Here is a 144,179-nt window from a genome sequence, read left to right as displayed (position 1 = left end):
GTAGGTACTGGGAGATGAAGAAGCTTGCACAGGATAGAGTAGCATGGAGAGCTGCATCAAACCAGTCTCAGGACTGAAGACCACAACAACAACAACATCCAACCAAGATTCAATGTTCTCTGTCCAATAATCATTGTAGCAAGCATAAGCTCACACCACAGGTGTGAATTTACACTTATTTAGCTGGAGATTTCATTGATTTTAGTACTATATCCGCTATCTGAACTGTTATGTCACAGTGTTCGTTTTAAAAGCGTAACACTACACGCTTTACACGATGTGAGGGGAGATCTGTCGGTACAATATTTCGTTGTAGCAATGTAGCAATGGTGAGTATCACACCTGGAGAATACACTGTGGCAATATTTGATGCAGCAAACGAGTGTTCATGTTTATTCAGTCACTTTTTTTTAGATAAATGAGCTAACATTACAGCAGTTGATCTGCTAAGAATGGCAACGCTGTAGGCATATTGAAAAAATTAGAGGCTGATATGAAGATATTTACCGAGACACAATCAGCAGCAGAAGTTCTGTCTTTCGTTTTCTCGATAAATAAGGGACAGAATTCTTCCGTGAAGTTTGTGTACCTTTAAATGCATGGAGAGTTGTTTAGAATGTAGACTAAATTTATATTTATATCTGTATGCTTACTCCCCAACCATCGTACAGTGTGTGGCGGAAGTCACAGTGTACCACCACTAGTCATTTCCTTGCGTATTCCATTCTCAAATACATGATGTTACACAAAGAGCTCAATCCTGCTTGCAGCTAGCTTCAGATGTGTGTTCTTTAAATTTTCTCAAGACAATTCCTTGAAAAGAACATCGCCTTCCTTCTCAGGATTCCCATTTGAGCTACCTGGCGAGTGTAATCTGGTTGCAGGGAAAAAATGCTCACAATGCAAAGGGACTCTCAGGTTCAATTTAATTAATTAGTCAATCAATCTGGTGGAAATGAGGGCAAGACTACCATAGATATGATTCGCAAGTGGAGTGGTAATCCGGCGTTTTCTCTTTTCGGCGATATCTTTTAATGAAATTACAATCTCCCATCAACACAGGGAGAGAAGACCATCATAATAAAATGAGCTGTATTACAGAATTTGCGATGTGATACGTTGTATAAACATGATATTTACAACTCGTCTGAGCTGCTGCCGAAAGACACTTCATAGATGATGAGGCATCTGGATATTTTACGAGAGTTCGGAAGAGAGGAGGCATCCTGTGACAGACGTAGAGCATGCTCCTAGCACTCAATCATGAGCCAAAATTGAGCTTGATATTCTAGTCCTGTGGTGTAGTTTGTATGAGGTATTAAGTTGGCAAAAACAGATTTTTTTATCTAATGAAAGAATACTTAGAGGGAATGTAGCCTAGACCATACTGATGTACAGAATTTTCACAACAAATAAAGATATCTTAGTGATGTGAAAATGCTTGTATTTCTTCTGTCTTCGAAAATAACTGATACAAAAGGAAGGAATCTACATTTTGCGGGAGAAATTCGAGGTTTGTGGACAACGACATCCCCGTCTCAGATAAAGTAAAGTGGAATTTTTTAACTGTGGTGTGTCTGGTCGGGTAGGAATTACAGTTAGAACTATACATACAAGCTACAGTTCTACATCTACATCTACATCCATACTCCGCAAGCCACCTGACGGTGTGTGGCGGAGGGTACCCTGAGTACCTCTATCGGTTCTCCCTTCTATTCCAGTCTCGTATCGTTCGTGGAAAGAAGGATTGTCGGTATGCTTCTGTGTGGGCTCTAATCTCTTTGATTTTATCCTCATGGTCTCTTCGCGAGATATACGTAGGAGGGAGCAATATACTGCTTGACTCTTCGGTGAAGGTATGTTCTCGAAACTTTAACAAAAGCCCGTACCGAGCTACTGAGCGTCTCTCCCGCAGAGTCTTCCACTGGAGTTCATCAATCATCTCCGTAACGCTTTCGCGATTACTAAATGATCCTGTAACGAAGTGCGCTACTCTCCGTTCGATCTTCTCTATCTCTTCTATCAACCCTATCTGGTACGGATCCCACACTGCTGAGCAGTATTCAAGCAGTGGGCGAACAAGTGTACTGTAACCTACTTCCTTTGTTTTCGGATTGCATTTCCTTAGGATTCTTCCAATGAATCTCAGTCTGGCATCTGCTTTACCGACGATCAACTTTATATGATCATTCCATTTTAAATCACTCCTAATGCGTACTCCCAGATAATTTATGGAATTAACTACTGCTATTTTGTAGCTAAATGATAAGGGATCTATCTTTCTATGTATTCGCAGCACATTACACTTGTCTACATTGAGATTCAATTGCCATTCCCTGCACCATGCGTCAATTCGCTGCAGATCCTCCTGCATTTCAGTACAATTTTCCATTGTTACAACCTCTCGATACACCACAGCATCATCTGCAAAAAGCCTCAGTGAACTTCCGATGTCATCCACAAGGCCATTTATGTATATTGTGAATAGCAACGGTCCTATGACACTACCCTGCGTCACACCTGAAATTACTCTTACTTCGGAAGACTTCTCTCCATTGAGAATGACATGCTGCGTTCTGTTATCTACGAACTCTTCAATCCAATCACACAATTGGTCTGATAGTCCATATGCTCTTACTTTGTTCATTTAACGACTGTGGGGAACTGTATCGAACGCCTTGCGGAAGTCAAGAAACACGGCATCTACCTGTGAACCCGTGTCAATGGCCCTCTGAGTCTCGTGGACGAATAGCGCGAGCTGGGTTTCGCACGACCCATGCTGATTCCTACAGAGTAGATTTCTAGTCTCCAGAAAAGTCATTGTACTCGAACATAATACGTGTTCCAAAATTCTGCAACTGATCGACGTTAGAGATATAGGTCTATAGTTCTGCACATCTGTTCGACGTCCCTTCTTGAAAACGGGGATGACCTGTGCCCTTTTCCAATCCTTTGGAACGCTACGCTCTTCTAGAGACCTACGGTACACCGCTGCAAGAAGGGGGGGGGGCAAGTTCCTTCGCGTACTCTGTGTAAAATCGAACTGGTATCCCATCAGGTCCAGCGGCCTTTCCTCTTTTGAGCGATTTTAATTGTTTCTCTATCCCTCTGTCGTCTGTTTCGATATCTACCATTTTGTCATCTGTGCGACAATCTAGAGAAGGAACTACAGTGCACTCTTCCTCTGTGAAACAGCTTTGGAAAAAGACATTTAGTATTTCGGCCTTTAGTCTATCATCCTCTGTTTCTCTGTTTCAGTACCATTTTGGTCACAGAGTGTCTGGACATTTTGTTTTGAACCACCTACCGCTTTGACATAAGACCAAAATTTCTTAGGATTTTCTGCCAAGTCAGTACATATAACTTTACTTTCGAATTCATTGAACGCTTCTCGCACAGTCCCCCTTACACTACACTGTGAAGTTCCCTTTGCTTCCGCAGCAGTTTTCTAACTCGGTTGTTGTACCACTGTGGCTCTTTTCCATCTCTTACGATCTTGCTTGGCACATACTCATCTAACGCATATTGTACGATGGTTTTGAACTTTGTCCACTGATCCTCAACACTATCTATACTTGAGACAAAACTTTTGTGTTGAGCCCTCAGGTACTCTGTAATCTGCTTTTTGTCACTTTTGCTAAACAGAAAAATCTTCCTACCTTTTTTAATATTTCTATTTACGGCTGAAATCATCGATGCCGTAACCGCTTTATGATCGCTGATTCCCTGTTCTGCGTTAACTGTTTCAAATAGTTCTGGTCTGTTTGTCACCAGAAGGTCTAATATGTTATCGCCACGAGTCGGTTCTTTGTTTAACTGCTCAAGGTAGTTTTCAGATAAAGCACTTAAAAAAATTTCACTGGATTCTTTGTCCCTGCCACCCGTTATGAACGTTTGAGCCTCCCAGTCTACATCCGGCAAATTAAAATCTCCACCCAGAACAATAACATGGTGGGGAAATCTACTCGAAATATTTTCCAAATTATCCTTCAGGTGCTCAGCCACAACAGCTGCTGAGCCAGGGGGCCTATAGAGACATCCAATTACCACGTCTGAGCCTGCTTTAACCGTGACCTTCACCCAAATCATTTCACATTTCGGATCTCCGTCAATTTCCTTCGATACTATTGCACTTCTTATCGCTATAAACACGCCTCCCCCTTCACTGTCCAGCCTGTCTCTGCGGTATACATTCCAATCTGAGTTTAGGATTTCATCTGGTTTCAGCCAACTTTCTGTCCCTAGTACTATATGGGCGTTGTGACCGTTTATTAATGAGAGCAGTTCTGGGACCTTTCTATAGACGCTCCTGCAGTTTACTATTAGCACATTAATATTGTTATTCCCTGTTGCATTTTGCCTACTCCTACCTTGCCGCGTCTCAGGAGGCGTCTTGTCGGGCCTAGGGAGGGAATTCTCTAACCTAAAAAACCCCCATGTGCACTCCACACGTACTGCGCTACCCTTGTAGCCGCTTCCGGCGTCTAGTGCACGCCTGACCTATTCAGGGGGACCTTACATTTCTCCACCCGATAGCGGAGTTTAGCCTGTGACGCATGGTTAGTTACAAAAAAATGGCCTGCAGCTGTAGGAACAACTCCCGGTGGCACCACCCTCTGGATAGCTGACAGCGAAGTAACCAGTATGCTGCTTGAGCGGTGATAAGATGGATGTATGTGTTGTGTGAGAAGCTTCAATATGCTGAGTGTTTGCGCTGGACGATTATTCCCCCCATGTAAATTGGTCGGTTCATCTTTGGCGGTCACAACGACATTCTCTCCAGACTCTGAGCATCTGGTACGGTTGGAGATGTGCACGCAACTGCTGGTGTAGCCAATGTGTATGCGGGCATCTCCCAACCAGTGTTACAGACGCTCTCCAGCAGTCAGCAGATGGCGCGTGCTTCGCAGCAGTTGGGAGTGTGTGCGATCAGAAGTTTTTTTTTTTTTGTATATGTTTAGTGGATATGTCATGGTGGAGAAGAGTCCGTATGTTCTCATAGCCATACGATCTATTTGTGGTAGACATTTAATTACTCCATTTCCAAAATTTTTGTGTGTCATTCTCAAACATTGAAACCATGTTTTATTACAAAGAAGAATCATCCTAAGATGGTGAGTGTTGTAAGCAATATATTGCACTCCTGTTAAATGTTAAATAATTAATTTGGTTGTGTAGTGCAAATGGACTATTTCCCACTATTTTTGATATTACAATTGCGCCAACTCTACCTTTGTCCCTATCATTAGCCAACTTTTCTTTAATCATCAGCACTCTGATTGGTCTGATGTGGCCCGCCACAAATTCCTCTTCTCTGCAGTGTCTTCATCTCAGAGTAGCACCTGCTACCTACATCTTCAGTTATCTGCTACATGTATCCCAACCTTTGTCATCCTCTGCGGTTTTTATCCTCTACAGTCTCTCTAGTACCACGTATGTCATTCCCCCATGTCTTAACAGATGTCCTATCGACCTATCCCTTCTCCTTGTCAGTGTTTTCGATATATTCCTTTCCCCTCTGATTCTGCCAGAACCTCCTCATTCCTTATCAGTCCACCTAATTTTCAACATTCGTCTTTAGCACCACAACTCAAATGTTTCGATTGTCTTCTGATCTGGTTTTTCGTTTTTCCACAGTAAATGTTTCATTACCACACAATGCTGTACTCTAAACATACATTCTCAGAAATTTGTTCCTCAAATTAAGGCTTAGGTCTGATGCTAGTAGACTTCTCGGCCAGAAATGCTCTTTTTGCCAATGCTAGTCTGCTTCTGATGTCCTCCTTACTCCATCCATGATAGCTTATTTTGCTGCCTAGGTATCAGAATTCTTTAACTTCATCTACTTCTTGACCATCAATCCTGATGTCAAATTTCTCGCTGTTCTCATTTCTGCTACTTCTCATTACTTTCACTTTTCTTCGATTTACTAAATCCTTGTTATGCACTCGTTAGACTGTATATTCCGTTCATCGGATTATCCAGTTCTCCTTCACTTTCACTCAGAGTAGCAATTTCATCAGCGAGTCGTATCATTGATATCTTTACAGCTTGAATTTTCATTCCGCTCCTGAAACTTTTGTTTTTATTTCCATCATTGCTTCTTCGATGTAGATATTAAACAGTATGGGCGAAAGACTATATCCCTGTCTTCCATACTTTTTAATCCGAGCACTTCGTTCTTCGTCGTCCAGTCTTAATGTTCCGTCTTGATTCTAGGACAAATTGCATATTACCAACCTCTCCCGATAGCTTACTCCTATCTTTCTCAGAATTTCGAACATCTTTCACCATTTTACATTGTCAAACGCTTTTTCCAGGTCGACAAATCCTATGAAAGTATCTTGATTTTTCTTTAGTATTGCTTCAGTTACCAACCGCAATGTCAAACTTGCCTCTCTTGTGACGTTACCTTTTCTAAAGCCAAACTGATCGTCATCTAGCGTATCCTCAATTTTCTTTTCCATTCTTCTGAATGATATACTTGTCAGCAACTTGGATGCTGAGCTGTTAAGCTGGTCGTGCGATAGTTCTCGCACTTGTCAGCTCTTTCAGTCTTTGGAATTGTATGGATGGATGATATTTTTCTGAAAATCAGATGGCATGTCGCCAGACTCATACATTCTACACAACAACTTGAATAGTCATTTTGTTGCCACTTCCCCCAATGATTTTAGAAATACTGATGGAATGCTGTCTGTCTCCTCCAAAGCTCTCTTAAATTCTGATTCTAATACTGGATCCACTATCTCTTCGGAATCAACTACTATTTTATCTTCTATCATATCAGACAAATCTTCCCCCTCATAGAGGCCTTCAACATAAGCTTTCCTCCTATCCGCTCTTCTTCTGCATTTAGCTGTGGAACTCCAGTTACACCCTTAATGTTACCACCCTTGCTTTTAATATCAGCAAAGGTTCTTTTGACTATCCTGCATGCTGAGTCAGTCCTTCTGATAATCATTTCTTTTCGATTTCCTCATATTTTTCATGGAGATATTTCATCTTAGCTTCCCTGCTTTTCTATTTATTTCATTCCTCAGCGACTTGTATTTCTCTATTCCTGAGTTTTCTGGAATATTTTTGTACTTCCTCCTTTCATTGATCAACTGAAGTATTTCTTCTGTTACCCATGGTTTCTTCACAGTTACCTTCTTTGTACTTATGTACTCCCTCCCAACGTCTGCGATGGCCCTTTTTAGAGGTATCCACTCCTTATCAACTTTACTGCATACTGAGCTATTCCTTATTGCTGCATCTATAGCCTTAGAGAACTACAAACGTATCTTTTCATTCGTTAGTACTTCCGTATCCCACTTCTTTGCACACTGATTCTTCCTGACTACTCTCTTGAACTTCAACCTACTCTTCATCACTACTACATTGTGATCTTAGTCTGTGTCTGCTACAGGGTACATTTTACAATCTAGTGTCTGATTTCGGAATCTCTGCCTGACCATGACGTAATCTGACTAAAACCTTCCCATATCACTCAGGCTTTTCCATGAATACCTCCTTCTTTTGTGGTTCTTGAACGGAGTATTCGCTATTTCTAGGTGAAATTTATTGCAGAACTCAGTTAATCTATCTCCTCTCTCATTCCATGTCCCAAGCGCATATTCTTCTGTAGCCTTTGCTTCTACTCTTTCCGCTACAACTGCATTTCAGTCCCCGATGACTGTTAGATTTTCATCCCCCTTTATGTACTACATTATTGTTTCAATATCCTCATATACTTCCTCTCTAACTTCATGCCGGCCGTAGTGGCCGAGCGGTTCTAGGTACTTCAGTCTGGAACCGCGCGACCGCTACGGTCGCAGGTTCGAATCCTGCCTCGGGCATGGATGTGTGTGATGTCCTTAGGTTAGTTAGGTTTAAGTAGTTCTCAGTTCTAGGGACTGATGACCTCAGAAGTTAAGTCCCATAGTGCTCAGAGCCATTTGAACCATTTTTTATAACTTCATTTTCAGCTTGCGATGACGGCATGTATACCTGAATTATCAATGTCGGTGCTGGTTTGCTCGATTCTGATAAGAAGAACCCTATCACAAAGCTGTTCACAGTAACGCACTCTCTGCTCTACCATCCTACTCAAGACAAATTCTACTCCACTTATTCGATTTTCTGCTGCTGTTGATATTGCCCTAACTAGAAATTCTCATGCCGTTGATTGTTGCTGATTCTTTCCCCTTTAGGAGCATTTTCCCACCCTAAGGAGAAGAGAGTGCCCTGAAACTCTGACCGCTCCTTCGCACTCGTTGACAGGGTGTGAGCGTACAAGCTGTGGCGGGAGTTTAGAGCGGCAGTTTGCTGCCGCAGAGCACGTGACTGGCGGTTGCTATGGGGCCGTGACGAGCGGCTAGTGGTAAGTGGCCTTGGAAAAACCCGTGCGGGCGCTAGGCAGGGGCGTAAATGGTCGTGTTTGCGCGCTTGGAGAAATTTAAAAATGGTTCAGATGGCTCTGAGCACTATGGGACTTAACATCTGAGGTCATCAGTCCCCTAGAACTTAGAACTACTTAAACCTAACTAACCTAAGGACATCACACACATCCATGCCTGAGGCAGGATTTGAGCCTGCGACCGTAGCGGTCGCGCGGTTCCCGACTGCAGCGCCTGGAACCGCGTGGCCACCGCGGTCGGCGGAGAGATTTATACGCCAGAGAAAAATTGATAAAAACAAAACTAAGAGTGACACGGAAGTGCGAGTTGGCACTCATGGACAGAAAAATATGTAAAATCAAGTTGTCTAGACGCACCACAAAAATATATAATAATTTAAATGTTACTGTAGTCTTAAAAATCGTAAATTTATGGAAGTTTAAAAGCTAATATCTCGGCAATGCTTTGGCCGATTAATATAAACAAAGTGTCTACTGATGGGGCCAGTAGAACATCATCGAGCAATCATAGTCGATTTAGCAAAACATGTACCATTTTTGAATGAGAGGTCGGAATATGGGATTCAACTGAGAGAAACTGTGTTTTTGGTATTAAATGTATTTGAAGAGACGAAACTAGCGACAGCATTCTAAAGTTCAAAGAGATAGATGAGTAATTATACATGTATTTGTTTATTTATGTTTGTATTAAAAAGTCTGGGAGAAGCAAAATCACGCCACAAGAATATTATTTGTGAGAAAACAGTGGCAGATACAAAAAACTGAACTTTCAATTTTTATTGCCCAGAAATTTCCATATTTGTCAATATATCATACATGTTCTTGTGTATAGTTTTAGAATATTCGTAATTTTTGTCAAACATTGTTTTGAGATAGGCAGTCGTTTCGAGGGTGGATAGGGCTGCCATCTTTGAGGACAGTTGGTTCTGAGCAACGCTAAGAGCTGGAAGTGCCACACTTCTGGGGGTATAGTAGTGGGTTGGTAGCTCCATTCGAAAGCGATCAAGTGGAGTGCAATATAGTGGTTTAGGATAGCAGATAAGAGTGTATTTTGTGAATTGTGAACAGTCTGTCGAATGCCGTGATTGCAACATATGAATTTTATAGTGAAGTGTTGTAGCAACAGTTGTTAAAGGCCGCTCTTACATAAAAGCCCTTCAGACTGCATTTTAAGTGTTTAGTGAATATACCGAAAAAAAACTACTTGTCTAAATTATAAATCATCATGAGTGACTCAACATTTTAAATTTCACCGCAATAACTGCTTGCATGGTTTTTTATGTTTTATTTCACCTTAAAAGTTGAGTTTACAACAGGTGTGCCATATCACTCGGGCGCTCGAGCAAAACTATTCAAACTTCAATGTGTAGTGCCCAGTACAGTCGTAAAGGCCACTGGCAGAATAGTGTGACTCCTTATGCTGAAAGTCTTCGGCCACCAATGCTGATTATTAATCAAAATTTAAAGTGGTGGCAGGCTTCAAACCCGGGACCAATGACTTTCTGATAACCAATCAAAGACGTTACCTCTAGACCAAGAAGAGCGCAGTTTTCTGAGGAAGGATGAAGACCTCTTTCAGTACTTTTGGACATGTTGATTCATACATGTGTTCACACAAACAAGAAGTAACCACTTAATAGAGACAGAGACAGGTAGCGAGTCTGGAATTTCTTGATCTAGGGAATGGCTCCACTTGATGGTTTGGTCAGGAACCACGAGAACTAATGGAGGTCCCTCAGGCATGGTAGGCACGTCACCTTGGTCTACAGGATTGAGGTGCAGATGTTACAACAGGAAGTAACCACATGAGAGAGAGTGAAGATGGTTTCCCAGATATCAGAATCAAAGTACGCTGACTTCCGGTCTGTAGTTGGTATTTAGTATCGAAAACGGCAGTTAATATACAATATGTCATTCCATCCCTGAGCACTTACAGTTATTTCATCATGGAAAGTGGGGGCGGGGGATGCAGAAATCAGCTCTACTCAAGCATGAGAACCATGTGTTCCACAAACTGATTAAGGGGAGATGGATAGTAATTTCAATCCCTTTTCTGCCAATGCTATTTCACCCTTTGAATAGGTACACTTTTCAAAAGATCTGTAAGTGTTAAAGCAGTTAAATTTTTACTGACTGAACATATATGAATGAACATATGTGCTGCATTTACAAGTAAAGTGAACAAAATACCTCTTATGGATTTAAAGAAATACTTTTTAATTTCACTGATAAAATTTCACTTTTTTAGTACATTCATCATTATAAAACAGTTTTTGTTGGGGTGATGGTTCTCAATTTACTTGTAATAAGTTGTTGCCATCCTGTGTACAAATGGACCCTATTTCATACATTTAATTCAATTAATTTAGAAAATAATGGTACCTGAAAATCAAAAATTGTAGTTTTGGACAAAAATCAATTTAAAGTTTAGGGCTGCAATTTTAGTGTATTTATCGATAAGAATTACTTACCACTAACTGTTACCTGGAGCATACTGAGCACCATCTGAATCATACTGATTTTCTTTTCCTCTCTTGATTCCTCTTCTTTTCTATCTTGTTTTCCTCATTTTAAATTAGCAATTTCTGATTTACAGATTCTCTCTTTATCTACCTGCACCAAGGATTTTGCAGTACTTTCACTAGATTCTATGCTCAATATTTCCGAAACATACAGTTTTCTTGTTACACCCTCACTGAAGCATAAAATAGTATCACAAATCTGAAGAAGTACAGTTTTAGATAGCTGAGTCAAATGACAGAATTCCCACATTCATCTAAATTTTGCGTTTGGCCATGAAGGCATTTCTACAATGAAGTGTCTTACAAAGATCTCTAAATGTAGGTTTAATTTCATTGATTACCGCTGGAGGTAAAGAATATTTGTGGTCACATTTTGCACTTCTCCTGTACTTGCGCCAAGTGTCACGATCGTTCAGACAAAGACAGTGCTGAGGATTTTCATCTGTGGAAATCTTATGGAAAAATATAGTCCATAAGGCTTTTTCATTTTTTCTACATGCCCAACATTTCTTATGGCCAAGCCACAACAATTATGTGATCTATGTATTTCAACATTTGTCAGGCGACCTTTACCAACTATTTTCTTGCCATATTCCAGTAGTATTTTCCACTTTTCTTTTAGTAATCTTCTCAACCTGGACACCATTCTCTTCTGGGCATGCTCAATGCATTCTAATTTAGAAAGTGTGACATTAGGACCACAGATTTGTTCCATACAGATTCTGTCACAAGCCTTGCGGTCACTGTCCTCTAAATACTGTGTGTGTCTGACACCTCTGCTGGCCACTGAATGATTAAAAATCTTAAAAACTACTGCTAATTCTATCCTACAACTTGGACCAGGATATTTCATCTGACACATATATTCACACTCTTTCAGTTTCACTGCTACAAATTTTGCATCAATTACCTTGCATGTTTCAAATGCTGTAGGTGTCATGACACCATTTAGTAAAGAGTGGCCACTTTTCTGCCACCTGCCATGAAAGCATGCACAATATCATCACCTTCATGGATATTGCTTTTCCTGAGTTCTTCTTCAGCTGCTTCCATCATTGAGACGTTACAAACTTCAGCAACATCAATTCTAATAATTTTACTGTAAGTCATAAATTTTGCAGTTGGATTTGGAATGTCAACTAATGCACATACACTTTGTGATCAAAAGTATCCAGACACCCCGAAAAACATACTTCTCTCATATTAGGTGCATTGTGCGGCCACATACTGCCAGGTACTCCGTATCAGCGACCTCATTAGTCATTAGGCATCGTGAAAGAGCAGAATTGGGCGCTCTGCGGAACTCACAGACTTCGAACGTGTCAGGTAATTGGCTGAACCTTGAGTCATACATCTGTACGCGAGATTTCCAGACTCCTAAACATCCATAGGTCCACTGTTTCTGATGTGATAGTGAAGTGGAAACATGAAGGGACATGTACAGGACAAAAGCGTACAGGCCGACGTCGTCTGTTGACTGACAGAGACCACCGACAGTTGCAGAGGTTTGTAATGTGTAATAGGCTGACATCTATGCAAACCATCACACAGGAATTTCAAACTGCATCAAAATCCAATGCAAGTATTATGACAGTTAGGCAGGAGGTGAGAAAACCTGCATTTCATGATCGAGCAGCTGCTCATAAGCCACACATCAAACCGGTAATGCCAAATGACGCTTGGTGTATGGAGTGTAGACACTGGTTGACTTAACAGTGGAAAAAGGTTGTGTGGAGTGACGAATCACGGTACACGGTGTAGCGATCTGATGGCAGGGTGTGGGTGTGATAAATGCCCAGTGAATGTCATCAGCCAGCATGTGTAGTGCCAACAATAAAATTCGGATTCAGTGGTATTAAGCTGTGATCGTGTTTTTCATAGAGGCGGCTGGAACCCCTTGTTGTCTTGGGTGGCACTGTCATAGCACAGGCCTACATTGATGTTTTAAGCACCTTCTAGCTTCCCACTGTTGAAGAGCAATCCGGGGATGGCGACTGTATCTTTCAACACGATCGAACACCTGTTCATGGCGCACGGCCTGTGGCGGAGTGGTTGCATGACAATAACATCCCTGTAATGGACTGGTCTCCGCAGATTCCTCACCTGAGTCCTATAGAACACCTTATGGATATTTTGGAACGCCGACTTTGTGCCAGGCCTCACCGACCGACATCGATATCTCTCCTCAGTGCAGCACTCCATGAAGAATCGGCTGCCATTCCCCAAGAAACCTTCCGGCTCCTGACTGAATGTATGCGTGAGAGAGTGGAAGCTGTCATCAAGGCTAAGGGTGGGCCAACGCCATATTGACTTTCAGCATTACTGATGGAGGGTGCGATTTTAAACCATCTGTCCATATACTTTTGATCACATAGTGTAAGAGTTTGCCTGCCTCCATCGGTTTAACAATTCATCTGAGAGCATAAACTAGCCTTATGTTGTTCTCATACCAATTATTATTTGTCATTTCTGATGTCATTGTTGTAGCAACTGCACCATATTTTGTACAATTTTACATCAGGTGAGACACAATCACTTTGTGGAGACACTGATTCTCTCCCAAGGATACATCACCACCATTTAATCTGCCACAGTATTTTTGGAAATGAAATCACAGGGCATGCTAAGGGTCAATATTTCCAAATGAGTATTCATCTCCCCAAGGTGATTGGAAAGAAAACTCCTTGAAGACACTGCAGTTTCTTTCTTGAGGTGCTGATTATCTTTATGACCAATATTCTTGGTGCCTTTGACCCATCAATCTTATTTACCTTTACGTATTTATTTCCTCTGAATTTTAATTTAGGTGAGAATTTCTTTAGTTGCCGCACTTTTATAAAAACGTGCTAAGCCAGAGAAAATGTAGATCAGCACATACTTCACTCGCAAAAACCTTCAGAAAGTACAGCCGATAACGCTCGAAAACAATGGCAAACATGGTCGAAAAAATGAGAATTGGTAGCAGAGAATGGGTAGGAAACCTTGACGAGATAAAACAATACAAGCAGGAAATACCATAAAAGGAATAAAAGACACCAGTGCATTATTTCTGCATAGTGCAAAAAAGAAGGCATGGAATTTAAATGCCAGATCGCACAGAGCATAGGAAAACCATCATAACTCACAAAAAAAATCGTCATATTTGTAAGAAACAAAAACTGTTCTATGCAGGAAACAGCAGGTATTTCAGAAACGAAAAAATCTAAAAATCGGTTTTTTGAGCCCATTTGCCTTCTGTCTCTCCTTAAATAAAGAGTATGCAAATTGATGATGTAATATATTATTGACACTGATTTGAATTTCGTATCATGAGATCTTTCCTCTCAGCACGGAGTGAATCTTTCTGCCATTTTCAAGATGGGGGTGGGGAGAGGGAAAGTGTGGCATGGGGAAGGGGTGGGGGATTTTCCAGTGAAGTGAAAATGGTTTCAGAACTGAACTGGAAAGGGGTGATAAAAATATCCCTTTCCCAGAAGGGCAGTGGAGGAGCAGAGGAAGGGCTCGGAGATTCTCAGAGGGATGGATTTTTCCCAGGGGGTCATAAATGAATTACCATGCCAATAGGTATATCTAGGGAGTGATAAATTAATTTACATAACAGTAGTTTAGTGGAGGGGGTAATTAATTGCTCAATTTAACGATCATATTTGTTTCAAATTCTGAAAGTGGCAGGGGTGAAACACAGGGAGCGAAAGGCTATTTACAGTTTGTACGGTACAGAGTCCAGATGGCAGTTATAAGAATCGAGGGACATGAAAGGGAAGCAGTGATTGGGAAGGGAGTGCGACAGGGTTGTAGCCTCTCCCTGATGTTATTCAATCTGTATATTGAGCAAGCAGTAAAGGAAACAAGAAAAATTCGAAGTAGGAATTAAAATTCATGGAGAAGAAATAAAAACGTTGAGATTCGCCGATGATATTGTAATTTTGTCAGAGACAGCAAAGGACTTGGAAGAGCAGTTGAACGGAATGGACAGTGTCTTGAAAGGAGTATATAAGATGAACATCAACAAAAACAAAACTAGGGTAATGGAATGTAGTCGAATTAAGTCGGGTGATGTTGAGGGAATTAGATTAGGAAATGAGAAACTTAAAGTAGTAAAGGAGTTTTGCTATTGTGGGAGCAGAATAACTGATGATGGTCGAAGTAGAGAGGATATAAAATGTAGACTGGCAATGACAAGGAAAGTGTTTCTGAATAAGAGAAATTTGTTAACATCGAGTATAGATTTAAATGTCAGGAAGTCGTTTATGAAAGTATTTGTACAGAGTGTGGCCATGTATGGAAGTGAAACATGAACGATAAGTAATTTGGACTAGAAGAGAATAGAAGCTTTCGAAATGTGGTGCTACAGAAGAACGCGGAAGATTAGATGGGTAGATCACATAACTAATGAGGAGGTATTGAATAGAATTGGGGAGAACAGGATTTTGTAGCACAACTTGACTATAAGAAGGGATCGGTTGGTAGGACATGTTCTGAGGCATCAAGGGATCACCATTTTAGTATTGGAGGGCAGCGTGGAGGGTAAAAGTCGTAGAGGGAGACCACTACGCAGATTCAGAAGTATGTAGGTTGCAGTAAGTACTGGGAAATGAAGAAGCTTGCACAGGATAGAGTAGCATGGAGAGCTGCATCAAACCAGTCTCAGGACTGAAGACAACAACAACAACAACAACAACAACAACATCTGTTTCACATCAAAAGTGTGCCAGAAGTCTTTTTACCCCATTACTTGCGTAACTACTACAGCTGCATTTCTGCACAAATCAGTGAGAAGCCAGTTTTATTTAGTTTGGCTGTGACTTCTGAGCTTGTTAGTTAAAGTAAACTAGTGACTGGAGATCTTTATCATCAACTTGTGAGAACTTTTGTTCCATCAACTTTGAGCTTTTCTGAATTCTTTCCAACAGACCATTCAAGAGTGGAGAATTGTGTTCCTCACGGCAGCTGGAGTCTTCTTCGTGGGCAATCTGATTTTCGTTATTTTCGCTGATGGGGAAGTTCAACCTTGGAACGCCCCTAACTATTCGAGAGGAAAGAACAAAGGTGAGTTCCATGAATACTTTAGCTCTAGTGCTACTAGATCTAAAGTGCTTCTAGAAGTTCTCTCGAAGTTGTTAGTATATTGTCATACTCCGTTAATATTTATCATCAGTTGCCGAATCATGGTGTTTGGTAACATGTATCTGTATAGTGTTTACGTGGGCATGTTTACGTGCGCCAGTTGCCTGCAGTTTGCACCAGTAATCGTGCACATAGGCGTGAAAATTTTGAGTCCAATCACGTCTAGTTTACTTTTGCAACATGGCGCGCAACTGAATTAATACTTGAGAGCAATCGAGCCTTGGATTTCATTGCACTTCAGAAGGTTGCAGAACGCTTGAATATTGAAATAAGAAGACGGAATTGCCCGTTTCTTCTGGCAGTTCTTGAGGTTTAGTGTGTGCCGGTTGAAATGCATTTCGAATCTGTTAATCAGAGTACCCGTAATGTAGAAACACATAGTGAAGACGTATAAGCTTTGCTGATATGGTCTCTGGATCTGAGATAACTCTCGCCCTGCGACCAAGAGTCGGTAATGCACCACTGCGTTGGGATGGGTGGTGGCAGCTCTTATTTTGCAGATATAGATCAATGTGAGTTGCTTTAAGGAACACATTGTGACCCACGAAACCGTCACCTTTACTGCGGACCAAGACGTCTAAAAACGGCAGGTCTCCATTTTTCTACAAAGCCATATTGAAGCAAATGCTGAGTTGGAACACTTGAGAGTGCTGAGAGCTCTTCGTTTAAATTTGTGTTGTCGGGAAATACTGTACATGACAAGCACTTTTAAACTAGTTGACCATATTGTTAACTCGCAAATAACAAATGAAATTTCTTTTTTTTCTTTTCCAGAAACTATAGAAAAGGTTGCAGCTTGAGCAACTCTAAGAGACGCCGCTAGCCACATGGAATACAGTTTGAGAAACAAAAGTTTCTTCACAATAAAACTTTACACATAAAGAAATCACAGGAAAGGACAGCTCTGCAAAACATACACCTTTCCTGCAGCTTGAGTAACACACCAACGTCACTTGGAAGAAACATACTTTATTCGACACCAAATGTATACATGCCAATAAAAAATGTAGCATCCACATCATATATGCATGAATTACTACACCTACAACAGAAGGTTGACAGCTATGATACAATAGAAGTGGCTGTGAAACTATAACTTAATCTAACTTAACATGATGTACCTGAAGAACTTTGATGTATGAAGATGTGATTCCGTCGAGACCAAGAGATCTGAGGAATCCGTAATTATATCTGTGTAAGTGTGAGACGCGGATATTGTTTTTGCATGGCTTGTTTCTGCTTCAGTTTTGAGAAGCGTCTCTCCGGAAGTTGTGATAAGAGTTTACTTCCTATTAGAACAATGTAAGTTTTTCTGTGATATAAAAAATTAATAAACTTCTCTTCAACAGAAACGCCTTACTATTCAATGGCTCTGTCTTACACTATATAGTTCTGAAGACGCCCCAAATTAATACTAAGTAAAAGCATTTGAGTATGACCGTAGACACTTGAATATTTTTATTCTACACCGGAAACACTATTGTGATGGCGTGTTCGTAATGCACATCTCTTTTTTTTGCATTCGTTCACGTAGTGATTGATTGATTGATTCATTCATTCATTGTACCCCATAGGTCACATCGTCAAGGAGAATCATTAGGAATGTGGAAAGAGTGTGCATCAATAGAGAAATTGTCTCCAAATCCAATTTTGAGGGTTGTATTAAAATCATTTAACTCCTCTGTTGTGTGTATTCTTTTATTTATTTATTTAGACGTCAAGTTCCGTAGGACCAACTTGAGGTGTAAATCTCCACAGTCATGGAACGTGTCAATACTTGAAATTGCAACGTAAATTTAATAACAGATAAAATTAAAATATTTATGAACCAAAAAAAGTCAAGCCGTAAGTTTCAGTAAACGCAATCAATTATACAACAAGAATAAGCTTAATTTTTCAAAGAACTCCTCGACATATTAGGAGGAGCGACCCATGAGGAAACTCATCAATTTCGATTTGAAAACGTGTGGATTACAGCTAAAACTTTTGAATTCTTGAGGTAGCTTATTGAAAATGGATGCTGTAGTACACTGCACAACGCTTTGCACAAGAGTAAGGAAGTCCGATCCAAACGCAGGTTGGATTTTTGCCGGGTATTGGCTGAGTGAATGCTGCTTTTTCTTGGGAATAAGCTGATGTTGTTAACAGGAAACGACAGTAAAGAATATATACATATTAAGAGGCCAATGTCGAAATACCCACACTAGTGAACAGGGGTCGACAAGCGATTCGCGAACGTACACCACTTATTGCTCGAACCGCCAGTTTCTGAGGCAAAAATATCCTTTTAAAATGGGAAGCGTTACCTCAAAATATAATACCATATGACATAAGCGAATGAAAATAAGCAAAGTAGACTAATTTTTGTGTCGAATGATCACTTACTTCAGATACTGTTTGAACAGTAAAAAATGCAGCATTCAGTCTTTGAGCAAGATGCTGAATGTTGGCTTTCCATGACAGTTTACTATATATGTGTACACCTAGAAATTTGAACTTTTTAGTTTCACCAATCATATGCCTATTCTGAGAAATTAAAACGTCGGGTTTTGTTGAATTGGTGGATTAGAAACTGTAAAAACTGAGTCTTACTGTGATTTAGAGTTAGTTTATTTTCTACACGATTTTAACTTATGTCATGAACTGCAATATTTGCAACAGGGCCAATGTTGCACACAACATTCTTCACTACCAAGCTAGTGTCATCTGCAAACAGAAATATTTTAGAACTACCCATAATACTAAAGGGCATATCACTTATATAAATACAGAATAGGAGTGGCCCCAACACTGATCCCTGGGACACCGCCCCCCCTCCCCCACTTAACCATGCCCCACTCACACCCCACATCATAGCCATTTTCAGCACTTTGAATAATGACCATTTGCTGTGTGTTGTTAAAGTAGGAGGTGGACCAGTTGTGAGCCACAGCCTGTATTCCATTATGGTCCAACTTCTGGAGCAACATTTATTTAAACACGAAATTACAATGTAATGGACGACTTTTTCATTGTATATTTTACTGCATTAACAGCCGGGTACTTTGCTCATACATCATTACACTGTCACCAGACCACGTGCAAAGCATTTGCAACGATTGCTCAGCCTCTTTGACGATTACATTTTTCCTAGTCAATGTTTAGTTCATTTGATTAGCTTGCAACAACATTAACTTTCTCAACTTTGTTGAGGTGTAAAATTTTCAGTCTTTATTTGTCGTAAGAAGCTACATACTGACATTTTAATCTGCTCTCCTTTGCACGGTTTCAAATCTCAGATTTGTATTTTATCCAACATGTACAGAAACGAAAATTCAAAGAATGATTGTCATACCGGTAAGTATATTTGCTCCGACCTGTTTCGGAGATAACTTCATTAGTGTGATTTCTAGTCAGTTGATAGCTTCGTATCTATGTGCTAGTCGCACTTATAACTTATTCTTTATGCAGACACTATGTACATACATTGTTGTATTTTCGATGTAAGTGTTCCTTCAGTTTCCCTTCCAAAGAAAAACGGATCAGCTCCTTCCTTCCATGGATCAGCTGACCACTGAATAGACAATCCCTTCTGTGAGGTCGCCTTTCTTTCATCTCTTCTCTACCTACATCAAATGCGGATAAATCACATTTTATAATTTTAAACTTATGCAAAGTCTCTGACCTTTCTTATGATATCTGTCATCGTACCCTAGTGGATTTACCTGGGTAATTAAAACACAAATTTCCTGCTTTCTACTTTTACGTATCTTTTTTTGTAATTTTCGTAATTCCAGTCCTTACACGTTTGTACAGATTATCGAAGTATTTAATATCGATCCCTGTTTCTCAGGTGCTTATCTTTAAATGCTGTTCGCCAAGAACCTATTCAGTATTATTAAATTCCTGTTGTTTTGTATAATGAACACGGTTATCTACCGCTTACTTTAAAATCTATGGACAAGTGCAGAGTGTTTACGTAATTTTTATTGCATTTTCTTTCATTTATATTTACAAAAAATCGCTACATATATTAAAACACAGCTACCTAAAACCTGTAGAGAACACCACCTAGTTTGTTGTTAATCTCTGTTTAATCATATTTTATCAATTATTAGGTACAAAACCCTTACTTAGCAGCTCTTTAATTCTTACACCTTACAGTAAGAGACGTAATATATTAATAACTATCGCATTTTTATTACATTTATATAAATCTTCTATGCAATAGCGCATTCTTATCGGAGACAACGTGAGTTTTATAGAGTAACTTCGCTCGCCATTTGTTAAAATAGTTGTTAGTGCTTTCTTGTTGGGTATTACTCTAATGTCGCCTATCATAGCATCGCCCAAACAGTATGCATGGAATGTAATCTAATTTGCACGTATATGTTAGTAAGTGGCCTTTGTTTTAGGGGTAGTGTTAACACACTTCTTTTAATCCCATTCAGTTGACATAACTAATATGCGCGTCGTATCACAGTATAAACGATTTTCTCGTTTATCATGCACCAAAAAAAATTTTCTTCCACTGCTAATATATCATATGCGTGGTTGCCTACACCTGACAAATAATCTCTCACAACTTCCAAAATAAATATTCCTCGCTTATACTCCACATAAACTTTTCTTTTAGTATTAGTACTGCCTGGTCACATTGTTGTCGCTGTTCTTGAAAATATTCATCTATCTTTACATCATATTTTATCATAATGCTAACCACCTTAATTCATATTTGGCAGAATTTAAAGGCAAGAAATTGATGGAAAAAGCAACTCCTGATCCTCCAGTTCTCGTCATTTCGTTCATGCCAAACGGTAATCGTGACAATACATATAGTACTTTATTTTCTGAAGAACCTTTTCTAAAATTAAGTTTTATTAATTGACTATGCAGCAATCTTCTTTCCTCAAGGAAATCTAAGGCCTGATGTTGTCTACATGTGTTGATCTCAAACTCCAAATTAGAGTTTGAAACATTTTTATGCTCCATACAACAGCGAACAATTCTTTCTCTGTAGCTATATAGTTGTTTGAGTTCATGTTTATTTAGGCCTCTGCTAGGAAGGGCTGTGGTGTTATATTCACTATCTCGGGATGCTATTCAGTTTGGAACAGTTCACGAGCTACACCATATTTGGAAGTGTCTGATGCCAATTTGAATGCTTGATTCAATACAGGGTGTTTTGAAACTTCGGCGGATAACGATTATTTTCGCTGTTGTCTTTATGTCGATTCTGTCCTTGAGTGAAATCTCCCCTTTCTTTATTTACTGTGTCTAGGCATTCTATAAAAGTTAAGAGATTACTACATTAGTTCATCCTCTCAACCAAATTTCTCTCTGTAAAAAGTAAGGTGATACCAGGGCCGGTACTAAGTTTTTTCCTCTGAGAATTGTGCAAGTATTTAGATCTAGTCAAATGCCACTATAGCCACCCTGTGTACTGATATAGTCCTTGGAAATTACTAAATCCAGAGTTAATTTTTCTTGTGTCTCGTTGACCAATTCTTTCTTTTAAATTTCCCCTGGAAATCATCGCAATTCATCCGAATGAGTGGTTCTCCATTCCGCTTGCGTGAAGATCGAAATGTATTGAATGTATCTCACTATATAGTTCAAATTCGAAAACTGTTTTAACCAATTTTTTTCCATTTCCTTTCTGCACTTGTTCTATCGGATGAGTTGATAACCCAGTTAGATACTGTGGTCTTATTTCTAAATTCCTAGATTTTCTAGCGCTTCCCATAACTTATGAAATTTATGAAGATGTTCAACAGCGTCGTCCACAGAATTAGATGTAGCGCTGGCGGAATCTACTTTTTCACCTTTTGTTCTACTAATACCTGCAAACGCTTCTCCAAATTAGCTGCGCTTTTCGGATCACTAGTTATTTCGACAAGTTCCCTATTTTGTTCTAATGATTCTACACGATTTCACGTCTCTGAGATTTAACTGTTCATTTAAGTAGCTCCAGAGTGGATCGTTCCTCTACGATCGTTTTGTTTTAGCGTCTATTTCTTTAAATTGTTCTGCAACGTCCTTCCAGGTCACTATATCGCATTGTTTTCGTATTACAGTCCGCAAATCCCTAGGTAAACTAACTAAGGTCTCGTCCATATTGTAAAATTAAGTATTTGAAGAGCCTATTTTCGTAGCTATCGTGTCTGATTGCTTTAATTCCTCCCACTGAGCTCCAGTGCCATTTTGTAATTCCTCCATTTTCGCTTATTACACTACTGGCCATTAAAATTGCTATACCAAGAGAAAATGCAGATGTTAAACGGGTAATCATTGGACAAATATATTACACTAGAATTCACATGTGGTTACATTTTCGCGCAAGTTGGGTGCATAGATCCTGAGGGACCAGTACCCAGAACAACCTGTAACCTCCCCCTCACTTATCGACCTTAATGACAGTGAAAAATTAAAGCGCGTGTACCTAATGGAAATTTGGTAAAAGCAATCGTCAACGAAGTTAATCTGTCGGTAAAGAGGGAGGAAAGGGTTACATCTAAATGAAAAGAAAAATGCAAATGAAACTGGTGGAAATTAATTTTGAAAAGGGGTAAAGTTAATAAAGAAAGTAAATGTGCGGCCGTTACGTTAACAATTAACTAGCGGTAATTAGATATTTGAGATTTGGGGGAAATTACGGTCGCCAGTCCTATGGACAATTACTATAGTAACTAAAAAAGAAAGGTTATTACGCATATAATTAGCACTAGAAGCGTGGCAACTGAAGGTTGACACGTGTAGTGTGAAAACTGAAAATTTGTCAGAAGTAATAAATTTTGCTACACTCTGACTTAATTTAGCAAAAGAATGAATAAAACCGGAAAATTGAAAGTTAATTTAGTGACTGAAATTAATTGTGAGCTTTGTTTCTGAAGCACATCGAAATTTAGTAAAACACGGTTAGTCTTGGGCTACCTCAACAATCATTTCAGAAGCTACTTGAATCTACGCAATTTAGAAATAAGAGATTTAAGTTTGAACTTGAATTAAATGATTCTGAACAATTAACAATAGTAAAATTTCATACATACCAAGCTGAGCTGCAGTCACAGGTAAGCTAAAATACGGTAACAAAACTCGCACTCTTAATTTGTGCTTGTGTAATCTAAATATTGTAGCCAGCTATGAATACCTTAACTGAACTTTGAAATTAAAGCAGTGAAATCGAATGATATTACTTTAATGCTGGCGTTTGAATTTCAACGACACTCGGGTTCATTCCGGAAAAGGAAGGGACCCTGCTTGGTAATGCAATTGGGACAATGAGCAACAAAGGTTCATGCTACGTTGCTGTAATTTAGTGAGAAAAATTTAACAGTTTGAAAAGCTGAGGTCTGCCATACAGTTCTAAAACTTTACCTGCTACCAGTCTTCCTTGTTGGTTGATTGAAGGTTTGAAGTCGTCGATCGAGGAGGTGGCGACAGTCACTCATTGGCGGCCGTCGCTGTTGCAGAAGCTGGATGTTGGCGCGCCTTCTTCTCGACACGGCCTCCAGCCGAAACGGGCTCTTGATGTGTGCCAGCTAACGCTTCCCGTCCGCGACACCATGTCAGAAACTAACATAGCAAGTCGAGCGCAATTACATGCTGCCAAACCCCGAAAGCGCGGCAACTCGCGGGAGCGTCACACAACACACCTGCTCCACTGCCCTACCCCAGCCAGACCTCCTTCTGCTCGCGCTCCACGCGACAGAGTTAACACTCTCAAAGATCGTAAACACTTTGGTTCTCCACACGACCTATCGATGTAATCGTTCGATAGCATAGTTTTCCCTAGGCAAGACCCAGTGCAAAAATACAAATAATATTTACAAAACAAACCAATTATACATCGACATAAATATACATATATATACAAATAGTAAAAGAATTACAATATATAAAGACACAGAAACGTCATATCTTCAGGTAACAAAATAACGAAAAAAAGTTATAGTACAATAGATGGAAATAGGAGGATATGCATTTCCGGCGTTACAAACCACCTCTGGCCGTAATAACGGCCTTGATACGCCTGGGCATTGAGTTAAACAGAACTTGAATGGCGTGTACAGGTACAGCTGCCCATCCAGTTTCAACACGATACCACATTTCATCAAGAGTAGTGACTGGCGTATTGTGACGAGCCAGTTGGTCGGCCACCATTGACCAGACGTTTTCAATTGGCGAGAGATCTGGAGAATGTGCTGGCCACGGTAGCAGTCGAACATTTTATGTATCCAGAAAGGACCTGCAACATGTGGTCGTGCATTATGCTGCTGATGTGTAGGGTTTCGCAGGGATCGAACGAAGGGTAGCGCCACGGGTCGTAACACATCTGAAATGTAACGTCCACTGTTCAAAGTGCCGTCAATGCGAACAAGAGGTATCCGAGACGTGTAACCAATGGCACCCCATACCATCACGCCGGGTGATAAGCCAGTATGGCGATGACGAATACACGCATCCAATGTGCGTTCTCTGCGATGTCGCCAAACACGGATGCGACCATCATGATGCTGTAAACAGAACCTGGATTCTTCCGAAAAAATGACGTTTTGCCATTCGTGCACCCAGGTTCGTCGTTGAGAATACCATCGCAGGCGCTCCTGCCTATGATGCAGCGTCAAGGGTAACCGCAGCCATGGTCTCCGAGCTGATAGTCCATGCTGCTGCAAACATCGTCGAACTGTTTGTGCAAATGGTGGTTGTCTTGCAAACGTCTCCATCTATTGACTCAGAGATCGAGACGTGACTGCACGATCCGTTACAGCCATACGGATAAGATGCCTATCATCTCGACTGATAGAGATACGAGGCAGTTGGGATCCAGCACGGCGTTCCGTATTACCCTCCTGAACCCACCAATTCCATATTCTGCTAACAGTCTTTGGATCTCGACCAACACGAGCAGCAAAGCCGCAATACGATCAACCGCAATCGCGATAGGCTACAATCCGACCTTTATCAAAGTCGGTAGCGTGGTGGTATGCATTTCTCTTCCTTACACGAGGCATCACAACAACGCTTCACCAGGCAATGCCGGTCAACTGCTGTTTGTATATGAAAAATCGGTTGGAAACTTTCGTCATGTCGGCACGTTGTAGGTGTCGCCACCGGTGCCAACCTTGTGTGAATGCTCTGAAAAGCTAATAATTTGCATTTCACAGCACCTTCTTCCTGTCGGTTAAATTTCACGTCTGTAGCACGTCATCTTCGCGGTGTAGCAATTTTAATGGCCAGTAGTGTAACATTTTTAATTCGTCTATTTGTGCTTAAAGGGCATTATTTCTGCTATTTCACATGCAAAAACAGACATACAATGTAGAGGAACTATACATAAACCTAAAAATCCCTTCGCCGATAAGATTACATTCTAACACAGCTGCACAATTAGTGACGCACCCTTCTATCGGCTTCCGCACGAGGAATTGCTAAGAATAGAGTTTCAGGGTTTTGGGTTGATTACGGCTCACTTAATCAATATCACCGCTAGCTGCACCAGGCTGCTGATACGTCGTGTGGGTGCAGCGATGTCTCGATGAGCCGCTATGGTGACGTTGCCGTAATCTGCTGAACAACAGCTGTCCTGCGAGGCGAAGCTGCAGCTGTACTCGTAGGCTCGGAATCAGCACGCTGAAATTTTCCGTTTCGTCGCCGAAATATGTCTTCACTCATGTGTTGACTTGATTGCTGTGGTCACTAATCTCGTTATTCCTTCTGACACGATAATTCCCGCTCGTTTGCTTTGCACAAAAAAAACTTACTTTTTCTGAAATATTGTAATCACATTGGGCGGGTACCGACGTACTCGATATTTTGTCCCCTTCACCAAGTCGGTCAACCTACATTGGGCGAGACAACGTTTCTGCTCGCTTCTACATTGTTTCTTGAAAATTCTTTTTACCGTCGCTAAAGCTCTCTCACTTCAGTGCCTGTTATTCGCGCCCTTCACCTTGGGCGCCATAATGAAGTGTTTTCGTCCCAATGTAGAGGTTGTAACTGAGTCAACAACTTCATTAACGATTTGTCGCCCTGATGCTTTTGTGATCACTTCTACCTTGATTATTTTCTTACGGTCGCCGTCAAGTAGTTTATTGATGCTGTGGCCCTGCTATGCAGTGCCACTGATTGTACCTTGTGACTTCTCCATCTGCAGAGGTTCAAGGGCTGTAAGAGATCTCACCTCTACGCCAACTATCTACAAAATCACGTAACCACTCTTAACAAACTCTTCTGTAATTTGCTTATCTCATAAGCAATTACAACGTCGAGTGTACAGATCGTTATTCGATTACATGTAGGTAGCCAAGGTCGTTAATGAGGCTGTCAGAATGTTATCACAAAAGTAAGTGACACATTACCGATTATTCTTAGTTTGTATAAGAATGTAACCATTGCCGCCAGCCCCTCTTATTCTGTGAGTTTGCACGACACATCCAAGCCGCGACGCCGAAGTACGATTAAGCGATCCGGGGCCAAAGAAATGTACGGGCCCTGCAACGAACTTGTGACGTCACACTAGTCGGCTTGTTCGCCATACTTCGCAAACGCTCTGCTCCGTGCAGGGCTGAAAAAGTACCCCCTGAAGTTCTTAAATTTCTCGTGTGTTATCGAGGGCTATACGCACTAAACAAGCAATCAAGCATTATTGAACTCGTCTGAAATAGTTTCTGGCTTCCTGTCGGAGACAGCTGCTGGCATTCACAAGACTCGCAGTGTCACGTGCTGTGACGTACGCGCCACTCCCGAACGGAGACATTGTATTGCTCCATCCTTGCTGGATGCTCTGCGCTCACATTTCTCTCCGCGCATGTGTATACAGATTTTAAAGAAAAACCGTGCACAGTGGGAAGTTCTTTCTATACACTACTTTTCTAAATAACCTTTTTCCACGACCATCTTTCAGCGGTTTAGTAGGAAGTAGTGAAATACATAGTCACGTAATAACAGCATGTTCCACTACAATAGCTAACATGGTATGAACAGGATTTTTAATCTCTAAATATGTTTAATACGAAGATACAAAGAACAAATAACGGATAACGTATCATTTTCTTTTTAGTATGAAGGAATTGCTGGTTTCGATCTCCGTATGTTAAAATGCGGTACTGTCACAACTCGTAACAAAGAGCTGTGCTTAATTTGACAGTGTATTGTCACACACACACACACACAGAGAGAGAGAGAGAGAGAGAGAGAGAGAGAGAGAGAGAGAGAGAGAGAGAGGAGAGGGAGAGAAGAGAGAGAGAGAGAGAGAGGGAGACAGAGAGAGAAGCTATGATTGTTTAACAAGACTGAGAGTGTGCACCTGTTAATCTATTTCTTAGCTTTTCCCCTTGTCTGTTCCTAAGGCTGATTACTAAGATACGTGTTGGAATACACTGGTAAGATTTCCTATCGTTTCAGTGGAAGTTATGGTACTCAGTGGCAATTCTTATACGTATGAAAAATTTCATTTCAATCTTTCGGCTTACAAATTGTTTCAGGGAATATTTCAGTGTTCTTCGGTTTATGATTTTCGAAGTGGATCACATAGTTACTTATATCACTATATTAATTTGGAGACAAAAATTCGGTTGTCACGACTCCACAGTTTGACTGATTGAAGATTTATTAACCAGTAGGCCATAGTGCAACTTGAGGTGACTCATTTTAGGTGATATAATTTTGCTATAAGATTATTGAGAACTAGAAATTTGAACTATCCCATTACAAACTTTGTTCATAAAGAAAATAGATAGAAGAATAAATGCCACTCTCAACAACAGCAGATTTTAAATAGGTACAGGGGAGAAGATAGATGCATACGTACATATTGGAACAAACATTATTATGAATCAGTTATAGTTATTTGCATTCATCCATTTTGTTGGTACTTGATACAATTAAATAATGCGTTTCAAGAGATCCTGTCTCATCATCAGGATGCTGACGCTCAGTTTGTGGCGCGTGTGCAGGTACAGACTGAGCCTGGTCAAGACATTCATCGCGTTGGCATTTTTGAGAGAACGTTTTGTCATTAGAAGTAAGTTTTTAAGACAAAAAGGAAATTTAATACTCATTCAGAGTACAGATGGGCTTTCCAAGGTTGATTTTCAAGGAGCCAGTCATTCATAGCTGGGTCGAAAGATAAATTAGGAAAGAACTAAAGTCTGCGAACAACTTAGGCGGGAAACAAATCCTGGCTAGCTGGATGCCGGTGTCAGAGTGAGCTTTTGGTTCGTAGCCGACACACTTTCGTATCGGCCAGCAATCAACACGTGATTGCTCTCCCACAATCCCTATTGGCTGCAAACAGCGAGTGCTTAGGAGGAAAACTGTCAACAATTCATGTTTCAGGAGCAAATAGCCTCTGCTTAAATGACAATCTTATTAGGTTGATAAGCTTCAATTAATTATAGCTGAAGATTCAACGAAAATTTTTAATGAATAATTCCAAATAATATCAAACTGACTGGGCCACCTTTATAGAGGCCATTTTCTTCGGCTGTGGGTACCAAGAGTGTCCACCTGTTACTTGTCCTGCTGTTCGGAGGTAATACTATGAGCTGCTGTGCCCGAATACTACTATGCATGAGCAACTATTGTTTGTATTTCTAAAGATATTATTTGGCCAACTTCTAGCTATTACTTCCTAGGAATACTATAAATTTATAACAATCAATTTGCATTTAATAAATTCTAAAAGCTGTTAAAGATTATTCACAATTTTTCCAGTTACCGGGAGTCTATTGTGAGAACAGAAGCCCATGAAAGTGTAGGAGTAGTTAAAATGGTGTGAAAAGGTTTGTAGCCAATCCCAAACATTATACGCACTACACATTGAGCAAGCTTTGAGCGAAACCAAGGAGAAATTTGGAGACAGAGTTAACGTTTACGGATATGAGATAAAAAATTTTGCTGTCGAAATTACATTCTGTCAGAGGTTTATTAAGTCTTTATGACATGTGATATAACAACAAGCTTTTTCATCAACAATAAAATACAAAATCAAATCATCCACAGTACCCAACCTACTACGAAAAGATATCAAAAGTGAAGGGTGCACAAACTCATTTGTACCGCATGTCCAAGCCTCTAATTGGATAGACTGCTAGAAGCTTCACAACAAGATTCAAAGAGCACAAAGATGCACTTCGTCTTAACAAACTGAGCAAGTGCATCTGTATCACACATCTAGCTCGTCATAGCTATTCTGTTAACAGCGTCGAGCAGAAACTTAAGATAATCCCTCTTGCAAGTAAAAGGTATAAAGCTCGACCTTCTTGAACAAACTGAAATTTTATCAACACATATATAGCACCATACCACTTTCCCAGTGGCCAGATTGAAATGGGAAGCAAACTGCTCCTACAGAACTCGAAAGATTTACTAACTCAGAACCGCTAATCAGCCAATTCCACCCACCTCTTACTCTCTCCCTCCCTCTTCTTCTCACTTGCACTTGTATCTACGTTATCATCAGTAACTTTCCAAAGAATAATTATTGTGCTATGTGTTTAAGTAAGTCAGCCTACTGTAGATAAAATTCATTTAAATCATAATGTCTTAACTAAACTGAACCAGTGGGCACCCTCACCCAGTAACTCAAAGTAGTGTTACTGTGAAAATAGAAACAAAACAGCTGTTGAAGCTGAATTCCCTCCAGTAAATTTAAAATAATGTAGATAAATAGCTGCAGTTTTATGAGCCTGTTATTACTGTGAGACTATTTTTCAGCATCGATGTTGACATCAATTTAATGTATTAGTCTATGCAGCGATTATATGACGTTGACCAAAACCAAATAACTGCTTCCTAAAGAAAAACGGTGTACCTCTGAGTGAAAATCTTTGTAATATACCTCAGTTTGTAAGGTAGCTATAATTTCGCACCTTACAAGCACTCATCCACATACTTTGCTGTGATCTACAAACACAATTAGATATCATGTAATAGCTTGTACATCGCATATATAAATATACAAAGGAGACTGATAGTCACGTACGCCTTATTGCATGAAAGGTGACGGAGTGTCTTTATTATTAGAACGGTGTAATGACTGACTGCCTATACTAGTAGAGGTTGGAACGCCAGTGGAGATGAAACGGCAGGCAGAACTCAAGCTCTGGGTGGAAGGCCCACACAGGTGTTGGTCCTGCTTAAACACAGGAAGTAGCTAAACGGATGTCGTGACACCTGAGTGCAAAGACACAATACAGGGGCGACCGGCCGCTATTGTAGTAGGGCCGGAAGGATAACCGGATAATACTTCCGAACTTTGCAAATCTTGGACGCAGGTGAGAGGAACGAAGAAGCGGCACCTTGGAAACCACGCAGGGTGGGTTATTTCCAAGGAGTTTTACTCAGAAGCATACCGTTGTATGAGTATAGGTATTTCGTCGCAAACTCTCCGCTATGGACGACAAAAGACTAAAATATGGTTGGTCGGCGTTTGGAAGAATCTGTAGAGAGGGAGAATATTCCGTGGTTTCGGGAATATGATTCGTTTTTGGAATTACGATGGTGGGGAGCCGAGCCTTGCTGGGAAGCCAGCGGTGGAGAGACGAGGTCTTCCGTTGTGAGCGCCCGTGTGTGACGGTCGCTCGGTATCAGTTTTGTTGGTACAGACGGACTTGCTGTCTTTGCTCTCAGAGGAGTTTATAGTGAGAACAGTTAGGCACTGCACTGTTGCGAACCTATACAATTCTGGACTTCAACTCCGGGTCGGAAGTCGTCGTTGAGTACGCAGCGGTAAGTAATTGAGAGCACTTCCTCTGCCTATACTTACGTTGAGACGTTACCTGAACTCCGTCCTTGTGCCTGGGAGTTCGCGTTTCTCGTATGTAGAACACAGAGAGGGGAAGACCGTATTAGAGTATATTAGTCAGAGGACCGCTTTCTGCCGTCCTTGTGTTTGAAAGAGTTTATTTGAGGCTGGAGTTCTTCCACCGTCGCAGACGAGTACGAGAACCATCACAACACACCGGACGCAGTACGTACGGTGAAATCTCAAATTGCTTAGGCTTATTAGGGCTATAAAAGCTAAACAGCTGTGATCACGATAGTTTATTGCCACTGAGGTTCCATACCACCGTAGATCATCTTTGAAAGTAGTGTCTTCTAGAATTTGGTATGTAGATGATGTCAGCCATTTCGCAAAGGATGGGGCCCCTCCACGCCCACACCAACGTGGTGACCAAACCAAAAGTTCTACTGTCACCTCCGTATAAGATGTTAGTCCATGAATCAGGAGTCACAGGATGCGGGCTGTGATGTTATCCATGCGTCTGGGTAAGATTACTCATTAACATGGTCCATCAGGAGATAGAAAGTGGACGAAAGCGATCGAAGGGTAGCGGTTGTAAGAGCAGAGGGAAAAAAGTGCCAAGGCAAGCGCCAAGGGAAAAAAAAACCTCTGCGACAGTAGGACGGGTAGTAAGGGCAGTAGCGGCTTGCTATCTGCGACAGTGCATGCAAGGTGTGGTTATGTTAGTTCGAGGTATCGTGCATCGTTACCTTTGTCGTTGTTGGAGCTCGTTGCGGCGCTTGCTGCAGTTGCTGCGTCCCTGCAACAGTTCAAGGTCGCTGTACATTAGTGGGCGATCGGTCATAGATCGGCTCACAGACGGTGTAGGGGGTGTGTGTGGCTGGCTTGCGTGCTGTGTACAGTACGGTTTCCCTGCGGTTGCCTGTTTTTCGGCTGGTCGAACATCTGGGGTTGCCAGTAATAGCTTTGTTCAAGGGGCTTGCCAGTACTGTCGTGTTAGCGTTCTATGTACAATAGATGTTTAGTTCCTAGCAAGTAGTGCCTTTGGTCTGTTATGCTTCCATCTATGCTTGTGGTCGTAGTTACCCAGAGAAAGGATAAACGGGTTGCGCGAGTGTCTCGCGTTATTGTACAGTCGTGTGGAGAGTTTTTGGAATACCTGCAAGATACCTAGCCGGTATTCCCGGTGAAGGTCCGCGATGCGTGTGTAGCGCGGAGCGTTGCTTATGATGACGTATAATAGTGACGAGTGCTTAGCAACCATATAGACTGCACTACTGCCACTCAGTTTTAAAGTTAGAACAAGGAGAAGCAGGGCTCATACACCTCTGAGTAAATAGTTGCTTATTGTAGGATTGAGCCAGTATCTCAAGTGCGGGGCAGTACGCCGGAATTCTACACTGTTATATACGGTGCGATTTCTTCCACAAACTCTAGGGACTGATCGATCAGAGGATACGGGAGAAAAACGGTCCAGTGAACTTATGTCTGTGAATGTATGGCTTCCGCGCTAGAGACCATTTGTTCAGTCATACGCTGTTTGAGAGACTGCGGTCTAAGACGAGCTCTACCATGCAGTATTTGTTGAAAATGCTTTCCTTGTGCCTGAGCGAATGCGTGTTTGCGCCGTAGCATGTTCTGTCTCACACGTTCACATTAGCCAGGCTGCACCCGAACAGTGTCAAAGGCAGCATGAATACGTTGCTCCAGTGTCTCCACATCTGGAATGGACTTCGCATACACGATACTTTTGAGATAGCCCCGTATCCAGAAATCGCATGGGTTGACATCCGGTGAACGACCAGGCCATGCAACTGGACCCGCTCGTCCGATCCATCAATTCGGGAAGATACGATTGAGATGCGTCGGGATGCTAACCGCGAAGTGGGCTGCAGCGCAGGCATGTAGCAGCCACATAAGCCTTCGATGGCACTTCTTCAGCAGGGGACGCAAAGTCACCCACAAGAAAACACCGATAGTTCCGACCGGTCACGCGACGTGGAAGGTAGACTGGTCCCAATATCGCCAGTTGCACAGATGCTGATGATTCGCTGTCACCATACTACGTGGGTTCTGCATACTATCCGACAGATGACTGTTATGAAAGCTGAAGATACCACTCCGCATAAAGGTGGCCTGAATAGAATGGATGACACAAATCATGGTTGCCTGGGGAAGAAACCAGTGACAAAACTGCTCCCGATGTGGAAAGTCTGTCGTTAGTAAGCCCTCCACACGCCGTAATTGATAAGGGTGGTAACAATGGTCATGGGGAATATTCCACACGGTCGACTGCCTTACCCTGTACTGGTGGGTCAACTGCCTGGTACTGACACGGCTGTCGCGTTCCAAAGTGTTAATCACGTTTTCCTCTAAGTCTGGTGAGCGAATATTACGGGGACGTGCTTCATGATTTCCTGCTTCCTTAAACGACCCTGTCTCAGACCAATGGCGAAACACTGTTTCTAACATTGAATGCTGTGGTTGTTGTCGTTGCGCGTTGTGTGGGGATAGGTCTCCTGATACAACATCGATGCCCGCTGTCCTTTGCTATTTGCATTTCTGTAAGTAAACACCATGTCGGTAAGCTCCCGATTCGAGTCATTGTGTACAAAGCTGTATTACATCCACTTCAAGGTGAGTCAGCAAGAAAAGTGAATCGTACGCAAATTTACCAATTACTATGGCAGGAGAGGGCGCTAGGGCATGACGTACGAGGAACAGTGCCACCCTCTAAGAGGAAACCATACATGCTGTAACTGTAGCTGCATGATACAACTCGTATTAGACCGCAATCTCTGTAACAAAGTATGACTGAATAAATGGTCTCTAGGATGGAAACCATGTATTTCCCGACATAGATGCTTCAAATGGCTCTAAGCACTATGGAACTTAACATCTGAAGTCATCAGTCCCGTAGACTTAGAACTACTTAAACCTAACTAATCTAAGGACATCAACATATCCATGCCCGAGGCAGGATTCGAACCAGTGACCGTAGCAGCAGTGCGGTTCCGGACTGAAGCGCCTAGAACCGCTCGGCCACCCCGGCCGGCTCCGGACATAAGTTCATTAGATCTTTTGTATTCCGTATCCTCTCATCGATCGATCCCTGGAGTTTGTACACGGTGGAAAAAATGACGCTGGTTCCCGACATAAGCGGTTCAAATGGCTCTAAGCACTATGGAACTTAACATCTGAGGTCATCAGTCCCCTAGAACTTAGAACTACTTAAACCTAACTAATCTAAGGACATCAACACATCCATGTCCGAGGCAGGATTCGAACCAGCGACCGTAGCAGCAGTGCGGTTCCGGACTGAAGCGCCTAGAACCGCTCGGCCACCCCGGCCGGCTCCGGACATAAGTTCATTAGACCATTTGTATTCCGTATCCTCTCATAGATCGATCCCTGGAGTTTGTACACGGTGGAAAAAATGACGCTGGTTCCCGACATAAGTGGTTCAAATGGCTCTAAGCACTATGGAACTTAACATCTGAGGTCATCAGTCCCCTAGAACTTAGAACTACTTAAACCTAACTAATCTAAGGACATCAACACATCCATGCCCGAGGCAGGATTCGAACCAGCGACCGTAGCAGCAGTGCGGTTCCGGACTGAAGCGCCTGGAACCGCTCAGCCACCCCGGCCGGCACCGGACATAAGTTCATTAGATCTTTTGTATTCCGTATCCTCTCATCGATCGATCCCTGGAGTTTGTACACGGTGGAAAAAATGACGCTGGTTCTCGACATAAGCGGTTCAAATGGCTCTAAGCACTATGGAACTTAACATCTGAGGTCATCAGTCCCCTAGAACTTAGAACTACTTAAACCTAACTAATCTAAGGACATCAACACATCCATGCCCGAGGCAGGATTCGAACCAGCGACCGTAGCAGCAGTGCGGTTCCGGACTGAAGCGCCTAGAACCGCTCGGCCACCCCGGCCGGCTCCGGACATAAGTTCATTAGACCATTTGTATTCCGTATCCTCTCATCGATCGATCCCTGGAGTTTGTACACGGTGGAAAAAATGACGCTGGTTCCCGACATAAGTGGTTCAAATGGCTCTAAGCACTATGGAACTTAACATCTGAGGTCATCAGTCCCCTAGAACTTAGAACTACTTAAACCTAACTAATCTAAGGACATCAACACATCCATGCCCGAGGCAGGATTCGAACCAGCGACCGTAGCAGCAGTGCGGTTCCGGACTGAAGCTCCTGGAACCGCTCGGCCACCCCGGCCGGCTCTGGACATAAGTTCATTAGATCTTTTGTATTCCGTATCCTCTCATCGATCGATCCCTGGAGTTTGTACACGGTGGAAAAAATGACACTGGTTCCCGACATAAGCGGTTCAAATGGCTCTAAGCACTATGGAACTTAACATCTGAGGTCATCAGTCCCCTAGAACTTAGAACTACTTAAACCTAACTAATCTAAGGACATCAACACATCCATGCCCGAGGCAGGATTCGAACCAGCGACCGTAGCAGCAGTGCGGTTCCGGACTGAAGCGCCTAGAACCGCTCGGCCACCCCGGCCGGCTCCGGACATAAGTTCATTAGACCATTTGTATTCCGTATCCTCTCATCGATCGATCCCTGGAGTTTGTACACGGTGGAAAAAATGACGCTGGTTCCCGACATAAGTGGTTCAAATGGCTCTAAGCACTATGGAACTTAACATCTGAGGTCATCAGTCCCCTAGAACTTAGAACTACTTAAACTTAACTAACCTAAGGACATCAACACATCCATGCCCGAGGCAGGATTCGAACCAGCGACCGTAGCAGCAGTGCGGTTCCGGACTGAAGCTCCTGGAACCGCTCGGCCACCCCGGCCGGCTCTGGACATAAGTTCATTAGATCTTTTGTATTCCGTATCCTCTCATCGATCGATCCCTGGAGTTTGTACACGGTGGAAAAAATGACACTGGTTCCCGACATAAGCGGTTCAAATGGCTCTAAGCACTATGGAACTTAACATCTGAGGTCATCAGTCCCCTAGAACTTAGAACTACTTAAACCTAACTAATCTAAGGACATCAACACATCCATGCCCGAGGCAGGATTCGAACCAGCGACCGTAGCAGCAGTGCGGTTCCGGACTGAAGCGCCTAGAACCGCTCGGCCACCCCGGCCGGCTCCGGACATAAGTTCATTAGACCATTTGTATTCCGTATCCTCTCATCGATCGATCCCTGGAGTTTGTACACGGTGGAAAAAATGACGCTGGTTCCCGACATAAGTGGTTCAAATGGCTCTAAGCACTATGGAACTTAACATCTGAGGTCATCAGTCCCCTAGAACTTAGAACTACTTAAACCTAACTAATCTAAGGACATCAACACATCCATGCCCGAGGCAGGATTCGAACCAGCGACCGTAGCAGCAGTGCGGTTCCGGACTGAAGCGCCTGGAACCGCTCAGCCACCCCGGCCGGCACCGGACATAAGTTCATTAGATCTTTTGTATTCCGTATCCTCTCATCGATCGATCCCTGGAGTTTGTACACGGTGGAAAAAATGACGCTGGTTCTCGACATAAGCGGTTCAAATGGCTCTAAGCACTATGGAACTTAACATCTGAGGTCATCAGTCCCCTAGAACTTAGAACTACTTAAACCTAACTAATCTAAGGACATCAACACATCCATGCCCGAGGCAGGATTCGAACCAGCGACCGTAGCAGCAGTGCGGTTCCGGACTGAAGCGCCTAGAACCGCTCGGCCACCCCGGCCGGCTCCGGACATAAGTTCATTAGACCATTTGTATTCCGTATCCTCTCATCGATCGATCCCTGGAGTTTGTACACGGTGGAAAAAAAGACGCTGGTTCCCGACATAAGCGGTTCAAATGGCTCTAAGCACTATGGAACTTAACATCTGAGGTCATCAGTCCCCTAGAACTTAGAACTACTTAAACCTAACTAATCTAAGGACATCAACACATCCATGCCCGAGGCAGGATTCGAACCAGCGACCGTAGCAGCAGTGCGGTTCCGGACTGAAGCGCCTAGAACCGCTCGGCCACCCCGGCCGGCTCCGGACATAAGTTCATTAGACCATTTGTATTCCGTATCCTCTCATCGATCGATCCCTGGAGTTTGTACACGGTGGAAAAAATGACGCTGGTTCCCGACATAAGCGGTTCAAATGGCTCTAAGCACTATGGAACTTAACATCTGAGGTCATCAGTCCCCTAGAACTTAGAACTACTTAAACCTAACTAATCTAAGGACACCAACACATCCATGCCCAAGGCAGGATTCGAACCAGCGACCGTAGCAGCAGTGCGGTTCCGGACTGAAGCGCCTAGAACCGCTCGGCCACCCCGGCTTGGGTTAGTTAAAAGCTGAATATTAACACATAACAAAACACAATGTGAATTAGTTTACAGTATTCTTGATCTGCATTGCTCGTTGGGTTCTTGTCAGTCACAGGACGAACAGGCAATTTATCCTGCACAGCAATCAAGCCCGATAGGTGACTAACTTGACGGTAGCGTAACGAATAACAGCAGCCAGTTTGCGGATAAACTCAGTTCAGCGAGCAGCAGTACTCGATAGAAACGGCAGGCGTCAGACAACAACATGTTGATCCAGTGGTAACCATCCATAATTCGGAGGAGAGACGAAGATCGAATCGGGCTGCTGGAGGGATCTACTCAGTACATTCCAGAGCAGCGTCGCCAGATAAAGTTAGTGAGTCAGGAGATAGTGAATTGAACATAACTGTATTTTTAAGTGAAATGACGAAAGAAAATAGAGACGTTGGGGAAATTATCGGACAGGACATTATAGACATGAGGAAAGATCATGTGATCATGGAGGAGAGTTTACGGAACAGAAATTCGAGACGGAAGTGGAGAAACTAAGGAATTTACCAAATAGGCAAAGAAATATCAGAAAAAGGCTGATAAAGAGACAGACAAAGCCGAGGAAGCAAAAAGGATAGAGACTGAGCCACTACCAGCAAGTGAACAAACCGACAAGAATAGCAGTAAGACCATATCTGAAATATACTAAACAGTCGAGAACACCGAGCAGCATATCGATGTAAGGTTAGAAGAAACTGCAAATCTTCTTGTGAACGAAATGCGGGACATAATTAACATCACAGTTCAGGCACTAAGACCGGGTCTAGACACCACAAATCCGACACCACTAGCAGAAACAGAGGAAAGGCGTACACTACTAATTTTTAAAAAGCATAAGAGAAAATGGATTCGAAGATGACGATAGAAGAGGCGTTCAGAAAGTGTGTCCAACAACATGGAAAAGATAGGAGGACAGTCACTGCGGATGAAGGGTCCAACGAGTCACACAATTGTACCACTGAGTAGGAGCCTCGGTCAGACTCTTAGTGAATTCAGCCTCAGATTTGACAATAGGGGAAGCTCAGAAGTTGGAAAGAGGCAAGAAGACCTGCAAAGGGTAGAAGCGAGCGTCCGGCCAAAACTAACATCGGAAATATCGTTCGATTTAAAACATTTTCTGCCGGTCAGAAATTTTCAGAAGTGCAAGGATGAGAGGAATTCACTTCACACGAAAACGCGGATTTCCCTTTTAGCTTAGTATTGTTACCGTCTTTGTCACTACGGTATAAACTTGATTTTTTCTGCAGACATTTAGAAGAAATGGCAGCGGAAAAGTTACGCGCAATTGCGGCAATTTGCCACTGTTACCGAGAGTTTTATGGAGAATTTCTCGAGAGCTACTGGTATTGGAAGACAAAAGAACGAATAAAACACGAGATGATTGTCACAAAAGATTATGAAGGATCGGAATTCAAGAGCGCACTAACATTTTTAGAGAACAAGATCAAGGAAAATCAGTTTCTAGACGATCCATACACGAAAATTCCGCCTCGCTACCTTCAAGTATTAACAGGAAGATGCGACAGGGATATCAGTGGTTTCCAACACACACTGCACAAACCGGAATCTCCGTTTGATGTCAGGGATAGCCACCAGTGTGAACACGAAGGACACTTTAGCGGAGTGTACGTCACCAAAAGCACGACAACTGCGATAGAAACGGACGTTTATGAGATGGGCACCATTCATTGAATACATCAGGAGGAGCAGGCTTTGGAAACAACAGGCCGAATAATGGAGACTGGAACGGATACAGGAGAAATACTCACAGACCTCGAAACAGAAGATGGAACGTCGAAAGAAATTGTAACAAAGGACCACAAAAGAGACGGATGGCACAACACGGAAAATATTAATCATGGAGAACGTGTCGGAGCTAACGAAAGGGATAGGGAACTAAACCAAAACGGGATCGAGAACGTGGAAATCCGTAACTCGAACCCAAGACCCCATCGGTGTGGACAGAGAGCTCCTAGGCACTGACGTTCGGAAAGCGAGGTGGAAACAAATATAAGGCGCCTCGTCATCGATCAGACCTAGCCTCATAAATGTTATTCAATATGACGACATTTCAGAAGCCTTACGTAACGGAAGGAAACTGCAGTGACAGGGGACATCCATCTGGTACTAAACGTGACCGTAGGTGTGGGGAAATATTTGGAATTTTGGATAGTGGAAGTCAAATTTTGGCGATGGGAGAAATGACATTGAACAGATGTAAAAAGAATCATAGTTGGTTGAAGCTGTCATTAAGTAGTTACTAAGTGCAAATTCTCAAAACTGGGACATCCCACTGTTGGGAGGATCCATAAATACTCTTCTTAAGAAATTAGCATAATGTGTTCCATCTTTCGTTCGACGCTTCATCTCATCCCGTTGGTCGGTGTAGTATTTTGTTAGGCAAAGTATGCCACGTCCGGGTAAAGAATTACAGCTGGTGGGATCTCTGTATAAGCGGTATGGCTGAGAAAGTTTATCCTCTGACGTGTCAGAGTCTATCGCCTTTCCATGCACTAAACGTTGTTCAGCCCTGTCTATCAGCTCGCAAAATGCGCAATCAATCATTTTTCTTACGCGAAATCCGGCCCATGTCGTATACTTGTAAATAATTACAACATACCTCGAGGATTGAGCCTTCGAACTCAAGTATGCGGGGTGCACAAAACACCAGCAGATGGGCCAGAATCGTATCAGGTATCGCCATTTCCCCACGTTCATACCATGATACCACATTAAGAGGCGATAAGTACGAGGTGTGGCTAGAAAAAAACCGGACTGATGCTGGAAAAAACATTTATTTACAATTATTTACAATTTCATGTTATCTCCTTCAATGTACTCTCCTCCTCGGTCTCTACACCGCTCCATACGAATTTTCCACTGTTCATAGCAATGCTGCAGATCATTTTCGGTAAGTCCATACATTACTTCCGTCGCTTTTTCTTTTACTGCTTCAACAGTCTCAAATCTAGTTCCTTTCAAAGCTGACTTGACTTTAGGGAAAAGAAAAAAGCCACAGGGGGCCAAATCAGGTGAGTAGGGTGGATGATCTAAGATGGGAATGTTGTGTTTTGCCAAAAACGTCTTCACTGACAACGCACTGTGAGCTGGGGCATTGTCTTGGTGAAGGATCCATGACTTTTTTCTCCACAAATCGTTCCGTTTTCTCCGTACTCGCTCACGTAGGGTAGCCAGGACGCTAATGTAGTAATGCTGATTCACTGTTTGTCCCTCTGGTACCCAATCAATGTGCACAATCCCTTTGATGTCAAGAAAAAAAACAATCATCATTGCCCTGAATTTCGATTTTGACATTCGTGCTTTTTTTTGTCGTGGAGAACCAGGAGTTTTCCAATGCATCGATTGGCGTTTAGTTTCGGGATCGTAAGTAAAAAACCACGATTCATCGCAAGTAATAACATTTTGTAAGAAGGTGGGATCACTTTCAATGTTTTCCAGGATGTCAGAACAAATCATTCTTCGGAGTTCCTTCTGTTCAATTGTGAGACACTTTGGAATCATTTTTGAACACACTTTGTTCATGTTGAAACTTTCATGAAGAATCTGCCTAACACTTTCCTTGTCACCTCCTGTTAACTCAGACACTGCTCTGATTGTTAAACGGCAATCTTGTCGAACAAGTTTACCGATTTTTTCAATGTTTGCATCAGTTTTTGCTGACAATGGTCTGCCAGTGCGAGTGTCATCACTGGTGTCTTCGCGGCCATCTTTAAATCGTTTAAACCACTCAAACACTTGTGTTCGCGATAAACAATCAATCGCCGTACACTTGTTGTAACATTACAAACATTTCACTTGCAGATTTTCCTAGTTTGAAACAAAATTTGATGTTAACACGCTGTTCTTTCTGTACGCTCAACATTTTCCGACGCACAGACAAAACGTCAACTACTTAAAACAGACGCCACGGGCAGACTGAGTGCAGGAGGCAGATGAAACTCGAGCAGTAGGCGGAGCGAGAGTCACGTGACAGGCCACGCGACTTTCAGCCTTATTGCATTCGTTTCATTGTTTCACCAGTACTAGTCCGGTTTTTTTCTAGCCACACCTCGTATCTCGCACCGTCAGTTCCCTGGACGACAGCAGCTCATGACGGACGTAGCTACAGTCTACAAGAAACGTTACAATGTGTGAAAGTATCGCCGAAATGTTGACGACTGGAACAGGCAGCGCAAAAGAGCATGACATTAGTTCGTCATTCAGTGCAGTGTATGCTGAGGAGGATGCCTTATTCCTAGAATCGCCGACAGTAACGGGACCGAAGATTTAAGACTGACGTTCGCACGGCCAAGGCCACCATTCCACGTGGCGAGGTTTAATGTGGTGTAGCATCCCGCGGCTGACAAAATATCCCCAGACCGCCAGCAGGCTATCCACAGTTCTCGTCGGGAGCGGAAATATCTGTGCAGTACGTGGTAATCGTGACGTAAGATATACGTTGACATATTGCACACATTCTATCATGTCCAGGACTCGTAAGGAATTATCTCGCATCCTAACGCGAATCGTCTGAAGCAGCTGCCCTCCGCAGATCAGGGTCAGCGGAATCCCCGAACATCACGACAGTTTTACTACTCTTAATGGGCCGTGGTCCCCATCCAGTCCTCGACCAATGAGCATTATCCCCGATTTTGCCTTATTCAGCACTCTGCCCTCCGTAAGTACCATACTGCGTGATCCAATCGAGGGATTTTCACACCTCTTCCACCGTCACACGAGGAATAGCGGATCATCCGCATTCTCTCGACGGGCGAAGATATCGCTCCTCAACTTCATGCCAGTGAGCGTCCACCACAGCTCGTTCATGAGTGGTTCAAGTGCTACCACGGAGAGGACCACAGGCGGCGGTCATCCTTGTCTTACTGAGATCATAATTGGTATAGGACATGCGCCGGCCAGGGTGGCCGAGCGGTACTAGGCGCTACAGTCTGGAACCGCATGACTGCTACGGTCGCAGGTTCGAATCCTGCCTCGGGCATGGATGTGTGTGATGCCCTTAGGTTAGTTAGGTTTAAGTAGTTCTAAGTTCTAGGGGACTGATGACCTCAGAAGTTAAGTCCCATAGTGGTCAGAGCCATTTTATAGGACATGCATCTCGGCCATTCAAGATCACTGCGGAGACCACAGCCCGTAGCAGCTGCATGATGATCTGAATAAAAACGAGGGGAAACGCCATGCAGCGTATGACCGATGTTAGGAAGTCACGATTAATCACGCCCGAACAGGCCATGAAAGTCCAAATGTACCGAACGGCCGCCGTGTCATCCTCAGTCCACAGACGACACTGGATGCAGATATAGAGGGGCATGTGGTCAGCACACCGCTCTCCTGGCCATATGTTACTTTAATAATCTGGTCAAAAGATTGAGCAAAATCGACAGAGACCAGAGTCGCTCTAAGCTACATGCAGTGGCCAGAGCGATTACGTACCGACGGTAGCTAAGCGCTGATTTTATGTTGCTATGTATTTCAAGAAATGTTTTATCTAGGGAAATTTTTGTAAAAATACTGTCTTGAGTCGTGGCGCTGTCAGTCGGGCAAAGATTTTACAATCATCATAAAGCATGGTGAGTGGTTAGTAGTGATCCAGCTCTGACGCACCGAGCTTGCTCTGCTAGACACACTGAATGACTGTTAACCACGCTGCAACATCAAGAGACAAAAACGTTAGTAACTAGAACATTACTAACGTTGGAGCCCGTATTATATTAATAAAAATGTTTGTTTCTAGACGATCGTTAGGTGTATCACATTGAAAATACTGTTTTCCATCAGCATCTTTGACTTCGATTTTTCAAAAACAACGGAGTGTCTAGAAAAAACTGAAACAAGCGTCTTTTTACTATCAATATTGAACGTCCTGGGAAAAATTGATCAAACACGGTGACCCACAAGTCAGACCCTCGGCTTGTAACTCATAGTGTGAAACTATAAACAGGGTGATTTTACTCAATGGGGCCGTACTAAAAATAACGATCCCAGAGAGGGTAAGGGCTAATAATATCTCATGGAGATACGGTTGGAAATGAGTTTAAATAGAGGTACACCGACTTGAAGATAGAGATAAAAGACCTTTGACAGCGATAAATTGCCTGATGACTTCTGCCTCACGTTCCTCGGCCGACGTTTGTTTCACGATTTATCTGACATATCGCCAGCACGAGTGACTGGGTTTGACAAAGCTTCACGTTCCATAGCTTGTGGCGGACGTGAGCTCGCGAGCACACTTTATACTGCATGTACCCAGCGCACCAACGTACGAGGGCTTTTTCGTGATCAACACCGCTATGGTTGCCTCCTTCTTATCTGTGGTGGTCGTTCGCTGTACACAGAAATCCAGGATCTGTTCACCTTGAGGCTTTCCTCCTCTTTGAGAACGAAGTCTTTCGCGACGTCATTATGTGCCTAAAAGGGGACCCAATTCCATCATACAGTAGAGAAAGGTGGAGTCCTGAAGAATTCTTGGCTATCAGAGAATGTCATCAAAAATGTTAGAGCACGAGCTCCTAGGCTGGGCGGATTACCTAAAGTCTACAAGGGAGGTATTTCATTGAGGTCAATTATTAGCACCATTGGTTCTCCTACCTACAGGCAAGCCAAATATTTAACTAAGTTGATGATTCCGATAGTTGGCTGCTGTGAAAGTCGCATCAAATACTCTCAGATGTTCATTGAGAAAATTAAACAGATTAGAGCGGGCACAAACGATATTTTAGTCAGCTTGGATGTGGTCTCACTATTTCAAAAGTTCCTGAGGAGGACGCATTGAAACTGCTGGTAGAGCATTTTTCTCCTGAAAGAATAAAGTTATTTGGACTTGTTATGACAACTACCTACTTATTGTACGGCGGTAAATTTTATGAAATGACGGACGGAATGGCTATAGGTTTACGGTTGTCTCCAGCAATGGCCAACTTTTTTATGGAACATTTCGTGGAATGTGCATAAACTCAGCTCCTCTTCGTTCATGTTCATTTTATCGTTATGTTGATGACACGTTTATGGTCTGGCCACACGGCGTAGAAGCTCTTGAGCACTTCCAGGAACATACGAACATCAGGCACCCAAACATCCAGTTCAACGTCGAGACAGAGAAAGAGGGAAGGCTGCTAATTTTAGGTGTTCTGGTACAACGAAGATCGGATGGACGTCTCGGCCACTCGGTGTTCCGCAAGCCGACGCACTCTGATTTATATCCGAGTTACCAGAATTTTCACCATCCAGTACGAAAGAGAGCGGCCTTAAATACACTGGTACACAAAGGAAATGCCGTTTCGAACGAAGACCACTTCGATTGTGAAATCAGTCTTCTGAAGTATGTGTTACGGAAGAACGGTCGTGGGTCATGTGATATCAAGTCAGCATTCAACAAGAAAAGGAAACGCGAAAATGTTAAACATTCACATGATGGGCCACCGATTGCATTTCTTTCCTTCTGCAGTGCTACATGTAGTAAAATAGGAGTAGCCTGGGAAGACGAGGTATCAGATCTGTTTTCTGACTTTCTAGGAAGTCAAAGCAGACGCTACTCCCTGTTAAGGACTGTAATGGCCTCAGGATTCCTGGAATTTACAAATTCCCATGTGAATGCGGAAGCAATTACATCGGTCAGTCCATCCGCATCGTTATCGACCGCTATGCAGAACATCAACGGCAACATTAAAAATCGTGAGCTGGAACAATCCGCAGTTGCTGAGGACAGCCCCACAAACAAACATAAAATACTGTTTGATGAAACAAAAGTTTTCCCGAAGGCTCGAACATACTGCGACTCTATAATTAAAGAGGCAGTAGAGATAAGAATGTATGAGAAAACCTTCAACAGTGACGGTGAATATAATCTTGGCGGAGCATGGAGGCGAGCTCTCGATGCAGAGAAGAACCGTAGATATTCGTCACAATACGCTACGGCGGAAACGGTGGTGCCAGCGGTGCAGACGTTGACACCAACTGCGATAGCGTGACGTAACTACCGACCAATCAGAAGTCGTCTTTGTGCTATATAACATTACCACAGCAGCTATTTTGACTGCAAGTCGCTCCTGACGATGACGATGGTGGAAATCTTCGATAGCACGAGATTTTACCCTGAACTTTCCTTGAGCAGCATAGGAAGCCAGGGTTCGTTCACCGTGCTGCAGCAAATTACCGTAGCACGTACCAAGGGGAGAACCTAGATGTAATGAGAACGGAAAAGCCCTAGCACCTAAGTGCACCAGGTACATATACGTACACAGTCCAGTCACATTAACGTGACTACCTGTCAAAATCCTTAATTACCACCTTTTTCAGCACGGACCACTGCGAGATATGCAGGAAGAGAGCCGGAGAGATTGTCGAAGGTACCGACGGGGACGTGGAGCCATGCCGACTCAAGTGCTGTGGCCAGCTGCGCTAGGTATCTCGGCTGGCGGTCCACGGCACAAACAGCCCGATCGATGTGGTCCCGCAGATCTTCGATCTGGTTTGGAGTTTGGTGGCCACTGGCGTACGCTAAACTAGTCATAGTGCTCTTCGAAACACGGAGAGGTGCGCCACGTTGCATTGACGTGCTGGTGGATGCCATTGTTGTTGTTGTGGTCTTCAGTCCTGAGACTAGTTTGATGCAGCTCTCCATGCTACTCTATCCTGTGCAAGGTTCTTCATCTCCCAGTACCTACCGCAACCTACATCCTTCTGAATCTGCTTAGTGTATTCATCTCTTGGTCTCCCTCTACGATTTTTACCCTCCACGCTGCCATCGAATACTAAATTGGTGATCCCTTGATGCCTCAGAACATGTCTTACCAACCGATCCCTTCTTCTAGTCAAGTTGTGCCACAAACTTCTCTTCTCCCCAATCCTATTCAATACTCCCTCGTTAGTTATGTGATCTACCCATCTAATCTTTAGCATTCTTCTGTAGCACCACATTTCGAAAGCTTCTATTCTCTTCTTGTCCAAACTATTTATCGTCCATGTTTCACTTCCATACATGGCTACACTCCATACAAATACTTTCAAAAATGACTTCCTGACACTTAAATCTATACTCGATGTTAACAAATTTCTCTTCTTCAGAAACGCTTTCCTTGCCATTGCCAGTCTACATTTTATATCCTCTCTACTTCGACCATCATCAGTTATTTTGCTCCCCAAATAGCAAAACTCCTTTACTACTTTAAGTGTCTCATTTTCTAATCTAATTCCCTCAGCATCACCCGACTTAATTCGACTACATTCCATTATCCTCATTTTGCTTTTGTTGATGTTCATCTTATATCCTCCTTTCGAGACACTATCCATTCCGTTCAACTGCTCTTCCAAGTCCTTTGCTGTCTCTGACAGAATTACAATGTCATCGGCGAGCCTCAAAGTTTTTATTTCTTCTCCATGGATTTTAATACCTACTCCGAATTTTTCTTTTGTTTCCTTCACTGCTTGCTCAATATACAGATTGAATAACATCGGGGAGAGACTACAACCCTGTCTCACTCCCTTCCAAACTACTGCTTCCCTTTCATGTCCCTCGACTCTTGTAACTGCCATCTGGTTTCCGTACCAATTGTAAATAGCCTTTCTCTCCCTGTATTTTACCCCTGCCATCCTCAGAATTTGAAAGAGAGTATTCCAGTCAACATTATCAAAAGCTTTCTCTAAGTCTACCAATGCTAGAAACGTAGGTTTGCCCTTCCTTAATCTAGCTTCTAAGATAAGTGGATGCCATAGTGCCGAGGAAAAGCAAACTGGATGTGTTGTGGACATGGTCTCCTCGGACAGATGCATATTTGTGTTGATCTACTGTGCCTGTGACAAGATCACCTAGGGGATGCCACGAAAACTTTCCCCAGGCCATAAAGCACCCTTCTCCTCTGCTTTCAGACATTTGACGCAGTTAACAAACTTAGCCATTTCGGAAATGCTTCTAGTCTTGGTCTGGAAGCCAATGATCATGCTCTTTTGGACGTCTGGTGAATCGTTCCTTTCCTGCGTTACGACACCGACTGCACTGTTTATCCGCTTCCCTCTGACACACTTTATATATCCCCCACTGCCACCTGTCGTCTGTGAATGGTTATTGCACGTTGACATCGAATATAGGCTGTGATCACATTGATATAACTGGATCGCGTAATCTACGGCCGCCACCTCGTCTACACTCCGCCGCCAGCAATGGGGAGTGAAGCTTTCACAACACTATTCACTCGTGCTAGCGAAACGTCAGAAAAGTCGTGAGACAAACGTCGGCCAAGGAAACTGAGACTGAAGTCAACAAGCAGCAGTTTGTCAAGAAGTGGCTACGAAAGTCTTAAAAGTTTTACTTTTGACAGTATTGGTTTCAGTGACTGAAAGTACATATGAGAACCCAACACACAAGTGAGAGTGATCTGTCTGCAGTAGTGTTTTATCTCCAAACTCAATACGGTAGTAATGTTGCTTATGACAACTGCCAGTATCCGCATTTCTTGCAAATCGGGCAGGCCTCGTTGCCCAAGGATTTGCTGTAGCAATCCTTTAGCGTAACCACCATGCATGCTCTATAGAGTGTGGAGGTAAAACAATAAACAGACGGAACATTCGTACTTCTCTGGCGTGCTTTGATTCACAGCTACACTGACAAAGCTCCTTTATTTCCATCTTCAAGTGTCTATACCTCCATTGGGACACAGTGTCAGCCATATTTCCATATGATCTTTTTTTGCTTCTTAACTTCTCAGGTATCGTTCCCTGCAGTTAGTCGCCATTTATCAAAATCGACCTTTTAGAATGACTTCCAAATACCATAGACACGCATCAGCATCCATCAATATAGTTTAAGTCAGCGAACGCCTTAGTAGCCTCAGTGTACCCGTTGGTGAGCAGTACTCCAATAACTTCGAGACAAGGCCAGCTGTTTAATAGATAGCGGCAGGTGTAGTCGTGTGGTGGGGAGGTGCGGACGACTGCAATCAGATCAAGCACACGCACATCAGTCAGCTGCCATGGCTAGGAAGGATCACCAGCCTGACCCAGAGAAACACCGTAAGTATTGCAGCACCCATCAGAGCACGCTTATAACCGTATGAGGCGTCTAAAGAAAATTAGAAAACACTACTGATGAATGGCTTGCAGTTTGACGCTGAATCAAAGAAAACCGGTTCAAAAGACACTATTTCTTTGACAAGCGCCAACCGATCATGAGTAGCCGTCTAATATAGTGGAAATCTTCCTCCAGTACGGCAAACAGATCTACATCTACACTCTGTGAATTGCATTGTGATTATATTTTTTATTCAATCATATAATAAGTATCTTCTCGTTCCATTCAAGGATGGAGTGTGGGAACAAGGACTGCCGTTACACACTTGATTTATTTTGCACAAACTGTAGGAGATTAATGCAGTTTTGTCATATGATGACATGATGGAGGCCGTGGCTGTTGTTTGAAGATAAATGTTGTTGGTATTAGGACAGCAACCAGCCACAAATTTACTTTCAGTTCCTTTATTCAAAGGGCACCGTTACCGGTTTCGAATCGTTGTGATTCATCCTCAGACGGTTTACACGCTTTCTTTATGACATGTTGTGTGTTTTTTACAGACTAATTTTCGTGAAACGTCGGTTTGGAGTGTTTGTTTCCATAACATTCGTCCAACAGATGTAAATGCATTCCCACTGCATTGTTATTGTTGCACACGTAAAATCTTCTCGATAAACACTCCAAACCGACGTCTCACGAAAGTTAATCTGTAAAAAAAAACACAACATATCATACAGAAAGCGTGTAAACCGTCTGAGGATGAATCACAACGATTCGAAACCGGTAACGGTGCCCTTTGAATAAAAGAACTGAAAGTAAATTTGTGGCTGGTTGCTGTCCTAACACCATCAACGTTTGTAGGAGATTAGTTTGTGCATGTGCATAGGCGGGGGTATTTTCGTAGTTTCTGCCATGAAGGCGAATACTGAAGTTTTCTCAGCAGTTCTTATGGCTTCTTTCCCCGCATGTCCGAAAGATTATGTGACATTATTTTACCCCCTCTTGCCACTCACTGCCACTCAGATAATTCACACCACAAATCTTTGTATACATTCAATGTACACTGTTCGATTATCTGGTATGGGTCCCATACAAATCAGTAATATTGTATTTCTTGGTGACGCGAGTCTGACTTTATTATATTTGCATAAACTTTGAACAGACGTGCCTTACCACATTTTTAAATGCATGTATTCTGTACGTATGAAAATAATACCATTATGTCATATTCATTGGTTAGAAGATACCGACTGTCCAGTTGTTGTTTTGTTTTCCTCTTTTTCTGCAGATCTGGAGATGGCCACTGCTGACCGTAATTGAAGGTCTGCGGACACAAGTTTTGTGATCATAGACTGGAATAAAAGAAACTAATTCTACACTTTCTGGATCATTGTTTTTATTCGCGATTATGTTGCTGCTTGAATATCAAGCTGTCGGTTGTACAAGTTATTTGTATGCAATCTCTTTTGTCTACAGTTTCCATTTTCCCCGTATCCTTACAATGAATGGCGGACTACCATTTTCTTTAGCTACAACTGAGCCTACAGTATGTTGTCCGTCCTCTTCGCTTCTCTGGAAATCGTTACTCCTAAATATCTGTACGGTATAACTGAACCTAATTGATTCACTAACCTTGTAATCAAGGGATATCCAGCATTTATGTTTTGTGAAGTGCACATCTTTTTAATTTCTCCAAATTAAGAGTTATGTGGCAGTATTGACTAACCGGATATTATTGTCATTTTTCTGGGAAAGATTTTTCTATTACATAGCCCCATCATTTGCGAAACGTCTCACATTACTACTGAGACAGAATGCGGTTCAGTGTTCGGTGAACTATACAATTACTTGCTACAAGATCAGAGGCAGATGAAAACAGATACGCGGTGATTTTTTTGGGTCAACATAGAGACAGACATTCTTAACTCTTGTTGTTGTGGTCTGCAGTCCGAAGACAAATCTGATGCAGCTCTCCATGCTACTCTTCCTGTGCAAGCATCTTCGTCTTCGTATAACTATTGCAGCGTACATCTTCTGAAACTGCTTACTGTATTCATCTGATCTGCCTTGACGAATTTTTACCCCCCACCCCCACCGTCTTGCCTACAATACTAAAATGGTGATCCCTCGGTGTCTCTGAATGTGTCCTACCAACAGCCGATCCCTTTCTCTAGTCAGGTCTTATCGCAAATTTCTTTCCTCCCCAATTGTGTTCAGTATCTCCTCATTAGTAACGTGATCTGCCAATCTAATCTTTAGCAGTCTTCCATAGTACCACATTTCAAAATCTTCTATTCTTTTTGTCTAAATATTTTATCATCCATGTTCCACTTCCATACATGGCTGCACTTCATACAAATACTTTCAGAAACGACTTCCTAACAATTAAATCTATATCCGATATTAACAATTGTCTCTTCTTCAGAAACTCTCTTCTAGCCATTGTCAGTCCATGTTTTATAATCTCTCTACTTCAGCCACCGTCAGTTATTTTGCTGCCTAAGTAACAAAATCTTCTACTTTAAGTGTCTCGTCTCCTAATCTAATCTCTTCAGCATTATTTAATTCAATTCGAAAACATTCCATTATCCTTGTTTTGCCTGTGTTGATGTTCATCTTACACCACCCTTTCAAGACAATGTCCACTCCGTTCAGGTGCTGTTCCAAGTCCTTTGCTCTCTCTGACAGAATTACAATGTCATCGGCAAACCTCAAAATTTTTATTTTTTCTACCTGAGTTTTAATTCCTACATCAAATTTTTCGTTTTTTTCCTTTACTGATTGCTGAATGCATGGATTGAGTATCCTATGTGATAGACTACAATTCTGTCCCACTTTCTTCTCAATCACTGCTTGCCTATCTTGTGCGTCGACTCTTGTAACTGCTGCCTAGTTTCTATACAAGTTTTAAATAGCCTTTTACTCCATGCGTTTTAGCCCTGCCACCTTCAACATTTCAAAGAAAGTAATCTAGTCAACATTATCAAAAGCTTTCCTCGGTCTACAAATGCTAAAAACGTAGGTTTGCCTTTTCTTAATCTATTTCCTAAGACACGTTGTGGGGTCAGTATTACCTCGCGAGTTCCTACATGTCTCTGGAATTCAAACTGATCTTCCCCGCATAGCTACGTTTCTTAAGTAATTATAGCATTATTTTTTCTCGTTGGACATAAAGTTATCGCTCTGGATAATGCTACGTTCTATGGTGGATGACAAAGAGCATCATGGAGTTCAAATGGTCAGTAAGATAACTGTAATGAAACGGGATCTCCCATAGGGATTTTATTATTACCTGTGACTGCTTTCCACCATCATCCTGTCATCGTTGCAGCGTGCTTGTTATGCCAAAAATAGAAGTTCTCTCAAATCAAAGACAGGTCATCTGCATACTTGGATTTTCTTACAGTTAGTAACTAGCATGTGATGGAGATACAAATTAAACAGAATGAGAGCAAGGGCTCATCCTTAAGAGAGGCCATTCTTGCTTAGGATTCATCGTCTTCTAGCTTCTCCATCCAGAAAAACTGGAAACTATAGATCAGAGAGCAAGTTGATGAGTAAATTTACATGAGATTACACCAACAAACTCGAACATCAGATGTTCTCTCCATACTATCATGGAAGCTGTAGTTGAACGTTCACCATTCGGGATAAGGTACTGAATTCTCTGCGTCAAAATTACTTTGAGCCAACTGCATAATTGTTAAGATACTTCACATGATTATGTCATAGTTATCTCAGCAACGTTATACAATTTTATCCGCATTTTGGAAATCTAGAAAGATGAAATCTACCTGCTCAGTTTTATTTAATGTTTGCAGGATTTTGCGTTTGTTTGCGTTTGAATATAACTTGTTGTTTTCCACAGGCTAACTTTTTTTTTTTGAATTTTGTGTAAATTTTCTTTCGCTCAATAAATATGTTCGTGGTGGTTTCAACCATCAATGGACTTAATGGGCACTGGCTCCCCTGTAATTCCGTGTATCAGTTCTTCTACTCCTATAGGCTGGAGTGACCTTCCCACTGCAGAAAAATTTGAGTGATTGTTAGGAATCGAACTCCGGACTTGGTGTTAGTTGTTAACTGATGGAATATGGAGGAGACCTCTTGCTTCAGATGTGGCAGTAGGAGGAAGTAAGTGGTGGGACGGCGTAGATGCTCCAGTAAGAATACGTTTCCTCATGTTAACATATGGATCACATCATGAGCATACAGGAAGGTTTCGAAGCCAAAAGCAACCTTTACATACAACATAAAAGTGAATGACATAAACAGTAAATTATTTTTTCAGTTTTATATTTTCTAACAAAAGCAGTTATTTTTAGTTTGGGGTGTCATCCATAGTCTTCGTCTGTCAAAAACAGATCAATCAGATAATTGTAAATAGAGATTCCAAAGAAAGAGGACTGGCATTTTGTGAAGAGCATTATTTAAAGTCACACTCCGCTTCGGTATATCCAAATCTGGCATGCGGTCAGCAACATGTGAAGCCTGATTTCTCTGAGAAATGTAGGGAAAGTAGCAGGAATGAAAATTAACAATCGTAAAGTGAATTTTCGAAACGGATATGGAACAAATCACTATAGGGCCACGTCAATCGTTGTCATAATAAGGCCACGACCGTCTTTGTCATACTACACCCGTAAGTCTGTAAATATCTATGTATGTGAAGAGCTTTTTTTTTGTTGTACTTAGATAGTATTAACAAGACATGTTCAATGTCCTTGTAAAAGAAATCGACAGATGAATGCAACTACTACTACTACTACTACTACTACTACTACTTTTATAAACACTACTATCAAGTGTTTAATTATTAATTCATGTAAATCGAGAGATCAATTTCGTAATAGCAGAAATGATTAAAGCTGGCAAGCCACATCAATATGCTATTGAGGAATTAGAGAGCTACTTAAGAGTTTCTGTCCAGTTATTATCTAACTCCAATTATTTAACAGATTAACTCATGGCGAACAGTTCCTTTCAAAGGATTTACCTTTCTTTGGCAGGCCATAAGGACCGTTTCGTTTGTGGGATGTCGTTGCAGATTCCGTTCAAAAGAAGTGACGTGGGGCCTCCTAACATGACCATGACCATACGGTCTATTTTTTATGCTGCGTACCAACTGCAGAAAGCAAATACATCCCGCTGACCCTACAGACAACACAAGAGTGTCATCTCCTGCTGTTTGGCAGTTATGTTGGCAGTTAGACACTGTGCAGCACAGAGATAATAAAAGGACGAATTTGATTTGATTCCGCCGGCCGGAGTGGCCGTTCGGTTCTAGGCGCTACAGTCTGGATCCGAGCGACCGCTACGGTCGCAGGTTCGAATCCTGCCTCGGGCATGGAAGTGTGTGATGTCCTTAGGTTAGTTAGGTTTAAGTAGTTCTAAGTTCTAGGCGACTGATGACCTCAGAAGTTAAGTCGCATAGTGCTCAGAGCCATTTGAACCATTTTTGATTTGATTCTCTGTTATTTTTAACCTGTTCAGCTCACATTAGCTCAATCATGTACGTTCTCCGGTCTTGATTTCATGTTGGCACAGTATTTAACACCAATCCTTGGTGTTCCGAAATGAGAGCAGTGTCTAGAAGCGATCATAGGCATTAAGTCTAATGACTTCCGATTTATCATGCACGTGATTGTCTGGGTGGTGCTCCAGAGAGTGCATGCCAGACTTTGCTCAGCCCTTTGGATACCCTACCAAGGGAATCTCTGTGATGACCACAGTTTACAAGCGTCCCTCTTCATCGTAACCCTGTCTGTGGAAGCCTCAGGCAAAGTTAATTTCGTTACCCTTGTGACTAGACGATGTTTTTCCAACACTTTCAGTTGCTCACCGTATGGACCTAATCTATCTCACTTAATCACTATTCAGTATTCATATCTGCTGTAATATGTGCAACTCTTAAATGATCGTCTCAATTCCTAAATAACCTATCGTATCAAAATTAGAGGTGGTAGTTTAACTGCCTTCTTCCAACCTTATGTAAACTAGACTGCAATAAAAATTGCATGCAAAGCAACAAAGAGTTACTGGTCATTATTTGACTGTAGAGGTGTTGTTTCTCCCCTTTATCAACACGTAATAACGTTTTTGCAGAAGCACGTAACTGATTAGGCGCTGTCAGAACGATTACTTGCTTGTCAGATGCGAAGTTCATTTTTGCCTTTGTATCAATTTCCCCGTTCACTGAGAGGATTAATCTTGTATCGTCCCCTTTCTGTAGCATTAAAATCGATCCAAGGAGGATCAGGAAAATTTTCTCTCTCGCGGGACGCAGGAAGAGACCATGAAGAAAATACCACTGAAAAAGATGTTACTCAGTTTGTCTACTGACACATTCTCGTTCGAGTAGACAGGACTGTCTTTAAACAGAACGTTTGTTGTTGCTGAACGCCCATACGAACCAGATGTGTTGCGCTCATAGCAATCTGCTAGAAAAAGTTTCTTAACAAACAAAGATTTGAAAAATATTACCCACGTAGGCTTCTGCTTCTGCTTGACGTTTGTTAAGAAATGACAAGTTCTGCATATCATGAGATTCTATACCACTGATAAACATAACAAATAGTGAGGAAATAATAACTAGCGTGGAAACTGTAAAACTTTTAGATGTCAGTACTGATGCGAATTTAATGTGAAAAACAAACCACATTCTGGAAGTCCTACAGCAACTTCGTTCGGCCACATTTCCACTTCGAATCACTGCAAATCTCGGAGAGAACAAATCAGTCAGTTGACATATTTTGCGTGTTTTGATTCAATAATCTCGTATGGAATAATGATCTGGTGTTAGCTGTAGGAAAGAGAATTTTCGTTGTTGAAAAAGTGCTGTAAGAATAATATGTGATGATCACCAACAATCTTCTTGCAGATATTTGTTTAAGTAGGTGTGCATTTTGATTCACAGCTTAATTATTCTCTGATGGAGTTCGTGGTAAATAATCTAATGCAACTCAAAACGAACAATCACGTTCATAATTACAATACCAGAAGAAGAAAATGACATTCATTACTGCAATTAAGGCTTACTTTGGCACAATGCTGGGGCACATTGCTGACACCAAAATTTTTATTCGCTTATCCATTGATATAAAAAAAGTTTGCTTGAAACAAACTCATGAAGTTTCTCCTTGGTAACTCTTTCTATTTCGTAGAAGAATTTGTACTTTTCTAATGTGTAGAGGTTGGTGAGTAGGAAATAGAAACAACTTATGCATGGTCAGCTAGTAGCCAAATTTGCATATGAATGTTTGATATGAATGTAAAGTGACTCATTCCACATCATTACGATTAGTAGTACTAAAGATCCATAGATCATTAAACTAACAAGCAAGAAGTTGATAGCGTTTCTATGAATCGTAATTAACAACCAACTAACTGGTAATTCTCACACAACGATCCCGTGGACTTTCAACCAATGATTATCCATTCCAATACAAGTTAAATATTTTGAATAATGTACAGATGATGAGACCAACACTTGTGGCATGTGATGTCATATTTCGATATGAACGATTGTCAAAAAGATTAAGTGATAGTTGTTTATCAGCTACATGCTCCCACAGTGGACACAGATAATTATCTGTAGAAATACATAACGAAGTCTCACTGCAGCTGAGTTAACTATCTAAAAGTGGCCGCAGTTTTCCGCCACTTACTGCAGTGATAACTGCGCGATGGAAAGTTTTTAAATGATCACGACTTTAAAAATTTATTTCAGAGAATAACACTGATTTTTTCTAATTTTGTTTACGTGGTAGAGGCACGTACGCTTTCTGTATCTCTTTACCTATGTATGACAGAGAGAAGTGGAGCCGTGCCTCAAAGGATTACACATTTAAATGTGTTCAAGCTTGAAGATACCAAGGATTGAACTTCGGAAGAAACTTAACAATAGTTTGCTACTGAAAAACAATTAAGACTACATAAAGTCAACAAAGGATCACGTTCTGACGGAATTCCAATTCCACTTTATCTGAAGTACGCTGCAAACCATTACCTTCTTTTTTAGTCACATGTATCGAGAATCTGTCACATACTGAAAAGTTGCGTGAGACTAGAAAAGATCAGTGATCACAGTGTTTTATCGTTCGTTTGTTATAGGATCCCAATGAATAATCCGAGCTAAAAGATTATGACATTCCAGGATGGAAACAAACTCACCTTAAAATATGAGCTCGCCCTATCGGTTATAGGCGCTACAGTCTGGAACCACGAGATCGCTGCGGTCGCAGGTCGAATCCTGCCTTGGGCATGGATGTGTGTGATGTCCTTAGGTTAGTTAGGTTTACGTAGTTCTAAGTTCTAGGGGACTGATGACCTCAGAAGTTAAGTCCCATAGTGCTCAGAGCCATTTGAACCATTTTATGAGCTCGCAATTCTGAAAAACAACCAGTGCGAAACACAGCTTGCCCTATTCAAACATATTTTGTGTGAACAGTTTTCTTCAGTTTTCCTAGATTTGCAAATGCGGGGATATGTTAGTTAATGCAATGTGTAGGACAAATTAGTTTGTAATATCAGATGCAGTACTAGTGGTGTCCTGCTTCACATAGTTACGTCGATTAAATATCTAGGCGTAACGTCGGTGCTACGTAAGGCGAGTGGTCGAATTCGCTTTATTGGGAGAATCGTAGCTCATCTATAAATGAGACCGCGTGTAGAGCACTAGTGCGACCCATTCTTGACTGCTTGAGATTCTCAGCAGATCGGATTAAAGGAGGCGTCGCCAAAGGAGTCCTCCTATGTTACCGGTAGGTTCGGTCAGTAGGCGAATATTATTTGAGATGTTTCGTAAACTTAAATGGGAATCCTTGGAGGGAATACGACATTCATTTTGCAAAACGCTATTGAGAAAGTTTAGAGAACCGGCGTTTCGGCTGACTGCCAAACGATTCTTATGCCGCCATTGTACATTTCGCCTAAGAATCGGGAAGTCAAGACAAGAGAAATTAATGTTCGTACGGAGGCGCGTAGAACGTCATTTTGTCCACGCCAATTTTGCGAGTGGATCAGGAAAGGGACTGGGTAGTAGTGGTGCAAGTACACCCCCGCCATGCACCATATGGTGGCCTTGGACAGATGTACACTCTCGACTAATAGCAAAGATACAGTCATACGGAGTATCTTCGTTAATGTGTGTCTGTGGCTCCATGAACACTTGGCTAACTGTACCGAGTATATTCTATCAGGCGGCGAGTGTTCCGCAGAAGCGGAAGTATAAGGCGCGTCTACAAATTTTCCTTTTGCTGCAGCACATATGTGACGTAGCGCGACTCCGATGTAGGCATATAAGCACTGACAGGGAGGCATGGGATTAGTGTGACATTTGTACCTTTCCATCGCGCGTGCTGTGAATGCTGAAACGTTAATTGTGGCGACGTTATTACCAAATGGTTCCAAGGACGACCAACGTGCTGTTATTGTTTTCCTGGCTGCCGAAGGACAAACACCAGTTGACATTCATCGGAAAATGGAGAACCATGTCTGTCGAAACCACCGTTGTGTGATAGTGCGCTAAGTTTCGTGGTGCTGGTTGATGATAACGCACGTCCACACATCGCAAATATTGTTGCGCATGAGTTATACCAAGTCAAGAGGGAGACTCTCGAGCACCTGCCCGACAGTCCTGGTCTATGCGATACAACGCCTTCGGTATCTTAAAAAAGACCCAGACTGCTCGACGATTGCTGGCCGTGGTGGCTGAGCGGATCTAGGCGCAACAGTCTGGAACCGCGCGACCGCGGTCGGTCGGTCCCGACTGGACCGTCTGGCCAAGAACGCGAAGCTCTTCTTGCTTTTTTTACTCTTCCTTAGGACACAGACGATGTTATAAGAGGTGTTCAAAGAGTTTCCATTCTGAAGCCGTATGGTCCAGAAACAGTATACGAATCAGGCAAAAAATTTCAATGAGCATTGAAGCAAATGTCCCACCGACACAGCAAATTGAAGATACCTGGTTGGTAAAACACAGTGTCCGGCTACCTGAATAAGTCCGTAACTGCGCGTTGCACATACACGTCGGACAGGAATCGTCGAGCAAATGGTTCAAATGGCTCTGAGCACTATGGGACTGAACTTCTGAGGTTATCAGTCCCCTAGAACTTAGAACTACTTAAACTTAACAAACCCAAGGACATCACACACATCCATGCCCGAGGCAGGATTTGAATCCGCGATCGTAGCGGTCGCGCGGTTCCAGAATGAAGCGCCTAGAACCGCTCGGCCACTCCGGCCGGCATGTGCGGCTGGGTTCGTCATTTCGTGACAATAACAAACTAAAAGTACGGTAAATTAGAATATCAGTGGTGTTTGTCGCAGGATTCTGGTGCGAATCGTCTACGAGATACCTTATTTTGAAATGTTTCCACACCGACACTTGTTTGTACTATTCAACCTGCGTTATTGCTAGGTACAATGTTCTTATGTTTGCTTAGAATGTGCTTGTGTGTTCCTTGACTGTAATGCAACCTGCTACTCAGTTAGTGTGTGACAGCACACGCATTAGGCCATGCTTGAACGATGGGATTTACCAGGGCAGAAAAAGCCAACATGCTTATGGTGCATGGAGAGTGAATGAAGGACGCAGTTTCTTTCTTGTGCGTTGTATGTGGCAAGATACCCCAATAGATGTCAACCACCTCGGCAGTTATTTATCAACCTATTTAACCTGTTACGTGAAATTGGTAGTGTAACACCTGGACAACGTAACACAACGAAACAAGTGATGACAGGAGAGGATGAAATTAATGTTCTTGCTGCTGTTGTTTTGATCCGCATGTTACCTCCCGCGGAATCGTATGAGGGAGTGTCATGAATCAGAAAATTCTCTTACACATTCTCCGTCGACATTGGTTCGATCCCTACCATATCTCTCTCCATCGAGAGCTGCGTGGAAACAATTGTGAGAGTAGTGTTAACTTCTATGCATGGGCATTAGGACAGGATACACTAGATCCATCATGTATCTTGTTTAATGATGAAATCACATTTAGCTGTCATGACCAGGCAGATCACAAAAACATGCACTATTGGCCTGTTGACAATCCCCGTTGGCTTCGTCAGGTGCAAGGTCAGCGTTCATGGAGCGTAAAAGTGTGGTGTGGTATAGTGAACCATGAGCTCATAGCCCTGTTTTCCATAGACGGAACACTGAACGCGCACAAGTATCGTAGCCTCCTAAAAAACCATCTAACGCGCATGCTAGAAGACGTTCCTCTGCAGACTTGGAGGAACCTGTGGTACCAACATGATAGCTGTCCAGCCCATAGCGCACTAAGTACTACAGCATGTCTTCAGTAATTCTTTCCAAATCGTTGGATTGGATGCAGAGGACCTGTGCATTTACCGTCCCGTTTCCTGGATTTGAAACCTTTTTTTAGTGGGGGAAGCAGAAAGAGTGTGTCTACAAGGGCACTCCAAATACACCAGGTGCTACTAGAGCCTGTTCGGACATCTCCGCTGAAAGGCTAGCATGTACGCAGCATCCGTTCCATACCAGACCGGAAGCGTTTACGTACAGCTGCTACCGGTTGTCATTTTGAACACAACTATAATGGCCAGTTGTCACGTCACTGGTCAGAATCCACATAAATAGCGCACGTACTTATACTGTTCTGTAGTGTGCGCTACCACAGGTATTGTACAAGTGATGCTGTGGCAGCTTTTGAAAATACGATGTCTCGCAAACGACTCCACTATGTTCTCATTTACCATACATTTTGTGTTGATGTCTACAAGCATTGTTTCATTTAAAAAGTATGTATTTGCACATGAAATACACTTTCTAAGTATTATTATAATTTGTGGAGTGGCTAACAATAAGAAATTCTGACTACCAATCCACGCTGTGAAAACCGCGCATCAATAGCTCTTTCCATTTCCGCAATATTTGCGGTGAAAGTTTTACTGATTCACCCAGTATAAACGATTTAGGAGACAATATGAGCAGCCTTCTTAGATTTTTTTGAAGGTGATCCTGTCACTTCTAGTCTAATAAAGTCTTCAGAAAATCCAAACTAATTGGAAAATGGTTTAGAGAAGTTATCTGAATGACGTGCAAAGTGGCAAATGACTCTAAATAATGAAAAAGTGTGAGGTCTTCTACATGAGTACTAAAAGGAATCCATTAAATATTTATTAGACAATAAATCACACATATCTGAAGGATATAGCCAATATATTCGCACCGAGAGAATCAGCAACTCTAATTATATATTCTTCAGTCCAGTTTGCACATGTTTAGTTACGTGAAATGTTTCGGTCTCCCTCGATCATCTTCAGATCTAAGTAGTTTCGTCAATAACCTGTCTTGCCTGTGTCAGAACCACATGTTTGAACAATTAAAAATGTGCAACTGAGACTGAAGAATTGACGAGAATTGTTTGGAAAATAAAGGTGTCAATTCTACTCAATGCCTGGGGATTACCCTGAGGTGACAAAAGTCATGGGATACCTCCTGATATCGAGTTCGTCCTCCTCTTGCAATGCAAATCGACGCGGCATGGACTCAACAAGTCGCTGGAAGTCCCCTGCAGAAATACTGAGCCATGCTGCCTCAATCGCCGTCCATAATTGCGAAAATGTTTTCTGTGCAGGATTTTGTGCACGAACTGACGTCTCGATTAAGCCCCATAAACGTTTGCTCAGATTTATGTCGGACGATCTGGGTGGCCAACATTCTTTCGAATTGCCCAGAATGTTCTTCAAATCAATCAGGCGAAATATCCACAGACTTCAAGAAGATTATAATAATTCCAATCCCAAAGAAAGCAGGTGTTGACAGATGTGAAAATTACCGAACTATCAGTTTAATAAGTCACAGCTGCAAAATACTAACGCGAATTCTTTACAGACGAATGGAAAAACTGGTAGAAGCGGACCTCGGGGAAGATCAGTTTGGATTCCGTAGAAATGTTGGAACACGTGAGGCAATACTAACCTTACGACTTATCTTAGAAGAAAGATTAAGAAAAGGCAAACCTACGTTTCTAGCATTTGTAGACTTAGAGAAAGCTTTTGACAACGTTAACTGGAATACTCTCTTTCAAATTCTAAAGGTGGCAGGGGTAAAATACAGGGAGCGAAAGGCTATTTACAATTTGTACAGAAACCAGATGGGAGTTATAAGAGTCGAGGGGCGTGAAAGGGAAGCAGTGGTTGGGAAAGGAGTGAGACAGGGTTGTAGCCTCTCCCCAATGTTATTCAATCTGTATATTGAGCAAGCAGTAAAGGAAACAAAAGAAAAATTCGGAGTAGGTATTAAAATTCATGGAGAAGAAGTAAAAACTTTGAGGTTCGCCGATGACATTGTAATTCTGTCAGAGACAGCAAAGGACTTGGAAGAGCAGTTGAAAGGAATGGACAGTGTCTTGAAAGGAGGATATAAGATGAACATCAACAAAAGCAAAACGAGGATAATGGAATGTAGTCAAATTAAATCGGGTGATGCTGAGGGGATTAGATTAGGAAATGAGACACTTAAATTAGTAAAGGAGTTTTGCTATTTAGGGAGTAAAATAACTGATGATGGTCGAAGTAGAGAAGATATAAAATGTAGACTGGCAATAGCAAGGAAATCGTTTCTGAAGAAGAAAAATTTGTTAACATCGAGTATAGATTTAAGTGTCAGGAAGTCGTTTCTGAAAGTATTTGTGTGGAGTGTAGACATGTATGGAAGTGAAACATGGACGATAACCAGTTTGGACAAGAAGAGAATAAAAGCTTTGGAAACGTGGTGCTACAGAAGAATGCTGAAGATAAGGTGGGTAGATCACGTAACTAATGAGGAGGTATTGAATAGGATTGGGGAGAAGAGAAGTTTGTGGCACAACTTGGGATCGGTTGGTAGGACATGTTTTGAGGCATCAAGGGATCACAAATTTAGCATTGGAGGGCAGCGTGGAGGGTAAAAATCGTAGAGGGAGACCAAGAGATGAATACACTAAGCAGATTCAGAAGGATGTAGGTTGCAGTAGGTACTGGGAGATGAAGAAGCTTGCACAGGATAGAGTAGCATGGAGAGCTGCATCAAACCAGTCTCAGGACTGAAGACCACAACAACAACAACATCAATCACGAACAATTGTGGCTCGGTGATATGACATATTTGTTTAGGAACGTGAAGTCCATAAACGGTTGCAAATGGTCTCCAAATGGCCGAACGTAACTGTTCCCAGGCAATGATCGATTCCATGTAAACACAGCCAACACCATTTTGGAGCCAACACCAGATTGCACAGAGTCTCATTGACAACTAGGATCCGTGGGTTCGTGGCTTCTGCTCACTCTAACTCTACCACCAGCTCTTGTCGATTAAAATTGGGACTCATCTGAGCAGACCACAGTTTTACAGTTGTTCAGGATCCAGCCGATATGGTCACAAGCCCTTTAGAGGAGCTGCAGGCGATGTCGTACTTTTAGCAGAAGCACACACGTCGGTCGTCTGCTTCCATAGACCATTAACGTCAAAAGTTTGATGAATCCATTGCTCTGTCTATGGGCTTAGATATTTACAAGGCGACCGCGCCTGCTCGTCATCAGCGATTTCGTCCAGTTTTGTGGTATCCGCAGCGCGTGGCCCGAAATGATACTGACGGAAGGGGGAGCTCTAGATGGCAAAGCATTTAGAAAACATAACATTTTTGGCGCAGGTTGGACGAGGCAGGAGGCGCTTACCTTAGCGCAGTTCCCAGGCAGCAGTTGGCACAGACGTCTGAATACAGAATTGTGATCAGAATTTTGTGGGCGAATCCTTACGTCGAAACACTTCTTTCAATTTTGTGTTGCTTATACTGCAAACAAACGGAACTAGTGCTCAATTTCTTTCTTTTTCAAGAAGAGATTGTAATTACCGCGTACAGGACCTCGTATTCCGTGAGTTTCATTTTGACGTTCGAGAGTCACTATAATGATTATGTCCGATTATTTAGATTTTCTTTTTCTTGAGATCTGCGAATTTTTTTTTTTTTTTTACAGCCACTGAATTTATACAGTATTTATAACTGACCTATCTGTGTAGCTTTACGCGCAGTGAGCTATCTTTCAGGGCAGGAAGGCGAGCCAGATCCGGATCCAGTCTGCACAGAGGGTTGGCGACTGTTGGTGCGGAACCGTGCTGCAGCTACCGTTGAAGGTTCGAATCCTGCCTCGGTCATGGATGTGTGTGATGTCCTTAGGTTAGTTAGGTTTAAGTAGTTCTAAGTCTAGCGGACTGGTGACCTCAGATGTTAAATCCCATACTGCTTAGAGCCATTAGAACCATTTTTTAAACAATGTGCTGCTTGAATACTGCAAGCGCCTGACTGAAATTGTTGTGGAAGATATTCATTGTTTTCTGTTGGTGGCGAACAATGTCCGAAAAACGAAGACGTGTTGTGTGAACGATACAGAAGAAACGAAATAATACACAAGCTCGAAGAAGGTGGTACTGGAACGCCAAATCTGACACTGATTTAAATTGTGGGTGAAACTACGATCCGCGATAGTCGGAAAATAAAATAACTTAGGTTGACAGCAGTTCTGATTCATCCAAGGGGCCAAAGCTCCATTTAGACCCCTACTGGCAACCACAACAAGAACTGGTGCCAAGTTAAACTTTTAAGTTTTGATTCGTAAATTGCAATCCTCCGCAAGACACTGTTTTCTTTCGAGTAGAAGAATCAGTCTTGTGAAAGGAATCTTTCTGCGGCATCTACATCTACATCTACATCTACATCTACATCTACATGGATACTCTGCAAATCACATTTAAGTGGCTGGCAGAGGGTTCATCGAACCACCTTCACAATTCTCTATTATTCCAATCTCGTATAGCGCGCGGAAAGAATGAACACCTGTATCTTTCCGTACGAGGTCTGATTTCCCTTATTTTATCGTGGTGATCGTTCCGCCCTATGTAGGTCGGTGTCAACAAAATATTTTCGCATTCGGAGGAGAAAGCTGGTGATTGAAATTTCGTGAGAAGATTCCGTCACAACGAAAAACGCCTTTCTTTTAATGATTTCCAGCCCAAATCCTGTATCATTTCTGTGACACTCTCTCCCATATTTAGCGATAATACAAAACGTGCTGCCTTTCTTTGAACTTTTTCGATGTAGTCCGTCAGTCCTAACTGGTAAGGATCCCACACCGCGTAGCAGTATTCTAAAAGAGGACGGATAAGCGTAGTGTAGGCAGTCTCCTTAGTAGGTCTGTTACATTTTCTAAGTGTCCTGCCAATAAAACGCAGCCTTTGGTTAGTCTTCCCCTCAACATTTCCTGTATGTTCTTTCCATTTCAGTTGTTAGTAATTGTAATTCCTAGGTATTTAGTTGATTTTACGGCTTTTAGATTAGACTGATTTTTCGTGTAACCGAAGGTTGAGTTCCTTTTTTCACTCTTGTGGATGACCTGACACTTTTCGTTAATTATAGTCAACTGCCGCTTTTCGCACCATCCGACATTTCTTCTAAATCCTGAACTTGAATACCACAGCAGATTGCCCCTGAAAGAAAAATATAAAAGAAACGCTGGATAATAATGCTCTACGTTTCGACAGCCTTTTATAAGGACTGATAATAATTATCAAGATAGTATTGCAAGCATCAGCAGTAAGACGACAGAGCTTCCTCTCCAAATAAGTCGCTCTTAAGGACGATCGTTATCGAGACCATTGTCAAAGGTGGTCACTGGCCTTCTAACCTACCACATACTTGAGCAAATATCATCATGTAGTTGCGATTCAGATATGAGTCTTCGAAACCATATAAGCTGGATATTTCGAAAGCTGCTCAATGGTTTCGTTGCAGCGTACGATGGCGTGAGGTAGGCTTTTATCCGACTGCTCTGCAAGCAGAGGAGAATAAAAGAAGTAACGGAAAACGTCAGAATACGAACATAAGCAGAAGACAGTCATTATCAATGCTAAGGCACCATAGCTAATGGACAGTTACTGATCAGCAGATTATAGCCGACAACTTTTAACGATGCTGTAAAATGCGCCACGATTTCTTTGTCGGATCTAAGATAAATCACAAACAATAAGTCAAATACAGGCCTGTAATATTGGTACTGTTAACTTGTCACTTGCAGTGAACAGAAATTATTTCGTTCACGTGTTTTCCTGACATATTTATAACTTGCAGAATTCTTGTGTGTCCTCACGGACCACTTCGCACGTTCTCCAATATATGTCGGCAAACAGACTCGTTGCCATCGGTAGGTGGTTCGTGGAGATTGCTGCTCTGCTCTCGTCGGCGCCCAATACATGTTGGTCGTCAACCGTCCACAGCTCTGCTTCTGTCGCTATCCGATAGCGTTTGTACTATAGTGGCCAGAGAGTGTATCTACACTCGTCCCATACGGCGTATGTAACCGCAAGATTCGGGCGTAATGCACGGCAGATGTTCAAATGGCATAACCTTCCCTGTGATTTTTGTCTCGCTGACAACCTAACAATTTTTTAAACTCGTAACTGACTCAGTTATTTCGAAGGAGATCGACTGCAGCGTTTTCCGCGTTTTGGGGAATTATGTTCCTCTGAAAGCATTCCGCAAACAAAACTGCAAATGTTTTGTAGTCACGCGAGTAGACAGCGTCTCCCTATCCTTCACAGTGCTCAGGTCCCGTATGTCCCCTACTAGGCCTCGTAAGAGCACTAAACACGAACAACACGCATTCTGGCGCCATTCTATCTGTCACAGAGAACTGTAATTCTAATACTTTACCTACTCGCCGATGATGTGCACGTGTGCGAAGTTACATTGACATCCGACCATGTCTTCTGGGTGCTTCACTTTTTTTAACAGGCACTGTAGTAAGCTTGTCAATCTTCTCTTACCAATGTACTAAAAATTTGGTAAGGTTATCACTAACTATTAATCAAGCAGATGAATAAGTTGACTACAGAAAAAAACAAATATTGCATTAAATTACGGAATAGAACAATGAATGTGATTTGTCTCAGCCTGGGATTCGTAGATTTTGAGTAAAACTTACGAGTCGACTGCAACATAATCTGCACAGATAGCCCTTATGAAATAGGCATTGCTTCAACCTCGGTTAGTATACAAATATGTTAATTCTAGTGCTCACGACAGTGAGAAATTTAGGCTTGAACGAGAGGTCAGGTTAGAAAATGGTATATCAGAACTGTTCCCAGAAGGTTCTAGAAGATGTTTTTAGATCTTAAATCGGGAAAGAAAAGGTGATATATATCTGAACTTTCTTTGTTTTGCTAACGACATGTGCTGTTTGTCTGTAATGCAGAAAAACTACAACAAAGAATGGAGGTAAGTACTTCTATTAACAAAGTTTGCAAATAGGGCGAAAAGCTAATTGCAGTAAGAGTAACATACAAACAACAAGTTGAAAATAAAACAGTACAACTGAACGAAGAATTCATACAACTAGTTGCAGAGTTTTCGTGTTTATGCTGTTGAAGATAAGAAATTGTTGTTCAGGAAAGGAAATAAACAGAGCAATAAAAATGCCTGAAGGGCATTCGGCAAACTAAGTACAGTTTTCAAAACTGTGCTTCCAGTTTGTCTGAAAAAGAATGTTTATAATCAGCATGTGATACCGGTTTTGATTCATGTATGCCAGACACAGTTTTTCATTACTAAAGCCTTTCAACACTTGTAAGCTGCTTGTCGAGCAATGGATAGGTCCAACTCAAGAATTAATGGAAGGGGTAGGGAAACAAAACAGTGTATATGGAACAGGCTGACGACGAAGTCGTACAGGGTGTTTCACAGTTCATGCTACACACTTCTAGAGGTTGCAGAGGGGACTTCGTAGATCACAAGTTGTACATAGAAACCCATGTCCGGAAACGTCATCCGACGAAACTACAGAGCGTCAAAGTGATAGCAGTCGATTGAATGTGTGTATGTAGAGGGTGACTCCGGTATGATGTTACAAAGTGTCGGACGAGTCGAAAGTTATAGGCGAAAACCGTTCTGGTACATCTGACGGTAGAACACATGTACCGGTACTGTCGTTACTAACATTGTAGGGTAGGCAACTTTCAGCGGTGGTAGTATGGACTAAAATAAGAAGAAATGCCTAGTAACATGCGCTCTAAAACCCATACCTAAGGATTACGAGCACTTGTTCATATTTGCTATTGTGAGCCCCATCTCCTCTATTGAACAAGTGCTGATATCTCTTAAGGTATGCATTTTCGAGCCCCTACTTACTAGAGGTTTTTTCATGTTTTGGTCCATACTACCACCTCTGAAAGTTGCCTATCCTACAAACTTAGCAACAACAGTACCGAAACATGCATTCTACAATTTCAGGGGTGTCAGAATGGGTTTCGCTTATAACTTTGGACTTGATCGTTTCCCAACCAGGGACTCTTATCTCAAACTGATACATTGATCCTCCTCCATGATCCTTGACAGTCTGTAACATTATCATAGAATCACCCTGTAAATATATATCTCTACAGGTGCCGGAGTCTCTATTGTAACTTTGATTTCCTGTAACGTCGTTGCATGACGTCTGGACATGGCTATCTGAGTAAGACTTGACCTACTGTGTCCTCTATACAACCTAAAGAGCTGTGTGAAATGAATTGTGAAACACCTGAAATTTAGATGGACAGTTCATGCAGCTGGGCAAGTGGATGTAATATGCAAACGGTGAAGCTATGATCGTCCGCAAAGTTAACACCACAGCACTTTACAGAGCTATTGGTAGCGGGAGGCTGTTGCCTTCCTCTGATCTATGAGCTGATTTACATATCTAGTTATAGGGGAACCTATTGTTTAATGCGGACCTGGCACGATGCTGCAGCTTGGCGTTTCTCACATAAACTATCATTGCCAGACGTAAAGGAAGTAACGAATGAAAGATAAAAAGTGTAGGAGGACTGGACAGGGATCGAACCCAAGGTCTTTGGATTTCTAGTCAAGCACTTAACTACTGGGCTACCAAATAATGGATATGGACCAAAACAGTTGAGTATTGCATTTCAGTAGATAAAAAATGCAAGAGACTACTACCTGTTACAAGATGGGTAGATGACATCAATAAATATGCAGGAACTATATGGTTGTTGATAGCCGATGACAGCAATATACGGAGAAGTCTGGAAAAGCTTCCATCCAAACGATGATGTCAAATGACCGACAGTAGTAGTGACGATCTGTAGTAGTGACGATCTGTGGTCCAATGCAAAAAACTGGCCAAGTTAATTCGTAAAATGGGAATGGCTAGACGTTTGTCGTTTCGCCCAAGGTTGAACCTGATAGAACACGGCCCTGAGTTGTAATCGTCCTATCATTTACATGAAGTGGTTTAAGAATATCACGGGAAACAATTCTGGAGTTGCTAATGTTGAATATGTATTCTTATTCTCAAGCGTTGTGAATTGTTGAACTAAAATAACCAAATTTTAGGCTGCATTGTTTGTCGTGTGATCTATGGACTCCCTGATAAGCATGCTCTAGTGACTGTGAGGATCATTGCACACAGTGTGGCTAAACATACCTATCACAGTTTACTAAGGCTTTTTTAATCTTCTCTGAATCCCTCTCGACAGTGAACAGTGAATTTCGCTATCTCACAAACAAGTTAAAGGGACTTGACTGCGGCGAAATTAATACAGGCAGAAATCTGGGAATGCTTCTACCTTCTAAACAAGGGCGCACATAGAATAAGAAGAGTCTATACGCTCCTTTTTTTTTAGGAGTCCCCCTGTTGGGCGTGAGGCACCTTCAGGCACTGCTGTTATGCATCGCACACGTGCTGGTCTTCAGCTTGCGCACCAACATGTCGGTGGCGGTGGTTGTCATGGCCAACAACACCGCTGGCAACCCTAACATCAAGGTTGGTACCTGCTGGCTGAACTGCTGGGTCATCACAACACTGTCCAAGTGCAAACAACTTGTAATTCCTACAAATAATGCTGATATGTACTTTTCGTGTTAGTCATGCCCTTTGTAATAAGCTTATGTAAGCTGAGTTTAGCATTTGTGCTCGATGGTTCGATGGGGTGACGTTACAGTTAGGGGCTCTTTCCGTATATGGCTAGGTTCTAGTGGACTTGGTTTATCATTCCTTTTCCATGACCCACACACAACTGTGCAATAGTTTTGAAAAGTAGTGGTGTATTTCTTTAATTATAATTGGATATTGAGACTTGTCTCTGGTATAAATTGAGACGATTTCTATGCATAGTAGTAGTAGTAGTAGTAGTAGTAGTAGTAGTAGTAGCTTTATTCTTCCATAGACCACTTTTTACAAGGATATAGAAAATGTCAAAGTATTAACAAGTTTAGACCAATTTAAAATAAGCTAATTCGTATACACACATATTTACAGGCTTCTAGTTAGACATAATCATTAGAATTACACCCAGCATACAATACCTTTTTTACAAATAACTTACTAAAGAATGTAATGCCACAGCATTCACTCATATGTCACTATCAGTCACTGCACACGCTATATACACGTTGTTTCATAACACTTCATTCAATACACAGACACACACACACACACTGGTGATATCTTGCCATTTTTTGTACTGCAGCTTCCCATTTGCTATCCTGAAAAACTGAGTCAGCATCCCTCCATAATAAGTGAGATGTTGAGCTCAGGAAGAGGAAGAGGTGTTAGTATTGTGCTATGCATAGCTAGGGGGTAAGTATTTCTAGAAAGGAAAAAAGAAGGAAAAAACATAAAGTGAAGATGTTAAGTGGAATGCTGGATGTTTCATAATCATTATTACTGTTATTTATTTGTACAAGATTTTTTTCTCAAACCCCTACTCTGTTTTATCTAAGTAATCCTTCAATGTATAAAATGTGTTGCGTAACAAGTACTTTTTAGCTACCTGTTTAAATAAGTGTATTTTAGCAATTTGTTTAATCTCTTTTGGTAATTTATTGTACAGTTTCATTCCTTGGTAGAAAATGCTGTTTTGAGTTTTACATTTATTTTTTCTTGGTAAATGTAAGTTGAGTCTGTCTCTTGTTGCATGGCCATGGACAGAGCTGTTTCTGAGTAATTACCAATGTTATTTTTGATGTGTGTAATGAATTTTTGACATGTGTTCAGTAAAACCAAATTCTGGCTGCCATTCAATGTGGCGCAAATTCACCTTTTGGATTTCATTAGTGTATGATTAAATAAACTGGCTGCTGTCCTTTCCAGGAGTCTGGCCTCAGAGTTCAATTGTGCAACGTGCTATGAGCCATGTAACTGCTAATAAATCATAAGATATTTCCATATCACAATATTTATCGCATAAACACAACTCACAACAGAATTTCACAATAACAACAGACATGTCCCACGTTTTCCCATTGTAGCACACCTATTATTGGTTAGTATACACAGAAAGAAAAGTATTGTAGGCCTACATGACTTACCACAGCGTCATTTCACGATGAACTCCCTTTTGCCATCTCTCTAAAATCTATCTATGGACATGCTTTTCCCCACCAGTTTAGGAGATAAGAGTTAACATAAACGAAGTATAAATATATACTTCACAGTAGAATGAAGCTGCTGAAGGTCAGTGATATTTCAATTCATATTAGTCTTAATTCAAAGGAAATTTTCCTTTACATACTAATGCGGTAGCAACCTTGTGTGAGTCAGCTGTTCTTTACACATCCCGTTCTGTCATATTAGCAAAAGTAAATAAATGTAATATTTACGAAATTTAAAACGGCTGAGAATTGATGTTTGATATGTACCACCTTAAACAATTTTTTTGTGCTGATTCCAAAACTAGCCTAAAATTTTGCGAGTCAGTATTACTTCTGAAGTTATGGAGAATTTAATACTATACATAATATTTAATAATATTAACCACTCGATGATAAGCTGAACGGTGCAGCAACCGTTTTTCATGTCTGCAAAGAAACAGTAACACTTTGAAAGCTGCTTTTGTTACAAATAATGTGTTTCACCTATTTAAGGCTCTGAGCACTATGGGACTTAACTGCTGTGGTCATCAGTTATTTAAGGCTTTATCAAGTTTTACACAAAGCTATCAAGAGCATTTGAAATCATCGGCTGGAAAGACAGATGGTCAGAAATGATAGGGAATGAACAATCTGAAAGGCATTTGTACTGGACTAGACCCACTTGTAAATCGTGAACACCATCCAACGTAGTGCAGCATAGAGCCACATGTGCATCATATAAATCTGAAAATTTGGTAAAATAAACTTCATACTAGGTGGCCACATCGGAACTAGCTAGTTCCAACGTTGTCACCTTGAGTTTCAGGTTATGTGAAGTATGTGTGGCACTTCATTGCACTTTGTTCAGTGGTGTTCATGACTTACAAGTGGATCTAGTCTGACAGATATATCTTTTTGATGGTTTATTCATCAACTGTTCTGACCAACCACCTTACCACTTGCTGATATGAAATGCTCCTGACAAATTTTCATAAAATCTGATGAAGCCTTACTCAGGTGATAGGCGTTATTTGTAATAAAAATAACTTGTGAACTTGTGAACAGCCTAGACGGCTGAAACTAGTTGAGAACAAGTAAAATTAATGCAGCAAAAGTGGAGAACTACAACATATTTTAGTTCATTCATTTCTGTAATATCTGCTGTGAAGAAAATGCATGTCATGCTACCATACAAATACACAGGTAAAATTCAATGTTATCAGCACATAACAATTAAAGTGTTGAAGACCATTAAAACATAAGATATAATGCACAGTTAAAAGTACTCATAAACTCCGTAAATGTTATTATTAAACTTATAGGTCGTGCGGTTAAAGGCGCTGCAGTCTGGAACCGCAAGACTGCTGCGGTCGCAGGTTCGAATCCTGCCTCGGGCATGGATGTTTGTGATGTCCTTAGGTTAGTTAGGTTTAACTAGTTCTAAGTTATAGGGGACTAATGACCTCAGCAGTTGAGTCCCATAGTGCTCAGAGCCATTTGAACCATTTTTTTTAAACTTATAACATAAGCCGCTAAGAAAGTGAAAAAGTGCAGTGATATTATGTGACTCAAATACGAAATCCATACTAAATTTAAACAGAAGATCTGGTTCAACCATCACTCATATCTATCACATCTATGACTAGGAAAAATGTTCATTTCAGTGGAATTTTATTTGATACTCACATTAGCTAACGATCATTCACATCTTGTGAGCAAAAAAATTAGAGACATACATAAACAAATTAACAATGAAATAATTCATGCTGAAATGAAAGGGGCTTACAAATGTGAACAAGTAGGCTACCATAACTTAAAATGTTTGAAACATATTGAGAATTTTACAAATATTTAATTTATAGGAGCAGAGCTGGATCTCCTGAATAAAGAATTAAAATTTAATCTGTCTGCCAATCTACCAAGAAGTATGATCAAAAATATCAAGTCAGTACAAAAATAGACTTAGATGTGGCACAACTCCCCATTGTAAGTAAAAACAAAATTGTTTCTATAATCTATGAAATGATTTCAGAGCAAATAAAATACAATTACCTGATGAGGGCCAACCAAAATACAATGTGATATATTTACAAGAAATAAAGTGAACATAATGCATTAAACGTAAAGGCAAAGCATTAGTAATACGATGGTTGACTGAAAAGTAATGCCTCCACCTTCGTAACTCTTCAACAGTTAGCAGCATTGGTATGTGGCAGGTACTGGCTTGTTCCATAGTCCCTGCTCTACAGCTCCAATTGGGGGGAAGCCTTAGCATTGAACGGGTGTGTTGTTACAGAGTAATGTATGGAAACCTGCGCAGAAGGTCGGTCAATGCGATTCAAGCAACGTTCAGTCATTGAATTCTTGACAGCAGAAGGTGTCACCCCAAAGGAGATTCATCAGTTTGTGATGATTGTGTTAATGTGAGTACTGTGCATCGCTGGGCGAGTAAGTTTAAAGATGTTGAGGGGGAACATCTGACCTGCGTGACAAACAAAGAGTTGGACGTCCTGTGACAGCAACCATCGAGTTTCACAAGCAAAATGTTGACGGATTGATTCAGGACGATCGTCGTATCACTCAAACTGCAAACGCAATCGGCATTTCACAAGTACGTGTGGGTCACTTTATAGCTTTTCTTGGCTATAGGAAGATCTGTGCACGATGGTACTCCAGTTGCGGACTCCTTAAATGAAAGCACACAGACTTGAAATTTGCCAGGAGCTCCTCTTGTGTTACAAGAATGAAGGTGACACCTTTCTCCATTCAGTTGTGACAGGAGATGAAACGTGGGTACTCCATTACGAGCCGGAGACGAAATTTCCGTCTATGGAATATCGAGAATATCGACACAAGACTCGCTCCAGAAAAAGAAATTCAAGACGCAGACCTCAGCTGGAAAAATCATGGCCACAGCAGATGGTGTTATCCATGTTGATTTCCTTGATCGTGGAACAACAAAATATTCAGAGCATTACATCACAATGCTGTGAACTCTGAAATGACCGCTAACAAGGGTCTGAAGGGAAAAGGGAAATGTCTTCCTGCAGCATGACAGTCCAAAACCACACACTTCACATGCCACCACAGCAAAACTTCAGAAACTGAATCTCACCATCATATGGCATCCTCCAAACAGTCCAGATTTAGCACCATCTGACTTCTATCTGTTCCTGATAATGAAAGACGATCTGTGGGGACATCATTATTCTTCCAATAAAGACACTGAGACAACTGTGAGACTGTGGTTGCGGAAACAGAGTGTCGACTTCTTCCATGATGGCTTCAGAAAACTTGTTCATCGTTGGCAGAAATGTATCCAATTGGCTGCTGATTATGTGGAAAAGTGAATAGTGGTAATTAAAGATCACATTCTAAGGATTATTTCTGCATTTGATTTATTAAAACATTCCCATCCAAACCCAATTAATGATGGTGGAGGAATTACTTTTCATTTAACCATCATAATATTAAAAAATTACTATCTCAATAAAATTCATGAGTTTTTTGAAAAGCATGATGTAACAAAGTTAAAACATGATCCTGTAAACAAATTCAACACACATATCAAGGAAGTCCTCAAAATTTCAATTTTATCTTCACTGACAAAAAGGTAAAGGAATGCATATTTCTCAACCCCAAAATTTCCAACATTACGAGTGCATCCAAAAATCCATAAAAAGTACATACCTATTAACTCTATTGTCAGTGGTATAGACAGTCCCTTCTATTTATAAGTAAAAAGTCAGTTATTTATACAACAAGCTGCACACATATGAAAATAAATACGTAACAAAAATACACATTAATTAATTAATCAAATCAAAAATACATATGTTCCTGATAACAATATACTGGTTTCTTCTGGCATCATTAATCTTTACACAGATATTCCTATTAAGGAAACCATTAATATAGTTGAAAATAATGTAATCAAATACAAGTAAATGATTACAGCTGAAACCCTAAAGTTCACTCAACTAATATGACTCAGTCTTTCATATATCTGTTTTTGCTTTCAAGATGATTCATACTGTCAACCAAATAGTTTAGAGCCATGGGTAATTTCATGACAGGAACCTTAGCCAACATTCATTAAAAATATTAAATTAAGAAGTTTTGAAAAATTTTAACATACAACAGGCAAAATCTTATAGTACAAAGATTATGTCGATGACACAGTAATTCTACTTACAGTAAAGAAGAAGACATTGACACCATGCGTTTACAACTAAATAGTATGCATGACAAAATGAAATGTACCAATGAAATTGAAATAAATAACTGTATTAACTTCTTACATTTGACATAAAAAAGGAAATTCACAGAACAAATTTGAAATTTTTTCAAAACCAATTGCAGGCACACTAATCAATTAATCATACAGAAATACATAGAAGACAAATTTTCACTCGATGATATGGAAATAAATTCTCAACTTGAAGAAGATGAGATGAAACAAGAATTAGTGATACCAGAAAATTTGTCCGAAGTACATTATTTCAAACTGCAGACAAATAAAAAATACATAGGAAAAGAAAATCAAGCAAAAATCAGAAGGAAATAAAACTACTGTAGAAAGAGAGGGAGCTAAACAAAAAACTAAATTTGTTGTATTGCCCTTTAAAGGAATCATTTCAAGTGAAACAGCCAAAACCTTTAAAAATACAGATATCAAAATTAGGTCCCATACTGAAAACAATATTAGTGATATAAACATACTACAACAGACCCATTTAATGTCAGAGATCCACAAAATTTGATGTGATGATTGTGACAGAGTATTCATTGAGGAAATTCGTAGAAACTTTCGGGTATATTTCAAAGAGCACAAAAATGTAATGGTGTCAGTACAAGTACCTTTTCACTACATCTCCTAAGCAACATTCAAAAACATTAATGGAAAGATCCAAATTTTACATTATGCTAAGAAATGGAAGCAAATGAATATCTCAGAAGAAATCGAAATATCCAGTCATTTGAAAAGGTAGCCTGATACATTTCTTAATGAGTATATAGATCTTCAGAATACAAAATTCCTGGATAACTTCAGTTACATTCTGCTAATTACCAATCAGAGATCATCTAGACAATAAAATGAAATGTTGAAATATGATCTCACATCACCATACACTTCAATAATTACTTCTATTTTATTTTATGTCATTTCCGATACTACTATTTTTCTTTCTACACAAATAAGTACACAACTTTTTATTTGAAATTATTGTTCCAGTTATTCCATGCTTACCATTTTATCTTAGATTAGTGTAACACCTGTGTAAATGTCACGCTGTCAAAAAAGAAGGCAACATTTGTGAACCAAAATGAATAGAAAAAATTCAAAGACGCTCTCATTTCAGTTTTCTGTTGCAGTCACACCATTATACTGTATTTCTATCCATGGAGGTAATATAACATATCGTATTTTATACAGAACCTCAAAATCACTAAAGACTGGCCTGGAAGCCCGAAACTAGTTGTGAATAAATAAAATTATTGCAGCAAAAGTGGAAAATGCCACCTTCTCTCAATAAAATCGTTGCTTTAATATCAGCTATGAAGAAAATGGAGGAAAAAGTTTTGAAAGGAGCCAGAAGTGTAGATCCCTCATGAAACCTATTGTACTATTCTGAACTCTCATACTTATCGATTCTCAATTCACGTTAACAAAATATGAGGTAATGAACTGTTTAGAGAACTAGGAAAACGGCTATCTTATAGGAATCCTAAAATACAATTTCTGAAGGATTGTACGGTATCTACGGAATCAGCAAGTAGTCAGTAATATTCTTCTGCTGTTATATACCTCTCTCATGTATAAAAAATTAAATTTTGGTTGTGTTACTCTAGATAAATGCCAAAGAGTATGTCGCTATGCGTCGCGAACGACTTTGCTTCAGTAATCGGTAATCGATTATGGAACTTTTTCGGAAAGAGTAGAATTTAGTTCTATAATAAATATATGGAATACAAAAGTTGGCAGATGGAATATGTGGCGTCTATTTGCGGCTTGTCGAAGCCCCTACTGCGACATGCAAGCCACTGGGAAAGCGGTATTCCGGTCTGTCTGAAAGAACAATGGGAATACTGCTCCGAGGGAACTCGGTTATTTCAGGACATGACGCTTGTCAAGTTACTCGTGTATCAACGCACTGCTATACGAAATTTGGCTAAACAGGCGAAAACATTGTCACTGGAGCTGGAAAGTGAAATGAAAGTATCAAATATGGATACAACAGGAATAAGTTAAAGAAATAAATGCCTTAGGATTTGCGAATTGAATTGTAGCTCTGCATGAACTCCAATGGTCTTGGATAGGCAGTTGAACCGAATGGATACTTTCTTGAAAAGATGCTAAATGAAACGTCGGTAATGGAGTATAATCGAATTATGTTTGAGATGCTGAGAAACCTGGGTTGGGAAATAATGTCTATAGACTACCTTAGTTCTCAAACAAAGACTTGGTTGTGTCAGCTGTCCAGATGTGCTTTTCTCCATATTACGATAAATACCTGGTTCTTTACTTCCTGATACTTGACCATAGTCTGGGTTCCTGTTACAAATTCAACTAAATTGAGTTACAGACATCTTAGTGGCTCCATAGTTGTTTCGTCACTAATGTTGAGTCTTGAATAATGTGGCTCGCCTTGTTTACTCTTTCAACCTGAAGGTATGCTGACGATTATCCTGCAACATCTGTTAAGTCAACACCATAAACCACTTCTCACATGTAGACAAAATACTGAATAATCAAAGATAAGAGAATGGTTTTCTTAATTTGTCCAAAGGACTACGGCTGGAGCCAATCTGAGACTAGCACCATCCTGAGCTCCTTCTTCTGGGGCTATGTGGTGATGATGGCGCCTGCCGGGTGGGCAGCGGACAGGTTCAATTCGAAGAACTTGTTTTCAGCCTCGATCATCCTCTCTGGTATCCTCACCATGCTCACAGAGGTGGCTGCAGACACTGGCGGTGTGGTGCTCGTCTGTGCGTTCAGAGTACTCATGGGTCTCGCTCAGGTATGTAGCTGTGACATCCTTACCAGTAAGACACTATTCGTGTAGTATTTGTCCCGCACACATCACACAGAGTAACTACATTAACACACTTCACAACTTCACATTTTGCAGTTAAATTGACTCTCACTCATGGTAACAAGTTAAGAGATCCATGAAACAATATCAATCACAACGCTAAGTTGTGGACTATGACGTGTCTTAACATCACTGTGACACATGATATATACGTACAGACACATATTATATGGTAAGACATGACATGGAGCATGTGTGGGATTCACAGTATGCCTCCGGCATACACAATATCAATATAGCCAATAGATATGCATGATACAAAACAGGTTTCTGTACAACACATTAAGCAAACCAGATTGTTGCAGAAGCATCCTGAAGACGTCAGCAAGGCGTAGGTGTGGCAGCAATCCTTGGGTATAGAGAAACACAAACAGGTATCTCACGTAATAAGTCTAGGGAGCAGGCTGACTGCACAACACTATAACCAAGTTGATATGTAGAAGAATTGTAATTTGTGAGTAGATCTGAAATTTGGGCACTACCATAAATTTGATCTTCGTGATGTATCCACTTTTACACGGGAAAATTACATCTTTCTTATGAATATCTAGAAATATTTACAACAGTATAGTACTCTAACAATACCACCACTTGCAAAGTAGGTTAGAAAACAGATTAATAATGTTGTACACGCAGCATATGTTCGCTTTATCGGGCAACAACAAAGTTATTGACTGTGGATGGTATCGCCAGAATGGAAATAATGAAGTCACTGCAAAAAAGTAATTAATTTTGGCACTTACCTTGAATGGATTCCCACGTAGATTTCGTCGAAGTTGTTATGGCTCATCTTGTTGATTCTACGGTGATTCCACTTTGACTACTAGATGGTCCAGATCTGTATTTTAGCAATAACTGAAGACCTAAAAATGTGTTTTTCAGGAAATTCTTGATGATCAAACAATCCCAGATCAGAACAATGGCATGGTAGAAATAATTTTTGACTTGGTGTTCACGATCCACATTTTTAATAAACTTCTTGTAAATTCACATTTACCTCTTCTTAATTGTCGCATCATCAATAAAACAGTTTTGTATCAATCTTCATATATTTAATTTCCACTTTAACCAAACAGAAGACTTGACTGAAACTTCCTGACAGATTAAAACTTTGATCCCGGCCGAGACTCGAACTCGGGATCTTTGCCTTTCGCGGGCAAGTGCTCTACCATCTGAGCTACCCAAGCACGACTCGCGGTCGGTACTCACAGCTTTACTTCTACCAGTATCTCGTCTACTACCTTCCAAACTTTGCAGAAGCTCTCCTGCGAACCCGCATTCTGGAAACATCCCCCAGGCTGTGGCTAAGCCACGTCTCCGCAATATCCTTTCTTTCAGGAGTGCTAGTTCTGCAAGGTTCACAGGAGAGCTTCTGCAAAGTTTGGAAGGTAGGAGACGAGATTCCGCCAGAAGTAAAGCTGTGAGTACCGGGCGTGAGGCGTGCTTCGGTAGCGCAGATGGTAGAGCACTTGCCCGCGAAGGGCAAAGGTCCCGAGTTCGAGTCTCGGTCGGGCACACAGTTTTAATCTGCCAGGAAGTTTCATATCAGCGCACACTCCGCTGCAGAGTGAAAATCTCATTCTACAAGACTTGACTGTTCTTTTACAAAGCGAAATAACAACTTAACTTCTGCAAAGTGAGACAAAGACTGGTCTGTGCGCATTCGCGCCGAAACGGTTACAAGTAAGTCAAAGATTATGACAGTCTCACAGAAATGAATACACACAAGAACCATATCACCGTAATATATCGATACATCTGAGTAACTATACATTAGTAAAACCAAATGTGAATATTGTCACAAAAATATGTGTTTCTTCGCAGAAAAGTAGTGTGATATTACTGGTATCGAGAACTGGGGTTGGAGTGCCGTAATGGTCACGTAAAGAACCATTAAAGTACCAATGCATTAAACCTGAAAATCCTTAATTAAAAAGCATCAGGCGTGTCAAATAAGCAAGTTTCTCTACTTTTATAAAAAATATTACAGACAATTTATCATGTTGAAATAATTTATTGACTTTGTATATTGCTTCTGTTACTTTTCTACATAGTCGACACGTTTTTCCAAGCGTTTTTCGTAACGTGATCGAAGTTTTTTCAAGCCAGTGTTGTACCATTTTGGGTCCTGCGCTCGTAGCCAGTTCTCCACTGTTAATGTGGCTTCATCACCGTTGTCGAAGTGCTTATCTTCGAGACGACCTTTGAACTGAGGGCGCATATGAACATCATTTGTGGTAAAATCTGGTGAATATGGAGGATGCGGGAACACTTCCCTGTTGACGTTTCCGAGCTCCGCCTAGGTCATTCGAACTGCGTGATGCCGACCATTGTAATGAAGGGGAAGAAAAAAATTCGCGACATTTTCGTTCGATGGCAGCTCGCAGATTCATCAAGACATTGCAGTACTTCCCTGCATTAATTGTGGTGTTGTGAGGCAGGTAGTGAACGATTAACGACCTCTGACAGCACCAAAAGAGGACTGACATTATATTCTCTGTGGAATCTGTGACCTTCGCCACGTTTCTTCCATACCTTGCTCTGACGTTTCGCCTCAGGTGCTGAATGATGGACTCATGTCTCATTGGCATGCGAATGCTAACACAGCCTTTCCCATAGACAGACGTTAAGTCCCAACATATATCGACAGTGGATTGTGGGTTTGCTGCAGAAAACCGAATAACAGAGTCCAGCTCTCAAGTCGACGAACTTTCTAGTGGTAGCTCCATGCTAACTTGCAGCATACTGGCAAGATACTGCGGTAATCGTGGTAAGCCAGTGTGATAGTTTTCAACACATATCAGTCGAGCTCGCCAGTCCTCGCATGCCATGGTTTGTTTATTTTGCAGGAAAATAAAATAGGGAAACTTACTACTGGATGATCCACATAAAACCTTCCAGAATCTTTCCAGTTTCAGCAATGATGAACTTTCATTACTTTTATTTCAAGATCTACATTCATAGCTTCACCTAAGACAGCACCCAAGTTTCTAGATGCTATTACAGCCATATAAATTATCTCAGATGAAAGTAAAACTATTTTGAAATTGTCTGTACCCTTCTTGCCACTTAATTATCATTTTTATTCTCGAATATTAGAATCAATAAGCACACATGAACTGTACCATTCTCAAAATAAAGATTTGTGCTTTTTCTTACGTTTTATAGATTTTTGTGCCGTCATTTTTAACTCCTGATTTACGTGTGAAACCATTTATGACGAATCCAAAATTGTAAACCAAAAGCCTAGTACATATGAGAGCAAGAAAAAAGTAGTTTACTTTTGTGCCTTCCATGATTCAAATATTTAAATTCTTAATTGTTCTCTTAAAGTTGTTTCAGAGCCGTGATTAATGGTTTGAACAAAGTATATTTTTTTCATTCTGGGCTGGAAGTTTTTTTTATTTCACAAAGAAATTTCTTTCTTTTAATAATGAAGACTAGCAAAACAGGCAATTCTTAGTAGTTGCTAAATATCTATGAGAGCTGGATATACGTCCTAATCTCCTTCTCCCCTCCTCTCTCTACGTCCCTCTCCTCCTCCCCCTCCCTTTGTCCATCTCCTCCTCCTACTGCCATCTTTGTCCATCACCTTCCCACTGCTCCCTGTACTTCTCTTATCCCACACACTGTCTATCGATCACCTCCTCCCTCATCTTTCTGTCTATATCATCCTTTCCGTTCTATATAACCATTTTTACCCTCAAGAGTAGGCGAGAGTGCTAACGCGCTGCTTCCTGGACTTGGATAGGCGCGCCGGCCCCAGATTGAATCCGCCCGGTGGATTAACGACGAGGGCCAGTGTGCTGGCCAGCCTGGATGTGGTTTTTAGGCGGTTTTCCACATCCCGCTAGGTGAAAACTGGGCTCGTCCCCACGTTCCACCTCAGTTACACGCGTCGCCGACATTTGAAACACGTCCACACTATTTCACGCTTTACACTAGATGCAGACAGTTAGGGTACACTGATTCCGGCCTCGGGGGTACGGGTGGTGGCAGGAAGGGCATCTGGCCATCCCTAAAACTAACATTGCCAAATCCGTTGTAACCATGCCGACCCTACGATCGCTGTGGGACAATGGCGAAAGCGAAAGAAAGAAAGAAAAGTTCTTTATAACCATTTTTATCCTTTTCTCCGTCCACCTCTTCCCCCCGCTCTCTGACGTTATTTATTGTTGTTGAATGGGAACCTTGATTGGGAACAGAAGTCAAAATAAATGGGTAAATTGGTTGGAATCCGTAGCACACTTTATATGAGAGAGACCTATTCAACTCCTGGATACATGGGGATAGTATCTCTATGACAGCGTTTCGTATGGATTTAATCTGCGAACAGGTAGGATTATAAAGTTAGCCATAAACACTACTTCCTTGTTTTCTGTTAAGAAGACTGCTTAAAAGAAAGCAAAACGTGCTTAAAGGAAAGCAAAACCGCACATTTTTACAGCACGGCTTAGCATGTTCTTTCTCGGAGCCAGTGTAACAGAAAGCGTTTATTGTTTATCTTGTCTATAAATCGCCAGTGGTTGAGGCTGTGAATTGTCTGTCGGTCGTCCGTCTGTCTGTCGAGGAGGGATTCATATAATAAAATCTTTCCTTGAATTTGTGAAAAATGCAACAAACCAATTTCAGAAAGATAATGAATTTACTGAAATGACAGGGCTGGGAAATTATTGTGTTGACAATAATTTTAGGTGTTTTTATTGCGTTCAATGCAACGTGTGGTGATAAACGATATTTTTGGTCTTTCCGTGCCGAGAGAAAACGCATAGCGCCGATGGTGTACCGACTCTGAGAACCCTATGTACAGCTGCCCAAGGGAAAACACGCCAATTCAAGACCTATTCCACACACTTCCGACGACTGTCGTCGCTGTTTGTTAATCGTCATGGCGAATGTAAGGCGAACCGGAAACTGGACACGGCAAGTCCGTTGGATTCAGAACAGCGTCACCATTGAACTTTCCCACGAATATCGTTGCTCCAGTCACGTTGTTCATCAGCTTCACAGCTAATATTGTTCCACTGCACAGTTTCGGTTGGTTTAGACTGCACAACATGAATATCACCGAGCCGACCTTGAGCTGCAAATTGGCTGCTGTCATTCCAGGCACATCCACTGAATTCAGGAATTCAATTGCATAACTACAGACTTCATCTGGATCCGTAATGGAATCGATAGAATTAAACGAATGCAATTTTTCCAGCGATTTGACAGAATTTTTATGTTCATACTGTCTAAGTCGTTATCTTTCGTTGCCAAAACGGCTTGTTCCCTCAACCAAACAATTTTTGTGATTTTCAGCAATACTAGGGAACACTTTCGTGATCAATATTCATTTGATGTTGCGAATTGAAAAAGAAATAACTGTAAACGAAATGAGGCCAGTGGAAGCGTCAACCGGAATTTTTCCATTGGCAATGTATAGTAATTGTGTGGAAAACTCTCCTACCGATCCGTCATTTTGTAATGCAAGTTGCATATTCGTTGTTAACTTGAGAGTTATCACATATCTCCGCAAAGTCGATGACTTCAAACAAACGTTCATTTCATCTGCAGCTGTTGATCTTGGAATGACCGGCAGCGTTTGGCGAACAGATCCATCGTACCTTAAAAGGGGTCCAGATTACTATGCAAATCTTTCAACAGTAGATCGAGTGTCGCATAGACCGTCAGGCAGAGCACCACGCGTTCCTGCTGCTAATACAGCGAGTGTACCATTCATTTTTTATATATTTTTACGAGCATCCAACAGGAGTGACTTATTTTAACATACCTGTGTAGTTATTATATTATTTTTGTGATTTCTTGCATGGTCGAGTGCTTACTGGGCACAAACTTTTATTTTAATTTTAATAACAGCGTAGCATACAGTTCAAATGGTTCAAATGGCTCTGAGCACTATGGGACTTAACATCTTAGGTCATTAGTCCCCTAGAACTTAGAACTACTTAAACATAACTAACCTAAGGACATCACACACATCCATACCCGAGGCAGGATTCGAACCTGCGACCGTAGCAGTCCTGCGGTTCCGGACTGCAGTGCCTGGAACCGCACAGCCACTGTGGCCGGCTAGCATACAGTACTGCTGTTGTTAACGGCCCTCGTATCGTATAGGCTTTTGTTTGATTTGGTTAGTGTAAATCAGTATCGGTTAGATCGTTAGTGAGAGCGCACTTCAAATTCCTGCTGCTAATAAGCCGAGTACGCTGTTCGTTGTTACATATTTTTACGAGCTTTTAACAAGAGTGACTGCAGTAATGGATAGGAACTGTGATTTCTGTGTACAGATGCGAGCTGAGTTGGCGACCCTTCGCTCACAGCTCCAGGCTGCGTTGGCTTCTGTCACACAGCTTGAGACTACTGCCAAGGGGCATCGTTGTGGGGGGAGGGGGGCGGGCGGACGCAGGGATGCGATGGATGTCGATCCCATCCCACGTGTGCCCTGATCAGTCCACTGCTGTGGCCACCCCAGGTACTGCCTGCACTGAGGTTGACCCCTCACCTGTGGTCGAGTGGGAGACCATTCTAAAGTCTGGCAGGCAGAGAAAAACTTTCCAAGAGGCCGATCATAGGGCCTCCCTGGTTCGCTTGATGAATAGGTTTTGGGCGTTATCTGTGGCTGACGATGTCACTAAGCTGGATGCAGTCGTCCACCCTGTTCCAGAGGAAGCTTCTCGGCCAGCAAGGTCTGGACATCCACAAAGAGTGGATTTGCTGGTAGTTGGGAGCTCCAACGTTAGGCGCGTAATGGGGAAGGAAGCAGCTGTTCACTCTATGTGCACACCGGTGGGAGTCATTCCGGATGTGAAAATGGTGCTTCCGGATGCCATGAAGAGAAAAGGGTGCAGCCAGTTGTAGTTGGTCACTCATGTCGGTATCAGTGACGTGTGTCGCTTTGGGCTGGAGGAGATTCTCTCTGGTTTCGGGCGGCAAGCGGAAATGGTAAACACTGCCAGTCTCGCTTGCGAGATTAAGGCAGAGCTCACCATCTGCGCGGATAGCGGGGGCTGTGTGGAAGGGACTGGGCGGTTTTTTAGGGTAGAGGGTCTCAGGGAACCGCAGAAAGGGCGTCTGTCTAAAATAGGGCAGGTAAAACACAGTAAGGTAGTTGTAGAAACGATCGGTATTGTTGCTGTAAATTGCCGTAGCTGTGTTGGGAAAGAACCAGAGCTCCAAGTCCTAATAGGAAGCACTGAAGCTCAAATAGTTACAGGTAAGGAAAGCTGGCTAAAGTCGCAAATAAGTTCAGCCGAAATTTTTTCAACCGATCTAACAGTGTTCGAAAAGGATAGATTAAATACAATTGGTGGTGGAGTATTTATTGCTGTCAGAAGTAGTTTGCCTTGTAGCGAAATTGAAGTAGATAGTTCCTGCGAAACTAGAGGTTATACCTGACAATCGTTTTACCGACCCCCGAGTCAGAAGATACAGTTGCCGAACAGTTCAAGGAAAACGTGAGTCTCATTTCATATAGGTACCAACTCATACAATTAGCGTCGGTGGTGACTTCAATCTACCCTAGATATGCTGGAAAAATTACACGTTTAAAGCCGGTGGCAAGCATAAAACGTCAACTGAAATTGTATTGAATGCTTTCCCAGAAAATTATCTTGAACAATTAGTTCATGAGCCCACTCGAAGCGTAAATGGTTGCGAAAGCATACTTAAGCTCAGAGCAATAAATAATCCTGGACGAATAGTGAGTATCGTGACGAATGCCGTAATTTCTACAACCATCAAACTGAAACGCAAAGTATATCTGTTTAAAGAATGATAAAAACGCTCTTAACGCCTTTTTAAGAGACAGTCTTCACTCCTTCCGATATGATCGTGTAAGTGTAGAAAAGATGTGGAATGATTTCAAAGAGATAGTATCGACAGCAATTGACAGATATATACCCCAAAAATTAATAAGTGGTGGTACTGATTCCCCATGGCTCACAAAAAGGGTCAGATCGCTGTTGCAGAAGCAGCGAAAAAATCATGCCAAATGTAAAAGAACGCAAAATCCCCAAAACTGGAAAAGTTTTGCAGAAGTTCGAAATATAGCACGTACTTCAATGCGAGATGCTTTTAATAATTTCGACAACGATATTCTATCTGGAAATCTGGCAGCAAATCCAAAGAGATTCTGGTCATATATAAAGCACACAAGTGGTAAGGCGTAATCAATACCTTCGCTGCGCGGTAACAACGGTGAAGTCACTGATGACAGCGCCACTAAAGCTTAGTTATTAAACATGGTGTTCCGAAACTCCTTCACCGAAGAAGACGAAGTTAATATTCCTGAATTCCAATCAAGAACAACTGCCAAGATGAGAAACATAGAAGTAGATATCCTTGGTGTAAGAAAGCAGCTTAAACCACTTAATAACAGCAAGGGCTCCGGTTCAAATTGTATACCAGTCAGGTTCCTCTCAGAGTATGCTGATACAATAGCTCCATATTTAGCAGTTATATGCAACGGATCGTTCAAGTCACACCAATACCCAAAAAGGGAAGTAGGAGTAATCCGCTGAATTACAGGCCTATATCACTAACTTCTATTTGCAGTAGGGTTTTGGAACATATACTGTGTTCGAAAATTAATAAATAACTCGAAGAAAACTATTTATTGACACATAGTCAGCACGGATCCAGAAAATATCGTTCTTGCGAAATACAACTAGCTCTTTATACTCATGAAGAAATGAGTGCTATCGACAGGGGATGTCAAATGGATTCCATATTTTTAGTTTTCCAGAAGGCTTTCGACACCGTTCCTCAAAAGAGTCTTCTAACCAAACAACGTGCCGACGGAATATCGCTTCAGTTGTGCTACTGGATTCGTGATTTCCTGTCAGAAAGGTTACAGTTCGTAGTAATAGACGGAACGTCATCGAGTAAAACAGAAGTAATATCCGGCGTTTCCCAAGGAAGTGTTATAGGCCCTCTATTGTTCCTGATCCATATTAACGACATTGGAGACAATCTGAGTAGCCGTCTTAGATTGTTTGCAGATGATGCTGTCATTTACCGTCTTGTAAAGTCATCAAATGACCAAAACGAATTGCAAAATGATTTAGATAAGATATCTGTGAGGTGCGAAAAGTGGCCATTGACCCTGAACAAAGAAAAGTGTGAATTATAAAGAAGAGTACTAAATGAAATCAGCTAAATTTCGATTAAGCGATAAGTCACACAAATCTGAGGGCTGTAAATTTAGCTAACTACTTGGGGATCACAATTACAAATAACCAAAACTTGAACGAACACGTAGATAATGTTGATAGTAGAGCAAACCAAAGATTGTGAACTTAGAAGGTGCAACAGGTCTATTAAAGAGACTGCTTACACCACGCTTGTCCGCCCTATTCTGGAGTATTGATGTGCGGTGTGGGATGACATCGAAAAAGTATTCAGAAGGGCAACTCGTTTTGTATTATCGAGAAATAGGAGAGATACAAGAAATGATACGTGAATTGGAGTGGCAGTCATTAAAACAAAGGCGTTTTTCTAATGAATTCTTCTCGGGTTATCAGCCGAGTGGTGGCGTCGTCTTGATGAGTTTCGTACCCATCATCTTCTGGCGAAGATAATGGGTACGAAAATCATTGGAACGTTGCGACGAGACGACGCCACCACTCAGCTGATAACCTGAGAAGAATTCATCAGTGGAATACGCCGAGAAAGACTGCAATCGCGTAAAGGCGTTTTTCGTTGCGACGGGATCATCTCATGAAATTTCAATAGCCAGTTTTTTCTTCCTATTGCGAAAACATTCTGTTGTCACACACCTACTTAGGGCTCACGATAAAATCACGATAAAATGATCATCACGATAAAATGAGATAAATCATTGCTCGCACGGAAAAATTTGAGTGCTCGCTTTTCCCGCACGCCGTTTGAGAGTTGAACGGTAAAGAGACAGCTTGAAGGTGGTCCATTGAACCCTCTGCCAGGAACTTAACTGTGAATAGCAGAGTAATCTCGTAGATGTAGATGCAGAGTACCCCCAATGCTTGTTTGTGCGCTGCTCTACACTCATCCCAAATGATTATTTCGTAATTCTGTGGTAGTTTTGCCGTTGCTGAATGTTTGCGAATGTTGCACGTCGACTCATCTATCGTTTGTCAATTCAGTTTGAGAGCAGAATGAACTGTTCGTGCTTCTTCTAACAATTTCGCAGCGGTCCCAGATGTTGCTACGGCCAGCGCTATTTGACTTTGTGCGCGAATCTAAGCTAAACTCAATGAAATTAGGAACGTTTTGAGAGTTCCTCCAGGTGCATCGAGGCAGAAGATTTCTCCATATCTGTCGTTGACTACTGTCATCAATGTTTTGTACGCGGTTTTATGCTGCTGATTCAAAAGATGGACCTGTGTTCGCTCTGACTGACTTAAAGCATTTGGATCGTATTGCCGTTTTCGTTCAGTTTCTCGATTGAATGGAGAGTGCGTGGGGCGATTCGGTGCTGGTATTCCTAATTCGTGCAACATCTTTCCGTACGTCATCTGGCGCAATTCCTCTATAGAAGTCAATGCCTCGTTGTAGCTCTTTGGGTAAAATTCAAGTTCGTAATACGCTATTGTCATACGCACTCGATGCAGGATGTCTTCAGCCATATTATATTGTATTTGTGTTTGCCCCACAAATGAAGTGGTTTCGATGAAAAGCAAGTTCTACGTGATGGCAAAAAGTGATCGCATTTGATGCGCAGTACACGAAATAACAGCATCAGCGAGTGTGTGATCTCAATGAATCTCATCCTTGAACAAATATAAACATTGACAGACTTGTCGATATATAGCACACAATACGCAATTGACAGTTCTTAAAAATTCAAATGAATTCGGTCCACGAACATTAAACAATAACAGACGCAGATTAAAACATTTTTCATTGCTCGAATGACCAATCCATTGGTTGAGTAAACATTCACGTATCCAGGAACAGGTTTTCGGTGTTTCTGACATCGGAATTATTTTGATGACACGTTCTACGCGAAATAACTCGGCGTCTCCGAGTAAAGTAGTGTTCTTGCAAATGGATGACTTGCGCATTTCGTGAAGAAGCTTGTCAGCGTTGCCGCCGGTGCTCCTTTAGCTCTCTGCGCCGCGTTTGCTGCCATGAAATAAACTTGTTGTCCACTCTCGAGGTGAACAGGTTAATGGCCCACAGTGGGATGACGGTCACGTATGGAGAATGAAAAGATTCTCCAAACCGCCTAATTGCTGCTGCCATATGTTCTCATCTGATATTCCGAAACTTCGTCGTTGGCACCAGGAGCTGCAATATCAAATAGAGCCATGTCGCTTCATTTCGTGACGTACTTGTTTGATGGATTTGACAGAATTGCAGTACTAAACACTGCAATGCAATTTGAATCTTTTGAAAATTAGAGGCTTTTATGGAAGAATCCAGCTACTGCCAACTACAACGTCCATATTTTTGATTCCCAGCGTTATTGCTATGTCGTTGTCCTGTCCAGAGAGACCACAATACAGGGGGTATCCGTCACTTCCTACGAATGTGTCAGCCAATAAAGAAGCGGATAACGATTGGAGCATTTGTTTTCGATCAAGCACAGTGATTCCCAGTTGTCATCGCCACGCTGTCCATGAATCGTATTCGTAGTCAGTACCTCAGACAACTCTGGACCTTTTTCGGGATCCGGAATTAACGCGCAACTGTAAGCATCAAATTCATTCGTTCTTATTTTCTCGATGATCCAGGAGAATATGTGCAAGGCGCAGTCCTATTCTCTGCCAGTCCCCAGAGTACATAGAATGTCGCACGTCTCCAAGGACATGATATCTGGTAATGAAGTCTAAAGGCGCCTTGTGAATACTCGTGCTGCAATATCATGGTGACCTCTGGACTGCTGACTGAGTAGTAGCAGCTGCGTGATTTCGATCCATTTTGCGTTGCAAGTCAAAGTGATGAATTAGTCTAATCGACCTTATTGGCGCTTGTAACATGCGTCACTGAAAAAATGGTAGTCGGCTGGCATTGTTTGCATTTCCAGCTACATTCACGATATCAAGCAGATGAATGTATTCTGCTGTATGCAATTTTTTCTGATTTAAACTTTATATGTCAGACGATCCACTTCGATTTTGACGTACACTTGACAGCAAAAAAAGTGGGTCACGGCCGAATACAGCCAACATAACGTAACTGTGTTGCAGGTCCTCTAATCACCAAAACCCCATGCGGTACAGTCGTTTGACTACACACAATGGGTACCACAAGAGACTACTAGAGACCAAAGGTCTTTATGGCAGTCAGCCTAAGCGTCAACTAATATTGTCATACAAAACATATTAGAAAACACGTTCTTAGCGATGAGACACCCCATAACACTCATAAACTAACCTTAATTGCAACAAGTGACATTCCAAAAGATCTGACAAAACGGATTATTTTACATATATCATACAATAATCCGTAATCAAAATTAAATACTTGAGACGATATATGGAGTTACAAAGCTGTATGGGAATTGGAAAAATGTTTTTCGCTCTCGAAAAGGTTTTCCATCCACGTGCTGAATGTCGCTCAACGGCGAGTGGCTATGGAAACTGGATATTGGACGAACCAGTAAAAAAACTTGATTAACGGCAACAAGCACTCTACGGAAATCTCAACATTAACAGCGAATCGCCAGTAATATCATTGTTCTCGTAACACATCAACAGCTACGTGTACAAAAATTTGAACTTTAAATGACATGACCAACGTCGTCGTTCTGGACCTGGATTCAAACCCAACAGCTACAGCCATTTCTTACCAAGCTAAGCTTTGTTTGTGCCTTATTGAGACCCGATCACTAGGCATAAAGAGACGTGAAGTATAGACGTCTGCACCAGTATCAGTTATCAATTCAGATCCTGATAATAAATGACGAAAATGTTTGCACCGAACTGGGAATCCTGTCATAACAGTTACCTTCCTGGGAACTATCCCCAACGACGTTTAATATGGTGTCATTCACAAGGAACAAGGTATGCTCATGTTTAAAGTTGAAATGCCATCATGTAAAGCTTGTGACAGGGATGCGAACCCAGCACCTAATCGGATTGTTAACGAAGTACGTAAAATCAGAAGTTAAATATCAAATGTTTTCACCAAGAGCGAGATGCTGGAACCTTAAATGACGATAGAATTGTTTTTGTCTGACTGGGATTGGAACCCAGCATCTAGCGCCGTCGTTTTCTTGTCAGGAACAGACGATAAATAGCTATTGTTGGTTCACCAGTAGCGTGATGTGCGCATGTTTAGTTAGACATCAAGTTCTGTGCTGAATGGAATTCAAACCCCGCACACGTGGTCATGAAGACACTTTAACTATCAAATTCTTTTCCAATAATAGCTAGGAGTAGCATATTTGTACTTTCAATGATGTGATGGAAAATACTCTGCTGGCTGGAAGTTGAATCCACAACATATCGTCGTTGGTGATCACAACGAACACAACGTCAAACACAAATCCGTTTCCGCCAGTAGGATCGAGAGGAATGCTTGAACTTGAAAAGATGTAAGGAAACATTTGATCTTGTAATGTTCTAATGAAAAACTCATCATGTGGCTGTGAGTTGAAACGAACACGTTACAGCTGACACCGCACGAAGAGACGTTGAAAATGCAAGTATTTTTTACTAGTAGTTCGGAGTGCACATGCTAGGGCTTGAAATGAAATAATGAATATTTTGTGCTGATCAGGATTCGAAACCAGATAAGTGCCTTTCGAGGAGGCCCAGAAGAGTTTGCAATCTTGGGGAACACAGTAAAATCGAATTCGACTCCCAGTCCAGCACCACAATTTTCAACGTCTCAGTTTCAAATAAAGTAAGAGCCTTGTGAACTTACATGGCCATTAGTTCATTAAATGAAATACGTTTTCTAGTTTACGACGGCTTGCCGGTGACAGAGTCTATGCCTTCCGGGGTTTCTCCATCTGTCACAGCTCAAACGAATGCCGCTCTGCCCCAGTCGGCAGCGAAGGGATGTTATCTTTACTGAGGATATTGAACTACGGAGCTTACTGGCGTTCTGCACTTGGAGTTACTAGGGGTGAAGGAGAGTTACTTGTGTGTGTTAAAAATCTACGCCTGACGTGAGATGTGAACCTACACGTTTTACACATCAATACAAGATTAAACCACCAGCTCACAGAACCCCCTGCCAAGCACATAATTATGAACTGCAGAGTATTCATTTGGATGTAGATGCAGATGTCAAGGGACAGATAACAGGAAGGAGGGCGGGATCTGGGAATGAATAGAAGTGCAGAAGTGCAAAATATAAGCGTGAAAGGCTTACAAAGTATTTCTTACTTAGATGTGTGCCACAGTTCGTTTTATCTTAGGACCGAGAGATAAGGAAGGACTGTTTTCAGAACGAAGAATGGGTTATAGGGAAGGGGAGATCAAAGAATACGGTTTATAGGTGTTGAGAGGAATGATAGACAGTAAAGACACTAGCAATTAAAAGAGAAAATTATTTTGTCGTGATGATCATTTCTTCCTATGTAGGTGGGTGCCAACAGAATGTTTTCGCATTCGGAGGAGAAAATTGGTGATTGAAATTTCATGAGAAGATCCCGTCGCAACGAAAAACACCTTTGTTTTAGTGATTGCCACTCCAATTCACGTATAATGTCTGTGACACTATCTCCCCTATTTCTCGATAATACAAAACGAGCTGCCTTTCTTTGTACTTTTTCGAGGTCACCCGTCAGTCCCACTTGATGCGGATCCCAGACCGCACAGCAGTAGTCCAGAATAGGGCGGACAAGAGTAGTGTAAGCAGTCTCTTTGGTAGACCTGTTGCACCTTATAAGTGTTCTGCCAATGAATCGCAGTCTTTGGTTTGCTCTACCCACAATATTATCTATGTGATCGTTCCGGTTATTGTAATTGTAATCCCTAAGTATTTAGTTGAATTTACAGCCCTCAGATTTGTGTGACTTATAGCGAACTCGATTGTATCCGACGTTACGGAGTCATAATGGATATCGCTCGAGAAATTCTTATTCGATTTGCCCCCAAGCGCTGTCTACGTTCTTCGTCAATCTCATTGAGTCGACGATCATGTAGTTGATTTGGGCTGCGTATAAGCCATTAGATATTTCAACGCCACATTGATGGCATTTTTCCCAAAGAAATTAACCAAAAACTGAAGTCAAATGTTTGTAATACACCAAATTACCACGAACTGACGTGAATCCAGTCTTTGCAACACACCAAAGATTTTATCACCACCAGTAACATACCGAATTATAGCTTTCAATAGTATTTTTTTTTTTTTGCTACGTGTCAATATTCAATGCGAACGTTGTCGTTGTTATGAAAACATGCAACAGTAGAACTGTAAAATTGAACGTCATACTTATTTTTTATCAATTAATGTGCAGCGTAACTGTCAAATCGTCCGTCACGTTTCTTTCATCAAGATTTTCATACAAAAATATCATCCAAATTTCCGACTTTTCAGCTGGATTTTCTTTCACAAACCTTGTACCAGCAGTTACGAACAAAACAAAAAAAGCAGCTAAACCGCTGGAGTCGTTCTCAAGTGACGATCTTTCATACACACAGCAGTTGATTTTTATTTACATAGATGTTTTTAACCCAAAATGGAAAACGTCTTCATTCAAATGTTCTTGAGGACTATTCCCAAAATGCAATAAGCGAAACACCTACACTCTTCTCTAAACATAGAAACACATTATCTTTATTCAGAACAACTTGATTAATTTTATCATTCATTTGTCAACCGTTCTGCACTTCTTATAGACATCTTTCTAAAAGTATCAGAATTAACAGAACTTACCACTGTCAATTTGTTTCCAAAGGTATCTTCAGTTCCAAATCATATTCCTTCTTTTAGTTACATAAGAAATTAGAAATTTATTGCAACTAACTAGAAAGGATGGAAGTGACAAAAAGTGATTACTAAGAAAATGAGATCACAGATATCTGATTATTTGGACTTTATTCAGTAACTTACCACAAATGCGCAGAACAGTCATAATTACTGTTTTACTGTTGTGTTCTACAATCACATGTGAGAAAAAAAGCAGAAAAATATTATACATCACAATTTTTAAAGTTATTCATCTACATTTCAATTTGTTTGTGCATCTGAAAAGATTCTGAAACTTGTATAGTCACAAAAAGTTAAATATCAGTCGAAATTCAATGTCTTTACCTTAATTTCTCTGTCCAATATTTAATAAAAATAAAAAACATATATTATTCTTTGATAATTGTATTATATTATTTTACATAATTCTTTGGCAAATATATCTCTATTAAAGTTACTTCCATTCATTTAATTCTTATGTAGTCCTACTGCTAAGAGGAAACGCCTATTTTTACTGATAATCTAATTCAGTGACGTAGAAATTAGAGTTTGTTTGATACGCTGTAAGTGTTTCACAGTAAATCATTGTATGTGACACATAAAATCTCATTTTATGATATTAATACAACAAGAAGTAGAAATCATTATTTTAAGGGTCAATGATAGTGACTGGAGATGAAACGGATATGCAACAGCTATCCAGTAACAGTCCTGTCTGGCGCAGTTTACTATCTGGCTGGATACCAGATTGTAGACCAAAATCTGAAGGATACTGGGTTTTCCATAAATTATGAAAATGTAATAAAATCGACTTTATTTAGTTCACATAAAAAGATACTCTTAAGAGAGTAAACGTGGAATATCTTCACATCAAAATACCGATAAAAAATTTATTTTAACAAGAGGGTAAATTGGTATTCATACTATCGACACAGTTGCAAGCTACTCAAAGATAAATTCTGGTAGCTTTATCAAATTCTGTCATTGCGCGGCATTAGCTGACCCCCAAATACCAGGATCATGATCGTGAATGATTCGAATTGTCTTCAAATAACAGTTAATCTCACTTGCACTCGTGTTTGCTTCTTGACCATCAAACTGACTATTATTATTTTCATTTACCAACAAATTAAAGAAATCCCAAAAAGTGTCGTGAGCTTTACGAGTCATAGTTGATTCAACCTTGTCTGCTCTACTTCTTTCAACTGGCATTCGAGATGACTTGCTACTGGTGGAAAATTCTTCGCAGAATTTGTATAAGACCGTCTGTTGAGCTCTTTCAGTTTCAACAATCTCCAAGCAATCTGTGTTGAATTTTACATGTAGGAAGCTTGCTGTCAAGTAATCTGGATATTCATTTAAGCTGAAACGACTTTCTAATCCAGCTCTCGTCTGCCGTGAGTGAGAGGTCCTCTGTGCTGTTTCAACCTTACATAAATACTGATTTAATGTCATAACATGTACTTTTACTGGGGATAGACAGGAGAGACGAGAACTTATTTTTGTTATTTCTTCAAGTTCTTCAAAAGCTTAACTCACTTCTCCAACCACAACTACTCATGAGACATCAAAGTAATAAGCGTATCATGACATAGCCTGATTTTGTTTCAATAGGCGCTCTACCACATAAAAGATGGAATTCCCTCCCCTGCTGATATCTTCTCCTTCTACTTCAGATTGGACCTTCAATGAGTTACAATCCTCTGAAGTGAATTGACGGAACATTTACAAGAATTATACTGAGCCTCCAGAACAACTTTGTCTTTATCATTAATGAGTAAATGCATTTTTCTTTGGAAAATATCCCTGCGATCTGTGACAGAATAAAGCTTCTTTGTGACACAAGAAGAGGCAGCCAGAGCTAGAATTAAAATGGATGTTTATTTAGTCCGTGACCGGTTTCGGGCTGCAGCCAATCTCAAACCAACCAAGTTTGCCGAATAAAAGATTCAGCACAATACATTTCTACAGTGTTGTTGGACACTAGATAGAACAGCCAATGGAAGTCGCTCTTTCATTTCTAGTTGTCGTGGCTGCCCCATCAGCAAATGGCTTAATAACTACAGCGTCTTTTAAGTGGCTGGCTTTCTAGTGAACATCCATGTCTGTTACCCCCCGTTATTAACACTCCATCATCCACAAGAGTGATAAGTTACATCCTCATGCGCCACTCATGTGATGAAGTGTTCTTCCTCCAGTTCTCTGTCGTGTCCACCACTTGCGCATGACCTTTACAAGGCTGCGGTTTTGCAGGCCATGGTGATACAGTGTGGCTAACTAAAACTGGCCTCCCATCCAGTGATGCTTCCATCCTGTTTCTACATAACTTACGGATGCAAATTTACGTAAGGGAGGTATTCTCGTCACTCTCGATGCCACATGTATTAAATCTCAAACAAGTGAAATATACACACAAAAGCCTGTCCCATGTGCAAAACCAGAGTCTTGGAACACTATAAATGACACATACAACCGAGGAACCCGACATGTAAGGTGTCCAAAATCACGAAGCCTTACAACATCCATTTTAGTTGCAACTCTGGCTCTCTCTTGTTACATCACAATCTAAAAATGAGTTGCTGTCCCACTATACCCAACACACTAGAGTTATGTAAGCTTCTTTGCTGTATTTTCTCCATCTCGAGAATCTTGATAAGGCTTCACACCAAGAACTCCATGTTTCAGCTGCGATATGAAGCTTGTTCTAGGATTCTTGTAAATCCGGTCCTTTCTATGGTAGATAATGGTTCATTGTATAGTGCAATTATATCTGTATTAAATAATAATATTTTTTTTGCCTTTTACGTTGTGTACGACCCAAATCAATTTGCTTTCAGAAGATTCTAGCATAGTTATTTTTGTTGAAGACGAATTTGTGTTGAGGGAGGCTGAAAATGGTGAAGCGCCGAAGGAGGCTGTAACTTTATTAACTGCTTGAAATTTATCTGGATGTTCCATCGTCAAGTGATTTTTCATGGCTGAAGTAGCTATTGGAGAAAAACAATATGTCATTAGGCTTAAGGTATATTAGATATTTTCTATTACTTTAAGTGGTTTCTTATAACTACACTTTGCAAAAACATGTACGTATACCAAACAATTTTAAATAAACTGAATATTCGATAAACAGAAACCCACTTAACTATATCAGCAATCACTTATACGGGCAAACATCTTGTTGATCAGTGTAATAAAACAATTCAAAATAAAAGAAGAGAAACTAGTTCGTTGTTACTTATCTACTTTTTTTACTTCCCCACTACGAAAAATTTCAATTACCATACGGCCGGTCTCTCCTTTACCGATGAGAATTTTTATGATTCAACTTCCAATGAACAAATCATTTTCAGATATAACATCAAATTACAAAAATTTAAAAGAAATCACGTTTTTTAAGAAATCAAATAGCTGAATCACTCAATCGATATGTCATTCGTTCGCTTCATTCATGAACGACAATGCCCGAATTCACCCGAATCTGCCGGATTGTCTGCACCTGACCTCTGTGGTCTCGCTCACTCTACAAGTTACGACATGCTCCTTGAAATTGTTCCACTGAATATCGGTTGAACATCCAGCTAACAGGACGGCCGGACAACTGGTATCCCGCCAAAGAGCTATCCGTTTCATCTCTGGTAATGACAGTACTGTTGCGATGTTTCTTTTTCCATAAATTTTGTCTTACCATACGTTTCCTTGGTATTTTAGGGTTTCGTATTCCCATGCACACATTCCTTGCTGGCAAAATGGATCCCACCCAAAGAAAGTGATGTTTTGGGAACAGCTGTTTACACAGGTGACGTATGTTCAGTATGCCTATTTAATTTGATTGTAACGGTTTTATGTGTATATAGTTTCAACGCAAGTGAAAGATGTATGGGCAGTTTTGAGAAATCTTTTACTAGCTCAGTGAAAAGTATGAGAAACATTCTACTATTGTGCAGCTGCAAAATATGGAGAAAGACAATGGTAACCCTCAAATTTGAATTTTTCAAACCTAGTATAGTAAGACAATGGTAACCCTGATCTACGCTAGGTGGTGTAACGAGTTCATCTTACTGAGAATATTTCTTTTTGTAAACATCCCATGATTTACTGAGGACAATGTAGTTGCATTGAAAGACGTTTTGACTCTATCTTCGTTCAAGATCTTGTAAAAATCTTGAATATGGGAATAAAATACGTAGCCTAACTAGCTGGCACAAAGACAATGGTAACCAGCAAATAACAACATGATGTGGAAAACAAAACTTACTTGACTTGCAATAGAATTAATATAAGCAGAATCATCCGTCTCCTCGTTTGAATTGAAATCTAGAGTGTTAATGTCATCATCAAAACAGTCAGAATCACTGGAATCACCACACAATTCACTTAAAATTACAAAAATATCAGAAGTTCCCTCACTGTAATGGTAGCACAACCTTGATTTGTTTCTGTGGGAATCCACATACGCCGCTGAGAAACAATGGTAACTCACAAATTCAAAATGAAGGCAGCAGCAGATCGCAGCGAAGGAAGTTGTGATATTTTTGTAATTTTAAGTGAATTGTGTGGTGATTCCAGTGATTCTGACTGTTTTGATGATGACATTAATGATCCAGATTTCAATTTAAATGAGGAGATAGAAGATTCTGCTTATATTAATTCTACTGCAAGTCAAGTAAGTTTTGTTTCCACATCGTGTTATTATTTGCTGGCTACCATTATCTTTGTGCTAGCTAGTTAGGCTACGTATTTTATTTACATATTCAATATTTTTACAAGATCTTGATACGAATATAGAGTCAACACGTCTTTCAATGCAACTACATTGTCCTCAGTAAATCATGGGATGTTTACAAAAAGAAATATTCTCGTATTTGTGGCTTAATATTTTATTCACCTTATTACTTATGGGGTTACCATTTTATTGGTTAGCAGCACTTTTTTAATATTACACTATCCATACAAAACTTTTTTCTTAATAGAAGGAAGACGATCGCAACAGAACCAACCCTGGGATTAAAGACGTCACAATGGAAACATCAAGAAAAAGTAAAAGTCTAGTGAAGAAACAGCAACAGAAGAAACTTGCAAGGAATAGTGTACTTGAGTATACTACAAAAGAAGGTATAGTGGTCCAGGCGAGAAATTTAGTTGGGGCTTCCTGCAAATTTTCTAAAACATGTTTGAACGGGTTGGGGAGAAGCTCATACAGAGTATAAACAAGTCATTCTGGAACAGTGGGGCTTCAATAGACAAAATGCTTAGTTGTTTGGTTCAAGAATAGACCACGTGCCTACTCACAGGAAGACGTGCAGTTTGTCGAAAAATATATAAAAGGTATTCCAAAATACAAAAGTCAATACATTAGAAAAAACAATGGTGAAAAATTCTGTGTGTTGATGGAATATTCGATACGAAGTTGCTACACCTATTATGAAGATGAATACTGTCCTGATACCAAAGCGAGGCCTGTGTCTTTTTATAAGTACCATCGCATTTTCATTCAAGATTTAAATATTTCATTCAAATTACCAAAATCAGATACTTGTCCAACATGCGATTCAAATGAAATTCAACGACCCGGAAAAATTAAGAGAAATAAATATACAGAAGGAATTACATCTCATAAGAGCCCATGCAGGTCAAGATAATATAAAAGTGCAAACAGAGACGGCACTTTTTGCTAAAGACATTCATTTAATAACTTTCGATCTACAACAGGCATTGCCCACTCCTATACTCTCTACAGGTCCAATATTCTATAAGAGGAAACTGTAGACATATAACTTCAGCATTCCTCCCGGTAATTCGTCACCAGGTCATTTCTTTCTTTGGGGGTGAAACGGTAGCATCAAGGGGCTCAGAGGAAATAGGCAGCTGCTTACGGAAGTGTTTTGAAGAGCACAATACACGAGGGATTAAGTTCATTGCAATTTCAGACAACTGCTCAAGTCAAAACAAAAAGTGCAACATTGTGTTTGTTTGAATGTTGCTTATAGCAAAAGGAAGATTCTCCACCACTGAGCACCACTTCCCATTTCCTAGACATCTCATGGTGCCAAGCGATTGCTGTTGTGGCCCAGTATGTTCGCCTACATGTGCAGTTTGTATATGCCTCTCAAGATTTGGTGGACACCTTGAAGAAGTGTGGCCAAAACCGACCATTTTGTGTCCATGTTACGTCATCAGAAGATTTTGTATGCATCAGTGACATGAGATCTACATTTACTCAAAAGAATATCTCAGTAGAAGGGCACAACGTGTTATTACGAGACGCTGTATGGCTCCTCCTCGATGCAGATGAGCCAGGAATCTTGTTCGTATCAAATAAATTGCATGGGGAAAACTGACAGAAAGTCAGTTTACACAAACGAGGTTGCCCTACAATCTTAGAAGGAACCAGTCTTCAGAAGAAGTGTTCTGGGTCAGTTCCAATTGGCTCTAAGAAGGAACAAGACCCCATATCTGAACGGAACTGGATACCACCTATTTATAACAAGTTCTACAAAGCAATAAAAATTAAGAAGACATCTACAAATGAGGGTGAGTATGTAGTTGCATCTGCAGACGAAATGTAAGAATTTTCAGCTGTCATGTGTTTGTTGCAGGAAAACAATGGTATGCCACATAATATGTTCGCCACAGCTAGGGGAAGATAGAGTTCAGGACATTATTAACTCAAAGCTGGTACTTTTTCCCTTGATATGTGTGCTTAAGATATTGTACAGTGACTACGAGTTGCACTAATAATAAAATTTTAATAATTTATGTATGAAATATTTTTTAAACTTTTTCAATTGCATATCTCCATTTGTAGCTAATGTACGTTACCATTATATTTTCCCATACCCATCAATTATAGAGTTCTATTTTCTTGAGTGTCTCAGGCATTGTACTTTTAATTTAGGGAGTACAGTATGGTTTGCGAATAAGAAATTATTGAGAAACAACGTGGTTGAAGACATATAACTTTGCAAGCAGTTCGTTTCGACGGCATCGTGATTTGAATAAATATTAATCTGTTTAATGCATTTTCTTTTGACGGTGGAACGATCAGCTGTTCCCATTCAAAATGAAGCTATAATGATATTGTTTTCTTAACGTTTCTGTAGGTGATCAGCTGGGCACAGTAGTAGCAATGATTATATCAGGAGCATTAGCTCAGAGTGCTCTTGGGTGGCCATCTATATTCTACTTCTTTGGTGGACTTTCCATACTTTGGGGAATGATATTATTCTGGTTTGGAGGGAATACCCCTTCTGGACATAAGAATATTTCTAGAGCAGAACTTATTTATATTGAAGAATCTTGGAAGGACGTCTCTCGTGAACGAAAGGTAGGATACAATTTATTTTTTACGATATACGTACTTTTATTGAATATGTTATTACTGAGGCTGTTTTACGTATGTTGTTTACAGAAGTTTCCAACGCCGTGGATATCAATTTTCACATCACTGCCCGTATTTGCTTCTATAGTAGCCACTATGTCGCTGTGCTGGGGATACTACACACTCCTGACAGAGATACCAACGTATCTGAGTAATGTTCTTCGATTTGACATTGCATCTGTAAGTAAAATAGGTTACATCATCAACTGTACTTGGGTGTAAAATATGTGACGGAAGTTGTTAACTGGGGAACTGATTATAGAGAGTTTTCTCCACCCTTTGATCCATTTCACATATCAGTACTCTGAGGTGCTTTAGACTTTGCTCGTAACTTTATAAATGAGTCTGGAAAAATTATGGATGTTGTGTAAATTATCCAAACTGTTACCGACAATCAAAGACTGAATCATTATGAAATCAATCCGGTCCACCAACGTTTGCAGCTCCAGATCTCTAGCTTACGTTCTTCTAACGATGCAGTGAAATAAACATGTCCTAGATATAAACAAAGTTGCGCGCCATTTTGAGAGAGAAAGCCAGCTTACGAAATTTCAGAAAGTTATAATTTCTAATTCTAGGGTCGTCTATTTGTTTGTGGATGTAGGGCACGGTAATTATGCGAAGTCCTCAGCATTCCAGTCGGACAGCAGAATTTCTCAGCTTCATATTCCAAGTACCAAGAGATGATGAATATGACATACTGTTTCGTCACAATTGTATCAGTTGTGTTGACTGGCTCCAAATACGATGTACACTGAGATGACAAGAGTCATCGGATAGCCTTTGCTAACGTAAAAGGTACGAAAAGGTCCTAACAATGGGCAAGTCTTGCTTTTGGATCAAACTCCCAGAGTTAAGGACTAGTAGATTCTCTTGTGACATATAATGATAAAAGCTATTCAGAACTCTACTGGCAATAGCGATTTAGTATCTTGTAGGAGTAGTCATAGTTGGATGCTGCGGTAATAGTGCATACTTTGCAGAATTTAATTTACGAACCTACAGGAACGAATAGTAATTTGTTCCTAGCACTTCCTCAGTTGAAATATGATTTCCCTTTACAGTGCAACGAGCTGTGAGAGCTTCAAACAAGTTAACGAAGAAGGCTTGAGGTTGGTACGCTAAGCTGGATGCCTCCATTTGCACATAGCCATTTACGATATGGGACCACTTTCGTCAGCTGCTTTGGACTTGATGTGTGTGTTTCATGTGACGTCATGAGAATTTTTCTGACATTTACTGTGAGAGAGTTACTTGAGCTATAATCAGAACGCAGAACGAATTATGATCGTGCTTTTAGGGACATAAGAGGCCACACTAGCGCAATGACCCGTGGGTGCGGCAAGATGAGGAACAGATTGTAGCTACAGCACCGACCGGAGTAAATGCGTAAATCAGAAAATATGTCAGCTACTGCTGATAACTCACTGACTCGACGAGTCGGTTGTTGTCCCTCGTCGAGCATAGAAATGAGGTCCTATGGGCCAGATGGACACAAGAAATGGTGTTCAAGTTCGGCAGTATATCACTTTCTCAAAACAGACAAATGAAATCTGTAGGTATTGGCCAAGCTCTTTTCGGGCACGGGAATACTTTGTGTGGGTGCTGAGTTTTATCACCAGTATCCGGCATCTGAAGATGACTTCAGGTTCAGCACGAAACGCTTTACTTGGCCGTGGCAGCTACCAGTGTTGATGGTTGATAGGCAGTCTGGTTCTTCACAGTACAGTGCACGTCGACAGAGGACGATGATGTTATTAATCGAAGCCTTATAGACCAAATAACAAGTGATGATAATTAATGGTCATTATGAGGCTCATTGAACTGAGCATAAACCATATTATTTGGTCAGAACTGCGTTTTTGTTCTGCTGATATTTCTAATTGCCGACGGTGTTACCATAGTGCTAACACCAGTACCTGGGAGATCACAGGAGTTAAACACTGTCGGGCTTGGCTAGCACATGGAATGGTCACGTCTTGGTCTGCCGAGTGCTGTTGGCAAGCGGGGTGCTCTCAGCCCTTGTGATTCCAGTTGAGGAGCTACTTGATTGAGAAGTAGCGTCATTGGTCATGAAAACTGGCAACGGCCTGGAAATAGACCGCATGCACCTCCGTTTCCGGTGATGCCTAAAGGCTGAGGATGACACGGCTGCCTATTCGGTCGGTGTTTCTTTGTTTTTGAAATTTCTGATGATTGCAGCCGGCTTCTAATGACATTGCAGGGCGGTACGTGTGGGGTGGGGGTGGGGGGGGGGGGGTGGGGGGGTTAATCGATGTGTGTTTCTGTTTCAGTCGTATGAATTTGTTAGTTCGCAAAAGGCAATCAAATTGGACTAAAGCTGTTAGTAATACATCTCACGAAAGACAAGGTGAGACTGGTAAACCTTATCTATACAATTTCTTTGTTACAGAAGTTTTGCGATTTTATCTGAGTGCTTCGATAACTTATCACATAATGGCATAATTGTGTCGTGTAGTAAAGCCGTATGCCGTATCAAACTGCGACTGTGTTTGCATTTGTCCCTCTACTATAGCATCCAAATAAGTGCTTCAACGTATTTCGATTTTTTAACAACTTTTTCATGTTTGTTCATGGTGTTGTCACTTGGGACATCACTGTTCTCCGGGTCTATACCTCATTAGGGTTCCGCACTTCCAGTAAAAAGGATGGCGAGGGGTAATACCTGCAGGTAAGTAAATGAGTTTAAGAGCTATCTTGAAGGCATTACGAAAGGTGTCCACTATTTTGCGGGTTTTATGACGGTTTGGGGCATGTTGAATGCTTCAAGTGTTGCTGTCATGGGAATACCCTATATAAGCTGGGTAAACATTCTTGAACCGTGCATTTACTTTCAAAACCTTTTCTTAAGAATTTACTTCATTTACGAACGATTCATCAAGAACATTAACACATTTAATCACACTATGTGAGCGTGGAAGTAGTTGCGATTGGGTAACTGATGAAAACAAATTAAATTTCTTTCAACAAATGGAAATTTTATTTCTAAAAGCCCTTTTTTTAAACAGATTTAAAATTATAATCAGAAAGCATCCTCAAAACATCAAGTTACAATTTTATTCAGAGACAGAAACAACAAATATTGACAGTATGAGCTTTCGGGCTGAGAACCTTGCCGCTGCCTTTTGACACGGCCGTAGTCACGACTGCTCACAACAAGCTCTGAAAGACTACACTGGTGCAAATCTGCAACACACCAGATTACTTTAAACTAAAAATTTTAACAACTCACACAAGCACATAAACTATGCACCCCGTAGGAGGGATAGAAATGGTACAAAACACTAACATTTAAAAAAATTAACTTGCCACCGAAGGTGCAACTTGGTTTGAAAGAAAAAAAAACTCTTACTGTGGGAGGGTGGCAACTTTATGTACTAAAATGACCATGAAATGCAGTCTTACATAAAATATACAACATGCTCTACATTACACATATACCGCCTCTCAAGATGGTAGGCAAGATAAAAACATATTTCAGGAATTCGGCCGTTACACTTCAAGCAATAAATTCGTTAATACAGGATCCGACAAACATGACAGTGGCAGCTATTAACGTACGGCAGACCTACAGACAGACAGACAGACACTAACTGCCCAACAAATACGGACGGGAGACAGACGAGCAAGCTGGGGACGAGAGACTGACGAAGAAAACAAGTAGAATTTAACAAGTAAATGAAGCAACATATGAAGAATCACTTAACTTATAATAAACTGCGATGTCTGGCGAAGACCTGGCGCAGCACCCCCAAAACGCTCTCCCGAATCGTCCGCTGCCAGCCGCTTCAACGGACGCAGGAAGGCGCGCCGATCTCCCGTCTCACGGCGTCGCAGCTCGCGCCGGTCAGACCGATGTCGTCGGTTGACTCCTGTTGCTGTCGTGTCGGCCGCGAAGCCACTACCCCTCGCTACACGGCGCGGGCCACTGGACTGGCGTGGCGACCTCACATGCGCCGACGCTCAAGACGGACAAGTCATCTTGTGTCCCAGTGCGCGACCGACCAACCGATCGATCCAACCGCCAATGACCATTGCCTGAACAAACTCGAGCAGACTGGCGACTTAACACATGCTTGCACTCCGGACGACAGACAGACACTGATGCCCAACACTGACCCGGCTGACCAACTGACCAGACACTAACTCCGACTGACCAACCGCCGAGCTGATAGCACCCCTTAAATGCACGTGAACAGGCAACCTTTCCCCTTTCCCACCAGAGGGAGACACCAAAGCTGCGGTTGCCACAGCGGCGCCACCGCCAGAAACGGAGGGGGAATGTTTCAGTAGTCACAATTCTCGATTTATGTGCGATATGCAAACATACAAGCAGTGTCGACTGCTTCACACAACGAGCTGCGGCGCGATCTTCAAAACAGCAATTTTTTACCACGCCTTATTTCTCCTAAATTTCGTTGTCGTTTTCTTTTTAGTGAATTTCTTTGTTGAAACAATAAAAAACTATGAATTTGCTGATCATCACTCTACTTCTGACACCATTACGTCATGTGAAAATAGATGCGAGGGAGTGTTCTCCATGATGAAAAGAGTCGATAGACTACTGCTAGATAATTTTTTGGCATTAATCTGCATACCAAAAGTTTTTCACTCCTGGTTACCTGCAGTTACACAGTTAGGAGTCACTCTTTCAGGGGTGGAACTACGAGTGACCAACTGTGCGACACTGCCAAGGGTTTGATCACAGCTGGGCCGTTTCTGCGTCGAAGTTGCGTTACCAACTGTGCTATACGGTCTCTGCAAATGTAGACCGATAGCTGGCCTGTTTATTTGTCGATTACAGGAGAGTCTGCTTCCGGAATCAGGGGCGCGACCGAGACTGAAGGGAATTTGGGACTTATTTGTCACCGTGCTCATGTGAAGAAATATCCGGGAAGTTCCGACATTTCAATTGGAACTACGTTGTGGTAGGTGGTTGCAGGTGGCGGCTGAGCAGGTGCTGAACTAGGTATCGCTGGCAGAGGTTCCTCTGAGTGTCCGTCGGAAATAGAGGGTGGTTATTATCAAACCTACGCTGCTTGAGAGGGCTCCCTTCAAAAACGAGTAATTGAAGGACAATGAAAGTCTGTGAAAACATTTGTAAGGACATGCGGAAGAGAAATAGTGGAAAAACCATTAAGAAACACACATTAATTTCCACATGACAGGGTGACATTTGTTAAATGCGTATCAGTTTTACGTTCCAGTCTGCAAACATTGCACAATGCGACGACCATCTACATTCACGATAGAGTGGAACCCCACTAGAGAGCGCTCTACTGCTGCCCGAAAAATCTGATGTGGAATGCTGGCTACCTTCCTCGCTATGCTCATCTTCAACCACCAACGCGGGTTAGTGACCCTTCGATAAACCCCCACTCATTCAGGAAACCACACAACCAGAAATCACACGGTTTCAAATCTAGTCATGTTGATAGCCATGCAGTTTGGAACGATCGACTTATGATTCGCGTTTCCCCAGATGTGTGGTGAAGTAAACGAACGACCTCACGAGCAATGTGTCAACACCCTTGAAGAACAGCACCACTATTGCTGTTGTTTTGATAGTGTTACGAGTAAAATTGCTGTTCACCTGTCCAGACCCATGTGGACTGCCTGCAACTGGAATGCACACTGTTGCTTGTGTTTCAACCCTACGTCGCCGAACCAGCACTGGCGCCTGACTGCAAGTCGTGAAACTGACACTGCTAACAACGCAGCTCATAGTCTGAACGTCATTCCTACGAAATTGGGTACCCCTATGGTAACTACTTTTCTGCCTACAGTGGTTCAAGTAGCAGAAGTTTTGATTATAACCACCCTGTATGGCCGTACTGGGTGAGAGAGCACTGTGCGCAGTATGTTCGGATCAGTATGTTTGGTTCTCCGACTTGCTCATGTAATAAAATCTGACGGAGACGGAACTGTTCGATGAAGTTGTGGTGCTGTTGTCCTCTGTAAGCTGCTCACTTGGTATAATTAAATTGGCGGAGGGGGGGGGGGGGGCGCATGTGGCGTCTCTTAAAGCTCTTCGTCTATAACGTATGCAGACTTTGCTCTTTCTGCAGTGTTGTAGAATTACAGCGTTGAAGAATTAAAAGTGTGCGAGTTGCTGTGTAATACTCGATATGGTTCTGCAACAACTCTAGAGATGTAAAAACGTCTACTTGATCGCGTGATGGGCTGGTGCTTCTGGAATGAGTCGTTGCTTTGAGTACCTCAGTTTTTATGCGAATTCCTACAGTGTGTGGGACGAGGGTGTCGTCGCTTCTTGGTTCTTTGTAAGGTCGGTGGGAACGCGAATTTGTTGTTCATACACTAATTGACTCGGTGCCAGGTTAATATCGGTTTCTGCGGCCGTCCTTAAATCCAGTAATACGAGAGGAAATGTGTCGCTGCAGCTACTTTCGTGGCTCATAAGCGCTGCTTAGAGTGTTCGATGCAGTCATACCATCATCCTGTTGCTCGCAGGATGGTGTTAGAACTGTTTAGTTAGGAGATGTCGGATGAGTTTTATGATCTCGGTAAATAGCGAGCAGTCAAATTGTCGAATATGATCCGTGATCACTGAGCTGGAACTCCGAATTTGCCGACACACATGTGAACAAATTCTTAACATCCTAGGGCCCTCACAGTTCGTTCGTGTCTTCCTGTGCGGTGCATACGAGGCCACGATTTACTGCGGCCCATTCTTCTTCTCTGGGCTGCATTCACAACTCCCTTTCCTGTGCCCCTCCCACCCTGCCCTCAATCCTTCAGCTCTGCCCCCTCCTCCTCTCTCGGGGTCCTTGCTTACGTTGGTCCACGTAATCTGATTGTGGTTTAGTTCTTCATGTTTTCTTTTCTTTTTCATCTTACCTTTTCAGCGTTTTTGATCCCTCTCTGGATTCTTATCTCCTCATCTACATTTTGTCTCCATAACATGGGCTAGTTGGCTAAATTTTGTCTCCGCAGTGTTGGCCAACTGGGAAGAATATCTTACATTGTGTCTTCGGCGCATGACCTTACTACCTGGTCCATCTTTTCCTCGCCTCTGTTCTCCTTCAGTGGTATATAGCCAGTATGGTAGCCAGTCCATGTGGTGGGGTCGTTATGTGTCGTTTTGGTTGGGCCCATAGACAACACAGGGATCAAATTTCTGATACCTGAGCTGCTACCTCCTCGTGTATGCCTAGGAGTGGATGCTTGTCATTGTGGAACATTGGAATTCCTTGCAACGACTGCTGTCCCAGTCACCTCTTACTGTGGTTGGGTGCTATAGATGTGGAGAACCCCTGATCGGAGTTGCTGGAACAGGGTGGATGGTTTGCTTATTAAATGCATTAAGCTCCAAAAATCAGGCCGTCCTCCTAACACCATCTATTTAGTTTGGAATGGATCCTTCAGCCCTGCTCCTTGTGACCATGTGGTCTTCCCTTTCCTGGCTACCTCCTGGAAGGTCGACTAGGCTTGCTAGCTGGTGTGAAACCCTTTCCCCATTACCTGAGCTGCACCAGAACTGGCAGGCTAACGTCCACCGCCACTAGGCCGTTATTTTTCTTGGAAACTATCGAAGGCAAGTTAGTGAAGTGGACTTAGATTCGGTCTAATTTGCTGTTGATCAGAACTTCTTCTCCAACCATATTTGCTGCCAGAATGAGATTTTCACTCTGCAGCAGAGTGTGCGCTGATATGAAACTTCCTGGAAGATTAAAACTGTATGCCTGACCAATACTCGAACTCGGGACCTCTGCCTTTCGCGGGCAAGTGCTCTACCATCTTAGCTACCCAAACACAACTCACGGCCCGTCCTCACAGCTTTACTGGTGGAAGATTTAACTAAGACATTTGATTGTGTTGATCACAAAATATTGCTCCAGAAGTTGAACCATTACGGAATACAGGGAGTAGCTCACAATTGGTTCACCTCTTACTTTAGCAACAGACAGCAAAAGGTCATTATTCATAATGAGAATGGCTGTGATGTGGAGCCTGAGTGGGGTACAGTCAAGTAAGGGGGGGAGAAGGAGGGGGAGGGGGTACCCCAGGGATCAGTGTTGGGGCCACTCCTGTTCCTTATTTATATAAATGATATGCTCTCTGGTATTACAGGTAACTCTTAAAATATTTCTGTTTGCTGATGACACTTGCTTGGTAGCAAAGAATTTTGTGTGCAACATTGGCTCGGTTTCAAATAGTGCAGTACAAGACCCAAGTCCATGGCTTGTAGAGAATAAACTAACACTAAATCACAGTAAGACTCAGTTTTTACAGTTTCTAACACACAATTCAACAAAACCTGTCGTTTTAATATCACAGAATGGGCATATGATTAGTGAGTCCGGACAGTTCAAATTTCTAGGGGTTCAGATAGATAGTAAGCTGTCGTGGAAAGCTCACGTTTAGGATCTTGTTCAAAGACCTGATACCGCTATTTTTACTATTCGAACGGTATCTGAAGTGAGTGATTGTTCGACATGAAAATTAGTCTACTTTGCTTATTTTCATTCGATTATGTCGTATGGTATTATATTTTGGGGTAACTATTCCCATTCTAAAGGGATATTTTTGGCTCAGAAACGGGCGGTTCTGGCAATAAGGTGAGTAAGTTCACGAATGTCTTGTCGACCCCTGTTCACTAGTCTGGGTATTTTGACATTGGCATCTCAATATATTTATTCCTTACTGTCATTTCTTGTTAACAGTATTATCTTATTCCCAAGAATAAGCAGCTTTCACTCAGTTAATACCCGGCTGAAATCAAACCTGCCTTTGGATCGGGCTTCCTTAACCCTTGTGCAGAAAGGTGTCCAGCATACTGCTGCATGCATTATCAATAAGCTACCACCCGAATTCAAAAATCTTTGCAGTAATCCCTCGCTTTCAAGTCGAAACTGAAGAATTTCCTCAAGAGTGACTCTTTCTATTCTGTCGAAGAGTTCCTCGAAATATTAAGCTGATTCTTGTTGTGTTGTTGACTGCGTTTACTTAAACTTATGGATTGACTTTTTTCGTGTTTATAAGTATTTATTTTTATCTGTTATTACTTTTATTTTGTAATTTCATGTACTGACACTTTACATGACGTTGGATTTTTGCTCCTCAATTTGGTCCTTCGGAACTTGACGTGTAAATAAATAAATAAATGCACCTGTAAAGTCCAGACAATTTGGCATGGTGTAACGATACGGGACAGTCCCAGCATTTAAGGTCCTAAAATACCATCTTTTTTTAACTTGGATAATATTCTGTCACTGTTACGTTTTATTAAACTGGCGACTAGTTTCGAACTGCAAAGTTCATTTTCAAGGCAATCTTATTAAAACTACATTAATAGTGCTTGGTTAGGCGACAGCCAATTTGCGCATGGGTAATGCACACATGATACACAGTAACATGGAAGTCAGACCAGTTTTACTATGTAGACGTCATGAAGACGTCGACATTACGAAACTCGTCTGTCTTCCATGTCACTGTGTATCACATGTGTAATACCTATGTGTGAAGTGATTGTCGCTTAACCATGCACTATTAGTGCAGCTTTAATATGCTTGGCTTTAAAATGAACTTGACGGTTGGAAACTAGTTCCCGGTTTAATGAAACGGAACTGTGACGGAATTACAGTAAAGAACTATGTAATATTTGCGATTAATTTGTAGGCCAGCGACGACCTATCCGTCGCCCTAGAAACTGGATTTCGATCTAGCCATGAGTGTCAATGGCGAAGGCTGGGGGTACTTAAGTATGTGGTCTAAAATATTACCCTACTGAAAGATTACAGATAAGAAAATTGCCTGAGACATGATTACTATTGTTTGTGGTCTAGAAGATATTATTCGACGTAGTCACAGCACAGTTAAATGTAGTTTTTGGACGCGACTCAGTTTTCTTAAAAAATTCTTCAATAATAATGCAGTTACACTCGTTAACAATACTTCACCTCCGTTTACCAAAGGAGCACTCTCTCACGAGAGTATAACATATTATCCACAGACCAGGATTGTATGCTTTCTATCGTTACAATATCTGAGATTCCATACAGTGATCGCAAACCTTGGAGGAAAGTTCCTAGGTTTCCAGGGGGGGGGGGGGGGGGGGGAGGGCGAGGATCCAGCTAAGACTAAATGACCAACAAATGGACATTTTAGAACTTCTTTAAAAAATTTCCCGGATGTAATCTGCTGATCAAGATGCCGCAGGTATGTAGCTCCATGATAAAAACAGGATTAGTCATACGAGATGCAGACCCATTTACATTATAGACACATCCAGTATGCAAGCGCCGTTCGGGGTAAAGACTAGGCCACCAATGAGGCTGATGGCTAACTCATCCCACACATATGAGCAACAGAAAAGCATAGCAGAGGTAACGTGTAACTTGCCTAACGTGGTGAGGTAAATCTCTCCACAATGAATACCATGGATTCCTTAGAGACTGAGAAACTGACGCAACTTTAGTTCACAGGTGAATAATTCGTTCAGTAGGGATCACACTTCCGTACACATTGTACAGATCCGTCAGCCGCACGGCCTCCATGACTAATTTCTGGGACGGTGCTTGGAATTAGTGGTGGGTACTCCTATATTTGGCTACGGTAGACTGATTCATGGTCGACAGATGAAGTGCCTTTCGTTACGAGTTGTTTAGTCTCTAGAGACTGCTCGAACGAACTAAAGACCAGTGTGAATTAAAAAAATGAAATAGTGTCGAATGAAAACCAGAGCTTCATAAACGCAGTACAGAGGTGATTCCCATTCATTTATAGAGATCATTGAAGATGACTGAGTTGAGCGTGCTACTGACATCTCTTTGAGGCTCCATCACTGTTAAACTTGAACAATCATTACTTTGTGTCTTGTGGCAATTTTTCCGCGTTAGACAACACGTATCAGTGTTGAAAATTTAGATAGTCTACTACAATGGTAATAACGATAACAATAAAAAATGACAATAATAATAAAGAACCTGCTTTGGTTCAGTGTGATATATCGTGTAAATATACGGTTTCTTTAGGTTTGAGTACCGTGTTATCAATACGTTTTGATTTATGAGGTACTTTGTGGAATGCAAGAAGAAGCTCCCATTCTGCACCTGAATGTTTCTGTGTGTTCTCGCAGAACGGGCTACTTTCTGCACTGCCTTACGTCGTTAACTGTGCCCTGAGTCTTGCCTTCAGCTGGGTCATCAACAGCGTAGAGAAGAAGGAAATATTTAGCAAGGGGACCTTGAGGAAGGTGGCCAATTCCATTGGTAAGAAGTATGTGCAGATAAGTATGTACTGCTTTTCGTACAATACGTCATGAAAATACAAGAAAGGAAAATTACCAATAAAGTCGAAAAGTTTATTTATTTATTAAGCTGATATGATTAGGGCCATCAGGCCCTGTCTTACGTCGGAGCAGGGTTTCACATATAAAGTACATTTTTTACGTCATAGTTACTAAGAAATAACAATTGCAATTACGACAAATAGTATGAAAATGTTCCAAAAACTTAGGTGCATGCCTTTGGGTGGTCGTCGACAACCACCGATACTTCGACTGGAGCACACCCTGCCATTTTCAAAGCACAAATCCACCAAGCAAACGATGTGTGAGTAAATTTAAAACGTTTTCGCCGGATTGTGAGTAATGTTGGTACTTCGGCATATCATGTAGCAAAGCACCTTGCTACTCTGTTTAGCTTTGTGGTAGGCCTGTGTGAGCATCACTTTAAGAGCTCGACGGAATTCTTACGTCTAGTAGATGGAATGCGTTTGAATGAATCTGTTATTCAAGTAAGTTTTGATGAGCCCGCCCGGTGAGCCGTGTGGTCTAACGCACTGCTTTCCGGGAGGGAAGGAGCGCCGGTCCGCGGCACGAATCCGACCGGCGGATTAGTGCCGAGGTCCGGTGTACCGGCCAGCCTGTGGATGTTTTTTAAGGTGGTTTTCCATCTGCCTCGGCGAATGCGGGCAGGTTCCCCGTATTCCGCCTCAGTTACACTATGTCGGTGATTGCTGCTCAAACACTTCCTCGACGTACGCTTACAACATAATTACTCTGCCACGCAAGCATTGGGGTTACACTCGTGTGGGGTGAGACGTTCCGAGGGGGTCCACTGGGGGCCGAACCGCACAGTAACCCTGGGTTCGGTTTGGGGCTGCGGTGGGGTGAGTGGACTGCTGTAGCCTGTTGTGGGGTTGTGAACCACTGAGGGCTACGGCGGGGAAGAAGCCTCTACGGCGTTTCTAGGTACCCAGTTCCATACAATACAATACAAGTTTTTAAGTGGTCTCTCTCTTCATTCCCGTTCCTGTGTCGATTCGTTATGGTTAATTGAGGTTAGGTTTGGTGTTGAATTGACGAATCTATTTCCACATATGTTGACTCTCACTTACGTTTTATTGAATGACCAGCAATGCGAGCAGACAGATGGCTTTGCAATGGAAAGCCTGTTGTCACCTAATATCACCAATTTGTTTATGCAGGACTTCGAGGAACGTTCCTTCGAATCGGCAGCTTTGATACCTGCGCGTTTTTTTTTCAGATAATAGGCGATACTTCCGTTGTTTGGCCTCATGACAGTGAAAATGAGTTTTTAGCGTAACTGAATTCGATCCACATGCAGTTTATAGGAGGCCTATTCACACTGACTTCTATCTACATGGTAATAGCTGACACTATCCGGCTAAGCGTGAAAGGGTGCTTCGTACCTTAGTTCTTAGGGACCATTCCATCTCGGACCCTGAGAGTCTGTCGGGGACGAAATCAGGTTAGCCCATGTTGAAGTCACTTTTTTGTGCGGCTGGTCCCAGCGGAGGTTCGAGTCCTCCCTCGGGCATGGGTGTGTGTGTTTGTCCTTAGGATAATTTAGGTTAAGTAGTGTGTAAGCTTAGGGACTGATGACCTTATCAGTTAAGTCCCATACGATTTCACACACATTTGAACATGTTTTTGAAGTCACTTTTCGTCAGAATGGTTACAGTGAAAGACAGATCAGACGTGCGTTGCGCTGTCGACCAGCTGTTCACCGGGTGAGTGATGATAATACCGAGGTGGCACCGAAGTCTACAACCTTTTTGCCTTACGCAGGAGCATTTCGAACAGGACTGGTCGTATTTTGATAAAATGTGATGTGAAATGTCTTTTCCGACTATGATCTAAGACCAGGGTCCTTTTAGGTTCCGTAACACATGAGGCGGGCGTCTACCGTATTCCTTGCATTTGTGACATATCATATATTGATCAGTCTATTATCACTGTGGAGGACCGATGTACTGAACATAAGCGGCACACACGCTTACAACACGCTTACAAAATCTCCCTTGCAGAACACTGTCGTGACACCGGTCATTATATGGAACATAACAAAATGGAGATTCTAGCATTCACTTCCAGCTCTTGGAAAAGTGTTATTAAGGAAGCAACTGAAATCAAATTAGCATGTTATCTTATAAATAGATATGGTAGTTTTTCTTTAAATTCTGTTCGATCCCTGTCCTCTCCCTTGTCAAAAATGAGAGGGAGTGAATTAATGTTGTCTCACCCGTGCCTGGTTAATTTCACTGTCGATAACTCCTGACGTCGGTCATCTGTGGACTGTGTGATGCCGCTAGTGTTTACAGCGTGCGGTTCTGTGTTATCTGTGTGGTGTTTCTCTGATTTCCTTTGCACAGCGCTTACTTGCTGCAGTTATATCTTGAAAATGGCATTCTGCAATCCTGTCAAAATATCGGCCGTTGTCGACGGCGTCACCCGGTTGTATTCCCGTAAGTTGTATGAACACTGTATACCACGGGAGAAACTTAGGTCTCACAGTATTAAAATTATTTGATTGTCTATAGTGACAATCTGAGTAAGGTTGAAAGGGTTCTAAACACTATGGGACTTAACATCTGAGGTCATCAGTCCCCTAGACTTAGAATTACTTAAACCTAACTAACCTAAGGAGATCACACACATCCATGTCCGTGGCAGGATTCGAACCTGCGACCGTTGCAGCAGCGTCGGTCTGGACTGAAGCGCCTAGAACCGCACAATCTGAGCAAAAGATGCTTCTACCAAACGTATATGCATGTGATGACTTAAGGAAAGATGTAAAAAATAAGTTAAATTTCGGCTAAGGAAATATTTCAATATACATTAGCATTTGCAACACAAGAAATTATTGCAAATAATGTAAATTTTTGTTACTTTGAGCACGCAGTCCAGTACATGATTCAATTTGTAGGTGATTTTAAGGATGGAAAGTGTGTGGAATTTAATACTCAGAACTGCTATAACAGCAACATTGTTCTGACCGAGCTGGACATCGAGTTGAAGTGAGCTAGGATGACAGAGACTGGTATGTCGCTGTATGGTGCTTCAGTCATCATAGTGACTGAGGAGCGGTGGTGAGCCTGCTTCTCACAAACCCATGACCGGATGTTTTAAATGGGCGAAAGATCTGGAGCTGTTCTTGGCTCGAGATGCAGTCGAAAAAACTTTAGCGGCCTGGCCTTAAAACTTTTTGCAATTTAGCTGCAACCAGGGTTGATAGTGAAGTGTACCCAATGGTATTGCCATACCATCGCGCCAGATGCTAGGCTGTAACCACAAACCAATACGTCCATCGTGTTGCCGTGGACAGAACTGAGGACCTTCTCGGAGAACGACTTGGTGCCACCACTGCCGGCGCACAGTTCTCTGCTGTCGAATCAAGGGAAGCTACAACAATGGTGACCTTGCTACCGAAGGTCGTCAGGGTGTCCCTGTATTGGTCATTTTTGCCATGTTGGTTGCTGGAAGGCTATAGCGGATGAGCTGGGTTTTTCGCCCTGGCGTGGTGACTGACAAGGCTGCAATTAAGGCCCACATGGCACCTTGGGTGGTGCTACCTTGCGCCACCAGTCGGGTCTGTAGCCGACGGATGAAGGTACGTCCTCTTAGGGCACACCTGATACCCCCCTCCGCCATGAGGAACTAGGACAACCAGCCAGAGCCATCGTTTGAGATGTCGGCCATGTTACACAATGTGGGAGTCGTCAGTAACGGAGTGCCAGTGTGCAGTGGCCAGATTGTCACCCTGTCAACTGGGTGGCGATTACCCCTAAAACTGCCTCTTATCTACGAAATTCCTAGCTTGCTAGGATAAAGGCTCATGTCGAAGACCTCATATGTTACTCATCATTCACAGTGAGAGGAGTCTCACAAACGTAGTTAGTACATACAAGTGGTAAACGTTGGGACAGCGATTAGAGGTTCATGAGATGGTATGAACTAGACTCCAAACTCTGTGTGTTTTGTGCAGCATTTGTAATTATTACAAACTATAATTTAACTGCTGTGTAATATATTAAAGCTCTTTGGAATATATTGTTAGTTCTTCTGGTGCAGAATCTGCTCTGGCAAGGAAGTCGTGGGTTAACTGGTGGGGTAGTCTTCTGAGGTGTTGGTCTACATGTGGTATACTAATATCTGAGCGCCTTCGCAGACTACATGACTGCTTGAAACCTGCTCTGTCCATGGTTTCGGGGTAATGGGCATTCTCGGTGCCTAGAGATGTGCAATAGGGGATCTGAATCAAAATGTTACTTGTCAAACGTGGTGTGACCAATCACTGACACTAGTAGTAATAGACTCAGTTCCAAGTCCTGTCCATCAGGGACTTGGCATCATGGTTTAGAATCTGTGGTTAAACTGGGCATAGCTGGATAAAACTGGTGAGCCCAAGAGTGCCTGGGCTCGAAGTGAGTAGGTGTGACCACCAGTGGACTCGACCTTCTAAAGGTTACAGATACGATCACTACGCCCACCGTACAGATACCGAATATGAGTGGTCTGCTAGATGGTGCCCCATCCACATTGGCCTCCCTAGGTGCTGCTCTAGCAGCCTCTGCCCCTGGCAGTGGCAAACCGCACCCCTCATTTGAGGATCAGAACCCCAAGGAATGGGATTATTTTTGGCCCTGACCTGTCTGTTGTGGTGGAACTAGATAACTCGAATCCTTTCACACTGATGCTATCAGAGCAACAAATATGGGCACTCTACTGTATTACAGTTAACACAGTGCTTCTTTGTTATTGATGTAGCGCCATTCCGTAAGCTGATACAACTGAATGAAAGTAAAGGTACTTTCTTACTGCAAGCAAACCTATTTCCTATCTTACGTGAGATGGTTGTACGACCCTCAGGGTCAAGTGAACAAGATGTCTATCTTCTCGGGCGCTGGTTGTGTGGAGTCGTTGGGATCCTGGAATCCATCAATTACGTTTTCGCATGACAGTTGTGGGATTCCAATAACGCGAGCATCAATATCGCAGAACGATAAACCTCTGTATAATTCCGACTCGAACCGTGTACTCGCAAACAAGTGGATGATGTTCTTCCTAGCTGCTTTAGGTTGTTGCCCTGAAACGTTATCATTAGCATATCCAAGCATGCAGTACACTTCATGTACATTTTAAATATGTTGTGCGCCTTCTCCATGATGCTGCAGTTAGAATGACCAGTAGGGTACACGCAGATCAATAGGTGAGAGTGTTGTACTGTGAGGATAGTGTACCTAAGAAAACACGATGTTTTTTGTTCGGTACTTCAGTCTTGTGATGGATTTTAAAATCACATAAAGGAAAGGGTGCAACAGGTCGCCATAATCAGTTTTTGCCAGTTTCTACAGTTTTTGTTGTTGTTAGGTAAAGGACTGTGTTTTGCACAGCATTTGTAAATATTTCTCGTTACTTTCATTTAAGTGCTGTACAATATATTAAAGCTCTTTGGAATATATTGTTACTTCTTCAGCTACAGAATTTTATGGTGAGTAAAATGCTGTATATTTTTAGAGTTATTAATGCACCATATTGACAGTTAAGCAATACTGCGGTGTTCGTGCATCGTCTTCCACCTTGAAACAGAAGGTCTTTTAACATGATACATGCCATACTTGCAAATGAGCTAATTTTTTTAAATATCTTAAGAACTTTACCTGTCTTGAAAACGGAAGTTGGTTGTAGTTTCCCATAGTTTCTATTTCAAAATGTATTACCTTTACCTTGTAACCCGTTTTGAGAATAATTCTGCTTAATTTGATTATTGGTGTGTGTCGGAGTAATAATGCAACAGGTAGACTGTTAAATACAACACTGAAAAGATTTTCTCGTTTGCAGCGCTTTTAAATTTCCATCAAATATTTGTTCTCAGGTACTTAGTCATGTTGTACCATGGAACATATTTTCACATTTGGACAAACCTTAACTTCCGAAGTAATTTTTATAATTTCAGCAAAAAATGGAGCACGTACACACTGAATGTCATCTGTTAAAATGGAATAAGAAAATATATTAAAGTTCTATTATAGGGTTGGCTAGAGGCAAACGTCTGAAATGTGTTTCCAAGGTAGAACACGCTCCCCTGTGTATTAAATTTTATGTGAGATGGCCGCGCGGGGTAGCCACGCGGTCTGTGGCGGCTTGTCACGGTCCGTGCGGCTCCCCCCGTCGGAGGTTCGAGTCCTCCCTCGGGCATGGGTGTGTGTGTTGTCCTTAGCGTAAGTTAGGTTAAGTTAGATTAAGAAGTGGGTAGGCTCAGGGCCCGATGACCTCAGCAGTTTGGTCCCATAAGACCTTATCACAAATTTCCAAATTTTATATGAGTTGTTATGCAATTGCTGTAAGCAAAAGGATGAAATAAAGTTAAAAATACTGACACCACCAAACATAGAAGTAGATGACATCATAAAAACAATAAAAAATGAAATAACACTTAATGAAGTATTTAAAAACATCAACAGGTGATTAGAGATAAGGCTCAGTACATGTAAGACTCGGATCTCAAACTGAAACATTTCCGATCATCCAATATCCGTGAAAATGTATTGCATTATTTGCCAGAGAAGGAAGTCAGCTCGAATATAAGTGAAGAACTCTACTTCGAGAAGTTACATCTGAGACAAATCACTTAATGCACTGCGTAATAGGCATCATTAATTTCTTTAATAAAGTCACATTTATCTTTTCTGAATTGGGAAAGTAATATTCAGGGGGTGTTCCAGGTTACTGGATCCCAGCCGCGGCTTTAGTTGCCCTCAGCTTCATCTCAGTGGAGGACCCAACGGCAGCTGTGATCTTGCTGACTGTCTCCGTCGGTTTTAATAGTATCAGTATCATGGGCTACCAGATGAACCTTATCGACATCGCACCAAACTTCTCTGGCCTGATGATGGGTATTACTGGTAGCATCGGGACACTGATGTCAGTCGCTGCACCACTTTATGTGGGGGCTATAGTCAAGGAGAACGTAAGTATAGAGGGACTCACGGTGTAAAATTCAGTTTCAGCTCCAATCAATTTCTCACTTCACATATTTTTTAATCCTTTAATAGACAATATAGTTCACATCATCCTCTAGCTGGGCTCAGTTGACAGCTGCTTTCTTCTTCGTAGTGTGGTATCTTGTCACCAGATGGCAGAACTGAAATTGGTAGATGCCACGTGCTTTTTTTCTTTGTCTGATCGCGAACGAGGGATATATTTCATGCTGTCTTTGTCAGTTAACTTTTACAAAACGTATATATATACTATTACTCTGATTTGTATGTAAGTAAAGAAATACACGCATCGAAAAAAGTTTTGCATTACCCCGGTTTCCAGAATTAGTGAATATAGACATTGACTGTGGATATTGCATCACGGGCACAGTCCCTTTGAGTGTTCAGAGATGTCACTAAACCCGCTCAAAGGTGCATGGACGGAGGAGGTCCGACAGCCGATCAGTTCCAGTCTTTCCACCAGGAAGGAGGTGCACAGCTCGTGTTATCTGTAGTCCAACCATGCCTAGACTGCCATTACCGCGGTTCGATTGCGTCCGGATTGTTACTTTGTGCCAGGAAGGGCTCTCAACGAGTGAAGTGTCCAGGTGTCTCGGAGCAAACCAAAGCGATGTCGTTCGAGCATGAAGAGAACGACGGGAACTATCGATGACATGCCTCGCTCAAGCCACCCTAGGACTTCTACTGCAGTGGATGGCCGCTACCTACAGACTATGGCTCGGAGGAACCCTGACAGCAACGCCACCATGTTGAATAATGCTTTTCATGCAGCCACAGGACGTCGTGTTGCGACTCAAACTGTGCGCAATAGGCTGCATGATGCGCAACTTCTCTCCCGACGTCCATGGCAAGATCCAACTTTGCAACCACGACACCATGCAGCGCGCTGCAGATGGGCCCAACAACATGAAGTACCGACAGCTCAGGATTGGCATCACGTTCTCTTCACCGATGAGTGTCACATATGCCTTGATCTAGACAATCGTCGGAGACGTGTTTGGAGGCAACCCGGTCAGACTGAACGCCTTAACCACACTGTCCAGCGAAGCAGCAAGGTGGAGCTTCCCTGCTGTTTTCGGGTGGAATTATTTGGGGCCGACGTGGCTGATAGTCATGGAAGGCGCCGTAAGGGCTTTACGATACGTGAATGCCATCCTCCGACCGATAGTGCAACCATATCGGCAGCATATTGGCGAGGCATTCGTCTTCATGGACGACAATTTGCACCCATATCGTGCACATCATGTGAATGACTTCCTTCAGGGTAACGGTATCGTTCGACTAGAGTGGCCAGCATGTTCTCCAGACATGAACCCTATCGAATATGCCTGGGATAGATTGAAAAGGGCTGTTTATGGACGAAGTGACCCACCAACCACTCTGAGGGATCTACGTCGAATCGCTGTTGAGGAGTGGGACAATCTGGACCAAAAGTGCCTTGACGAACTTGTGGATTCTATGCCACGACGAATACAGGCATGCATCAATGCAAGATGACGTGCTGCTGGGTATTAGAGGTATCGGTGTGTACAGCAATCTGGTCCACCACCTCTGAAAGTCTTATTTTATGGTGGTACGACATGCAATGTGTGGTTTTCATGAGCAATAAAAAGGGCAAAAATGATGTTTATGTTGATTTCTATTCCAATGTTCTGTACAGGTTCCGAACTCTCGGGACCGAAGTGATGCAAAACTTTTTTTGATGTGTGTATTTTATGGAATGGTCGCACTCAACTGCTTACAGGCGACATCGTGCATTTTTCTATAAAAATAAAAAGAAACTTATACGACGTGTTAAAAAGGTGTCACATATTCCTACAGGTCAAAACTAGAAGAAAAGTTACCATATGGATATGCCTGGAAACCAATATCTGGTGAGATATGTGCCATTTTACTCGTGACGAGTAATATTGTAGTATGAGGCAGGATTCATAGGAGAGGGCATAAGAAATCACCATAACTCGAGCAACTCGTGCAAGCATGCAAGTGATCGCTTTAATACCAATTGATGTGCGCGAGTTGTCCGTGAGGGCACTGAGAGTTAATGCACTTTTCACCTAACAGGCAATGGCGGCTCGTGAATATACGTTCCGTGTGTCCACAATTTCAGATAAATTTGAGAGTGTTAAATTAATAGCATCAGGTGTATAACAGTTATGCTTATTAATAAGCTTATGCATAACTAATCTGCCAAAAGAAAGAATTTTTTGCGGATTGTCGTTGTGTTGTACGTACGTAAATACAGTTTAGGGCAAGATCTAAATAATGTGTAAGTTTCACAACTCTCCGTTTCGCATTTTTGCGTAAATGAGAGTCCCATGCTTTTCCATTTTTTGAACAAATGTACAAGATCCCTAAAAGGAGCATTAGTTCACGAATTTACTTTGCATGGAGGCTTAATTTAAATGAATATGACGCAATAATTTTAGTAACTGTGTGACCGGTTACGAAGTCTAACTGTTCTGTGTGTGGTAGTATGACTCAACATACATGTATCTAGCTCGGTTCTTCCTTAATACGACGGGATATTTTAAACACCATTTACAATGAACTAATTGAAAAACCAGAAATACTATAATTGCACATAGAAACCAGAATTACAAGTCTAATACATGAACACGAGCCAGATACCTTGTTGACTGTACCTGTGACCAAGAGGCATTGTCATGAAAGAAATCTGTAATACTTTTTTTTACCTCAATATATACTGACAAAAAATACACTGTGATAATTGCAACATCTTCCATCTATACATTACACCAACGGAACAGCATCTACTCTCTCCCCCAACAGAACAACAACTGCACTCGACATCCTCTGAACTACTACTGCACCAGTGGAGGTGGCGGAATAATAATCTTTGGCACAATCTCTGGCGCTGTGACTCAGTGTAGCCACCTTTCAACTTCCGAGCTGAAAATCAGGTGTTCTTACATTACATCCACACAACAACTTATGCCAATTGTACAGTTTTTTGTTAACTCTTCGCTTGTAGTCACGCGTATTTGATTTCGTCGCTCTTTCAATCAACGGATCTGATCTCGGAGGCCATGGTTCCTTTGCGGCTAACTTTTCATGGTAATTTACTTTTCTGTTCCCAGAGTAAACGTTTTACTCTGTAGCGGAGAGCGTGCTGATATGAAACTTCCTGGCAGATTAAAACTGTATGCCAGACCTAGACTCGAACGCGGGGCCTTTGTCTTTCGCGGGCAAGTGCTCTACCATCTGAGCTACCAAAGCACGATTCGGGACCTCACAGTTTTACTTTTCTGTTAGTATTTAAGACTGATTCAACATAGTTTATGTTTACGCTGCGCACAAGCCGATCCCCGCATAGAAAACAATCAGTTCCAAACACAAACTGCCGTTAATAGAAATGATTAAATTCGAGTAGTAACGCTTACCAACATGGTCACTTCCCTAGAATACAAATGAGGCGCTGAGATCCATAAGGACCTAAAGGACAGAAAAACAGTCGTCGATCCCACATTTAAGAGAATATCAGAGACCTCTCTCACTAGAGAGCTTTTCGTGAATTTTCATATATACAGTGTGGGCCCACAACACAGACAAACCTGATTCACAAGATCAACAGATTCAAGAAGCATGCATAAATTCTACAATCTCAATATCGATTGTCATCTGCTTTTGACCCTTATGATTTTCGACGCCTCAAATGGGTTACTATATGATAAAATTCAAAACTTAATATACTATAACTCATTCAGACGCCCACAAAATAGGTTTTCTGTCAATATAACTAGAAAGTGTACAGACGTTCGATCTCATTTTACTGTATAGTGAGTGAACGGCGTATCTGAGGAATGTGCTGTCATCCAGCGGGATTTGTGCTGAGTCCATGGCGATAAAAGTCTGCCACAGCGCGCTACCACCTGATGGCACTGATGTAAACTTGCAGCTGTGCACATCATGAACCGTGCACGTTGTTTATCAAATCCATATGTATGAGCCCCATAAGTCAATTACGTTACAGCAATTGCGCATGCAGGAGGCTCCTTAAAAAATGCACAACTGAAGGTGTGCTCTCGACCTGATGCCAAGTTTCAACTTTCATGGTATCTAGAGGAGCAGTAGCAGCGTATATTTAAGTGCCATATCTTTCACATTTCAGCATATCCGCATACTCTACACCTACCGCCGCCTTGATCCCACTCACCCCCTGGTTGCTCCTCTCCTCTACCATCCCCGCCCCCTGCCACGTCTTCACTGTTGTGACCCCCCTACCCTCCATCTCTACACCTTTCATCTCCTTTCCCAAGGTGGCTTCCATCAACTCCCCCTCCTGGATGATGCCCTCTCTACCTCCATTTATCCCTCCTATCAACTCTGATCCTCACCCCCCCCCCCCCTCCTTTCCTCCATCGTTTTCCTGGGCTCCCTCTCCCTCCCTTCCATCCACCTTTTTCCCCACCAACCCTCTCTCTGCCCCCTTCTCTCCCCTGAGTCCTTTCGCATTTCCCTCCTCTGCCTTTTTCCGTTCCCTCTCGCGTCTGCCCTGCCCCCCCCCCCCCCTTACGAGTCCTCTCCCTCCTTTGGTTCCCCCCCCTTTCGTTTTTCCTCTCCTCCCACCTTTTTCCCCCCATCTGTCCAGGTCGCCTCCCCCCCTCCCATCTGCTCTTGGCTATGATGTGTCATCTTTGTGTTGACATTTTAGTGCAGCGTTTACAGTGAGTGTTCAGTGTTGTGTGTCTTTTCTGAAGTGTTGCGAACGGACATCATATTGTCGCTGGGTGTGATTTTTATATCTGTTGTGAACAGAAACCAGACTGTCGCCATGCTTTTTAATTGTCTGTCTACTGTTACCTGTCTGCTTCCTGTGTATTTTATTAGCATTGCCAACCCTTTGCTTTATGTTTTAACTTTCCGCAATTTTCCGCCGTTTTACAATTTAAGTCACCGTTTTATCGCCTGCTTTTATTGTTTCTTATCTTCGTCTTACATTTTCAAAATTCTGTAGGCTGCAGAGCATCGTAATAAGCTGCTGCAGCCCGCCCCCTTCGGGGGGGAATCGAAATTCAATAAAGGAAAAATAAAATTTCAGCTTCTATGTTAAGTTTAACTGCATTTAAAAAAAATAACCAAAAAAACCGTAAGGTGTCGTAAGTTACGGTGTTCACGTGCTCTTGTGATCTTACACAGCAGCTGACACTGCTAACAGGTGCCGCACATCAGCAATTTATGCGCGATATGAATTCCTCGAGTTACTGGAGTACGTTACGCTTGCACAAAGACGGGGCAACGCCACATTTGCTACAGATCGCGCGACAGTACCTCAGCGCAACGCTTTACGGGCGATGGATTGTCGAGGAGTTGCGGTAGCGTGGCCTCCCCGTTCACCCGGACCTGAATACATAGGATTTCTGGCTAGGGGGACATTCACAGGCATTAGTGTATGCATTAACAATATTCAGGCGTCACACGAAACTGACCAGTGCGTGTGACCCAATTCAACTGGAACCAGTGTATTTAAAAGAGCACGTGATTCACAGCGAAGAAGAGATGAAGGATGTGTCAGGATGAGTGGCAATCACATGCAGTGCTGACTATGCTGTTTACTCGTACTTCTGTGTACCAGACATATGGGAATAAGAAGACATATTGGCCCAAATATGAACAGGTTTTGTTCCCGGGTTCGATTCCCGGCGGGGTCAGGGATTTTCTCTGCCTCGTGATGACTGGGTGTTGTGTGATGTCCTTAGGTTAGTTAGGTTTAAGTAGTTCTAAGTTCTAGGGGACTGATGACCATAGCTGTTAAGTCCCATAGTACTCAGAGCCATTTGAACCATTTGAACAGGTATTGGTTTCCGGACATGGCATGATAGGTATTTTTCTTCTGGTTTTGATCAATTCTAACTGCTGTCGTAATATGTGACATTTTAGAAAAATGCCCTTTGCAGGTACTTCATAAAATACAGGGTAGTTTTAAACAGTCTGAAAAGCTTGTCAGAGTGTTCCAGGGTAGACTGTGCTGAGAAATAAACGATAAAAAATTCCATCCTATGTACCATTTCCGATTTAATTAGAATTGAAGTTAGCCAACTGAGTTGCGCGCGCAGATTCAAGCAGCCTGCCACAGACAGTGTCGCCAAATGTCTTCTTCGTTTGCTTTCACCAAGCTTAAATTTATCACTTTCGAAACAGGCACATTTTTGTTACTATAGCGTTCGAACAAGTGGCAACTCGTGGAATTTAATGACTTATTTAAATCATTGAAGTCCGTGAGCTGCTACTTGTTCAAACGCTCATTACCAAAAAAAGAATGTGCCTTTTTCGGAATGAGTGTTTAGGCAAGTAGCAGCTCATGGAGCCATAGATGTCTGTGCATTTCTGCATTCTACATACACGAACAAAAGAGAAGGGAAACTTAGAAACTTAATCCGTATGCAGTGTTAACCACAGTGCTTAACGCTAATTATATCTGTGCCAGCTAAATCTGATCGAGTAAATTAGAAAGAGGGCAGCTACTTCAGGGAAAGCTGCTGCCTCCTCTGTTATACTAAGCAGCTGTTGTTTATCTGCTATTGGCACCTTCACATATACTTGCTTACAGTGTTATTTTTCGTACACTATGAATAGGTATGGGCTGAGCATTACAATGCGCACAAGGAAATTTTTATCGCTGGAATTCATGCCTCCAAATTCACATGACTATGGCGTTGTATAATGTTTTGCCCGTAAGCGCTTTGCATATTTTGTATGCTATTACAACACTAATGCACAGAGATTCCTTTCAAAAATACGGGTGTCATAGGTATCGTAATTAACTGCATGCGACTTCTGAAATGAACGTGAAGTAAAACTTTTAAGAGAGAAATGCAAGAGCATTTCGCCTTTTGTTTTTTATATAGGAGGGACAGCTATCGCTATTCATTTTGTTTTGCACTACAGTTAATAGAACTGTTATCTCTATTTCAATAAACTGTAACTCAGCCGTATTGCTAGTTCGCTTCCTATGACGCCAGAGTGAAAGTGCCCCGAAAAATATCAAATGTGGAGCTATAACAAGCAGCAAAACTGTGATAAATCACGAACTGAAATATTTTTAGGGGTGAAATATTTCAGTTTTTATTTTTTGGTACCACGTGTTTAATCTTCGTTCATCCTAAGGACTACTGAAATATTAATGGCACATACTCAGTCTCCACGTCAGGTACTGTGATACATTAGTTTTCTGTTGTGAGTACTTAATAAATAAGCACAGTGGGTTAGACACCTTACAAAATTAGCAAATAGTGACCCAGATTGGGAGATATATGGGGGGGGGGGGAGGGGTTGGAAAACAAGTTTCAAATATTTTGAGTGGTGGTAGTACTCATCGGAACAAGAAAAATATGTCCAATAAATGTGGGCCCTGAGATACATACTTTCTGAGTTAAGTCCAATAAACATGGGTCCAGAAAGGCATACCTCCTGCGATAGACACCTGTTTACAGGAGGTGTTCAACGTGGCCTAAGGGACGACCCCAGCCTTTGAAGTATACCCTGATGTTGCTGAACCTGCTGGTCACGCACAGAAGATGCGACGCTGTAGTGTCCACAGATCGTTGATTGGCGGGGCGTAGACCAATTCTTTCAAGTGTCCCCATAACCAAACGTCTAGGTGATTGAGGTTTAAGGGTAGAGCAAGACCAAGATGGGGGCCGCCCCCTCCCCCCTTCCCCTCTCCCCCCCCCCCCTCCCCGAACTATCCGCCGCCAGTGGCCCTCAACTGATTGCATCCAATGTTGGCGCACATTGCGACGAAAGTACGTTTGTGTACCATCATGCATGAACCTCATTTGTATTAGTTTCTGCAGTGGTACAGCCTCTGGTATGGTAGGCAATACAGTAATGAGAAAGTTCAGATAATGCTACCCAGTTAAATTTTGTGGTTGCACATATGGCCCCATTAATCTATCGCCAAGTACACCTGTCCATACGTTGATTGAAAACCGGTATTGATACCTTCTTCCCTGAAGGATTTGGGAGTTACATCTACCAATACATGCTGGCTATTGAAGTTCACTACACCATCTACTGTGAACCCTGCCTCATCAGTAAATAAAATCCTGGATGTGAGCAGTGGATCTGCGGCACACTTATGTAATAGCAATCGACAGAGCCACCATCAGCCATAATGACCCTGTGGCCTTAGGGCCTGAATGCCCTGTAGATGATATGGATACAACAGTTGTTCACGACGTGTCCCCCAGATAAGGGAGTGAGAGACACATCTTCTGCTGCTGCTGCTAATAGTCGCACACTGGTCCCAGGGGTTTCTTCCATCCAGGGCAGCACACATTCCACCATGTCCGGCGTGCGGACTGTACGCGGCTTTTCACTGTCAGTCTTCCGAGGTGGAAGGGTACCCAAGTTCCTCAGGTGCTGGAAAAATCGCCTTATCACATTGCACTCAGCGCTGTGGATATTTTTCAACACAGAGGGCACTGGCTCGCTGGCTACATCCATTGGTAAATGGTAGCAGAATATCATATCCGCCATTTCACTTGTCGATTAGTAGGCTTCCATTGCTAACAAATGGTGGAAGAGAGAACATGTAAGAGTACTACACTTGTCGCGCAGCTTTACAACAAGTTTTGCTACTTGCCATGTAGCACAACTGTTCAGTCCCTGAATCTAAATACTCAAATATTGTAGAAACACTGGCTAATGAGAGATTTTTATAAATTTCTTTTGAACTAATACACATTCCCTTTTTCGTGCTTTATGATAGCTGGGAGTGTGTTGAATATCTATCACCAGTGCATATAACTCGTTTCTCATTGCTAGACAAGGTGGCCATCGCTCAACACATTAAATACCTCGATTCAACAGTTCATAGGAATGGAATGATCACAGAATCAAGTCCTGTGTAAAGCAGGTGGCAGACTTAGTAAAATACTGGAAAAATGTAGTCTGCGTACAAAGCATGTTGTTCACAAAACACTCGTGTCAGCTATTCTAGAATATTATTCGAGTGTGTGAAACCCATACTAAATAGATCCATCAGCAGGTGTTACAAACGTAATAGAGCAAGACTCAGAATCAGATACTGTTGTGTACACAACGACATGGACATAGGATCAGCAATAAGAGAGGATATACAGAAGGCACTAAAAGGACTAGAAACTTGAAGAAAAACCTCAGATGACATTCAGAAATGGAGGAAAAATATTATCCAAAGGCAGTGTAACTTTACAGAATGAATCACTGCAAATTGTACTGAAATATACGATTAAATGCCTGGGAAATGTATTATATACAACAGCAACGTCTTTTGGTATGCACATTCAGGAAAGACCAGCAGCAGCAACTATCAAACCTTCTCACAGTATTTTAAACATGACAAATCTATCGACAAACACAGCGATGACACTATTCATAGTGGCATTGCGACAGTCATAATGAATGCATGTATCATTTGCAAAATACTTAAGATCGGCTATATGAAAACGACAGAAAACATGAAGTCGAAGTTTATGAAAAGGCTACTGGGAGTGAGAAAAACAGCGCCATCCCAACTTAAAGTGTGGCGTTATGAAAGAGACTTGTTTCATAGAGGACATCAGATTTCAACATTGGCTCTCTCCCACAAAACCGTATCAGGAACTGATTAACATAATGGACTGGGAGAAGAATGAGGCAGACCTAGAGTTCTACAATACCATAGCTGTGCTATACCACAGCAGGACCAGAGAATTTAGGAAACAGCAAAACTCGCAATACATGGAATTCTTCATAAAATAAGTACCAACGACAACCTCCACAAACGAACTGAAGAGTGGTAAATTTTTGTCACAAGGACAAGGATGTAAAAAGTACCACATTGTAACATATGCAAAGGGGCCAAAACTATAATAGAGACTAAAACTTGTATATTAATGCTCAGTTTTAGAGGATCACGCAAGTTCTTTATATACCTCACGTGATGGTAGACATAGAACTCAGAGAGTTTGGGCCAGAAGCATCACCAAAGACGCATTATCAGAGACATACTAAGGTAATAAGTAAATGCACTCAGAAAGGGCAACCAAAGTTAATTAGCACAACAAGCTGTACAATTCAACACACTGCATAAGTAGTGAAGTAATAAGAGTGCTGGAATACTGTTGATATCAAATTGATGTGCTAATCAATTAAATTGAACAATTAATTACCCCTCCCCTCCTCTTAACCTATTGTTATACCAGCTGATTTATGATTCCCTGGGGATACCTACTGTTATGTTAATTGATTTATGATCCCCTAGGGATAATCCGTCCAACTGAAAAACTCCTCCCCCTCCACTAACCTCTGGGAAAAGAGACAATTTTTTGTGACTCGTGCTCAATTCCGTTCTGAGTGGAGGTAAGACTAGCTCTAAGATGCTTAGTCTATGTCGACACATCAACGTGAACACACATGAATTGTTCTGGTGGAAGTTTTTTGCCGATAGTTGTACTTATTACAGTGTTCCATCTTCCTGTAGAATCATAGAGGGGATGCAATTGTAGCATAACATAATCGTTTCTATTTTGTGGTTTTAGTAATTGCTCATTTATAAGCGGATTACTGTTCTCGCCTCCTAAGACAAACTGGTCCCTTCCCCATAAGTCACATCTACCGATCCTGAAATGTTCGCTTAGTATTGATGATCATGTTGTTGTTTGGTCCTACCAGAATTGCATTATTAGTGAAGTCTTCTACTCATCATAGTGTGTGGAACATGCTAGCTGAATTTATGTTTAAGGAGTTTTAGATCGTGTGAAGTGCTTGTTTTTTAGTATATCCATGGCAAGATTCAATATTCTTGATTGAGTAATCGTATAATCATTCTGTCAAGCATAAGCTCATATCATGAGTGTGAGATTACATTTATTTAGCTGGAAATTTAATTGATTTTAGCGCTATATCCACTGTCTGTGCTGTTGGGTCACAGTATTCGTTGTAAAAATGTAAGACTACACACTTTGCACGTCTGTTGGTACAACAGTACACACTGGAGAGTACACTATGGTAATACTTCATGCAGCGGACAACTGTTCGTGTTTATTCAGTCACATTTTTAAATAAATGAGTTGACAGTACAGCAGTAGAGCTGCTTAGAAAGGCAACGCTGTAGGCAGACTGAGAAAATTACAGGCTGATACGAAGATATTTACTGAGAGACAACGAGCAGCAGAAGTTCTGTCTTTTGTTTTTTCGATAAATAATGGACAAAATTCTTCCGTCAGTTTTGTGTACCTTTAAATGCATGGAGTGATGTCTTAGAATGTAGACTAAATTTGCATTTACATCTATATGCTTACTTCCCAACCATCGTATGGTGTGTGGCGGAAGGCACCGTGTACCACTACTAGTCATTTCCTTGCCTGTTACACCCTCAAACAGAGTGAGGGAAAAAGACTAGCTATATGACTCCATACTGGCACTAATTTCTAATACCTTATCTTCGTGATGCAGTTGAAACTGCTTGCAGTCAGCTTCAAATGTCGGTTCCCTAAATTTTCTGAAGACAATTCCTTGGAAAGAACATCGCCCTCCTTCCCAGGATTTCCATATGAGCTACCCGGATAGTGTAATCCGGCTGCAGGAAAACACCACTTGCCATGCAAAGGCACTCTCACGTTCAGTTTCATTAATTAGTCAATCATTCTGGTGGAAGTGAGGGCAAGACTACCACAGACATGATTCGCAAACTGTTTTATCTTTGTGGCAATATCTTTTAATGAAACTACAATCTCCCATCAACACAGGAAGAGAAGACCATTATAATAAAATGAGCTATATTACTGAATTTATGAAGTGATACGTAGTACAAACCTGATATCTACAACTCGTCTGAGCTCCTGCCGAAAGACACTTCATAGGTGACGAGGCGTCTGGCTACTTTAAGAGAATCCTGTGACAGATGTAGAGCATGCTCCTAGCACTCAATCATGAGCCAAGAATGAGTTTAATATTCTCAGACTTCAAGAAGAATATAATAATTCCAATTCCAAAGAAAACAGATGTTGACATATGTGAAAATTACCGAACAATCAGTTTAATAAGTCACGGATGCAAAATACTAACGCGAATTCTTTACAGACGAATGGAAACACTGGTAGAAGCCGACCTCGGGGAAGATCAGTTTGGATTCCGTAGAAATATTGGAACACGTGAGGCAATACTGACCCTACGACTTATCTTAGAAGCTAGATTAAGGAAAGGTAAACCTACGTTTCTAGCATTTGTAGACTTAGAGAAAGCTTTCGACAATGTTGACTCGAATACTCTCAAATTCTGAATGTGGCAGGGGTAAAATACAGGGAGCGAAAGGCTATTTACGATTTGTACAGAAACCAGATGGCAGTTATAAGAGTCGAGGGACATGAGGGGAAGCAGTGGTTGGGAAGGGAGTGAGACAGAGTTGTAGCCTCTCCCCGATGTTGTTCAATCTGTATATTGAGCAAGCAGTGAAGGAAACAAAAGAAAAATTCGGAGTAGGTATTAAAATCCATGGAGAAGAAATAAAAACTTTGAGGCTCACCGATGACATTGTAATTCTGTCAGAGACAGCAAAGGACTTGGAAGAGCAGTTGAACGGAATGGATAGTGTCTTGAAAGGAGGATATAAAATGAACATCAACAAAAGCAAAATGAGGATAATGGAATGTAGTCGAATTAAGTCGGGTGTATTTGTATGGAGTGTAGCCATGTATGGAAGTGAAACATGGACGATAATTAGGTTGGACAAGAATAGAATAGAAGCTTTCGAAATGTGCTACAGAAGAATGCTGAAGATTAGATGGGTAGATCACATAACTAATGAGAAAGTACTGAATAGGATTAGGGAAAAGAGAAGTTTGCGGCACAATTTGACTAGAAGAAGGGACCGGTCGGTAGGACATGTTCTGAGGCATCAAGGGATCACAAATTTAGCATTGGAGGGCAGCGTGGAGGGTAAAAATCATAGAGGGAGACCTAGAGATGAATACACTAAACAGGTACAGAAGGATGTAGGTTGCAGTAGGTACTGGGAGATGAAGAAGCTTGCACAGGATAGAGTAGCATGGAGAGCTGCATCAAACCAGTCTCAGGACTGAAGACCACAACAACAATATTCTTGTGCTATGGTGCAGTACGTATGAGACGTTAAACTGACAAAAACAGATTTCTTTTATCTGATAAGAGAATACTTAGATGAAATATAGCCTATGCCATATTGTTCTACAGGATTTTCCCAACAAGTAACCATACTTTAGCGATGTGAAAATTCATGTGTTTCTTTGTCTTCGAAAATAACTCCTATAAAAGGAAGGAATCTACATTTTGCTTGAGAAATTCGAGATTTATGGACAATAACATCCGTGTCTCAGATAAAGTACGAGTAAGTGGAATTTTTTAGCTGTGGTGTGTCTTGTCAGGACGGAATTGCAGTTAATACATACAGGGTGCATCTGTGCAGCAGTCAGCGGCAGCGGCAGTTATGGACCTTGGCTGACAGGAACCTGCAGTTTAGCCTGTGACGACCGGTTAGTTATGTAACCGCTCGATGTCATTTAATACGATCACGACGACACCCCTCGATCGACGTTAACACTCGTGGTGTCACTCGCCTTCATACATGGTAGTGGACGTTTGAAAATTCAATGGTCGTCAATTGATTTAAATGTATTTCCCGGCTGACTCTTAATTCAATTACTGCCACGGGGTTGAGGAGAAAGGACACATCCTGGTGGTACCAGCATTATTCGTATTTAGATGTTCGATTAATCTGAATGGTTTGCAATGTTCCAGCGATTCTATTCGAACTCTATGCTGATGTACCGACAAGGAACATTTTCGCAGATAAACATGCAAGTACGTAATGGATGTTCAGTTTCTCAATATAGTCCGTCGCACACATACATTATACATCCGCTGTAAGAACAATTTCATGCATTTACATTTTTGGTGTCCCACAATATTGGTTGGCTAAATATTATGACGATACGTTGTATACAACTTCCACAGATATTGTTTATCAAGTAATCAAGACTACGTAATGAAACCAAAATCGTGGATAAAACTGAAATGTAGTTTGTTTATTAACACTTCTCTTTTCACTAATTGAATATGAAATACGAATCGGGATTGGAGGTGATGATCCTATCCTTCTTTTTTAGTATTTTAGGTCCCCGTTAATTAATATCTGGTAGTTAATAAGCGAACTATTTTTTTATCCTGGCGCGTTGTTTGTATCAGCTACCCCCGCAACCGTCCAAGGATAAGATTCTATTAACGTTCCGCGCACACGCGTTTCACCATTTTATAAAATGCAGAATTACGTAAACTATAGCTTTCCGTTGCGCACAACTTTCTTGGGTTCCACAACGATAATAGTTTCCCAAGAGTATTTTTCCCAGCTAACACTAAGTTCGAATTATATTGTCGGATTCATTTTCACTCCACCCAGCAATAAACGTCTCTGATCACTTCGTCACACGTAATGTATTTCAAACGTGCTTGAAGAGTCTTTAAACATCTCCTTAACGAATTTCGCAGTCGCGTACCACTTTTTCATCGACTAGCCCGATCGCTATAACTGAAGGTGCAGAGCTCAATAATGTGTTACATGTTCTTTTATATGTATTTAAAAACAAACGCGCCCCTACGTCTTTCTGTCCCGATTGGTCTTTGCTACTTTGCTTTTTATTACTTTTCATTATATTGTTTCTTAGTAATACTGTGCAGTTATTACAGTTTCGTATTATTTTCCCTTTTTTAAATCTATCAAAAATAAAGTCTATTTATCCCCCATTTTAATTAATATGATGCTAACTGACACGCCTGCCCGCAAGGTACCGTTATAGTTAGAAAAAATAACCCGACCTGTCGGCACTTGCCTGCAACTGCGGGAACTCCCGGCAGCAGCGTCCTCTGGATAGGTAATAGCGAAGTAACCAGTATGCTGATTGAGCGACGGAAAAATGGATGTATGTGTTGTGTGAGAAGATTCAATATGGCGAGTGCTTGCGCTGGACGATTATTCCCCCCTCCGCGTAAATTGATCGGTTCAATCTTTGGCGGTCAAGGCGACAGTCTGTACAGACTCTGAGCGTATGGTACGGCTGGAGATGTACACGCAACAGGTGGTGTACCCACTGTTTGCTGTCATCTCCTCAGCAGCGTTTTAGGAGCTCTCTAGCAGTCAGTGGATGATACATTTCGCAGTTGTATGTGTGTGTGTGTGTGTGTGTGTGCGCGCGCGCTCGAAAAGTTTTTTCGTCCGATATATTTGGTGAAAACATTGTGATGGAGGAATGTCCCTGTGCCCTCAAACGTCGGCGCATAGAAGACCTCCAATATACTGCGAGCTATGATCTATTTGCGGTGGAAATTTAATTACTTGATTTTCAAAATTTTTGTGTGTGACTCTCAAACATTAAAACTAGGTTTTGTTAGAAAGAAGAATCACCATAAAGTGGTTGAGTGTAGTAAGCAATCTATTTGACTCCTGTAAACTGTTAAATAATTAATTTGCTCGTGTAATGCAGACGGACTATTTCGCACCATTTTTAATATCACAATTGTGCCAGCTGTCCCCTTGTCCCCACATTCGCCAATAGGAGCACAGTCTTCTGATGAGGGATGAAGACCTCTGTCTGCATTTTTGGACATGTTGGTTCATGCATGTTTTCACACTTGACCAAAGGAATGCTGCCACCTGATGCTTCGTTTGGGAACCACAAGAACAAATGGGGATCCCTTGGGCAGTTAGGCACGTCTTTTGGTTTGCAGTGCTGAGGTGCAGACGTTACAACTGGAAGTAGCTACAGGAGAGAGCAGAGGTGGCTCTCCGGGTATCGAGTATCAAAGGCTGCTGACTTCTGGTCCACAGTTGGTGGTGTTTAGTATCGAAAACGGCATCCGTCAGCGATTACAATGATTAAATTAGAAGGGAAGCGCGAGTGAGTGGTGCAGACGTGAGCCATGTCTTTCAAAAAGTGATTAAGGGGAGACGGACAGCTATTTTATCCCCAATTCTGCTAATGTAATTTCACCCTTTGAATAGGTACACTTTTCGGTAGGACTATAAGTGTTAAAACAGTTGAATTTTTACTGAATGTGTGTAACATATATGCTTGTATTTACAAGTAAAATTAACAAAATACACTCCTGGAAATGGAAAAAAGAACACATTGACACCGGTGTCTCAGATCCACCACACTTGCTCCGGACACTGCGAGAGGGCTGTACAAGCAATGATCACACGCACGGCACAGCGGACACACCAGGAACCGCGGTGTTGGCCGTCGAATGGCGCTAGCTGCGCAGCATTTGTGCACCGCCGCCGTCAGTGTCAGCCAGTTTGCCGTGGCATACGGAGCTCCATCGCAGTCTTTAACACTGGTAGCATGCCGCGACAGCGTGGACGTGAACCGTATGTGCAGTTGACGGACTTTGAGCGAGGGCGTATAGTGGGCATGCGGGAGGCTGGGTGGACGTACCGCCGAATTGCTCAACACGTGGGGCGTGAGGTCTCCACAGTACATCGATGTTGTCGTCAGTGGTCGGCGGAAGGTGCACGTGCCCGCCGACCTGGGACCGGACCGCAGCGACGCACGGATGCACGCCAAGACCGTAGGATCCTACGCAGTGCCGTAGGGGACCGCACCGCCACTTCCCAGCAAATTAGGGACACTGTTGCTCCTGGGGTATCGGCGAGGACCATTCGCAACCGTCTCCATGAAGCTGGGCTACGGTCCCGCACACCGTTAGGCCGTCTTCCGCTCACGCCCCAACATCGTGCAGCCCGCCTCCAGTGGCGTCGCGACAGGCGTGAATGGAGGGACGAATGGAGACGTGTCGTCTTCAGCGATGAGAGTCGCTTCTGCCTTGGTGCCAATGATGGTCGTATGCGTGTTTGGCGCCGTGCAGGTGAGCGCCACAATCAGGAGTGCATACGACCGAGGCACACAGGGCCAACACCCGGCATCATGGTGTGGGGAGTGATCTCCTACACTGGCCGTACACCACTGGTGATCGTCGAGGGGACACTGAATAGTGCACGGTACATCCAAACCGTCATCGAACCCATCGTTCTACCATTCCTAGACCGGCAAGGGAACTTGCTGTTCCAACAGGACAATGCACGTCCGCATGTATCCCGAGCCACCCAACGTGCTCTAGAAGGTGTAAGTCAACTACCCTGGCCAGCAAGATCTCCGGATCTGTCCCCCATTGAGCATGTTTGGGACTGGATGAAGCGTCGTCTCACGCGGTCTGCACGTCCAGCACGAACGCTGGTCCAACTGAGGAGCCAGGTGGAAATAGCATGGCAAGCCGTTCCACAGGACTACATCCAGCATCTCTACGATCGTCTCCATGGGAGAATAGCAGCCTGCATTGCTGCGAAAGGTGGATATACACTGTACTAGTGCCGACATTGTGCATGCTCTGTTGCCTGTGTCTATGTGCCTGTGGTTCTGTCAGTGTGATCATGTGATGTATCTGACCCCAGGAATGTGTCAATAAAGTTTCCCCTTCCTGGGACAATGAATTTACGGTGTTCTTATTTCAATTTCCAGGAGTGTAGTTCTTATGGATTTGAAGACTTTTTTTTCTTTCACAAATAAAATTTCACTTTTCTTAATACATTAATTATTACAGAACAGTTGCTGGTAGATTGGTGGTTCTCAATTCGCTTGCAGTAAGGTACTACCATGCTGAGTACAAACTGACCACATTTCATTTTTCTACCGCATTTAGCTGAGAAAATGATGTTAACCGAAAGTGGAAAAAGCAGTTTTTGAGAAAAATCAATTTAAAGTTTAGTATTGCAATATTAGTTTAGTTATAGAGAAGAATTACTTACCATTAATATTTTTCTGCCCCTAACTGAGCATCATCTGAAACATACTGATCTTCTTTTCTTCTCTTGGTCCCTCTTCTTTTCTGTCTAGCTTGTTTTGTGCATTTTAAATTAGCAATTTCTGATTTGCAGATGCTCTCTCTATCTATTTGCACCAAGGATTTGGCAATATTTCCATTATATTTTATGCCCAATACTTCCAAAAGGTCCAGTTTCCTTGTTACACAATCACTGAAGCGTAAAATAGCATCATAAACATCAAATTTGAGAGTTGTAATCTGAATAAGTATAGTTTTCGGTAACTGGCTCGAAATGACAGAATTCATACATTTGTCTAAATTTTGCGTTTGACCATGAAGACATTTCGTCAACATAGTATCTTTATAAAGATCTCTAAATGAAGCTTTAATTTCATTCATTACTGCTGTAGGTAAATAATGTTTGTGCTCATATTTTGCACTTCTCCTGTACTTGCACCAAGTGTCAGGATCGTTCAGGCAAAGACAGTGCTGACGATTTTCATTCGTGGAAAGCTTAGGGAAGAGACAGTCAGTAAAATCTTTTTCATGTTTTCTAAACTCCCAACAATTCTAATGGCCAAGCCATAATACTTCTGTAATCTATCTATTTCAACATTTGTTGGGTAGCCGTTATCACCTATCTTCTTACCATCTTCCAGTACTATTTTTGAGTTTTCTTTTAATAATTTTCTCAATCTGGATCCCATTCTCTTCTGGTCATGCCCAATGCATTATAATTCAGAAAGTGTAACATTGGGACCATAGGGTTTTTCTCCACCTATCCAGTCATAAGCTGTGCCGTCACATTCCCGTAAATACTGTAAGTATCTGACACCAATGTTTGCCATTGAACGATTAAAAATCCCGAGAATTATTGCTACTTCTATCCCACCAATGGAACTAGTATAATTCATCTGACAGTTATGTTCATCTTCTTTCTCAGTTTCACTGCCACACGTTTTACAGTACTCGCTTAGAAGCTCTGCACCAATTACTGCGCTTGTATCAAATAATGTGTCATGACACAATTTAGTGAAGTGTTTCCACGTTTGTGCCAGCTGCCATCAAAACATGCACAAATATCACCACTTTGACTATCGTTACTTTCCTTAAGTGCTTCTTCATCTGTTTCCATCACTGACGTGTTACAAACTTCAGCAGCAACAGTTCCAGTAAGTTTATTGTAAGTCATAAATTTTGCATTTGGATTTGAAATGTCAAGTGATGCACACATGAGTTTACCCGCCTCCATCCCTTTACAAACAGATCTGAGACCATAAACTAACCTTACAAATTATTACTTGTCATTTCTGATGTCATTGCTGTAGACACTGCACCATATTTTGTATAACTTTAGGTCAAGTTTGATGCAATTCCTTTGTGAAGACACTGATTCTCTCCCGAGGTTACGTCACCACGAGGTATTCTGCACACAGTATTTTTGAAAATGAGATCACACAGCGTGCTAAGGTTACCACAATATTTCGAAAAGAGTGTTCACCTCCACAAGCTGACTGGGAGGAAACTCCTTGAAGAGACTGCAATTTCTTTCTTGACGTACTAATAATCTTTATGTCTAACATTCTTGTGTTGCTGGCCATTGTGGTCGAGCGGTTCTAGGCGCTTCAGTCCGGAACCGCGCTGCTGCTACAATCACAGGTTCGAACCCTGCCTCGGGCATGGGTGGCTGTGATGTCCTTAGGTCAGTTAGGTTTTAGAAGTTCTAAGTCTAGGGGACTGATGACCTCAAATGTTAAGACCCATAGTGCTCAGAGCCATTTGAACCATTTTTGTGTTCTTTGACCCACTAACCTCATTTACCTTTACGTATTTATTTCCTCTCAATTTTAATGTAGGTGAAAATTTCTGTATTTGCGGCATTTTTATGAAAACATGAGTAACCAGAGAAAATATGCATGAGCGCTTAGTTCACGCACAACAAACTTCACTAAGTACAACCAATAGCGCTCGAAAACAATAACAAACACGGTGAGAGCGATGAATATCAGTAGTGGATACTGGGTATGATAACATGACACTATAAAACAATAGAAGCAGGAAATAATGTACAAATAAGAAAGGAAACCTGTGCATTATCTCTGCATGGGGCAAAAAAGAAGGCGTGGCATTTACATTCCAGATGGCACAGATTATCAGGAAAACCGTCATAGTTCACGAAAAAGTCGTCGTAATTACTTGAAAAAAAAACTATTTTATGCAGGAAAGAGCGGACATTTCAAGTATGCAAAAACCTAAAAATCGATTTTTTGAGCCCATTTGGCTTAGTCTGCCCTTAAATAAAGGATATGCAAATTGAATTAAACAATATATTATTGACATTGATTCGAATTTCGTGTCATGAGATATTTCCTCTCAGCACAGACTGAGTCTTTTTGCTGCCATTTTCCAGATGAGGGGTGGGGAGAGGGAACTTGAGGAGGGAGGGAAGGGGTGGGGGATTTCCCAATAGCATGAAATGGGAATCAGAACTAAACTGTGGAGGGATAACAAAAAAGTGTCTCTTTCCCAGAGGAGTGGGAGAGTAGGAGGGGGAGAGATGGGGGGTTTCTCAGAGGGACAGATTTTCCCCAGGAGGTCATAAATGCCCGCATCTTGTGGTCGTGCGGTAACGTTCTCGCTTCCCACGCCCGGGTTCCCGGGTTCGATTCCCGGTGGGGTCAGGGATTTTTCTCTGCCTCGTGAGGGCTGGGTGTTGTGTGATGTCCTTAGGTTAGTTAGGTTTAAGTAGTTCTGAGTTCTAGGGGACTGATGACCATAGATGTTAAGTCCGATAGTGCTCAGAGCCATTTGAACCATTTTTTGAGGTCATAAATAAAGGTATATCTAGGGAATCATCAATAAGTTTACATAACAATAGGTTAAATTGAGAGGGTTGGGGTAATTAATTGTTCAATTTAATGATCATCTCAATTTGATATCAAAAGTGTGCCACAAATCTCGGTAACTCACTACTTGCATAACTACTACAGCTGCATTTTTGCATAAATTAGTGAGAAGCCAGTTTCATTTAATTTGACTGTGACTTCTGAGCTGGTTAGTTAAAGTATAATATGTAAACTACTGACTAGAGATCTTTATCATCAATTTGTGAGAACGTTCGTTCCATTAACTTTGAGCTTTTTTCAATTTTTTCATACAGACCATTCAAGAGTGGAGAATTGTATTCCTCACAGCAGCTGGAGTCTTCTTTGTGGGCAATCTGATTTTCGTTATTTTCGGTGATGGCGAAGTTCAACCTTGGAACGACCCTAACTATTCGAGAGGAAAGAAAACAGGTGAGTTCCTTGAATACTTTAGATGTTGTGCTATTAGTGCTGCTAGAAGTTCTCTCAGAGTTATTACTATATTGTCATACGCACTTAATATTCATAAATATTTGTCAAATAATGATGTTAGGTAAGATGTGTCTGTAAAGTGAGTTTTCTCGGGCATGTTTACGTGCGCCAATTGCCTTCAACTTGCACCAGTAACCGTTCACATAGGTGTGAAAAATTTGAGTCCAATCACGTCTACTTTACTTTTGCAACATGGTGCCAACTGAATTAATACACCCAAAGCATTCTAGTCGTGGCTTTCGTTGCAGTTCAAAAGATTACAGAACGCTTGAATATGGAAATGAGAACACGAAATTGTGCGTTTCTTCTGGCAATTCTCGAGGTTTAGTGAGTGCCGGTTGAAATATATTTCGAATCTGTATATCAGAGCACCCTACTGCACAAACACAGAGCGAAGATGGATAAACTCTGCTGATATGCTCTCTGGATCCGAGATAAGTCTAGCTCTATGACTGAGAGTCCGTAATACACCACTGCGTTGGGATGGGTGATGGCAGATCCTATCTTGCAGATGCAGAGCGGTGTGGGTTGGTTTACGGAACGCATTTTGACTTACGAAACCGTCACTTTTTCTGCGGACCAAGGCGTCTAAAAACGGCAGGTCTCCATTTTTCTACAAAGCCATGTTGAAGCAAATGCTAGGATGGAACACTTGAGAGTGCTGAGAGCTCTGCGTTTATATTTGTGTTGTCGGGAAATACATGACATGCACTTTTATGCTCGTGAACCATATTGCTAACTCGCAATTTTCTTTTTTTCTTTTCCAGAAACTATAGAAAAGGTTGCAGTTTGAGCCACTCTAAGTGACGCCAGTAGCCACATGGAATATGTGAGAGAAACACAGGTTTCTTCACGATAAAACTTTGCATATAAAGAAGACACAGGGAAGGAAAACTCTGCAAAACATAAACTTTTTCCGCAACTTGATTAAAATACCAACGTCACTTGGAAGAAACATATTTTATTTTATTCGATACCAAATGCATACAGGCTAATTAAAAATGTAGTATCCACATCGTATTATACAAGAACTACTGCTCCTACAACAGAAGGCTGAGAGTTATGATACTAGAGAAGTGGTTGTGAAACTATAATTCAATCTAACAGGAAGTAGCAGGAAGCAGGAAGTATAATCTGACATTCATGTGAACTACCTGAAGAATTTTGGTGAATAAGGATGTGATTCCATCGAGACCAAGAGATCTGAGGAATCCATAATTATATCAGTGTAAGTGTGAAACGCGGGTATTGCTTTCGTATGGCTTGTTTCTGCTTCAGTTTTGAGAAGCGCATCTCTAGAATCTGTGATAAGAGTTTACTGCCTAATAGACCAATCTAAGTTTTTCTGTGATTTATAAATTAATAAACCTCTCCTCAACAGAAACGCCTTTATATTCAATGGGTCTTTCATGCACAATTTTGTTCTTAAGAGGTTCCACATTAGTATTAAGTAAAAACATTTGAATATGACAGTAGACACTTAGATATTTTTGAGTCTACATCTTAAACAGCATTATGGTAGCGTGTTCATAATGCGCATCTCTATCTTTTGCATTCGTTCAGACACGGATTCATTCGTTCATTCATTCGTTGTATCCCATAGGTCGCATCATCAAGGAGAGTCATTATGAATGTGCAAAGTGTGTACATGAACAGCGTAATTGTCCCCAAATCCAATTTTGTGGATTGTATTAAAAATTAACTATCATTTAACTCCTGTGTTTCGTATACCTTTACATGGACTGTAAATACAGATTATAAACTCAACAAAAAATGGATTACTCTGAAAGAAATAAAGCCGCTTTCCAATTACGCTAAAGACATGCTATTTTAATATTTACTTAAGATTTGCATTGATAGTAACAGTCTTTCGCAGTCCATACGAGCTGAGATCTATTTGCGATGAAGAATGATATTGAAATGTTTACAGCTCAATTTCTAGGACGTAACTGAGTCAACAGTTTCACTAACGATGGTTTTCGTGATAAATTTAAATTTGATTATTTTTTAACTGTCGCCTTTTACTGTCACTTTTGACTGCCACCTTCTAATAGTCTCTTGATACTGTGGACCTGCTAGGCAGTGGCACTAACTGTACTGTGTGACTGTAACAGAGCTCTCATCTACACCAACTAGCTACGAAATCACATAACCACTATTAATAAACTCTTCTGAAGTTTGCTTCTCTCATAAAACAATTAAAATAGCGAGTGCGGAGATCGTCATTCGACAACGTTTACGTAGACAAGCTCGTGACAGAAGCTATCAGAATGTTATCACAGAAGGAAGTAACAGATTACAAAACATTCTTCGTTTGTTTCGGGATGTGACTATTGCCGCCAGCCTCTCTTGTTCTGTGAATTTCCGCGACACCTCCAAGCCGCGACGCCGAAGTTTAAACGACCCTTCCCTCCAAAGTGGAGACACTCCATCGCTCAATCCTTGTTGGATGTTGTGCGCTCACATTTCCCTCCGCACATCTGCGTACAGATAAAAAAGAAGACGCGCACAGTAGGAAGTTCTATACATACGGTACTTATCTAAATAAGTTTTCTCATAGACTTTCTTTCATTACTTTGATGGGAAAAAGTGAAACATGTGGTTACATGATGTAAACCTGTTCCACTATGGATCCCGTTACTAAGATGAAACATGTATAAAATAACACAATATTCTCATTACATTCATAGTATTACTTAGAATGTTTGGTAAATTATTATCATTACTCCGATTAATGTCCCTTGAGAGTGAATTCAGTTTAATTTCCCGACACAACAGGTCATGTACGATCATACCTATTTAGATGGTCACTTTCAATTAATAATCGCATTATTGCCAAGAGTAAGTATCATAGCTGACATTCCCAGTTTTGAACAAGTGTTTATCATATTCAGCTTAAATATAAAAGGATATCACATCCTTTTAATACCTTGGTTCTTTCTTAATATAAGATGTTCAATGTAATAGTGAACATGTATTTAAACACGAAATTAGAGTGTAATGAACGACTTTTTCATTGTGTATTTTACTGTATTACCAGCTGGCTACATTGCTCATACATCATTACACTGTTACCTGTTGTGCGAAGCGCTTGCAATGATTCCTCAATCTCAACGACAATTACTTTTTTCCTAGTCAATGTCTATCTCTTGTGATTAACTTGTAACAACGTAACTTTCTCAACTTCATTGAGATGTAAAAGTTTCTATCTTTATTTGGCATAAGGAGTTACATACTGACATTTTAGTCTACTCTCCTTTGGACTGTTTCAAATTTCAGATCTGTATTCTATCCAACGTGTACAGAAACGAAGATTCAAAGAATGAATATCGTACCGCTGAGTCTATTTACTCGTAACTATTTCGGAGACAACTTCATTACTGTGACTCCTAGTCAGTTGACAGCTTTGTACCTATGTACTAGTCGCATTTATAACTCATTTTTTATGCATATACTGTGTACATACATTGTTGTATTTTCGATGTAAATGTTCCTTCATTTTCCCTTCCAAACAAAGATAGTTCTGCTTATTCCTTCCATGGATCAGCTGGCCACTGAATACACAGTCCCTCCTGTGAGTTTGCCTCTCTTTCAACTCTCCTGTAGCTACATCAAATACCGACACACCTCATTTAATAATTTTAAACTTATGCAAAGTCTCTGACCTTCGCTCTGATACCTGTCAACGTACTCTAATGAATTTACCCGGGAAAATAAAACCAGTTTCCTGCTTCCTACTTTTATATTCGTTTTTTTAATAATTTTCGTAAGGCCAT

At 41.6% G+C, this 144,179-nt stretch overlaps 1 protein-coding gene across 1 annotated transcript; it reads left to right on the top strand.

The window, feature by feature from the left end:
- The first annotated feature begins 48,141 nt into the window (after positions 1–48,141).
- On the top strand, positions 48,142–141,196 carry LOC124777980 (vesicular glutamate transporter 2.2-like). Its single transcript, XM_047253547.1, has 10 exons — positions 48,142–48,181; positions 68,863–69,088; positions 98,110–98,206; positions 98,514–98,655; positions 100,644–100,867; positions 100,952–101,101; positions 112,041–112,173; positions 118,934–119,178; positions 140,208–140,343; positions 141,171–141,196. The coding sequence occupies exons 1-10, from the start codon at positions 48,142–48,144 to the stop codon at positions 141,194–141,196; spliced, it is 1,419 nt and encodes a 472-aa protein (XP_047109503.1).
- The last annotated feature ends 2,983 nt before the right edge of the window (positions 141,197–144,179 follow it).

The sequence above is a fragment of the Schistocerca piceifrons genome, chromosome 1 (assembly GCF_021461385.2).
Source record: "Schistocerca piceifrons isolate TAMUIC-IGC-003096 chromosome 1, iqSchPice1.1, whole genome shotgun sequence".
Classification (NCBI taxonomy): domain Eukaryota; kingdom Metazoa; phylum Arthropoda; class Insecta; order Orthoptera; family Acrididae; genus Schistocerca; species Schistocerca piceifrons.
Note: the sequence above shows the minus strand (reverse complement) of the source record. Positions and strands in the feature narration are given on the sequence as shown.

Excerpts from the sequence above, each read along its gene's own strand:
- LOC124777980 (XM_047253547.1), top strand. The coding sequence starts at position 48,142 with ATGGCTAGGAAGGATCACCAGCCTGACCCAGAGAAACACC. Across the intron at positions 69,089-98,109 it reads CCTACAAATAATGCTGATAT|TGATTCTGACTGTTTTGATG; the intron begins GTACTTTTCGTG and ends TGGTGATTCCAG. Across the intron at positions 98,656-100,643 it reads TGAGTATACTACAAAAGAAG|GTGATCAGCTGGGCACAGTA; the intron begins GTATAGTGGTCC and ends ACGTTTCTGTAG.